This window comes from Sylvia atricapilla, chromosome 2 (assembly GCF_009819655.1).
Source record: "Sylvia atricapilla isolate bSylAtr1 chromosome 2, bSylAtr1.pri, whole genome shotgun sequence".
Taxonomy (NCBI): Eukaryota; Metazoa; Chordata; class Aves; order Passeriformes; family Sylviidae; genus Sylvia; species Sylvia atricapilla.
Window position 1 is genome coordinate 21815398 of NC_089141.1, and position 126975 is coordinate 21942372.

At 44.4% G+C, this 126975-nt stretch overlaps 1 protein-coding gene across 1 annotated transcript; it reads left to right on the forward strand.

Annotated features, from left to right (window-relative positions):
• The first annotated feature begins 52556 nt into the window (after nucleotides 1-52556).
• GAP43 (growth associated protein 43) lies at nucleotides 52557-106235 on the forward strand. Its single transcript, XM_066340976.1, has 3 exons — nucleotides 52557-52674; nucleotides 82869-83490; nucleotides 105456-106235. The coding sequence occupies exons 1-3, from the start codon at nucleotides 52645-52647 to the stop codon at nucleotides 105542-105544; spliced, it is 741 nt and encodes a 246-aa protein (XP_066197073.1). The 5' UTR covers nucleotides 52557-52644; the 3' UTR covers nucleotides 105545-106235.
• The last annotated feature ends 20740 nt before the right edge of the window (nucleotides 106236-126975 follow it).

A 126975-nucleotide genomic window follows, 5' to 3' on the forward strand; every position in this document is an offset into this window, starting at 1 on the left:
AAGGCAGCTTGATGCCAGTACCAACCCCTCCTGCATGCACAGCTCTAACCATCAAATTTTTCACAGTCATGGGGGAAGATGTTTGATTGTTAGGTCCAAGTGTACTTCCCAGGCAACTATTTCCTACTTCCTCAGAGGAGACACAGTAGGCTTGAAGGAATGCTGGTTTTGGTCTTCAGACTGTCAGCTGGTATGGTATGGGGTTGGCATCTGGACAAAGTACAACTCCTGTATGATTTCTTCTGATGGCTAATTTCTGAGTATGAAAACAAACAGGAAGAACAACTTCAAAGCCTGGAGGTGCACAGGTCTTACTACATCACATGGGAACTGAAATACAAAACTTTACTCCTTCATACCACAGAATCATAGGGATTGAGTGGGTTGCAAGGAGCCACAGTGGGTCATCTGCTCCAGCCTTGCTGCTTAAGCAGGGTCATCCCAGAGAACATGACATAGGAGTGTGTCCAGATGGTCTGGAATATCTCTGCTCAGGGACACTCCACAACCTTCTCTGGGTAACCTGTTCCAGTTCTTGGCCCCCTCCACAGTAAAGAAATTGCTCCTCATGTTCAGGTGGAACTTCCTGTGCATCAGTTTCTGCCTGTTGTCTCCTGTCCCATTGCTCAGCACCACTGAGCAGAGTCTGGCTCCATCCTCCGGACACTGTCCCTTCAGATACTGACAGACATTGGTGAGATCCCCTCTCAGTTGTCTCTTCTGGAGGCTGAACAGTCCCATCTCCCTCAGCCTTTCCTAAGGGGGACGCTTCAGTCCCTTAATCATCTTTGTCACTCTCTGCTGGACCAGCTCCAGGAGCTCCATATCCCTCCTGTACTGAGGAGCCCAGAACTGGACACAACACTGCAGATGTGCCTCACCAGGGCTGAGCAGAGGGGCAGGATCACCTCCTTTGGCCTCCTTGCAATACTCTTACTAATGCACACTAGGACACCACTGGCCTTCTTGTCCCCCAGGGCACTGCTGGCTCATGGACACCTTGTTGTCCTCCAGGACCCCCAGGTCCTTCTCTGCAGAACTCTTTCCAGCAGTTCAGCCCCCAGCCTGTGCTGATGCAGGAGGCTGTTCTTCCACACGTGTGGGACACTGCATTTGCCTTGGCCTCAGGAGGTTCCTCTCTGCTCGTGTCTCCACCATGTACATGGACACCATGTACACAAAGTCCCTCTGAAGGGCTGCACAGCCTCCTGGGGAATTGGCCATCCCTCCCAGCCTTGTGTCATGAGTGTACCTGCTGAGGAGGATCTGCTCTTCACCCCAGTCATTGATGGAAAGTCAAACACAGCTCTTAAGTTAGACAGTATCACTCCCTGCATCAAAGGTGAGAACCTTCCTGTGAATGAAAAGGCATAATATGCAAGAGACTTGCTTAATCTTGTTTCAGTAAATAACAAGAATGTACTACATTTACGAAAATTACCTGTTATTGATCTAGTCTTCCAGCAGATAACTTTTTTATGTTATGGCTAAAACTGTTTGCTGGAAAGGACTGTTCCTCATCACTATGCTGAATTTGGCTTGAAGAGTGACATATTCACTCACATTTTCCTTACATCAGTAAAAAGGAGGATAATTTAATGTGTTTTTTTCCAGTAACTCAGGCATTTTCCCCTCTCTGAACCTTTGTCTTATAACAGCTGAACTATAGGTCATCTTTATTTTTCTTTTAGCCTTTTCTAGGTATAACATTGCCTCTATCCCCTTTGTCAACACCTTCTTTTCCTCCTCTTTCTCTCTTTTATTATTTCATAACCTACTATCTGGTCTAGACATAAAATCCTGGGAGACACATATTGTTTATTTACTCGATAGAATTTTTTTCTCTCAGCTCTTTTGATAAATCCTATCCAAGTAAATAAAAAATTACTCTGTAAAATAGTTGTTTAAAAATAATGTAGTTAAAGTTTTCTCTAGGGTCAATAACAGCAGAAACTTGTGAGATAGCACCATTAAAAAAAGTTATCAAAAGATCATCCTTGAATGTTTGTTCCTGGGGTCTCTGAAGGACTTCCACAAAACTTGCTGATAGTCCACCTCATGCTAGAAGACAAGCAGACAGTGCACAGCTGAATTTACTTGGAGAATAGCTGGAAATTACTCAGAACTGGGACAACAATGGACAGTTGCTGGCAGAGGTATTTTAAACCTTATCCTTTTGAAGTTCAAGGCATAATTCCCTTTGGCCAAAATGTTACCCATATTATACAGTGAGGCCATATGTAAAATACCATATTCCCTACAACATCACTTCATACAAGGGCCATTTGTTTTTGTGTTTGGTTTGGGTTTTTTGTTTCGTTTGTTTGATTTGTTTCATTTTTTAGTACGTCTTTACAGTCAAGCAATAAAGGCCGTGTTTTACATTTACAAGATTAAGTAATTTCTTCACTCACAAACTTGGAGTTTAAAGGACAGAAGGAAATAACATACTATCATCTAACCTGACACATGCCAGAGACATTTATCCAGCTGTTACAGTAATGAGTCCAATAATTTGTGTGTGCTTAAAACAATGTATCATCCAGTAAGGCATCTGATCTTGATTTGAGGATTTAGAAAATGTGCCAAAGTCAGTCTACTTTTGTACTCCATTCTTAGATTTGTTAAAAAAAAAAAAATGAACAGGTCTCATTTCTTGTCTGAATTTGCCTGTGTTTAGCTTAATGTTAGGATTTGTTGATTCATTTTTCTCTGCCATACTAAAAGCCCCATAAGCATGGACAATTCTCTTGAGGTGTTTACAAATAAGTTAGTCACCTCTTGGTCTCCTCCTTGATAAGGTGAGGAGATTGAGCTATTGATACATTAGTCTCCTCATCTCTGAGATGTGTGAGTTGCCCTCTGTCATGTTCTCTTCTGAATCCAGTTTTCACCCCATGGCTGTGTACAGAAACAATTGAGCAACAAGGAGCCCCTGTGCTTTGCTGATGCCATCTTTGGTGCCAGTGATTTCCCCAGCTGGGGAAAATCTCCTATCTCACCCATAAGATGTGCTCCCTGGAGCTGTTTAATTTTGGCTCATGTTCACAGCTTTTTTTGGGAAAATCCGTCATATAACTGAGCCCAGCAATCTCTGTATGTTCCCAGTTCCTTATGTGAACAATCCGCAACTTTTTCTAAGAGGAGGATTCTATACAGCAGCAAGTTTTGGAAAGTTCTTTCATTCAGCTATAAATCTGAAGAGATTTCTTTTCTTTTTTCAAAACCCCAAACTTTGAAAACAGCTGTTGTTTCCATTTGAAAGAACACAGCATAAATAAGCCATCTACGAAACTGCATAAGTGTGGGAAATTGAATAATATTTCCGGACATTAAGAAACAGGATTGGGATTGGGCTTGGTATGAAGTTCTTTGAGGGATGAGAAGCTTGTTTATTTTGTTTAGACCAAAACCAGTTCAAAAATACTGCCATCAGCTTATCCAGTAAGAGGACATTCCCACAGCAGCCCTCCTCTGTATTGCAGCTAAAGAATACTTAAGGCTGATCATGGATTCTGTTCCATTTGGAGGACTTTCAAATGCTTTAATCTATCGAGATCTCTGAAACCCTCTCCTCTTTGCAAGTCCTATTCAGCAGTCTCCTCCTGTGATACACCTCACAGGAATTCCTGAATAAGTTTTCTCTTCACTTTTACCAATAAATGATGCTCTTTGTTATCCCCTGTGGAGCTGTGAAGCTCAGGGTAGGTGTTTGCTAGAGAAATACAGGAGCAAAGGATATTGGGAAGAGGGCCAAAGGAAGTCAGATGTGATGCATTTGTTATTATGGGGCTGTAGGAAAAACCCTCTTTCTTTTACCCATCCCAATTTTTTTTTTCATTAGCCTCCTGACGCTAACCTCTGAATAACTTCTAAAGTAAACCACCCATAAATATTGCACGAGTCTCCAATACTAAAAGCTGATAAAGTTTATAGCACTTATAAAATAAATAGAAGGAAATGCTTTTCAGTTTCCTATTTATAGGTCTCAAGAGAGATCTCAGGTATGATTTATCACTTCAATTTTAACTGTATTAGTCTCCCCCTATCACAGACACACAACTCTTTTCCTTGGTCATTCTTTTTTTCCCACACACAGCTGCTTCCTCTTTTCCCTGTAGACGTGCTCACACCCACACAGCCATTTGCCCTCCACATCTTTGCTAACAGGCAGGAGACTGTGCTCTTTTACAGAGTGTTGAGTGCCATCAGTTTTCACCAGAGTCAGCAGGCACTGAGGGGTTCTCAGCATTTAGTGAGGGGCTCTCAACCACACATAATTCAAAGGAAAAAGCTACTTTTTTCAAGTGAATGTGGCACACGGCCAAAGAAGGATTAAAAAAGAGGGAGGCAACATTTGGACGTGGGTGGATCATTAAAGCACAGAGAGTATAGTTAACATAGGGTATGTTTCTTTTTAGGGCATTCCTATATGCTTTCCAAGTGTTAATGTTTCTAAGCGTGCAGAATTCATCCTCAATTGCCAGTACATTGCACTTGAGCAGATAAATGGACTGTGGCTAATAATACCCTTTTTCTTGGAGGAAATGAACATCACTCCTTCTGTTTTATAAAAGTGGAGGCACACTTCTGGCCACGTAGCGTAAGTCTGAATTAGCATTTTATTTTGGTGCAAAGGTGCACCTCTGATGTAAATATCCTTGTTGTCCCCATTTAGTTTATTTTCCCATTTAAATGGAAACTCTTGTTCCAGAAATGTATCTGCTAACAGGCATTCAACCCATGGAGCCAGACCACAGCTAAACCAAACTCCACAAAACATGTAAATGTGGACATCAAATTGTCAGTGCCAGCTGTTTTGCTTTAGAGTTCCATTCCTATTGCACTGCAGCACTAGCTCATGTGTCAAGCCACATCACTAACACAACATTTGACATCACTGCATCCTAACTGCATTTTTCTGTTCTGGTCCTACATTAAAAATCAACCAAACAAGAACACCATTCATGACTGTGACTGAAATAAACACATTTATGTTTGAAATTCCCACAGACTTCACTTCTGGGGTTTTCCTTCCCAAAACCTTCAATTGATACTGGAATATGAAGAACGGTAAAAAAGAGACCACAAAAGCCAGAAGTCCTCCAAACTGAAGTCTAATTTGCTCCAAGGAAATAAAGGAATTAAAACTGCTGCTTCTGATACTGCTTATGTTGAGCTTTCCATCTCCTCATCACAGGACAGAAACTGAAATTTAGATGATGTGAACCTGCTTGCTAGAAGGACTCATGTTGAACGGATAGGTGAGGGAGTACAGATAATGAAAGAAAAGTTAAACACTGGAGAAAAAAATAAATGACAGCTGAAAATATCTGCCTGCAGTGAAAGGGGAATTCTTTAAAAGCAAATGTGAATTCCTCCTCCTGGGTGTCAAAAAGTGGCATTTCTGCTTGAAATTTGCAAAGCCCTTGTTACAATTTTTTCATGTATCCTCTGATATTGGTCTCTTCACATGAAAGTCCACGGAGAAAATGTTATTTTCAGTGAATTATGCTCAATTGTCTGGCTGAGGCTCTGCCTCGCTGATCCTCTCTGTTACAAAATATTGCTTTGTCAGCACTGGCATTCTGGAGGGCCTGTCCAAATCCTCTCCAGTTGCCACTGCTCTGGCTAAGGCTTTTCTGCTCTTGATGCAGGAGCTCCCACCTCTACAACATTTGATCAAACCATCACCCTTTTGTTATTCAGTTTGTCAGGTAGCACAAATCAATCTTTCACCATTTACTGCTTTATACCCCACTGACCATGCTGTTGTCTCATATTGACAGCAACCACAGCTGCACTTTTCCACCTGCTCAGGTCAAAAACAACTAGTCAATTAGTATCAACTTTATTCCATTCCAGTTCAAAGCTTACTCAGTCTCTGGGGTGGTAGAGAACCGTTTTGGATACAAAAAGTAGTATTCTGGTTTAGTTCATAATTCATATCTGACAAAATTGACCTGCTGGATAATACTGGGATCTATTCGTTATCTTCAGGAAATACTGAAACTGTAAGAAGAGAACCATAACTTCAAATGACTTATAATTCCACCATTTAACCCCCCTGCTGTCAGCCTGAGACCGTCTAGCACAAGGTTTGTTTCAGCTGAGCTCAGCCACCTAAAACCCAGACATGCAACTGTCAAATCGGAGTCCCTCAAAGATCAGTGGGGACACACAAGTGGCTACTTGTGATGTTGCTTGCATTTAGGATGAGGTGAATGCTCCCTAGGTTAGGAAATCCATTTATCTGTGTGGCCTGTATTGTTAATAAAATGAGAAGACTCCTTCAGAGGGGTGATTCAAAACCAGATTTTGTTGCTTTGTGATGCAGGAAGAGGCTGGAGAATGCACAGGGAAGGCCAGTCTCTAGTCACAGGTCTGGCATGCAGCTATCTGTCCATGCAAGTGCTTCTCTTTGTAAAAGGTACCACTGGAAGTCAGAAGAATGGTGTCTTTTGGTTGTCATCCAGCCCCTGGTGAATAAGTTATTGAGGATCTTCACAGCAGTAAGAGAATTCCTAAGCTTCTTACACAGTAGCTGCCCAGAAATTCTTCCTTCTCAACCTTCTCAACATGTCTGAACCCTTGTCTTTGCAAGGCCTTTCTGCAGTGCATACCTCCTATAGCAGCAAAGAGGTTAATGAACAAGCCACCCAACACAGTCTGCTTAGGATAACAACAGACTCAGGTGCTGAACTGCCTGGCACATATTGCAAGGCCAAGTGCCAGTGAATACAGGAGCAAAGCAGAAGTGCCTGGTTGCTGAGGAAAATGAGCAAGGCCTGGAGATGGCAGAAGGAAGCAGCCTGACCAACAGCCATCAAAAACCAGGAGGATTTATTAGCCTGCCAAGAAACAGCTTGGTGAAAGCAATATGTAAAAACGTAAATGTCAGTAAGCAACATGAGCTATGGAGCTCTGTGAATAGCCTCTAAAGACCAAACCTGATGTGCCAAAGCCTTTATTTGCAGAGATCTGTTCTCTCACCTGTCACTGAGTAGTGAGGATGGACTGAGCTTTCCAAGTGCAGAAAATTACATGGTTCCTATCAAACTGTTTTATTCTGTGCACCCTTAAGGTAAATCGTGCCTCTCAATGAGCACTGGTCACAAAGAACTGCAAGCATTACAGAAGAGCCCAGTCAAGGTCCTTCGGTCCTGCAGAAAAGATTGATAAGGATCACAACAAACAGAATTTTTCTTCCTGAAGCCTGACAAATTTGGAACAAGATACCAAGCACTAATGTAGGGCTTAAATCCTCCCTGGTTCCTCTCCTGGAAGAATGAGTTTTTACAAGGTCAGTAATCTTCCTTTATCGCGCTTGGTCCAAAAGCTGAAAGATATTCCCTCGCTCTGACAAATAGATAGGAACAGCAGGCCACTGAGCCCTGTATTTTCCCTACTGTGCCACAGCACAGGACTGGCAGAGAAGAAATATCATCCTGGAGACTGCTCCACGCTCCATTCAGCTGTGAGCCTCTCCACTGAGATTGCCAGTGAGTGTGGATGTAACGAGCTCGAAAGAGCTGTGGTTTCAGTGGTGTGGGCACCTGTCCACTAGGAAGTGCGCTGAAACCTCCGGCGCATTTCACAGGTTCCACCAGAGACCCATCAAACACTAATAACATTCAATCACTGCTAACAAAGGCTGATTTTGGACCAAATGCTTGGAACTGAAATACTACCTATCCCACCACTCACCCCTGCCATAAATCAATTATACATTGCAGTATTTGAAACCAATAAAACAGAGCTTTTTACTATATATCATGGCTTTCTTTGGAAGGTATTGCAACCACAGCTGAGTTTGGAAACTTCGCACATAACTTATTTTATTTTCTTTAATGACTTTATCCATATATATCTTGTTACTGACCTTTTTATCCACATGATGTTGCCTTTTTTTTTTTTTTTAATTGCAAAGAATATTTTGTCTCCTTGTTTCAGTTTGGCAATGAACTGTATAATCTTGTTCCTTATTTAGATGCATTTGCTCAGAGAGCTTTCATACTGCCCACAATTAGAATCCACCCTAATTCAAACACCATCACTAATCACATTCCAACCCACTCAATACAGTGCAGTGGCAGAGACATCAAGGCATCTGCTGAGAGGACCTAATCCCAGAGTCTGAGCTGCAGGTTGGTCCCATGCAGAGACTTGCACCAGCTATAATGGTGTCCAGTCACTTCAGTGAGCAGTCAAATGCCACCAGATGCAGATTTCTTACATATGACCTATGAGCCAGCAGGGATTTGTAGTGATATAGCCTAATCCAAAGTTACTTTTGCATGGGAACAACCTGCTGCTGGTGCTGCTGGGTTCAGCTCACTTTGAAAGAGGCCCTCAGAAAAATAAGGCAGATCTTGACTGGAGCATAGGTAGCACTGTGTGGTGAATAACTTTATAACCCTGATGTTTCCCAGAGAGACAACATCTGTCAGCACCCCATTAACTCCAGGAAGAAGGAAAATTTCAAGACAAAAGACGAAAACTGTTGTTTTAGTTTCAGCTGCATTTATCAGATGAGGTATATCCACAATTTCAATGCTTCAGTGGAAAAAAGCAACAGTCCTTAAAAGTGAATGAAAGCAAAAATAAAGAGTGGCAATCTTTTTACTAAAAGAGGAACGGGATGAAGGGTGAGGTGATAATTAAATACAAAACAGTATCAGGTGAAAGCACACTAAATAAAAAGATATTCTACCTCTTTCCTAGAGAGGTTAAAAACAAATGCACAAACATACAAACACACTAACACACTAACACACTAACAAACACACATTCAAAGGCACTGACACACAAACACAAACACACAAGCAAAATCAAGGGAAATTATTTAGTGATTATAAGAAAACACAATCCTTGAGAGACAGGGAATTTCTCTGTGGCAAGATGAGGATCAATTCCCCCACCCCAGGCTCTTCAGTCCTTCCTTTTTCTTGACCCTCTTGCCTCCCTTCCCCCTTCACCTCCCCCTTAACCTCCCCCTTCGCCAGCTGCGGCCTGTCATCCCTCTGCTGCTTGCACTCCCCTCATCCTTTGCTGTCTTTTTGACTTTTTGCAGTTCCCTAGCAACAGCTGTTTGCAGCTGACAGGAAGAGCTGTGGACATTTTGCAGGCAGAGCAATGGGCAGGGCTTGGCCTCAGCACATGGGTGATGGCTGACCCCAACACCAGGGGACACGCAGCAGCCCCAGGGCAATGATTTCTGCACCAGTCTCTGGTTATGACCTGAAACAGGGGGGTATCACTTAATTCTTAAGCTTCAACTGTTCTTCTTACTGGTTAACAAAAGGTTACTCATTCTGCTTCTCTGGAAATGCTTATTTCTCCTTGCCAAACACAGGTTTTTGCCCAATGGAAAAGCCTGTCAGATGTCATCAGTGTGGAAATCCTATGGTAGGGATATGCATATTCACACATGGCACAGGCATCCTCATTCCTCTCATTAAAAACAACAGCTCTGATTTTCATGTGCTGGGCACTGCCCTGACAGCCCTGCTGTCCAGCCCACCTCACTGCTGGAGGCTGTTACCTCTGGAGCAGCACTGGAAAATGTGTGCTAAAGCTCAGCTCTGCACGTGTTAGCCAGAGCCACCATGGGCTGTGTGTGGGGACAGCCAAGCACCCAGACACGTATCCCTTTCCACTGGCTTGGCTTCTGTGACAGCAAGGCTCTGTCACAGGGGAGGATGGGCAGCTGAGGGCAGCAGCATCACTGCAGTAGTTACTGGAGCTCAGCTAAAAGAGGGCTAACCTATCGTTATTATTGATGATGTTGTAACTATTATTATTGCTATCATTGCTGCATTCCTCATTTAATTTGCCCTGAAGAAATCAAACCTGTGTTACTTTATACAGCAGCCATTCCCTCACCACTCAGAAACGTCTCCTGTAAGAAATGCTGGAGGTACTCTGGAAAGTATGATGCAAGTTTTTATACTGCCTGATATGGGCTTCTGAAAACTGGACTCCAAGCCATTACACTGCAATAATTTAGTTACTCTGGAATGGACAAGTATACCAGCTGAATTTGTAAGGTGGGGACATACTCACATCAATTTATAATGCATGTAATCAAGGCATCTAAAAGATCACACAGAGAAGTCATTTCAGTGTAAACCAGAAGAATAAGAAGAGAGACAAGGTTTTCTCCATTACCCAACAAAACAAGTGGCAATGTATTTTATCAGGCAGCCATGGATGTTTGAATTCTGTGATAGTGCCTCGATCACAGGGTTTTTTTCCTCCTGGTTATTTCCAAGCTTCTTAACTATCATGTTGAATAAAGGTACAGAACTTTCTTGCATGATGGAAATTATACACATCTCATTATGCATGAGACACACCAGTTACCCCACCTCCCACCAGCTGGCACAGTGTCCACATCTCTTACTTTCCCTGTTCAGCACTCCTCATAGTCCCTCTCTGGCACCCAGTGTCTGCCAGCCAGCTGTGTCCAAGCTTGGAGGTCCCATGGCAGGAGGGAGGCTGCAGCCTCCACAGCTGCTACAGGGTATGTGACTTCCAATGCCCACGTGGGTTTGGATAGGAGCAGACCTGCCCCTGCCCATGACCATTTGACTTGGCATACTACAGTGACTTAGACTGCTCTAAAGCATGCAGCAGAATTAAGATAAAGCTCCATAAAGGATAACCAGGTGCCTTTTCTCTCCTAGCTGGAGAGGCCTGATCTACATACTGCCTTTGTTGCCCTCCACAGCAACATCCATCATCATTTGCACTTATACCCACTTCTCTTTCCCCTACCATTTCCACCTTCCTAGCACTGCCCCTGTGCCTCCACTTCTATGACAGCAATCTCTGCTGCCTAGAAAAGCTGTTTTGCAGAATGTGATAGGATACAGATGGATGATAGATGAAGGGATCAAAGAAGTATGTGTAGACAGAAGGCTTCTCAGGCAGAGGAAAGGGATTGTGGGGTTTAGGGAAGGTAGCAAATTAGAAATGGAGTCCATGTACTTCAGGGAGTAAGAAAAGAATAAAGGGCATTGGGGGCGAAGTGGCAAGAGAAGTGCAGGAAAGGTGACAGACCCTATCACCTATCTGTCATCTCCTATAAATCTGAAAATGTCACTGCCAACCTCTCTTGTTCACACACCTCCTGAAATCTACTATCCTTTCCATCAGACTGATGACACCCAAAGTGCCACTGATCCTTCTCACCCTCCCCCACTTTGGAACTGCCTTTCTTGCCTTTTTCCACTGCTGCAGAAAATCACTTTTCTTACCCAAAATGTGCTGGCAGCAGGAAAATTCCCTGAGGCTGAAAAACCCTGAGATGCTGGGGTTGTGACCTGATGCTTGGGAGCTTACCTCCCAGCTTTTCATTTTTTTTACACCATCCTTATAGGAGCTGAGTTGTGCCTGCTCTGACACCTCTGAAAACATCCCTCTTTGGTTCTACCACCACACATAGCTGAGTCCTTTCTGCTGGGGTGAAAACAGCCTCATGTCCTAAAAGACGACACATTTTTGCCTTTCTTTTGTCCCGCTCCCTGTTCTTCTGTAAATCTCTGATCTTGTTCTTTAAGTTTTTTAGGGGTGTTTTTTTGCAATATTCGTTTTCTCTCTCATCTCTAGTCCTAAGCTTGTCTCTTTGTCAATCATCCTGGCTTAGCAGCAAACTAGTTAAGTCTAAGTGCCCTCGTCAGACTTGAAATGAGACTAGTGATAGAGGACAGGAGTTTGCACTTCCCAGGTAATGTTTTGCACTATGCTTTGTCTCAGAGAATGTTGCTCTATTATACAAGCTCATATTTTATAGTTTCTCTCCCAAGTCAGAGGGAAAACTACTTTTGTTTCCAAAGCAATCCTTATATTCTTAGAACTTGAATATGCCATTTGGGCCGCATAAATGTATGTTGGCCAGATGTTTAATATCCTTGTTTCAATGTGTTTTGCTGACAATAAAAGAATAATGAATGTTCCTGCAGGACAGCTTGATGTAGATTAGGATACAACAAATGCATTTTGATTTTTGAGAATACAGAAACAGCAGACACGAAAAAAATGAATGAAATGTAAATTCTGTTCTTATTTTTCCTCTGTGAACTTCATATTTTACCCACAGACTTGAGTACAACATGAATTACGAGTTGACCAGCCATATACTGTAAAAACAAGGCAAATATACACCTCAAGCCCAGTCACAATTAATGCCAGGTCAATCATGCCATATAATGGGCTTATGGAATCTGCCCCTCCTAGCTGTACTCAGTGGGTATCTTCAGCTGCCTTCCAGCAAGGTTTAATTTGGTGAGGTAAGTGACAATCTCGAGTGTTTATGTGTTCTACCTATTGAAAAGATGAGTGTTAAAAAAATACTGACAGTACAAGGGATCAAATTCTGCTGTAATTTATATATCTTAAAATTCTCCAGGAGTTACTGGGTGTGTGTTGGTGTACCTGAAAGCAGCATTAAGCCTACGATTTATGGAAGCAGTTTAGTACAGCGATAAGCCTATCAGAGATTAACACACACACACAGAGTTTCTGCATTTTGTAAACTGCCATCAATCCCCCGTACTGCCACCAGAGCAGATAATATCTTCTTGTCTGCAATAAAATACACTCTTTCTAAATCTGGTACCAGAGATATTTATTCCTTGCACAGCTCAACCATATGAATAAAGAAGTCAGAATGACTAGATCAAGTCCAACACAAATCTGTTGGTATGCAGCTATATTTTATGTCATACAGTGCTATTCAAGTTCCATGCTCAAATATTACATGAGACAACATATTGGGAAGTTGGAATATGAAATCCAGGTTCTGCTAAAATCGTGGTGGTCTACTTGTGTCATTGCTTCCAATAGCGTTTCTGTCTGGGCAAGCCTCAGTTGTATCAGTGCTGGTATCCTTTTACAGAGCATAGACGGCAGATGAAACTGGGAGGTGAACATAGGTGCACTTGAAATGTATTGTGCAGCTAGGGCTGCTCCCTAATGGTGTATTATCCTCTAACTACTCGCCTCCTTCAGTCCTTAGTGGCATTGCAAAAGCGAAGAAAATGGTCACAGTAATACCGAGCAATAACCACCACCAAAAGCCGAGCTGTTGTCAGACAGCACTGCTTTTCACCAGAGGAAAGGGCACTCAGCTATAAAATCAGGAAGCACTTTTAAATAAAATAGGAAAAAAAGCATGCTAAGGTAGGGCTTAAAATGAGCCTGGGACTGGACCAGGTGACATGATAAGTGAGGTTTATGTGGCATCATTTGGGAGTTGAGACATGTGAACGGGTTTTTTAGCAGTTCCAATGAGACCAACTTTTTCTCAACTTGTGCTCCCTCCCTCTTCTGCTGTGCCTCTTCTCCTGTTTATCTTCTTCTTTTGGCAACTAATTCTTCTGAAGAACAACCCCTATTTTATTCTAATAAATTACTGTAGTAACTTATTACATTGTAATAAAGACCCAATCTCTGGTACGGCACAAAGATCATCCAGCAAATTATATAAAGGATCAATGGGTGAAGATGGAAGTCCCATCTCTGGAATGAGATGTAGGGATCCAATGTCATTAAAAGCTGATCTCACTAAAAGTCTCTTTAGGAAAAGCCTCTATTTCCTGAAGGTGGGATTTCTCTGTGTGAAAGTATGTAAACTTAGAAGAGTCTAGTCACATCCTGTATTATGTAAGATTATGTAAAACCAGCGACAGCAGAGGCATCCATTCTGTGAAGCCCAGAGTCCTCTCTCTGACAGTGGCCAACAGTGGTACCTTGCTAAGAGCAGAGAACAGGGCCAGCACATAGCAACCCCTGCCCTGTACATTATTCCAGTCTCCATCAAGTTTTGGCTGAAGAACTCTCTGTACAATACAGCAGCAGAGCTGCATCAGGTAGCTTCTGATGTTTACTTACTGCAGGATTGTACGGGATTAATTCTGAAACTCATACGAAGTTCCAGCACCCATTAAGTCCTAAGAAAAGGTACTCCAGAGCTCAACTGTGCACTACATAAAGGAGCTGGTTCTTCACTCCACTTTGAACCTGCCACCTGCCTGCCTTGAACATGTGCTGTGTGATTCCAACACAGTATTTCTGGGCTCTCCTGCAAGCTGAGGCAGAGGAAATTGTGTTTGCAGACTCAGCAGTGTTAGGTAGCACACAGCAGCATCAGAGGGCCACATAGGAGATGCTGTTCTTTTCATACCACTCCTCCTGGGCTTTCAAGAACCCAAAGATTCCTTGACTTCTGGTCTACCTTTATTGACTGGATCTGTCTTTCTGGTTTTGTGGATGGATATACATGCTGGTAAGCCTTCCTGGTAAAAGGAATGGCCTGGTTATCCAAAAGGAATTAAAAAAGTCTGTTAGGATTTTCTTCTTTCCTCTGATTCACAGTCATGTTTCATTTCACCAGTGAAAAGCCCTGATGTGACACAGGAGGTTATTCAAGGCCATCTCATGGCAGTGCAGCTGAGTAAAAAGTATGGTTTACAACCCAACTAGCAGCTGAGCATGCTAAATACACAACACTCTTGCCAGCATGAAGAAAGCATGTGGCTCCAACAGCTATTTCACTGTAACGATGGAATAGATTTTTCAAGCTGTGCACAGAACTATGCAGTACGACCTCCTTCTTCCCTCTGAATTGCTCTGCAATGGGTGTAAAGTAACACAACAAGCACATTGAAAACCATGTTAAAGTCCTTCTGATTTTATGATAAAGCCTGTTGGTATAACACCCCCCTCCCCCTGTTACATGCTTTTCCAGAACCGAGTACTGTTTGTTGCACAAGGGCAAATGCTCAGGTCTGTCAACACTGTGCCAGGCTTAAGAAGATGAGAAGCCTTGAGTTGTGCCTTCCCATGTCCTCTCAGGCTCCTTGCCCCACTACAGGCACTCCTCTGCAGGGGCAAAACACCAGGCAATAGAAATACCAGCAAAACCTGCATACCCATCTAGCATTACACTCTTACTGGGCTTTGTTGACCCTCTCCCAAAACGATCTCTGTTCCTCTCTGAGAGAAATGAAGCCTCTTCTCTTCTTCCTCCTGAACATCACCAGAAGGGGAAAGCATGCATGGTAGTAAAAAGTGTTGTTAAAACACCCTAGAGGTTATAGCTGTTCTGGAATATTTGGGGAAATGTGTGAATACAGAACCAAAAATGACATTCTACAGGTTTCAAATATCACATACAGGATTGCTGCACAGGGAGTGAGTGAAAGAGGGTTGCATATTTGATAGCTGAAATACTGCCAGTCTCTCCCCTGCAACGAAACATGTTCACGATGCCTAGACATAAAGTTCAGTGTTTCATTCCATCTCAATAGGGATTTTATGACTAAAGTGTCGAGGATAAGAAAAGACCAATTTGTAGTTTTATTGATCAGGCTAAAGGTCAGGGGCAGACGTGTAGGTCATGGTGCTTCCTCTGAACAGACACAGGACCAAACGCTTACCTCCTGAAAGCTAAGAATGAGGCAGGGAGGGGGAACTTACACTGATGAAACATCTCAGTTGAGATGTCAATCATGACCAAATTGGACAGGCTCAGAGATGGGAGGCCTCACAACAACCACAGCTTTGCCCCCATGCCTGCACAGTCTGGCAGAGGGGCCTTTATATGTGTTTGCAGAGCTGTGATGTGGTGCATGGGCAAATGCCAAGACACCATTTAATATAATAAAAACATAATTCATGCTGACAAAGTTTATGAGATCAGGTTTCCCAGTCCAAGCTGAACCACATAAAGCATATACTGTCACTACAGGCATTTTGGCTGAAACAGTAGGGGCTTCTGCTTCATGGAGATAGCCTTGAAGGTATTTGTCACCATGGCCCACTCTGGGCTGGCTGCAACAGCAGAATAACACAAAACTACATTGATTCATTGCTGGGAATTTAGTTTAGGCTTAAAATGCCATGAAGTGAAATGGTTTCCACAGCAATGTCAGTTTTTCTCCCCTACTTACATTAATTTTGTCCTCATTTGCCCCTGTGAATCACCACTGAAAGTGAGACTAGGTCTCTGTAGTATGTGCTGTTTCTGGTCTCTCTGTGTTATGCTTGCAGTGTAAAGCTGCTTATGGTGAGACTGTGCTTGCTGTGCACAGCTTTTATTAAAGAAGGCTTAAGCTGACTTTTTTTCTTGCTGCTTCTGAACCATGCCAAGAAGGCATCTTCATGCCTCTGGAAGGTCCCACACCTGTCTCTCCTGCTTACCACACCAAGAGTAGCGACAGAAGGAAGCTTTCATACTTTCCTACTGTTTATAATAGATACATGTAGGACAGGCAAACATTACTGTAAGTGGCTTCATTTAGGTGTTGCTTTTCCTGACCTTATGTCTTCAGGTGTAGTCTGTACAAAGCAAAAAATGGGTTTGGTTTTACGGCAAATCCAATCTTTATATACAAAGAAGAAGGATTCCTAAGTCACAAGTGACCGGCTAACACAGCCAAGCCCTTTGAAGAGGAAACCAAGAGGTAAAACCTTCCCTTTTTGTTTCTTTTCCCCACATTACCTTGAAGGTAAACTAAGACTGAAAATAGGCAATGCTACAAGTCCCTGAAGATGGTTTATCACTGCATACTCAAAACATCTCTTAGGTGTTGGCCCCATCATCCACACTGTAAGTTGACTTAAGAAATATTTCACCACTTCACTAAACTTGTAATGAAGGAAATAATAGTGGCCATTTCTTGCTATCTGATCCAGTCTTGCGGCAGGGAAAGTAGATGACAGCTGTGTCTGTGTACTAGTGTCCACTTGAGTCCTGTTTTCTCTGAAACTGGAATTAATAGAGCCAGTTAAAGGCCTTGAGAAGCATAAATTTAGGAATTTAGGTGTGTCAGGAACTACGATGGTCTAGCACACACATCTGCCCATGCTGAACTGGAGAAAAGACCTACTTTCATTCACATTTTCTTACTCTAGATCTCAAATTGGCTGATTTTTTCTTTGCCTGTATCATCTTCATCCTGTTGATTTTTGAACTGCAGACAGAATCGGGCTTTATCACACATATACCTTCTAGAAATCTAATTCCTCATCCTTCTTTCCATGCTATTTTTTTCTCTTCTACCTGTTGATCAGGTGAGTAATGAAGTTCCATCATATGTTCTGGCAATTTTGAGACCTGAATTCTCATGTCTTGAGGCAGACACTGGTGTAGCTAGTTCCATATCTTGCTGCTACGCAGCCTGCTGGCTTCCAGGTGCCTGCTGCACTATCAGTCAGCTGGAGCTTCTTCTGGCCACAGCAATTTCATGACTATGATCAGCTGAAAGAGTCATAAAAACATGGATGTGTTGTCTAAGAGCTCATTCTAAAGAAAAAAGGTGCAGTCATCTGATAACACAAAATCAAATAATAGTTACCTATATCTCAGTTGCAATATTTATGCCTGGCAGACTCAAGAATCTGATGTAACTCTTAGCACTCATCTCCCCCTTGTTCCATACCTTTTCTCTAGACCGTGGAGCTGGGGAACTCGCCTACCCTCCCCTCCCATAACAAGGACTGAATAGCCTAAGCTCTGTGTGTATTCAAATTATAGCCTCAGTGCTCCATTAGTGTGCATTTCTATCACCTTCACTACTTACATATTTGAATGTCTGCTAAATAGGTTGTTCTAGGAAAGATGAAGAGAGGATCATGATTACTTAGTGTAATAAGAAAATAGAAGAGGAGCAGAAAATTGAGAGCTGCCAGCAACTTTACCCAGCATTTTGCAGCTGAGGGGGTTTGCATTTAACAGCCAAGCCTATTAGACCACATCCTATCTTCTAATTAACCAACAGCAGTCAGGGAGAGACATTCCCTGGGTGAAGCCAAACAGCAGCTACAGTGTCTGTGCTGTTTCATATCAGGGAGTGATCCATAAGTGTGAGGGTTTGGAAGGACAATATCAAAGGAGATTCTAGACAGCAAATTGTTCAGACTATGGAGGAGATGGCATAAGAGGCAGAGATCATTAGAGGAAAAACATGAGGAAGAAAAGCTGGGGGGCAATGGGCATCAGTTTGATTTAGAAGAGCAGAGACAATAAAGTAGCCTTATATACACAGGCAAAATTGTAGTACCAGAATCATCTTATTGGTATGGAGAAAGGCTTCTTTTGATCTCTGATGTATAATTGCTGGAAAAGGACACAATGAAATATTACAGAGAAATTGGGCAGAAAGATTTCAGCAGCCATATAACGAGGGACACAAGATCAGGATGAGATTTGGTAAAGTTGAAGATGAAGGCAGAAAATAGTTTTGGAGCTAGAAGAAAAGAGCATCAGAAAAGAGAGTACAATTCAAAATTGGGACCCTACTTTGACCTTATAGGCAGAATAGGTGTAAAGAGACACTCAGAGCTGAAACTGGAGATAATGTTCTGCTAGCCAGGAGAGTGCATTTGAGATAAGGGCGGTGGGAAAAAAAGGACATATTTCACTATGGACAATTAGTCCACACAGCTGAATTTCCTGTTTTCAACCTACTTTTAGGACCTCCTTTGGCATATGTTTCCAACACCAGGCCAACTCTCCAGGCTGGCACACAGATAAAAGCAAAGCCTGACCTGTTCTCTCAGGATCTGCTGTCACCTGTGCATTTTGTGAGGGCTTCTGGAGCCTTTCCCTACTCATGCTGCACAGTGCAACTCCTCCCCAGGAAGCTGTGAATAAATTTGCCTGTGTGGGCCCACATGGGAACAGCACAAAAGGATCTTCAGTGCAAAGAGGCTTGGGTGGGCTAGGGACAACTTTTGTCACAAAGAGGGTGTGCTACAACCCCAAGTGAAAGCAACTTCCATATTTTGGTCTGTATCTCAGGGTAGGTCAATGCCATCTCATATAGAAAAATCAAAATCGAAACAACAAATACATGTAAGATTTTTTTTTTTCCAGTAGATGAAGGACAATTTTGTCACCTGAGGAAAAGCCTGGTTCATCTCCCCAGAAAAAGCAAGCCCTCACCAGAACATAAACCTGGGTAGGGGAGCCAGGGAGCCACAAGGGTTGACAATTATTGTCAAATGTTTGTTGCAGGGGCTATGGTAGCAATGTGTAACATATCTGGTGAGTTTTTCACCTGAAAATGTTCTTGGAGGTGAACATAGAGGAGAAAAAAAGCCCTGCGCTCAGCTCCATATCTCACTTCAGAGCCAGCCGATGACTCACCTACACCTCTATTTTAAAATCATAGAATTCTTAGTGTTGGAAAAGACCTTCGAGTTCAACCATTCACCCAGCACCACTGAAGTGAATAAAATTAAGGGACTCCTAGTTGTTCAAGTGTTGGAAGTTTGGTTACTGTTACTTGTTACTGTTGAGTGCACTGGTATCCATAGCAACTTGCATGCCCCTTACCTTCCCTCGAAAGTTTGTATCCCAAACCCCAGTTTCTTACCCCTTGTATTGTACACCCCTTGGCCTCTGCTGCTCCTCCCACCTGCCCTCTGCCTGCTCCAGTTCCTGTTCCCTGCCAGTGCCCGGCCTGCCCATCAAACTGCTGTTGCCACCCTTATGGAAAACCCAAGGACTCCCATGAAGCTCCGCTCCAAGAGGAAGTGGAGTTGCTGGCAAAATGGTCCAAAAGCTGCAAACCAACACAAAATCCAAATAAAGGAAAGACACTACAGTACTGAGAGGACCCTCAGCTACTGGAGGACTGATTCTGCCGTCTCGCCATGACCAAAGGAGAACTGAGCAAAGGTGACAACCCTAGCCAAAATGTGCCAAGTTGAGTTCCTGAGGGCACATGTGAGGGCGAGCTCCCGGCCCTGCAGCGGCTCTGCAGCAACGAGGACAGTGGCAGGACCGACTGGGACCTCCTCCTCGGTGGAGCAGCAGGGGCGTAGGCCATCCCTCGAGCTTCCCCTTTTTAAATAAAGGCATTTAAGGAGTTAATATCATCTCCTGCCCTGGTCATTTCTAACACCACCACGTTCCATGTTCCACACTAAACCACGTTCCCAAGTGCCACATCCACAGATTTTCTGAACACTTCCAGGGATGGTCACAAACCACTTCCCTCAGCAGTTCACAGTTCACCGTTCCAGTGTTTGTCCATCCTTTCGGTCTATTTTTTCCCCCTAATATCCAATCTCTACTTCCTGTAGTGTGACTTGAGGCTATTTCCTCTTCTATCACTGCTTGCCTGGGAGAACAGACCAGCCTCACCTGGCTACAACCTTCTTTCAGGAACCTGTGCATAGTGATGAGCTCCCCCTGAGCCTCCTTTTCTCCGGGCTGAACACCCCAGCTCCCTCAGCCACTCCTCACAGCACCTGTGCTCCAGACCCTTCCCCAGCTCCGCTGCCCGTCTCTGAGCACTCTCCAGCACCTCAATGTCCTTCCAGGACTGGACACAGGACTCGAGGTGCGACATCACCGGTACCGGGGGGGACAATCCCTGCCCGAGTCCTGCTGCCCACGCCATTGCCGCTCCAGGCCAGGATGCCGCTGGCCACCTGGGCGCTTCAGGGCACGTCCCACCGCTGCTCCCGAGGCAGAGGGGAACGGGCCGGGACACGGCGGCTTCCCGGGGAAGCCAAAGGGCCGGGCCGCGGCCGGCCCCGCCAGCGCCTTCCCGGCGAGGCCGAGGGCGCTCCGGCAGCTGCTCGGGGCCGGTTTCCATGGAGACGGCGGAGGGGACGTGTCTGCCAGGGAGCCGTGGCGGCCGGGGCCGGCGGCCTTAACCCTTCGCTGGGGAGCCTGAGGCTGCCCCGCAGGCCCCGAGCGGCACAGGACGGGGGACAAAGCCCCTGGGGCAGGGCAGTGCAGTGCAGGCGAGGAAGGGGAGGATGAAGGCGGCGTGTGGGTACTGCTGTGCCCGGCTGTCACTTCCATGGACGCCTGGCCGGGTGACTGAACACAACCATCCCCCGCGGAGGTCTCCCGCGGCAGGCTTAGGGAAGGCACCGGCCATTCTTCCCGTTAAATATTTAGCGCTTTAACCCAGCCGCATCCTCTGGTTTCCTGTGGTCACGCTCCAGCGGCGGAATAGAGGGTGCGGGAATGTGGAGCTCGGAGTAGGGGCCAAGCCCCGGCAGGGCTGCACAGGTAAAGGGAAGTGCCCGTGTGTGAGTACACGGGCCTGGGCTTCACACACGAGACACTCGCACAGTGCGGGGGGGTGGTTACCTACAGAAAAGTGCTCGTCACCATGGTGACCGAGCAATGCCGCATCTTCCTGGGAGTGGAAAGCAACAGTCCCAGAGTTTTGCTGTGTGAGACCAGGGGGTTAAATGCAGCTGGTTTCACCTTTTGAAGCCAGGGATCACAATCCCTGTTCGATTTGTATAAATGCCTGTGATGCAAATTAGTTGGAATCAGCCTGACGCCTACCCAGTGACTATATGTATACAAGAGGGACATGAGCAATGTATGCTGGTGTCTACTGCAGGCTGTGTCCTCCTAAAAGAACCGTACAAAATGAGGGTGGAGGTGGCAAAGCTATTGTCTGTCTGGTACTTTGAATAGCAAACTCAGTTTTATCTGAAGATTAAGATGTGTTGGTGTCATTTGGGCTGGGACTCACTGAATTTTATCTAAGGACCTTCAGGATCACAAAATGTTCAAATTTATGGTTTAGGTAGTTATAACTGCATCAGTGTATATTTACATACCAGTTTAACATAAATCTGTTGAAAGTTAAGCCAAAAGTGTCTAATGAAACTTTTTTTGTTGGATGTTATATTTTTTTTCATTTGCTTGTGATGCATTCAAGTAACACTTCTAGATCCCCATCTTCAGGCATACCAAGAGTTTTCCTGGTATTTTGGAATGTGGGGGTTGATTTTTTGTTTGTTTGGTTGCTTTTTGGTTTTGGTGTTTGTGTTGTTGATGATGTTGGGATTCTTGTTTATTTGTTTTGGTGTTGGGGTTTTTTGTTTGTTTGGGTTTTTTGTTTTTTTGTTTTTTGTTTTTTTTTTGGGGGGGGTGATTGGGGTTTGGGGATGCTCTTTTGATTTCTTTGTTTGGTTGGTGTTTTTTAGTTTTGCTACCAGTATCCCATAATTTGGTAAAAAATTATTACTGCTTCATGTAAATTTTGATCCTTTTCAGGAAGTCCTAAATATTCATTCCAAAAGAAAAGTCTCTAAAAGCCCTCACCATTGATGGCTCTCAAGAAGATTTATGGCAAACACTCCTGACCCTCTGTTAAAATTCTCCATTACTGCATGTCTGTCTAAGAAGAGGGTAGGTCCTAAACATGATCTAAGAGTCTTGTCTGGTTATTTACTGGTTCTCATATGTGGGAACTCAAAGGCTTTCAACCAGAAGAAGGGAAACTAGCAAACAAACAAACAAAAACCCAAAACCCCAGAAAAGAAAACAGCAAAAGGAAAAAAAAAAAAAAAAACAAACAACTAAAAAAAACCCCCTAAGATTGGAAGGAAGGAAGGAGGGAAGGAAGGAAAGGAAGGAGAGAGGGGTGGATTCATCCTCATCCAAGTCTCCTTAGGATCATGGAGAATGAAGTTTGGCTGATGGAAGTAGTAGCAGACTCCTGAAATATTCAGGGAGAATTTTGTTGCAGATGAGAGGAACTTTTGAGTCCAAGAACTGCTTGCACTTCAGAAGAAAAATGCCCATTAGGGAGGTGAAAAACATCACTCCTGTATGATCTCCTTACAGTGTGTCCAGCTGCATAAGGCAGTGCTGAGCTGTGAGCACTTGAGCATGTCCCAGATGAGCTGGGGTATCTGTGCTTATCCAGGCAGAGGCATGATCCCCAGAAGGAAATTAGCCATATTAGCATAGACATTGAGGTTAATCTCACCCATTTCTGAGCAGAATTTGCTGGGTCCTCGAGCACATGTGGTTATATTGTTTTTAGCTCTGCAGTTACTGGGAATACAACTGCCCATGAGCAACTCAGGAAAAGTAGAGAGTAGCTGCACGAGGTACTGAAGCACCACCAACCCTGCTGCCAGCTCTGCCAAAGCTGGATTGGAAACATCACTTAGAGAAGGGCTGAATTTGCTACAACATTTATGACTGAGGCTACTGGTCTCTCAGAATAACCTTGTGGCTTCTATTTCCTTACTTCTGGAGTCTTGAGAGATACAATTCCAGTTCCTTTCTGCCTTCTTTCTTTTCCCAATCCCCTTCCTTCCTTACTTCCTCTCCTTCTCTCTTTCCCTCTTTCCCTCTCTGTTTTTCTTTCTCTCCTTCTCTCTTTCTTTCTCTCTTTCTTCTTGCAAAATAATAGTGGAGCAGAAATCTCCATATCAAAACTGCATTTTGCCTACACTCCTCAGAATCCACCAGCTGTCTCTGACACTGCCTTGGGGATCTCTGCTTGGTGTTGCCACATCCTTTGAGACCACCCAGCTCAGGTATGTTCACTGTAGCTAAACCTGGCAGAAAGCCCTGCTCCCTGTCACCCTTCCTCCCTTCCCCTTCCCAGGACACCGAGGGAATGGCAGCCGCAGCAGAATTATCTGGCTGCTTTTCAGAGGAATGCATCCCAGAGCAAAGTGAGGCAGTGGCCTCAACCACTCAGTATAATTAAACTCAAGCATCATTTTTGTGTAGCCTATGCTGTGGCAACCGCAGCAGTTATTCCCATTCAGCTGGAAGGCTTAGAAGGCAGACCTGTGGTATTTCACAAAAGATCGTCCTTGCAGGCAGGGCCTTAAACCATTTCACTGAATGAAATATGCTCAAGAAGCGACGAGTAGCAGAAGGGGGAAAAATGCACAGGGTAGGACCAGACTATTTCTGGCTGTATTTCAGTAATAGTTCTTGAGGCAGCACCTGATACACTGTTAGGGTGACAAAGGCTTTTTATACCTAGATGCTGATAGCATCTCTGTTTTTTCTCTCATTCTGTCTTGGGTTCCTCGGAGAGGCAATATATTGTCTTCCGTCTAGTTAAAGGGAGTAGGGGCTAATTGCATAGACAGGTCACTGTTTCTGCTGAAGGTGAAAAGCAAAGGGCTTGCATGCACACAGACAGCAGGATATAGAGTGTACTGTCAGCCATTCCAGGTACCATCAGTAAGGCAGGGTGAAGCAGCTTGGCTCAGTGCATGCAGCACTTGCCAGATCAAACCTCTGAGGCAGGGTAGCAGAAAAAGTAATGCTGATAAAAAGAAGGTAGTCAAAAAGGAAAGGAAAAGCAGAATAAAAGGCAGGGGATCAGATTGCTTTGTAATATATGACCCTAGATTTTTTTCAGCACCATTATGGGGAAAGAAATGGTGTGGCCACAGTACTTTTGCATCCCAGCTATTCTGCACTCTTAACACACTCAATATACAAGCCAGGCAGTGAAATTGCCAAGGACAGAGCAGCAAGAACAATCTGGGATGTGCCAAAAGGGACTCTAAGATCCCTTGCCACTCAGGATGGGCACTATGTATTTTATCTTGGAGGTCCTGAGACAGACAGCCAGAATCTGTGTCATGATTTCCTGAATGAAGCAGCAGAACTAGAGAGCATAGAGTTGGAACTCCTGCAGTGCAGGCTTGGACTTCTTCAGGGCTTATGGTTTGAGTACTGCTGCCAATGAATGGAAAGGAAATTTGACAATCACCCTCAGCTAGTGAAGGAGAATAATGTCATGTGAGTCTTACATAGTGCTTTCCAACAAGAGATCTCATAGCTGTGTCTTTACTGATAGTTTTTTGTCTTAGGAAACACATATGTGGAGAAGGCAAGTGAAGTTGTCCAAAATTGCCTGGTAAACTGATGGTAAAACAAATGGGAAACCTGCTGCCTCACACTGCCAAACTGAATTCACTTGTCACACACAAGGGATCAAAACATAAGGCTACTGTCTTCCTCTCAGTCCTTCTGAGCTAAAGGAAAAAGCTCTCTCTCAGGCTGTGGATACTGAGATGTCCTATGCCAGGATGGCAGATGCCTGCGCTGTGTGGGTCCCATGCCCTGTGAGGACCATTGTCCAGACAGCATGTCTCACTTTGCAACTGGTCTGAAGTATTCCTTCCTCACGTGGAATGGCAAATGGTGGGGAGGTACCTAGATTGATCTCCCTTGCAGGCCTTTCCCTGGGACTTGGTACACAGTTTCCAGATGGTACAAAGCCCCTGCTGCTTGGATCTGCACAAAAACCTGTGTCTTCTTCAACCTATTTCACAACAGATTTGGCTCGCTCTTGGTCGGTTGCTATTTGTACAAATTAAGCGGAGCTGCCAGGAACGTTTGCAAACAGTGAAAAGCAAAGTGGGATGTACAAAGCGAGTCAAAATAGGTCTCAAATCTGGCAAAATTCCTGCAGGTGCTTGTAACATTTGACTTACTGTAGCCCATGTATTACCCACCCACACATTCATTCATCCAGCTTTCTCCTGCCCTCACACCCACACAAACTCACCCTTGACAGATTCATTCACCTTCTCTTCTCCCCTCCATATTCTCTTCCAAACACTGTCATTCCCACACACAAGTATACCCTGGACACACTCTGTGTTCCCCACATACAAGCACACACACATTTTTGAGTGCTGAGTGCAGTGACTGTAGGTGGTGTGTAGCAGACGATGTTGTAATCTTATACCTATACCGTGAAAAAGCCTTTGGGATTAGTGAGCTGAGAGCTCTGATTGTTCTCACTTTTACGTAAAATACCACTAATCCAGTTTATGGGGCCGACTGTTTCCATCTTTCCCTGAACTCTGCCATTGTTTTCCAGGAGTCTCTATTTCTGCTCGTCTTCCTCTTGTGTCACTTTGCCTTTTTCCCTGTGCTTTTCCTTTTCCTCATTGCTGCCCTAGACCACAGTGTTTCAGAGAGCTTGGCCGTTCCTATATCTCCATGACCTAACACTGGCCCTGATTACCTCACTGAGAGGATGAGGAAGGATGAGCAATGATCCTGCCATGCAGTGTGGGGCACAGGGCAAGAAATCCTGCAAGGTATGGTGAGATCAGAGGCAGAGACAGTAAGTGGTGGGGTGGATCTTGCTGCCATCCGAGCAGCGCTGAGTGTGCCTGGCATCGAGCCTGCCTCTAATGGAATGTGACCCACCGCTGGGAATGAGCTCATCTGTAATCCACTTAATTGAGTTTTATGAGCAGGACTCTCACATCAGGGAGCCAGCCTGCCTTCTTCCTAGCACTCACCCTCCTTTGCTTACTGCCTGGGGAGGAGAGAGGGAGCAGGGGGTGCATACATATGTTTTCTGCCTGCCCTAGAGAATGTGCAGGGAGCTGGACAGACACGCTCTTCAAGACACCCACTGCCTCATGGTGTAATGTTGTTTGCTTCTGCTGCAGGATGCTCGAATTTCCATGTGACTATTGGTAATGCTGTCAGGACTGCAGAGCCTTAAGTTTTCCCAGCATTTTGGTTCTCTGTGCAAGTACTCAGAGGAGATGCTCTCATGTATACACGAATCATCTTACCTGTGAGTCTGAGTGTGATAGGACAGAGTCACTCTGATCTCAGTCCTACTTTCAGTGTGCAGTGATCTAAGTGGTGGAACTGTCAGGATCCTGTAAGAGCCTTTGTTTACACTGTAATGTCTTGCCATCTTTAGCATTTGCATCGTCATTTGTTTGTACTATGTGAATTGGTCACATAAGAATGAGCTAACAGAGAAATCTGGCCGCTGTCTGCCAAGGGATTTGCAGGCTTGACTCTGTCTGGTGAAAGATGCAGCCTTTTCTCTTGGTGAAGCAGAACAAAGGGAGAAAGAGAAAGTGAAGGAGGAAGGCTTCTCCCCAAGGGAGTGTTACTTTCCTTGGAGAAGGCTAGTAGAGACCCTCTGGCATGGAAAAATTGGGATATATTCCCTTCAGTGCTGGCATAAGTGTCTATATTTGAAATAAGTACTGTCTGTCAGTTCTGGTATACTTTGTAGAAAAAAACTTTTCATGGTTTCGGATTAAGTGTTGCCTACACATTGCAGAGAAATAGCTCAGCAGTTCCATAAATCCATAACTTAAGGGAAAGGTCACAATATATGGAAAGGGAAGTGTACTGACATGTTAACACAAAGCCCATAACAGACCTTTGCTGGGAACAGCAGGGTCACCACTCTGTATTGAGTGATTCCTTAGGTGTTTCTTAAAATCCCCAGACACTGGATTAATGTAAATACATGATAATAAAAGATCTCATTTTTGTAAGTGTGTGCTTTTCATCTTCACAGTTGCAGACAATACTGAAAAATTGGACCAGAGGAAATCTGATGATTCAAAACCCAGAAAGGAAATTAATAAATCTATATGGAATCTTCCATATGTGGGGGTTTTTTTGGTTGGTTGGTTTTATTAGGTTTTTTTTTATTTTTGAATGGCATGTGTTTTAAACCAATCTGACACAGAGGTGCAATGACTTTCTATTGACATCCCAATGCTGAGCTGCTGTAATGACTGTCCAGGATGGTTCATTTTAACTGTACTGCAGATAAAGCGCCTGTTTTCTTCCCTTCTGCTTTCTGCATTCAGGACTCTCTCAATTATAAAATCACAGATTCGTAGAATAGGGTATGTTGGAAGGGACCTCTAAAGGTCATCTAGTGCAATGAGTAGGGACATTGGGACATCTTCAACTAGATCAGTCTATTCAGAACCCAATTCACCCTGAACTTGAATATGAGTTCACCCTGAACTCACCCTGAACCTTGGCTATTTCCAGGGATGACATATCTACCACCTTTCTGGGCAATCTGTTCCACTATTTCACCACACTCATGGTTAAAAATTTCTTCCTTGTATCTACTCTTGTGGTCTAAACACATTACCTTGTGGTCTAAACACATTACCCCGTGTCCTGTCACAACAGGCCCTGCTAAAAAGTCTGTCCCCATTTTCTTATAAGCCCTCTTTAACTCCTGAAAAGCCTCATTAAAGCATTCCTTCAGCTATCTCTTCTCCAGACTGAACAGCTCCAACTTTCTCAGTCTTTCCTTGCAGAAGAAGTGTTTCAGCCCTTAGATTTTTTTTTTTTTTTTTGATCATCCTCTGGATCTGCTCCATCAGGTCCATGTTTTTCCTATTCCATGGACTCCATAGCTGGAGGCAGTGCTCCAGGCGGGGTCTCATGAGAGCAGATCAGGGGAGTAGAATCACCTCCTTTGATTTTGAAGCAGCCTGGGATGTTAGTGGCTTTCTGTGCTGAAAGCACACAGTGCTGGCTCAGGTCCTGCCTCTGATTCACCACTACCTCCTTCTTGGCAGATTTGCTCTCAATCCGTTCATTCTCCAGCCTGTATTGATACTGGGTTGCCCTGACCCAGATGCTGGATGATGTATGTATCTTTGTTGAACCTCCTAAGGTTCAGGTGGACCCACTTCTCAAGCTAGTCCATGTCCTCTGGATAGCATCCCATCCTTAAGGCATATCAACTGCACCACTGAGCTTGCTGTAATTTGCAAACTTGCTCAGGGTGTGCTTGATCCCCTGATTGTATTGATGAAGACATTATACAGTACTGGTCCCAGTATACAGACCCCTGAGGGACACCACTTGTCACTGGTCTCCACCTGGACACTGTGCTTGTGTTAGTAGTTGAATGCTACCCTCTGGCTGAGATTATCTAACCAGTTTCTCATCAGCTGTTGTTTTTCAAAGAAAATCTTTTTGTCTCACAGTCACCTACAATGTAAATCCAGCTGGGTCATCAATTCTAGTGTCTTTCTTCTTTTTTCCAGACTTTTGCAAAATAAGCACTGCAGGAACAAAACATTCTTCCAGTACCCAGCATCTCAGTCACAAATTTCCCCTCTGTCCCAGTTCCATGTACACATATGTGTGAGGAAGGTCTTTACTCACACACAAGGACTCCACAACTCTACTGCTACCAACGCAGCAGATAAATTTGTTGCAAATCACTGAAAGACTGGTATTCAGTTGGACAAACTTAGACAGACACTGCCTTGGAGTCAACAAAGATAATTTTTTTTTTATTTCATACCGGTTAGTTTAAAATCTGCAGTCATCCCAGCATTATGCGAAGTCCCCCAAATGGCCATGCAATCTGGATAGAGGTAACACTGTTCTAATTAATCCAATGCTGGAAATATATTGTCCCACTTAAATACATTCTTCTGCCATGTCCTTTCACTGTGAAACTCTTGACACGATGTTCAATGCTATTTTATCCCTTGAGTAATACTTAGCTTTAAAAATGGCAGGAGACCCTTGGTATTGCCTCCGACTCTCTCTGTTTGTAGGATCTGCACAAAACATATGGTACATGGAGAAAGGAAGAGCTGTTAAAAGGATGAAAGCTGTTCCAGTAAATGTGGTTGTTAGGAGCCAGTGCAAGATCTGTCATCGATGAAAGCAAAATATTTTAGAGTATTTGTGGTTTATGGCACAAACATTTTTTAGAGAAGTTTGGTAAAAATAATTTTTTTGATAAGCACACTGTCCAGGAAATTTCTGCTGTCATGTCTTGTAGCACTAGAAATGTCAAAGTTTCTGCAAAGATCTGCACAGTGTTTCACTCTGCTGCCACTTCAATCCCAAAGAGAGACTTGTGTATCATTTCCTACCTGTCCATAATAGCTGGCCTAAGACCCCCTCCACAGCATTTGCCTCATGTTTAGATGTTTAGGCAATAGCAGGAGATATCTTCTTTATCTAGGACAGGGGCAATCTTGAAGTAGCTGAGACTGAAATGATTGCTGCTCTTTCCCCTTTCTTCCCCCACTAAATACCTCCCTTCCATGGTGTTTTTCCAGATTTGCTGGTGTGGCTGAGCTAAAAGCAGGAGACAGAGTGCTGAGAAGGACTGTGCTGTGCCATGGAGGTCCATAACACATCAGCTATGGAAGGTCATGGATCTTGCCACTCTCAGTAATAAATACACAGCTTCAGCCTCACCCTCCCCCAGTGAGGTCTGCACATACATCTACAAAACACCCACTCGCATGTATGCCTATAAACAAGCAAACAAATCATACCACCTAAAAAACTAATTGAACATTTCCTCCTACAGCCAGGGAAGGAAAAGAAGAAAAGATTATGCTGGTTTTTTATTATTTCTGAAATATTGAAGAGCTACTTAGCTACTGTTGTGACAGAAAGGTAGATAACTAGGTTGATTACACAGTAAGAAAGGAAGAGGAAACTGTGGAAGACGAGAGAGAGAGAGAGAGAAAGAAGCTTTGTGTTGTGTCTCTGTCAGCTTGATTAGTGGCTTTCTCCTGAATGCTCAATGGAGTGGCCTCCACGGGTCAATCTCATTAGAGATAAAAATGAAAGAGGTGCAGGAGTCCACACTGAGCTTTACCTAGGAAGTTTGACAGCAGGGCCACTGTTCAGGCTTGGAGGAACAAAGATGTGGTGAGGAGGTGACTGAGGTGGAGATGGCTGTGACAGAGCAACCACCACTCACCAAGCAACATGTGGAAACGTATTCGTTCAGGAAGGCACCAAACCCCAGGTCTGTTTCTAACAACAAATCAGTGGCAAGACACCATGACAAGTAGATGTCGAGCAGACAATTTTTCAAATGAGCTGACTAACCCACAGGTGACATTTTCCTACAGGTTCTCGGAGAGTGCATCAAAGGTGATTCTAAGAAATGAATGTGTTTCACAACCACCAAGTAAGGTTGTAAGGTCAGCAGCCCTCATGGGGCAGTCTGAGGCCAACAAAATTTTCTCAAGGAAAGACATATAAATAGCATTCAAAATCATCAGGATCCTTAATGTTGCAGTATTTGATATAAAAAAAAATGTCAGGAAGGAGGAAAAAGTCTGGAGTTCCTGAGGGCAGAACTAGTATTCCAATCTGTTTTCTAGGGAATATTTTCCATTGGGAGGATTACCAGGTGGCTGTCACAGATATCAGGAAAGGAGTCAGGAGTCAGGAAACTAACTGTGTGTTAGTTAGTTAGTGTGTTACCCAAATGTGCTGTATTTGGTCTGCAGTTGCTGCTGCAACTGCCTTAAGTTTCTCACTGTAGAAAGGGGACGAGTGATGCTTTCCTGCCTCAGGGGTAGAGTGACATTGGGTCCTATTGGGTCCTGCGTCTGAAATGCTCTACCATCCTCTCGTGCAACACAGCATGCCAGTGCTGTGAACAGGGTTACAGATGGAGTTGTGGACTCTTGGCATCTCTTCCAGGGGACAAGAGGGGAAGAGGCACAGTGGGGTATGTGGTGTGTGGGAGAAGTTTGTACTGGATCTGCTCATGCTCTATCAATTCTGTGGAGAAAAAGAATGGGACATTTACTCTCACTCACTGCATGGATTTTGCAAGGTTTGTGATGATATGAGCTTCCTGCAGTAGATCAGGGTCAATTTCTGTTGTCAGGAGTGGTCTCAGTGTGTGCTTTGGTTTAGGTATTTTTGTGATAGCTGAAGGCTGGTTGGCAGTATCAGAAAACCACTGCTTCACACCTCCAATGGGATTATAACTTAAAAAGGGACAAAACACTGCAGGGCATGGGAGTTTCAGTGCTGCTTACAATAAACCTGTTCTATCTATAGCTGTCATAGCCAGGGATACCACACTTCCACCTCAAACCCTGAGACACCTCTAAAATGGGATCCTGGGTCTATCGTGTTCTTTGCCTACATACCTCCACTCCAGTTGCCTGTGATCCCAGTTGGTCTTGGCTCAGCAGTCCTTTTGTTTGGAGCTGTGTGGCCCTGTGCTGATACAGACAGTCAGATGGAGTTCTCAAAGCAAGGTAAGGGTAATCAAAGCCCTATCATAGACTATTAAAGGAAAACCTTTCTTTTAGTCCCCTCTGGTAGTAGGACAGCTGCTTTTGCTTCTCCAGTCCCTCAGTGGATCAGGTTTTTTTGTGAGTTTGGGCTCCACAAAAGTATTTCCTTTCTCCTGTCTCCAAGGAAATTGTCTTAAAGCCATACTGATGATTTGGTCCAAATTCTTAGGCAAAATTCCCCTCATGATGTAGAAATAACAGCTTTCAGTAATTATAGGAAGTTACTCTTTGTTAGAGACCCTAGTTGTGTTTAGTTAAGGTGCTTAGTTTTAAAACTAAGACAATACTCTGAAGGTGCTTTTCTGTGTGTTTTTCTGGTTGGTTGGTTTGTGGGGTTTTTTTTGTGGTTTTTTTGGTTTTTTGTTTTTTGGTTTTTTGTTTTTTGTTGGTTTTTTTGTTTGTTTTGGGTTTTTTTGTTTTGTTTTGTTTTGTTTTTTTTGGGGGGGGTTGTGGTTTTGTTTTGTTTGTTTGTTTGTTTGTTGTTTTTAATAACTCTTTCCTATGCAGATTTTCTTTAAAGCCTGCTCTATGGAGATAATAAAAGATGCTTGCAGTCCGACAAGACCTTGTGAAAAAATTCCTATTTACCTGCTCTATAATATCACTGATCAACTCCAGATCCTTCATTACATTTTCATTTTAATATTTAGTTCTGTTTTGAGGTAATCTGGACAAATCAAATGAGGATATGAAATTTAATTTTGCAGAGGTCTCTCCAAAATTGCCATCCAATTACTCTGGGTCTGAATCAATGACATGCAAGAGAAGTGCTCTGTGTTGCATCCTCTGATTCTCACTGTTGGCAATCTCCATTGTGTAGAGAAGCTCACAGAGGCAGGCATTCATTTTAATATTCCCATTAGAACAATCCTGCTAATACAAGTGATTTAAGCACAGACTTTTGTTGTAGAAATGATAGCTTAAGTGGAGGTGGAACCTCCTCTATACATCTTTCTTTTTTTCTTTTGAAATCTCAGGGCCTACAGCATATTACATGTCACACGAAATATTGGTGTAACTGCATATTGTAATTTGCTTGCAGCACGTATTGTGGAACGTATCAATGAAGTGTTTGACAATGATAGCAATACAGGAAAAATCTTTTTTATGATCTAGCAGATTTTTTTTGTCAAGCTGTTTAAGTCTCTCACTATTTGTTGGTGGTATAATATCATAACAAGAAGCACAGTGTAACTAATGCTGCATCTAAAGTGAAAACATTGCTTATAATGTCTCCTGGCTTGCAAAATAAAATCTTGCCAGAAAAGGCCTCTTTACCTAAGAGACAGGCATTTACGTGATCAAGGACTTCCCTCCACATCCTCCCATCTCTGCAATCAATTGTGTAGTTGTGAATGATGGAGTCTACAAATGGAAATGTCAGGCAGAAAGTGTTTATGCAATTTTGAAAATAATGTAGATACTGTAGTTGAATCTCAGAGAGATAAGATTACACTGTATGTGTCTGGTTTTTTGTCTGTGTGTGTGAAAGAAAGAGCAAGAGGAGATTACATTGTGTTAGAAAAAAAGGAATGACAGTGTGTAGAAGAGAGAGATAAAATTGTGTTTTCAGGGCCTCTGTGTCAGGAAGATTTCATTGTGCAGGTGTATGTGTAGCTGTCCTTATGCTAAAGAGGTCTGTGTGTGTTTAGAGGGAAAGAGGATGGTGTATTTGCATTGTAGGGATACAGTATTTTAGAGAATGTATGCATGTGTGTGTATGGATGTCAGTAAGAAAGCATATATTGTCCATTAAACATTTAGGAAAATCATACCGTGTAACTCTGTTGCAATTTTGTTTACAAAAGAAACCACTGTCAGAGTTTTAGAAATATTTTTCTAAAACTCTAAATTTCCTAGAGCATCTTACACTTTTTCACTCAAAGCAAATTTAGTAGTTCCTATTAAAGTATTTGTTGAAGAGGCAAAGCTGTATCTAGGGAAATATGAATTATAAAATTCTGCCTGAAAAAAGTCAGTTGGAATAAATGTTCTTTTCATTGATGAACAGCACTTGGCATAAACAGAAAAAGCCAAAATTATCAGAACTTGCGTTTTGCCCAAAGCAAATTTTAATGTCACTTGTTGGGTATTTCATGACAAATTATTTCAAAACAGTACATTACCAAAAGCATCTTTCCTTCCAGGAAACATGAACATGTAGTGGTGATTTAGAAGCTGGGAGTTGTGATATATACCTGCATTTTTAAATAGAATGCATTATATCCTTTTCACAAGTAATTTGTGAATCTAAACTCCCTGATAAAAGTGATAAAAGCACTATTTTTTTTTTAAATACAGAAAGTAGTCATGTGAAGGGTGTATTTATCTTCATTGAGAAGAGGTAACATTTTTGGATATGCTAGGAAAAAGGTGTGACTGAGACTTAGGATGGAGAATTAGGATGTGCTGAAAGGAGGAAATGGACTTGTGCTGTCTTCTCCTTCACTTGGACTTCCCCTGCATCTTGACAGCAATGCCTCTGCTTCCCTAGATCTGAGTCATGGCCAGGTCTCAGCACCAGACATCTTCTGTCTGTACAGCCCTGCTGGGGGTACATGGCCCCTTTGGATGTGCCCACACTGTATTCTGCTTCCACGGACATGGGCTGAGTCTGTGAAGCACTGTGGCACTGGGACACACAAAACTGAGCCCACTTTCTCTGGCTTGCAGTTTAGGCACTTGAGCTATTTTCACCTTACTCAGGAATAAAGTTGAAGTGGACCACTGATAAATGCTTAGAATGTTTTAATCTGATCTTGGCTTTGTCATTTAGGTGATTTAGGCTGCTTGTGTTGCTGTGGTTTTAGACTGCATGCATACATGTAAGAGGAGTCGTTGCATGTCCTCTCCTGCTTACAATCCCCTGGGGGACTGGATACTCCAAACTACCTCACATAGTAACTAGGGGAGAGCTGAGTGGTCAGGACTTGCTTCTGCAAATTTGAATGCAGCATCTGCTCGTAGGCTGGTGTTCTCCACAACTGTGATTCATGTGCCCATCACTTCCATGTCATGGCAACCTTAGAAAAAGCTGTTGGACTGCCAGGACTGTCACCACACAGGTTTTTAGAGAAGCACTTGGCATCCTTGGCATCTTTTTCTGAAAAGGGGAAGAAAATATCCCTTGAAGCGCGTAGAAACCTTCAGTCCTGCAAAGACCTGTACAAGAGGCAGGAAGAAGGTGGTAGGGGGCAAAAAACGGATATTTGTGTTTGGTCAGCAACGGTTCTTGTCTCCCTGGGATGGAGTCCAAACCTTACTGCTGGCAGCCATTTACTATCAACAGCCATAAATCCATGAACTCCTTATTATTAACTGAGATCCTTCCATGTCGTTCTATAGAACCCTTGTTCCAATTCAGCAATGGTTAACTTCTGTCTATAAGTTTTCCCCCTTGGTCTACAGCAATCTCACTTCTAGTACAAGTTGGATGACAGGCTCAAGGCATGAAAAGGGTGAGACTGAATATTGAAGAGAAGGACATGAAGACAGAGCTCTTTCATCTGTTTCAGCACTAACCCAAATGGAAGCCATCCTGCAGCCATGCAGGGTAGCCATTAAACATCTGCACCACTTTGTGCTATCATATGATGAAACTTTCCTTATCTCTCATGCCCAAGGAAGATGATATGCAGACATCTACTCAAACAGTTAACCCTCCCTGTGCTCATTCCCCAAGAGAACTAGCCTGTCTAACTTGGGACCATACAGGTTTCAGTGGTCGTGGAACGTGGCTCTGCTATGCTTAGACAACACCAGCACATCTTGTCTTGGTGGCCGTGTGTAACACCCAACACATCCTTCCCTTCATACTGTGATACACTTTGCTGATTCTCTGGTGTACTCTCGTGTTTATGTGCACAGCCAGGTTTGCCACCTGTCAGAACATTCTTGTGATTCTTCTTACATCTTCTCCTTTTCTGCAAAGCCACAGCTCCTAGAGTCAGGTGGTTGCATGAAAGCTCTGGCTGTCATTTAAAAAGAGGTGCCGATTTGTAGCTTTTTTCATTGTGGAAAAAGCTTGTAAATGTAGTGCTATAGTGGATTAAAAGAAAAAAAATGAAAAGACACACTCTTTCTTGTTTAGTGGCTTGATTTCTCTGTCAACTTAATGATTTTTTGGGGGATGCACAGCTGAGGTTTTTATTTACACAATGTAGATTTTGGTACACCTTTGTATGCACATGTACCTTCTCAGCTGTTTATATAAAAATACACATGCATTTGGTGTAGATATACATGTGTACACCCACACCTGCCAACTGCACATACTCCCTTCTCACAGAAACCTCCTCTCCTACTGTGCCTTTCTTCCACACATTTCCCTTTCTGCATCTTATGTCCACCACCTTCCTCTGAGTTATGGAATCTCCACTATTGCATGTACCGAGTAACCTTCTCCCCCGCTCTCCCTCCCTCCTCTCCTTCACTCCAGGAAAGCTCTTTCTGATTCTCTTTTCACTGGTGTCTGGCATTCATACCTCTGTAGACAGAGAATGGCAAGAAGACAGTGACGTGAGCAGACAGAATAACTGGGGAATAAAAAGGAGTTGGTTGAGAATCTGTAATTAGAAGCCCAATTTCCATTTCCTTCTTAGGCACTTTAGAATCCCTTTCAGGGGTTTCTTGACTGTCTCAAAATTGAATGTCATTGAGATTTTTTTTCTTTTAATTTTTTTTTTTTTTTTTTTTTTTTTTTTTTGCATCCTCTTGTTTCCTTGGCAACAAGTTGGTGATGCAGGAGCTAGAAATGTGCTATGTCTCCGTGGAGATGTTGGCGTGGGTGTGCCATGGTGACATCCACGATGGACGCACAGCTCTGCCAATCCTACCCCAGCCCTTGTAATAAGCACCACGGGCCCAACCTCAGAGGTGACGCTTTTATTTTTAGCTTCATAGGTGTTAATCTTCTCTCTTTTCATGACGATGGGTCCAGACGTCTCAGTTACATCAGCACAAATTGACTGACTTGAAAAGGGCTGTTAGGGCCAAGCCTTCAGGTTTCTATTCAGGAACTTAACTCAGAAGAAATTACACTCCTGTCATGGATTGTACCCATTGCAATGATTTGAATCCTTCTCGTGCTCTTGGAGAAGAAAGTTACCAGTCATTAATGAATAGGACTGTGAATCAAAGCTCCTACGTTTTATTTTATTCTAAATTATGTTGTTTCCTCTTTCATATCTCAGGGGCTGCTCATCTGGAATGCAAGGAAGCTGCTGTAACTCTTGGCCTGGGATATGGGAGATTGAATATCACTGAGATGTTTAGCTGGGAGGTTGCAAGGCAACTTATTTGTATACTTCCTTTAGACAAAAACTGTCTCATTTGAAGAGTCTATTCAGATGGCTTAGCCCTCGTCTGGGTCTGCCCAAATGACTCACTAGTAATGTTCTCACCCCCTCTGGTCCAGCACACCCAACATCTTTACAATTATGTTTTTACTGTGCACATAGCCTGTTCAACCTTCTTATTGTGCATTTTGTCTTTATCAATGTTCTGACTGCAAGCCAAGACCAACTCTCCTTTGACATAACTCTTGATACGTAAAATAGCGGAGCAAGGGATAGCCTCAATGTCATCAAATATCCAGAAGTCTTGTTGCGTTTTTTGTCTTGTTTCATTTTCTAGGAAGGTTTATGACATCACACAGAGACTGTGATGTCAACAAGGAACCCTCTGGGTAGGCTTTGAGAGGTTGCTATGGATCTTCTTACTGCCAAATGACTGTAACTTTATCCCAATGGGATTTGCAATAGGGCTCATCCATGCAGCAATAAAGCCAAGTATCGAATTCTTTTTGCCAGAAAGACCAATTAAAGGATTAAATGTGAAAAGCTAAAACCCATAACAACCACAGTGACAGGGTTTTCTTTTCCTTTTTAGACTGTAATCATCTTTGCAGCATATTGTTCTGGGGTCAGCATCCTCAGGGATACATTGGTGCAGCAAATGATGGAAAGAAGCTGGAGAGGAAAACCAAAGTGAATCCAGCCAAGGCAAGATAAGCTTCTCTTCCAGCCATGCTGGCAGATTTCTTTTGCCTTCTTTCCTACATTTCTTAAATGTTTCCAGCACAGACTGAGTTTATTCAGCTTCCAAGACGTGTTCTTGTTCAAAAGGTGTTCTATTGTGTGGAGCCAGAGGAAACACGAGGAACAACCAGGCACCAACGGCACATTAAGATGGGTCATTGACACAGCATGTCAGTGAGAAGTAAATCCAGATTCTGTTTTTAAGGACATTATGTTCCAAGAGAGGTACATAAATCTGACTGAAATGCCTTGCTCATTGGATCAGAATCTAGCATTTAGTCCTGACTGCCACTGAAATCCAGGTCAGATTTGTCTTTTTATTTGCACTGGTGTTAACAGATGAGAGGAGCTGACACATCTGTCCCACACCAGCATTGTATCTAATGCTGTCTAAAGGAGGTCTCCTGCCTCAAGGAACCAGCAGCCCTTAGGTGTGATCTGATAAGATGCAGAACGCCATAACAGAGACATTTCCACTAAGTTTGGTGGGGAAAAGGCCAAACTGCATGTTTGGCCTGCATGTTTGCTGGGAATGGAAGTGATACAACAGTGCCCACAGCCTAAAACCTGTTATATGAGGAATTACGTGGAATAAACAGTAAAGGTAGTGGAAGCTGTTGTTGGAATACTTGGTAGAGGGACTGCGTCTAAATCATGTAACTAAAACTAAATAGAGAGAAAGATGAGCTCAAAAACCTAGGCAGAACTGTCCTATGGGACTTTCTTTTTTATTTATTCCCTTCTTTTTCCTAAATGCACTAGCAAAAAGTATCTGAAGTCTGCAGAAAATTTGAAATAAAACACTGCAGTGTTTATGTTTCCAGCCCAATAACTGTTACTGATTTTGCAGGAAGCATCAGGTTTTTCCCCAAAGTAAAAACACTGTTCTTCCTATCTCCCATCTCTGAAGCTGTAGGAATGAACTCTACTCTTACTAAGAGCACTGCAAGGAAGATCCTGCCAGCTCAGGATTCTTTTCCATTCTTCTCCATTTCGAGTAGTTGCAGGGAAATCTCAGCGCAGTTTTATCTGTGCCAAACAGCCAGAGACTCCCTATGTCTTTTGAAAAGAGAATATAACATGAAATAAAGTTCAGTCCAGATTCTTCTGGCACCTTTTCCTGCTATATCCTTCTTGCACCCCTTAGTGCTAGAGACTGTGTGCACAGAATACATGAGTGTCCTCACCCTATCTCTTGCCCCTCAGAGATTAGACAAGTATGTACCAAGTATGGGATTGCTTTGATTTCTCTTCTCTTCCCCTTCTTCCCCTGGCTTGAGCTTCAGCAGCTTCTGCAATGTGACAAGTTCCTGTCAGCTGTCAGGGCACTAAAATAAAGCTTTATCTTGTCTCCACAGGCCTGAATGACAGGGCTGGCAATAGGTGCACTTCAGCCAGGCAGCCACTCCTGCCATATGCTCTTCCAACCTCACTGCATGCTAACACAGCAATCTGTAGCCTGGCAGATTTGCTGTTTTTCCTTGCAAGACCTACAAAAGGAAGCAACCCTGGTTCCTATCTCTTCTTATTGCTGTATCTTATGATGCTGGATTGCAAACCTATTTTTTTACCTTCTTCCTCCAGCACTGGGTGAGAGTCAGTCAGACTACCAGTCTAATGCTGGAGAATGAGAATCCTGCTAATTCTTTTAAACTAGAATTGACTAAAAAAATGGCCTTGGGGCACAAATAATAAATTGAGTTGAAGCCATGCACCATGAAGTTGGAGGGGAAAAAAACCTCAATCTATCTTCCTTTAGGGAGAGAGGACATTAGGTATTCACACTTCAAGCATTCCACTAATCCTCCTTATTCCACAAGGCTAATTTCAAAATAACATTTATATGGCATGGTTTGCTGGGGAGGGCACTGATGAATCAGTTACCTGCCCTTTATAATAAGCACAACTGCTTCCTAGACTGCTCTTTTCTACTGCCTTGTCTGCCAGTCATCTCTGTGCCACATGCTCCTTATTCAAAGGGCACCTGTTGAATAACCATGAAGCAAAGTGACAGAGCAGGGGCAATAAAAAAGGTGAAGCACAAATGCATAGTGCAGTTTTAACCACTATATTTCTGTGGTCTTGCTGTAGGGACATGTGGATTCTGCTGAATGATTGTGCTGATGCTTGAACGAGGAATGACAAGCCTGTAATTTATTTGCATGGCTGTGTGACTGTTTCCTGCTGAGTAGGAAAGCCTAGATGGGTGTTTTGAGCCCTAACAGTGCTGCAGCTCAGAGCAGTTCTTCACTACCACAGGCATCACACACATCATTGAATGAGCCCTATGCCACAGTGTTGGGTTAAATATTGCTGCCCAGTAACAGCTGGGAAGTCCAGAAATTGCAGAAGGAATATGTTTGCAGACAGCTGCTGTGGGAGTAGCTTCTGATGGGTCTGAAATGCTATTCATTGATTTGGAAACTCCTCCGTGGAGCAATTTAGATTAAAAGTGCACTACATTAGCAAAGAAACCTACCCAATGTGCTGGTGATTCTGCTGACTCAGAATGCCAGCCTGTCCCTGTCATGAGGAAGCTTCAACTCACTCTCTCATCCCACCCATGTCTGACAATGAGGCAGCAGTCACAAAGATAGCTCACCCTCCAAGAGTTTCATAAATATCTCTGGGTAGATGGCAGAGAAACATTCAAGTTAGTGAAGGAGAGGCAGGGAAAATCAAATATTACTCACTCTCTTTAGCAGCTTGAGAATGACCATTTTTGAATAGACCAAAGGTCCATCCAGATAACTGTCTTTAATTCAGGAGCCAAAACTAGGGACGGAGAGAAGCAATGAAAGAAACAGCAAAGATGCTTCTCCCAGACACTCTTCCAGCCTGTAAGAGTTTTCAGCTCTGATACTTTCTGAGGTAGAGAATGTCTGACTAATCAGCAGACACGTAATTCTGAAAGAGCCATAGCAAGTTCTGTTTCTTCCCTTACAGATAGGTCAAAAGAAGTTCTTCGGGGTTACAGGAGTCAAATGAGGGAACCATGTAGATTCAAGGAGATGGCTGTGTCAAGGAGAGTTAATGAAAAGTGCAGTAGAGGGGAAATATTAAGAACATGGGGTAGATTGGGGGATACTGTCTACCACGGGGGTCATAGAATAAAAATTTTTCTACCTATGACTTCAAAAGGATCAGATTTGAGACATTTCAAAGTGTCTTCATCACGTACAGTAATGTTAATTACCTTAACTGTGGATATGTTTGCCAGACTAATAACAAAGATGAACTATGATGTATTTCAAAGGGTCTTAAAGATCAGTGAGGATTTTGTTTTCTGCTTTAGAAATGTGGTAATTGAGAAACTGAAGTAAATTTATCAAGGTCCCAAAGTATGTTAGGAGCAGTAAATACATCACTGCTGTGAAAAACAGATAGGGAAGTATTTGAAATTGTAAAAGAGTGAGTGCTTTCTGAACTAAACACTCCAGTGAAAGTACATAGCTTTTAAGTAATTTGAACTCTGGGCTAAGGCCTTAGAAAAATAGATAGTACTATGGCCAAGGCATAAATGTGCATACATTGAGAAAAGGTTGTTGTTGCTCAGCTTTATACATGTTCCTGTTAAAAAATTGTTTCCTGAAGTCTATGAAAATGTCTATTTGTTTCAGGAGATAATGTTGATTTACTCTAAGCTTTACTTAAGAGCAATTGAACACCATGACCAGAAGAAAGCAGCAGAGTCTATTAGGTCCTTGACTAGGGTGACTGAGGAGAGAACAAAGTGTGGCTGAAGTCAACAATAGTGTAACTGGATTGAGTTAATTTTTATGTTGCAAAGAAATTTGAAAAACTGAAAGCAAGTGGTTCTGCATCCAAATTTGAAATCCACTTGTAAACTAACATTTATAAAGATATATTTTGGACAGTCTGAGGACTTCTAACTTTGACACTTCCATGAATTTATGTCCTAGGAAGATGGAAGAATGATCCTAAAAAGAGAGAATCCATAGCAGATAAAAAAATTCCCAATGAATCAAAAAATTCAAACCAAAGCAAGCAAAAAAACCCACAGCTAAACAAAGCAAGCAAAACCCCATTGGGTTTATGATTGGAATGCTTGGATAGATTTTACAGAAATGCACGATTGCACTGGATATAATGAAAGAGTCTTAAATCTTCAGTATTGTTACTGAATTTTGCTTTTGGGGGTTGAAAAGCGGAGTGTGACTATCAAGTAGAATTTCTGTCCACTTAATAGCATTTCAGGAGAGGGTAGAAGATTTACCATCTCTTCTGCCTTTTAAAAATGTCTTTGTAGAAACTGTGGCGATATTCTCAGTATTAGGTGAAATTACATGTCCAGCACAAACAACTTTGATATGTAGATTGTGTCACTGCTACAAGACAGAAAGTATTGTAAAATAAAATGTTGGAGGAAGTGACAGTAAAATAGGATTTTTTTAAAAGATCGGTTTTAAGTCAATAAAGATAAAACAAATGCTTCCTAAATTTGTTGTGTGTAGAGGAATAGGGTTTTAATGCTGACCATGACAAAATTTTTCAAAGTACAACATCATCCTTGAGTTTTCCTGGGGTATGACACTTGTGTACTTACACTGACAGGATCTGTTGATGTCCTAGGAAATAATGAGACAAATTTTGGACCAGTGAGGTTCCTCTGCATGTGAAGAAGATCTAATAAGAGCCTGTAGGAGTTTAACAAGATGCTAAAAATGGAGATCCAGCAAAGTCCCATTTTCAGTGGGCACAGTATGATCAAAATTAAGTCAGAGAGAGTAGCTCAGCATCCTTTGGGAGACCATTTTGACTTCTTGGATGACTAAACATACAAAGGAGGCAGCTTTTGCCAAAGATCTAAGAATTAATATCCTTCACTGGCTTCTGAGCAACAATACTAAATGAGCTCTGTGTTTCAGCAGCTTTCCTCTCCCCATTGGGCTGTTTTGGCCTGCTAGTTCCCAAGGGTTACAGGAAATGCTGGAAGACCCTGAGGGCATCACCATGCCTCAAGCCATGGCTCAGTAACTACTGAGCTTAATGCAAGAATGAAAATGGCCATGCTGCCATTTTAAAATTTAACATTTTAGCATTCCTTGTTAATGGCTGACAGCTAAGCAGGGAAGCCTGTGTCATGCGCAGCATGGAGATTTTCTGACACTGTTGGGTTCCTACATTTTTGTGTTTTGTGTTGCCTGAGGACTGAGTGTTTTTTTTCTCTGAATTATTTTGCTTTTAAGCTTTTAGCCTTAAGAACTTAAGAAAGAAGTCAATGACATATAAAGTTTCAGACAGAACCCAGTGCTGTTCATGAACAGAATCATAGAATGGTATGGGTTGGAACGGATCTTAAAGATCATCTAGTTCTAAACTTCTGACATGGGTAGACACCTTCTACCAGATTAGGTTGCTCCAAGCCCCATCCAACTCAGCATTGAACACTTCCAGGGATGGGGCATCCACCAGTTCTTTGGCCAATGTCTTCCAGTGCCTCACCATCCACACAGTGCAGAATTTCTTCCTAGTACCCAATGCGAACCTACTCTCAGTTTGAAGCCACTCCCCCTGGTCCTGTCAATACATGCCCTTGTTAAAAGTCCCTCTCCATCTTTCTTGCAGGCTCCCTTCAGGTACTGGAAAGTCACAATTATGTCACCTTGAAGCCTTCTCTTCTCCTGGCTGAACAATCTCAACTCTTTCAGCCTGCCTTGTAGGAGAGGTGTTCCATCCCTCCAGCCATCTTGGTGACCCTCTCTGGGCTCATTCCAACAGGTCAGTGTCCCTCCTGTGCTGAGGACCCCAGAGCTGGTGCAGCACTGCAGGTGAGGTCTCACAGAGCAGAGCAGAGGGGCAGAATCCCCTCCCTTACCCTGCTGGCCACTCTGCTTTTGATGAAGCCCAGGCAATGCCAGTGTTATTTTTGAACTGTGACTAACTTTGAGAAATCTGGACATATATAATTTGCTTTTCTAACTTCATAAATACCTAACACAGACTCCTGACTTGAAAAGAACTCTAAAATGAGAAAGCTCAGAAATTACACTTCCTGAAGCAGATAAAATTGTATTCTCTTGTAGGTATTCTTAACAATAGAACCTTTCAATATATGATGATATGATACAGATAAGATTGTCAAACTCTCCATCATTTACTGTGGAACATTGTTCATATTTGAGCTTAGCTTTCATAACAAACAGAGAATGAACTTCTTTTTCCTCCTCTCTAGCTGAATAAATTAGGGCAACACGGATGTATTACCCTTCAGAATTTATAGCATATGTTATTAAAATAAATTTAAACTTGACCCCACTGAGATGAACACGCATGAGAAGACTATCAAGGTCAGCATGCTTGTCTTCTCTGATGTAGGTGGTAAACGAATGCCTTTTTCCTCCTTTCTCCCTCGAGCTGAAGGAGACCTTTCCCCCTCCATTGAGTCCTGCATCTGCTGTATCATTACCAGAGCAGGCATAAAGGTCTTTGTGTACTTAACTGTGGGTTCTCATCACCTCCCTTCCTTCTTCCTGCTGCCTTCTACAAGCTCAAAAACCCTCTCTGGCTTCCACTTGTGTCAGGTTGTGCCTCAGATACTGGACAGAGGGGACTGACACCTCTGGGTGGCAACTACACCAGGGGCTGAGTGAATTGTGCATGCAGGTTGTAGAACAAAAAAAGGGGTGCAGCAAGTGGGAAACACGACTGGCAGCATATAACATGCTTCTCTAGCATGACCCAGTGCCAGGCATGCATGGGATATGGCACTTTGTCCTATAAAACTGTTATGTCAGGTAGGGAGTTGGGCTGCTTTGAGAAATTAGGTTGCCCCTCTGCAGAAAGTTTCTGGTTGCCATCAGAATTGCTTGGGGAAGGAGCTAATCCCTCAGATTTACACAGAAAATTCATCATTTTGCTTGGAGCAACTCTTAAACCTCCAGAAAATCACAGTCCAGAAACATGGCTCGGTATCGTGTAGAGCTGAGCTAAAATAGGGCCTTTTGCCGTAATGCAGTTTTCCATGCACGGGGCAGCAGATTTGGATTCCTGCCTGCACAGACCTGGACTCTTAATAAAATTCCATCTGTGTTTCCTGCCCTCTGGGGTGAATTCCTTTGGCCAACAGTGAGGTCTTGGAAAAGAAATAATAATTGCTGTACCGGGGCACTCTTAAGAAGGTTGGATATGGTGTGGATCTGGTAATGTAGAACTCTTTAAATGCACGTACACAAAGCACAGCTCTGATGCTGCTAGATGATAATCTACAGGAATTATATCTATGATTTCCCATTCTCTAGTATTCATGTTTTTATAGATTAAATGGAGCACTTTTTAGCATGCAAGAGTGTTTCAGTCCCAAGCTGAAATTCATATAGGTTTGATACAAAATTGCATCAAAATCACTATGGATGTATATCCTACTTGTAGCAGTAGTATATTTAAAGGGAATTGTAACAAAATTTTAGCTGTGGTGAGACTGAACTATGACCCATTGTCTGTCCAAGTCCTGTCCTCTGCATTTTGGACTGGGGAGATCTTTCATTTTAATCAGATGCAGTGAGTTTTGCATTGAGGATCCTACTGCAAGGGAACAATCCTCTGCATGTACCATGTCTGCCTGGCAGACTGAGGGATCTGGACTTTCCTCTTTCAGTAAGTATCTTGTGGCTAAACTAAATGAAGTCAAGGCAAGGAGAGAGTGTTTTTAGAGCCTTAAAGGCAAGTGAATATTTACAGTTTTCCTGCTCACTAATTCTTGGTAGATCTTTGCTGTTCTAACTCCCCCATGTACAGCTGTGGGTAAGTGAAAGAGTCCAGTCAGCTCACTCTATTATTTCTCCAATACTTCCTACATCCATTAACAGCCTGTGTTTTGGAGTTTGCTTCTATCTTCTATCATTGATCCCGATCAACCTGTGGCCTGGTCACCATGTGCCTGTGAGTGAAGCATGACCATGATTAGAAATTTTTGATCCCTTTCCTGAAAGTCTGAAGACTAAGGCAGATTTAGCCCGTTGGGTGTCCTTCATCTCTGGAAACTTCACAGTTGACACTGAAATGGCAGTTAAGGGCATAGGAAGATCTTCAGTTGTTTTCCCTCTCATTCCTTCCCTGTCTGGGTCCAGGGTACCCCATGTACCTTCCCTCATGCAGACTGCTTCAGCTCAAGTCAGCTCTTATGCTGGGGAGAAGGAGTCTGGTCAGCTGAGAAGACAGCACAGAAGGAGGATGAATCTGTCTCTGCCCACTCTTCCTCTCAATGCTGAAGCATTCAGTTCATCAACCCCACCCTAGCACAAATGAGGGGCATTGTGAACATGTGCAGAGCAGGACCAGGTGGTCCAAAGCAGGCTCAGGAAATTGTGCCTCACACCATAATACTGTCATGTCAACATACTGGTATCACTGGGCAGCTCCCCTGTTCAGCACTGCAGTGCCAGGGGAATGGCAATGTATCAGCAGAGTGTGAAAAACGAGATTCACTTTTTTTGTAAATTTTAAGAAATAGGTTTAATAAAAGATAAGATAATTAGGAGATAAAAAAGCAAAGTACAGCCGGCCGGGTGACTTGGCATTTAGCCAAGTCCACGCCCTGCTATTTCAGACACTTTCTTTAAATACCCTTTCTATTATATCAATCTGTTGATTATTCATATTTTTCCATAAACTAGTTTCCATATTCCAGGGACTGTTTTGCAGGGACCCTCCTTGGGTCCGCCTTATTAGAGCATGCGTGTCTCTTGGCTGTGTTCATTATCACCTCCAGATTGGGCCTTGGTCCATGCTTTCTTCAGATGGTAGATGCTGATAGTTGGTGTATCAATAGCAGAGTCTTCTTTACATGTTCACTGAATGTTATCCCGGCCAAACAGACAGTTTAAGCATACTCTATCACTACTACCACTATGCCTAATTTTCTTTACTAACAGCAGAAATAAAAACTTATATCCTTACCACAAAGTTATTAATCATATAGCACACACCTTGTGAAAAGCCAACTTTATAATAGGCATTTATAACAAGAGGAGGCCAGGAGTGGAGTAAAACAGAGCTGAGGGTGGGCTCTTCTGCTCCAGTCAGTGTGTGGGACTCACCTCAGCACTTGTCTCCATCTCAGCCCCATCACACCTCGCAGCACAGAACAGCACAGACATCCCCACGTGGCACTGTGAGCTGTGAGCCTGGATACTGACAGCAGCTTGGCGTGGCACTGCAGGACTTAGAGTGAAGGGTGGAGCCAGCCTGAGAAGCAGGGTAAATTGGCCCATGCTGAGCTCCTGGTTGACACAGATTCTCCTTCAAAGCTTGCTTTTCTGAGCCTGTGCTACAGCAGGAGGGACTGTGTACAACAGCATATATTGAAGGGTCCCTGGAGAAGAAGAAAGGGGCTTCCTGGGTCATACTGTCTCACATTTGGTTTGGCTTGTAAAGTATCACATTCCCCCATAGCAAACTACAACTACACTGAGAATAATAGCTGATAGGTTGACTGCTTTCTGTGATGACATTTTTCTTTTTGACAGACAAGCAGATGAGATTTCATTTTGTTGAAGAGTTTCTAAGCCGTGCTGGGATTTAACTGTTATGTTTGCATTTTTGATGATGTTGAAGCTCAATAATAATTAACATTGATCCAAGGGTTGTACAGACCATTCTTTGTGCGCGTTAAAATTATTCTACCCTTGCTTGTACCCAGGTATTCCAGTTTGTATACACCACAAAATTTACAGAAAACACGTTTTTTTCTAAAATGATGAAAATGGGGAAGTTATTGAGGCCATTTCTTATTACGTGGGATATTGTAAAATCAGGTGTCTTCAGTGCTGTGAGCCCAGCTGTGCAGGCATGGGAATCAAAATGGAAATCACAGGGAATAAAAGCAGAGCACCTGTGCACATCTCTGTGACTAGCTTGATGGCAACAGGTGCTGATGTCCCATGAGTTCAGTATCGTGCAGGATACAACCCAGCAGTCATTAAAGACACTGAATGAATTACAGCATTTCTACCCTGGCATTTTCTGAAGCCTTCTCTGCAAGAGGAAGTGGCATTGTGGCTTTTGAAAATCACAGCTTTAGAGACTCTTATTTCAGTCTTAGGTCAAAATAAACTAGCCTCTCCTTTACTAATATTAATAATTCAGGATTAACTGAAATCCTACGTAAATTGACATAAGTGATCCTTATACTGAAAAATGGGTACTTCTCCAAGGAGATTCATAACTACATCTAAATCATTTGGAAAAGGGGTTTGGTTTTAGTGTTGCACTGCACTGTTTTGTGTCACCAAGACATAGATGACTGAAAGTGAGGCCAAATGAGAACACATCTGCAAAGCTACTGAGGAGACTGAAATTGCAAGTGGTTCCACAGTGTGATGTTGTTTTACACTACAATGACACAGACTGTGAACTTCAGAAGGTTGAAAATGGCTTTTTTATTTTGGGGATGTGTCTTTTTTATATACTTTTTTACACAGACCAATTTGATTGGTGACAAGAAGACAAATTTTTTAAATTACATTGGTCAGACCAGAGGGACATCAAGAAGAAGTCCTTCTTAGGAAAAGGAAGAAAACATAGGTACAGTTTACAAAAACATGTTTTTTTGTTTCTAGAAAATTTTCTGGGAAAAGAATTTCAGAAAACCAAAATATCTCAGGCACGAAACCAGGGCTACAACAGTGGGATCTTCAGGAATACCTATTCAAATGAGGATACAAAAATTCTTTATAAAATTGGCTTTTTTCCCTCAAGCATGAAAGTTGGCTAACAAAAGGCAAGGCTACCACTATATGTGGAACATATGAATAGAGAGAAAATCCAGTCTATCTCCCAATGTAAGCAAGTCGCTCACTCCAGAGCTGTTTTGACTGAAGCTTTAAATATCCCTAGTAACGGGACTTTCACAGTACTTCTCTCAAAGAGATGCCTCTTCACTTTAGTATGGTTGCTACTGGGACAGCTCTTATAGGCAAACTGTTTTCTTTTTGGTTTCATGTAGTTTCATTTGGCCAGGGAATCAACCTGATTACAGTCCCAGGAGCAGGCTGGAACTATGCACTTCTTCAAAATGAAACTGAATCTGATGCCTTGCTATTGAACATAGATTAGCAGCTGGACTGAAAAGGCTTTTTTCTTTCAATCTATAGGGACCACAGGCTGCTGGGGTAATCTTGCAGCAGAACTGAAGAGGCTTTAAAAGCTCAGTTTTGTGTCTCTTACTCCACCCACTTTATTTTGTAATAACCACTAATATGTCTTGTTACTTTGAAATTATCTTAATCCTTTTAAATTAAAGACATTACTTTGAATTAAAGAAGTCACCATAATAATTACTTTATGTTAACCATACCTCCTTTATGGTGAAGCAACATACAGCATACACCAAACAGTGGACTATATATCACTCCAAATTATTCCCTTCTAGAGGCTTATAGCTTTTGAAAATATCACACCTCTCCACCTCCTCTGCTGTCATTCAGTCAAGTCTCAGATGAAGCTTTTAAAATCTATGGTCATTGTTCACCCCCTTCTAGCTCACTTCACTGGTCCCCCATTCATGTTGTTCTTTGGAACTGCTCTTCCTTTTAGTTGTGTAGATTCAAAAGCCAAGGTCAAAGGGGCCTTTCAAGGCATGTCTACACTGCGTGACATGGTGTTATCCTGCAACTCTGAAGGAGTGCTGAATGAGCCAGAGCTGGCACTGCCCTGGAGAAACAAAGGTGTCATTTGAATGAAAGCATCCCATCTTGACTTGGGCACTTAAAGAGATGGAGATTCATCTGTTCTTCTTCCCTTAATTTTTGCTTCTGATTTTCATTAACTCTCTGGCTGAAGCTTGTGGACTTTTCATTGCTGTGGACTTGTCCTTTCTTCCTGTTGTGTTATGAGATCATTTACTTCACAGTTTGACGTGAAAACAGCCAAAAAATGGCAAGGCAGGGGATACTGGGATATGATTTTCAGAACCATATGATTTGCTAAAGAATTTCAGGTCCAACTTTTAAATACACTGAAAGTGTCCTTTGACAGACAGTGGTGTTAGGAACTGACATGTCCTGCAAATTCGGGTTTCAATGTATGGCTCTTCTATGTAGTGAGATTAATTCAGAGGAAGCATGGATGTGAGCCTACAGTGGACTGGCCACTCACCACTAAGTCTGTATGTTTGGGGAACATGTAAAGGAGGTTTTGTCTATGTGCCAAAAGTTCCTCGCCATAAACTGGAGCGTACAGTGTTTGTGGTGCTTGGGCGTGAAGAGAGCTGGCTCTGCCTTTGGCTGTGAGATGAGATGGAGGTGAGAAACTCCCTGGATGAGCACATGAAAATGACCTGACCCTCTCTGACAGCACCAGCACAGTTCTACTGCCAGCTTGCTCCCCCTCCACGTGGGTGTCTGAGAAAGGTGGGGGCTGGGAAGGCTTTCCTTGCCAGGACTCCCTAGCACAGGGAGATTCCCTAAAAAGGCCTTGTCAGTGGGAAGAAAATAAGCTTCTAAAACACTTCTGAAGCATGATTTGTCTGACCTAGTTTAGGCTCCTGCTTTAGGATGATCAGAGGCACACCTTCAACGTTCCTGTTTTTCCTCATTTTCACCAAAGGGAGACCTAGCTGAGGCTCTCAGACATGTTTGACCAGGGGACTCCCATCTCCCAAGGGCATGGGGAACAGCTATGTAAGTTGTCAAGTGCCCACAAGCTCATGACACCCTCTCTTTGTCATGGAGATGAGCCCCCAGCAACTCCAGAGGCCAGAGCAGAGGCTCCTAAGTCCCATAGGTGTAAATCAAAATGCCATTGCACTGCTCCTCAGTGCCTTGGCGTGGTGTTGCCAACAGTAATTTATGTCACAGGGATCTCTTCCTCAAATGTGATGTCCACTGCTTTCTACTACTCCACTTCTTACCTCTCGTCTTTTATGATTGCGTAGTTTCCCTTCTTTTTCTCTGCATGCATTTTCTGAAGCTGAATCTGGTTTGCATTACTTAATCCTTTGGTCTACTTCTATGTCAGCTGGTACTGGCAACTCTTCCCAGTTTAGTGTCTTCTCTGAATGTCATTACCATATCATTACTTTCTTTTTCTAGTCTGTAACCCAGGACTAATGCTGATACCTTCTTCACCCTAAAAGACACTTAAATTGCATACAGATGTAGATAGCTAGCTAGATTTTCTTTGAGATGCTGTTTGCTTTTCCTAAAATAAATGGTGTACTGGGAACTGCAATGATATCATAGCAACAGGATATGATTATGTAGGAGTCTGTACTGAGGGGTATTCCAGAAACTATATCTAGATACGTATGCATTTATTTGTATAAGTATGCACACATGCATGAATATTTATTTGTGTTAACAATGTATTTAGATGTAATTAAAGAGCAAAGACCTTAGTAATAACCTAAGACAATTTTTTTTTCTCTTTTGCAGGCAGTTTGATATTAAAAATAAATTGGAAGTCACTCCATGGTGTGGCAGAGAAGCTGATGTAGTGACATTAGTGCTAAATAGAGAACAGCATCTGACTGTGCCTCCCAGACTCAGTAAGTGAAACAAGCAAAATTTGAATTTTGGTAGATGAAGTCCTAAAAATCCCACAATTAAAAAGAAAATATTTTTAACATGCTCAACATTTTCAGGCTTTAACTGTTTAACTTTTGTCTGGGGTATTCTTTCACAATGACAGATACAGCTTTCCAGCTCATGTATATTCTGAGAAAGCACGGTGCTATAACTTTCCAGACGTGTGCTTGGGAGCGAGTGCATGTTCGCATTAATGCTGGCCGGGTCTCCTGCATCGCCATGATCTCCTGTGCATGCAGACCCATGCACTTCTGCTCTCACACGTGCATGGGGGGGTGCCTCCATGTGTGTGAACATGCACATCTGCCTCGCAATAGTTCACAGCAATTTGCAGGCAGAGATCAATAGGTGTAGGAAGTACTTCAACACGGAAATTAATTGAGATCCGTATGGAAGGAAATGGGATGATTTCTGCGGGTTTGGAAGCTGTTCTGTTGGGGGGGGGAAGAAAAAGAGGAAAAAAAAGGCAAACCCCCCCCCCCCCCCCCCAAACATTGCAGGAGTATCGTTTTCTGTGCCTGTGGAAGGTCTGTGGGATAGACTGAGGGAACAAGGGAGAAAGTTATCCCGTTCAGTGCTGCAGGACATCACTATTCAGGGGTTGTGGCTGCACGTATGGAGAAGGCAGCACGTGCATATATGTTTGCGAGTGTGCTGGCGAGAGGGGTTTTAACAGCCATTTTAACAGATTTACCAGTTCCCATTTAGCTCGCAGCTCCCACCTACGTTACATCACCTGTGCACGGCATATACTGCCTGCCGTGGCAGTACCTCCATTCCTTCTTCTCCCCTCCGTGCCCACCCCACGCCACCCCACCCAAGCACAGATTTATGCTTTCTTCACGCATAAATCCCATTCCTGGAGGCGGCCAGGGGTCTTCGGCTGCTCCGGTGGGAGTAGGGCGGGGGGCTCCCCAGGCGCCCGGTGCCTCCCAGACACACCCCACCCCACCCCTCCGCAGCCCGCAGTGTCCCCTCTCCCCTGTCGCCTCTGTACAGTGGGAAAGTCGTTGGGTAATTGGGTCCAGATTGAAGATTTTAATTATTCATGAGGCTGGCGAGGGACTTGGGGGGGGTGGGGGGTGGGGGTGGCTGCCGGGGTGGGGGTGGGGTGGGGAGGTGACGAGTCGGGGAGAGCTGGTGAACAATTCTGGGAAGGGTAGGGAGGGAGGCAGGGAGAGGCAGCGTGTGCATGTGTGATGAGCAATAGCTGTGGACCTTCCAGTTGCTGCTAACTGCCCTGGTGTGTGTGTGCGCGTGTGCTCGTGTGTGTATGTGTGTGTGAGCGAGAGAGAGAGGGAGAGAGAGAGGGAGGGAGGGAGGGAGTGGAGAGGGTGGGGGGGAGAGATAAGAGAGAGAAGAGGAAAAGGAGAGAGGAGAAGGAAGGAAGAAGAAGGAAGGAAGGGGACAATACGATCATGCTGTGCTGTATGAGAAGAACAAAACAGGTAGAGCTTCAGATTTTTATATTTCTTTCTGTTGAAAAAAATCTCCCAGGCTGCTGGATGTCCGTGGGGTGCGTGTCTGCCTGAGTGTGTGAGGGGCTCGGGTAAGGGCTGGGGTTAGGGGGGAGGAAATTTCAGCTGCTTTCAGCAGACGTCTATTTTGCAATTCTTTAGCATCTTGCTACTGAAGGTTCTTTTCACACCCTGCAACGTGACTGTTTTGCCTTTCCGGGGCTGGTGATGTGGGGAAGGGGGGTGGCCTACATCCACATTTGGGGGAGCTACCAGAATCCCCCCCTCTATATATATATATATATATATATATTTTTTTTTTTTTAATAGGGGCAGTTATATTGCCTAGGATTTTCTGTCTGTGGTTCTGAGGGTGTGGATGGGGCGGGGGGGGGGAGGTGGAGGGGAGTGTTGCGGCTGGCAGGAAACGTGATGAGATCTGGCTCTACCTTGGAGATAAAGGAAGCAATTCTTCATCTTATGCCAAAAAAGAACGGATGCCCAGTGAGCCTTGATCCCTGATCAGAACGCTCTCAATTGCTCCTGTTTCTGATGAATGGGAGCTGCTTTATGTGCCTGTGCTGTGAGGTGGCGTGGAGGACAGGTGTACTCGTTTTTATGTGTTACAACAATCTGAGCAAGAATTAACCTCAAGGAATTTTTTTTTAACTTAAGCTATAGTGAAAAATCCAATTAAATAATAACAAAAGCATTAGCCTAAGGAGGGGGAGAGTCACTCTCTTTGCAATACCCTTCATAGTACAACCAGTTAGGCAACTGTGCACCAGCTGGTAAAGAGACAGAGGACCACGCCTCTGTTAGCTCTGAACTCGGGTGGGATAAGAGAAGCTCGCGGTGTGAACCTGTTGGAAACCCGCTCATTTTCTTTCCTGGTACCGCCTGGCTTTTGCTATAAGGGAATTGAGATGATGAAATGGTTTGGGTGGGGGCTAGTTTTCAGTGTCAAAATTTTTGTGTCCAAAATGATAATGAAATTAGAGGGGAAAAAAGCTACTTGGATCATTTCCCCCTCACCCTTCCCCCTTGGTGTGAAACCCCAAATCTGCTCCTGATTTAAGAGAGCCCTTTTGGCTGAACCTCTTGGACTTCCCTGGGAGGATGCTGGATTTATGCAGTGGAACTTTGAGGCAGGAACTGACCCTAGATATCTTTGCAAGGCATTTTAGAAACTTCCAAGAATTACTGATTTGTAAGTAGTGACAAAGAGCTTTGGTTTTTGTTCTGAGCACAAAAAACTCAACTCAGGCACAGCACCATACTGGTTACTTTCTTTATACATGCGTAAATTTCAGTGTCTTTTACAGCGTAGCACTGCAGTATTCTGTTCACACGCTGATGCGAGTAACTACAGTTCCTGTGAACAGCAATGTTGGAAGAGGATTCAGGTTAAAGAGTGTTTCTGAATGGAGATGTGTGTTAGCAAACGAAGGAGAAATTTGTAGAATAATGGGGAGGGGCAAGTGATTTGGATAGAAAGAGACCCTGCGTCATCCTGTGTTTTTCCTCATGCAGGTTTTTCAAATGCTTTGCAATTAATGATATGCTCACTAAAATCTGGAAGGAGGAGGTGAAGGCTGGGGGGGAAGGGGGGAACACGTTGCAATCAGCCAGCAGAGCACGTTCTGATGGCAAATACAAGATGAAAAGAGCAGGGGAGGAGAAGGAAGGCAGACAGGGAGGCAAAGTGACAGAGCAGTGGGCGGAGGTGCACGGCAAATTTTAAAATAAAGTAGGACCCTGAGGTTCTTTGGAGTCAGAAGAGAGCTACAGGGGAATAAGGATCATTCTGCCCATACCATCATGTATGGAATATGGCATATATTCTGAAATATCTGTTCTTCACCGCTCTGTGGGCTTGCTCCTGTCCTTTTGTATTCTGTGGCATTTGGGGACGCGTGGCGCGCAGGTGCCTTGCTCGCACACAGCCGCGTCTCCGCACTCCCGCACCAATCCCCCGCATGGAACACACCCCTTTGCGCGCTCACGAGCGCTCGCCCCGGCGGCGGGCTCGGGGTGCGCCCCGGCAGCGTGCGCTCCTCCCTGCACACTGCCCGACTGCGAGAGCGGTGCGCTCACAGCCCAGCTGCTGCTCCTCTACCTGAACGCACACCGCGATCGCCAAACTGGCAGTATAGCAGCTCGCCCGGGAAAGCTGGTGGTACACCAGAGAAAGCTCCCACTGGGCGAAGAGAAAGATCTCGGGTTTCAGCATGTGCTCTTCCTGTGTCCCCACCCAGACCTTTCACTGAGAGAAAAAGATGGAGTGGGTTCTTCAGCACTGGCAGGAGTTTCCTTCCCAAAATAAAGACAGCCCTCCTCGAATTATTTTTCGGGGGAAGTCCCTGGTGTCCCGCCTTTCTGGCAGCTAAAGAGCAAAACGTTGAAATTACAGGCTTGGGTGTGGAAGAAATCTCTTCACATTTGTGTCTAGGTGTGCCTATGTGTGTCTGTCCTCCCACCCCTCAGAGACAAATACGTTCACACGCTCATACCTTGCAGATTATTCTTTCTTGTGGGTGCGATGCCAGTGTGAAGAGTGAAGTATTTGACTGACTGACTGTGCCCGCCCATGAGAGATGTAGATAGCAAAGTGTTGTCATTTCTGCCTACAGCTGACTGCCGCTCTGAATCTGAGCCCACAAAATATTCAGCTGAGAGGTAGCATAACTGAAAGGCTGTTGAGATATATCTGAAAACCTGAACTCAACCTCTCCTGCCGGCGAGAGATGCAGTCAGTAACACGCGGGGCTGGGCAGTGAGATAGGTGGCTAGAAATGCAAATGTTGCATGCACTGCATACTAGAACAGATGGACATTATGGGGGTATGTGCTCAGTATTGGATTGCATGAGTGATTAAACAATAACCCGCAAGCAGGTTTCCCACTTGTGGGTGAGATGAGCCTCATTCATCACCAGCCACAGACGACGGCTTCCCTCTCGTTCCATCCTCACCCCAGCGCCGGAGAGCCAGCGGCTGCAAAGGTTTAAACCTGCCACACCCATCAAATCAAAGGAGGGAGAGGGGAGTAGAGGCAGTCTGCATTTCTTCCCCCTTTCACACGAGCAGCATGAATAAACAGGGCTGTACCTCTAAAGATGCAGTTTAATGCAATTGGAGATGGCAAAAGCATTAGGGAACAGTTCCAGCAATTACAGCCAGACGGTGAGGTGGCTTGTCATTCCAGGAACTGCAGAGGTGTACGAGAAGGAGGAAATGGAGAAAAAGAGAGAAAGGAAGATGCCTGCAGAGTTAAGGTTTTCTTGTCTCATGATATTAAAATGTCTCAGGCATAATTTAGGATAACTTAATTACACTGGGTGATCCAGATGCTTCAAAACTTGCAAGGCGTGGTCTTACCTGTTAACACCACTGTGGACAGAGGAAAAGGGGTATTTTAAACCCTCCTCCCACCACTTGCCAGCATTGCCACAGATTGCTGACTTCAGAGCAGAGGCACTTAATCTGCACCTACGGAGAGTCTAGCCATTGCCTCTGCCTTTCTGAGAGACAGAGCAGCTTCTGTGTTTTTTCCAGTAAACAATTGTTCCATGGAAGTTTAATTACTCCAGGTCCTCACTATTTCTCTTCCTGGGGCAATGCCCCTGGGATTTTGACTGAGAAGGGTGTCTCCAGAGAAACAGCTCTCCCATCACCCTCTCCTCCACTGCCTGTGCTGACTATTAGAGACATTGATTTCTCCTAGATCATGTAATGTAACTGTTCTTAATGGCACAGACAAGCCCCCTCCTAGAAAACTAATTGCAGGCAGAGATTCCAGTGGGAGAAGGACAGTGGTAGTGCTTAGTGGGAAAGAAACCAGTCTGTGGATCCAAAATGTCTTTGGCCATTTGCTCCTGAATCAAAGTCCCAGCAAAAACCAGTCAGGCAGCACCTACTGGTATGCAGAGGCATCCCTGCCTAGAGGGCTGCCCTGAATCTTCTGTGTGACCATGCCAGGCTGGGGACACGTGTGCAACCCAAGGAACAAACATGTATTATCTGAGGGCTTGTCTTGGCCTAATGCTGAGTCTGCCTGAATGATCTCAGAGCTGCTCCTGCCTCAGGATAAGGAAAAGAGGCTGTAGCTCCAGCCTCTGTCCATGCCATGGTGAGAGGATGGGCATCGCTTGGAGATGGGGATGAGAGGGACCCCTCCTTTGGTCATGTGGCTTTGACTGACTAGAAGGAGAAAGTGCAAAGAGTTTTCACCTCGAACCCACTCTCGTTTCAGGCCCCCTGTGCTGGACCCTGAGATTAGCTCAGTTGGTTAGAGCATGGTGCTATTAATGCCAAGGTTGTGGGATCAATCCCTGGGTGGGCCATTCACTTAATTGCTGGACTTGATGGTCCTTGTGGATTCCTTGGAACTCTTAATATTATCTGATTTGGATTCTGTGATGCCATCCCAGGATCATCCTGCACAGGCATTATAATTCCCTCTCCTTGTTTCCCAGAGAGCAGGAATTTCTCACTGCTGGTGGCTGCCAAGTTGCAATGCCTTGGGAAGGTGAACAAGGCCCGTTGGTCCTTGCTAGATGAAGGCAGCCTGATAATCTTGCATGATGCAAATGAAGGATGTATATTTCTGCTTGGATTTGCTGTGCTAGTGCTGCGAGGCCTGTGCTCCTCATGGTGTCTCGTGTGCTCCATGTGCTGTCCATGGCAGAGGACCTGGGGCAGAAATGGGTTCTGCCTAATCTCTACCAAGCAGACTGAGATATCTCAGTATCTGCTGAGGGGTTGGTGTATTAACAGGTAAAACAGCAGCAGCTATAGCCTGAAGGTTGCTTCTGCTTTTGGATGAGATAATTTGAAGTACAAGCACCACAATCATAGAATATTCTGAGTTGGAAGAGACCCACAAAGATCACTGAAGTGAATGGTCTTTAAGTGAATGGTCTGTATGGGATGAAACCCACACCCTGGTATTATTAGCACAATGCTCTATAAGCTGAGGCCTCTACATGGTTGTGGAAGGCTGGTGGTGCATTGCTGACTGCCATTTGCTCAGTGCATGCACTACTGGGCCATGCATCCTTCCTCCTGTACAAGCCTCCCATTGTCCTCTTCCTGAACACAAATGATTTGTGATTCCTTTGTTGCTTTGGGCTTCCTCCTTACACGAGGGTGGGGGGGGTGCTTTTTTTGGATTTGAGAATGAACAATAGCTCTGATGACAGTGCTATGAAGACACCTGAGGATAAGAAACCTTTTGATGGCAGCTTTCTGTTTTGATGCCCTTTGGAAGTCGCTGTGTGATTCCCCTGTTTGCTGTGAGTCTGACAGGTCTCAGGGGTAGATTTGGCAGCAGTTCTTACCTGTCTGCATCTAAATTTTGAAATCCCAGTGTTGAGTGTTGTAAAGAAATAACTGTAGTGCAGTAGCTGTACACAGAGGAATGTTGGGCTGATAAGAGGAGGTTGGTCATCCAGAAAGGCATGGTGGAAGGTACAAATGCTTACTGGTAGAATATCTTGCTGTGGGAGTACCAGAGCAGGTACCCAGATGAAACACCTTTCGATGTCTGAAGTCCAAAATCAAAGTCAGAAATCCATCCACATCCATTTAATCTATAATTCCAAGATCCTCCTGAGCACACCAGGAGGTGACATGTAACCTCAGGGCTCTGATGGCCTCATGTGGAGAAGGTGTTTATATTTCCTTAGGGCTCTTTCTATCACCTGCTGAGTGCATGTAAAACTTGATGACTTTTCATGGTTGTGAGCACCACAGGCCAGTACATAGGAATTGGTTTAGGGAGAACTGGTTTCTCTTTCTGGCAGTGCTATTAACCTGCTTTCTGACTTGATCTAAGCATACATTCTCTGACTGTTATGGCCATCTCTGCAAGATGCTCCTTTAATTTGGAAACTAAACAATTAGTATGGGGAAAAAAAGGGGGATTCAGAAGCCCTCAAGTGCTTTGCTTTAGACAGGCAAAGCTCTGCTTTATCCATCCTCAGTCACTCCTGCAGTGCCAGGATGTTTATTAGCCCCTTAACACAAACTATTGATTTTCTTTCCAGACCTAGGCTTTATTACAGTAGACCAGGGCCTGAGAGTAGGGCTGCAACCTAGTTTTCTCCCTTCTATTCACCAGTGGTAACTCCTCCCTGACCAGCAGAGTGATCCAGCTTACAATATGTGTATGGGGTGAAGGAGCAGCCTAGTGAAAACAGTGATTTGTTTATAATACATTAAAAGGAATTTGTGCTTTTGGAGTTGCACTGCTCCTGCTGTCTCCGCCTGCTACTCATTCTGTCTCCTCTCCCCATCTGTTCTGCTCCTTGCCTTCCCCCTGCTCCCTTGACCATGCAGTCCTCTTGCTGCTCCTTCTCTCCCCAGCTGGATCCCAGCCCTGCATTATGTGTGCTTCTTGGGAGCTCCTGCTGGCAGCAACAGCCACTACTGCCAGGGTCTGGCTCCCTTCACCTTTCCAGGCACTGGTATCTGAAGGAAAACTGGGTTCCTTCTTTGAGCTCCAGTAGCTTTTGTATCTGCCCCAGTTCTCCACTTGGGCAGAGTTACAGCTGACACAAAAGAGCATCCCTACACAGAGACAGCTAAGTGGTGCATCTTCACTTCTCACCTTGCTGTTGGCTTAGGTAAAAAGTTGCCTAGCCACAGCAGCAGCTGGGAAGGGTATGGCTGCACCAGAAGCAATGCATGCAGTACCAACCAGAATCAGCATTCCTGCTTTCCTGATGGATCATACTGCTTGGCTTCTAATGCCACTGTTGGGCAGCAGGCTGTGCTACAGATGTCTTGTTGGCCCAAGACAGGATGTCCTGAACCTGCCAGCCAGGGATGGTTGGCATTTACGTTTCAAAAGGGAAGCCAGCATGTACTTACAGTCTCTTAAATTATGACCAATAAATGTCAGTCCCTTTCATTACTCATCTTGCATCTGAAGTTTCTTGAATTAATTCCAGCCATAATCACAGTATATCTCTATTTATAGAAAGCTGGGACATCTCACAGTATTTAGGCATTCTCTCTAGAGGCTACACCTTTCCGTAAGAGGTGGTAATTAGTAAAGCTAAAAGATTCCAAAAGAATCTCACTTGTCTGGTTTGAATGCCCCTAAAATTCAGGAGTGCAGGGGAGTGTGTCTGGATCTGAACCCCACTCTGAAGCTAGTTTTATTCCACCCTTCCCATGATTACCTCGAAGTGCTACTGTGCTCTCAGGGACTTTGGAGTTTTTATGAATTGGGATGATTTCGAATAATTGGTAATGTATAGAATAATTTACAGTTCTGATTATTTGTATAACTGTTAAGACTTATCAATTAGCATTCAGTTCATCAGACTATTGAGTGGAGTCTAATCCATTTATTTCATCCAATGACCTTATAAATCTACAATGTTAAGTACTCCAGGGTGCGCAGGTTGGGCGCCATGGTACTATGCTATGCTCTTTTGCAGAAGAGGCCAGTCATTTGTATTAATTCAGATTGAAAGCAGCAGGATGTAAACCACAACGGTTTTGAGCTGACCATTGTTCTCCTTCTATCGTTCCACATTCTGTCTGCCTCCAGCTTTAGGAATAAGGCATTCAGTGGTGGATTTATAAATAATTTAACAAAAAGTCATCTAGGTTTGGAAGGGAAGACATAAAGAAACAGGTGTCAGTTGCTGATTTGCTGACAGCAAAATTGCAGCCCTTTGGTTTCATGTAAGAGTGAAATCCACTGCTGGAAATCACCCGCTGAGCAAATGCAAGGAGGGCATCCATCACCTGCTTGGCTGTGCCTGAGAGGAGTGGTGAAGCTAAGAGACAGTACTGGAATGATGGGTAACTGAGGCAAAGGGGCTTCTAGAAGCTGGACTGAAAGTTTACCCCCAGCAGGTGCACTTCTCTGTGCTCCTTAGAATTGTGAACTGTCACTTTACCTACTGTTAATATTTTCATTCTTAGCTTGTTATGTTGGAGAAGTCAGACTGGCAGCTTGCAACAACTTGGATTGCACAGGCTGAGATGATTCTGCCAGAATGGAGAGTTTTCCTGATCAAAGATGAAACACCGTGGGTTTAACCCCTATTGCTATTTACATTTCCTGTGGAAAACCCAAGAGAATTTTGAGTCCTACATAGAGCTTTGAGGACTTACAGTTGCAACAAAATTTTGGTGTTTAATGTTGACTGTTAAAATTGCAGTCAAAATCATGATAGGGATGCAACCAGTCCTGCCTAAAGTACAGCACTGGCAAATGTTCTTTCCCTTGTATCCTAAATTCCACTCAGAATACCAGCTAGAAGAGAAAAAACCCTAAGGAAAGGACAAAAGGGGCAAGAAAAGAAAGATCTGACAAAATAACTGAAGAACTGAAGCCAGCTGAAATCTCCATGAAGTAAACAGAAGTTGGATAACTTCCAGAGAATAGTTAGCAAAGTTAATATATGAAACAATACTTGAAGCTCACTCTTGCATGGTAAAACTGGATATGCAGCAAAAAGAATCCTCCATTATGATCCCAATGTACAAGATACTGTAGAAGATAAAAGAAAATCAGAAACACCACCAAAAAAACAAACAAAACTACCCAACAAAAAAACCCCAAACCAAAACCAAAACCAACAAAAAAGATAAATTACTGAAAAATGACCCCAATGGCTCATAGATAGGAACTCTTAGCAAATCTTCTTTTAAAGCTCAGTTAATCCTTACTTATATTCATTGTTTTCTTGCTTTGAGTGCTATGATTCCACAAATCAGGAAGAGATACCACGAGACAATGCCTTATCTTGTAGAATTTAATTACTTTTTAATCAGGGTGTGACTGTCAAAAGGAGTCTGAAACATCTCTCAGTATTTTACCGTTTTTCTGAACTGAGAAATAAAGGATTGTTCTAAACTGAAGCATGTTCTTAGAGGTGCCAGCCATAGGCTGTAGAACTTCAGAGCTTCCTCCCTTTTTAAAGTGTGGAGATGCCTAAAGCCCTCAGACAATTACACTTACAACTGTAAAGTCCCCATAACATTCATGGGCTGTTTACTGGCATGCCTAGTTGATCCTTTAATAAGCCACAATCAGCTCAATACACAGACAAAATAATAATTGAGCCACAGCAAGATAGTGAAATGATATCATCCTGTCTCTCTCTCTTTGTAGTGCTCATGTAGAGGAGGGGAGAACTGTGGTTGAAGCTTTACATCAAGCATTGTCAATAAGGCCAAAGCATTTTATGCCCTTTTTGCACGTCTTCAGTAATGTGATCAGCTGCAAGTTGATGGCTAAAAGAGATAACAGGAGCCACAAAGGAGGAAGATCAGGATCTAGGAAAAGGGCAGAACAATCAGGCTGTACTGATGTAAGATGGTTCTTTCAAGTCATCCTAGCTTATTTACAAAGGTGAGGGAAGCAATCTCTGAACCATAAGATTTGAATGCTTTGAAGACTCATGAGGGCTGGATGAGGTGTCAGGAGGCTGAAAACAAGCAGAAGATAAGAAATTGCAGAGTACCCAGTTTAACTTCATTCCTAGAGAAAAAAAAAATGGTGGAAATAATCAAATAAAGGAGATTATTAGGAGCCAGCACAGATCTGTCAAGAACAGATCATGTCAAACTAATTTAGCTTTCTTCTATAACAAGCCTTGTGGATACAGAGGAAGTAGTTGTCATACCTTGTCATTTGTAAGGATTTTGACATTATCTCACAGTCTTTTATCATAAATGAAGCAAAGAAACATATTCCAAAGGAAGGCATTATAGCAGGGATGCAGAACTGGTGTAGATAATTTTACTCAATGAGCAATTCTCACTGATTTCCTGTTGAAACGGAAGACTATTGAGCAGGTTGCCACAAGCTTGTACTGTGGCCTGCCAATGCTTCATATTTTCATTAAATACATTGTGCTTTATATTATAATTTTAACCTGGATAACTGTGTAGAGGAAGTGTTTTATAAAATCTGCAGATAGCATAAACCAGCTGTGGTGAGCTGGGGGAAACCACTGTAATTCAAGAAAAGTTTGTCAAACCAGGGACCTGGTTTGAACTGCATCAGAGTGAATATGAAGTGCTCTCCATGGGAATGATTAATAAATTGCAGCCACTTCTACACGGGAGACCACAGGCTGTCCTTCAGGAGGGGAGACAGGGTCTCTAGAGCACCACAAGTTAGGCTAGAATGTCATCCTGTTGCCAAGAAGGGGAACACCATCTTACCATGCTGTGCAAGTGGAAGCACAGCGTGTCAGACACATCTCATAAGCCTTCAGCTCTGATGGGCACATGTAGGACTCAGCTGAAATGTCCTGCCTTAGTTTTGTACTCTACTCTCAGGAAGTGTGGTCCAGTGAGGGATGTACACTGGGATAGTGAGAACTGCTTGAGGCCAAAGGAGAAAAGACTGAAATAATCTGGGTTGTTTAACCTCAAAGGAATAAGGCCAAGAGTGGCCCAGGTGCTAGTCTGGTAAGTGAAAGAAAATAGGACTTATCTGTTCCTGCTATCCATGATGTTTAAAACTAAGAGTAATGGTCTTTAATGGGGTGTCCAAAGAGATTGTGATGCACTGTGTTATACTGAGTAAACTATGGCAGATACAATCACTGTAGGGCTGCAGGAACTACATCTGGACCAGAGGATGGACTAAATGGTCTCTTGTGCTCTTTCAACACTATTTCATATGATTATTATCAAATATTCACTGAAGCAGAAACTGGATCCAGTCTGTCTTCTTGCAGATCTGTGCTTAACCAGTAGGATATAAAGTGAAATCTACTTCTGTATCCTCTCTGTCTCTGGATTGATGACTATTCAATTTTTCTGTGGAAAAATCCAAGAAGCTTAAGTAGGAAAAGATAGGAACAGCCTGCTCTAAACAGTCTTTTGTAGGAGGGAGAAAAGACTTGAGATATTTTCAAGTACAGCAGAGATTGAATCAACATCTTCTATAATTTAGGGAAGCTAGTGTGTCCACTGAGATACTGAATAAATATCTATTTACTACATGCTGTCAGAGAGGAACTAGAGTTGTTTCAGTGCAGGGGTTCAGGGCTTGGATCCAAACCCAAAGATACCTCCCCAATAACCAGAGCAAGATGCCTAAACCCAGATTGTTTAAATGTCACTCTGTCTTCAGCATTCATTACAGGCAGGTTCAAATGCATTCACTTGGTGTATTATGGTACCAAGGTGCTCAGTTCTACCCATATTTTCTAGCAGACTTAGGGCTACGGTTTCAGGAAGACATCTCACCTTCTCCCTAGACTTAGCTCCGGCATCTGTCTCCTGAACACAAACATTTGCTGGAACTCCACACCGATGTGCCCTGTTCATCGTCTTCATGGGACAATTATTACAAGGGATTTTTCAATTGCTGGCTTCTTCTACCTGCCTGGCATGAATTGTCTCCAAGCATTTGTATAGCAGTCACTCAGAAATTCCCAACCAGAGTGCTATACTCCTACTAGAAGTCACCTTCAGTGCTTAATCCCCTCTGCTGCCATTATGATGTGTCCTAGTGGTTGCTGGGAATACAGAATTAAACATACTGAGATATAATTCACCTTCTCTGGGTATATTCTCATGCAGCAGAAGAGCAATTGCTGCATGGGAATATAGAAGAACTAAAGCTGATATGTGGTATCTTCCAGTATCTCATGCTAAATCCATATAACCCTTGGGAAGATATCCTTTGTTTATTCCTGAGTCTTTTTTCACAACACAAGAGGGGAACAAGACACCCTGCCTGTAGTCAGGATTACCCAGCTTCTGGGAGATGAGATAAATTGCAATAGTCAAAGACAATCTTTTCATCTACATCAAACTTTGCTGGGCTTTTCCTGTTTGGACAGGAATTTTCTTGGTAGGGGTCTTCTTTGAATAGACACCGTGGTTTTTTAATTTATTGGTCTGTTGAGATTAGAGGAATAAATCTTTAAAAGCACAAAGAATTTTGCAGCCATTTAATAGGTAACAGTTGCACCTTTATAAAACAGAGGACGAGAATGCTGTGATTTCAGATGATGAAATTTCCTATTTTCTCCCTTTTTAGTTTACATTTAAAAGAAAAGATTAAACACCTTTATTAAGCATACATTTAGTTTTCAAAGTCAAACACTTAGAATACAGAAAGTTAATTGAAAGGGTTGCCTATCCATCTTTAATTTGTCTTTCTCATGAATAGACTTAAAAATCTGGTTCTTAATTATGAGATCAAACACTAGCACCTTTTTTTTCAATAGGATCCCTGTCTCATTCAGTGCACAGAATGGAATATACTTAGGGACTGAATGAGTTTTGCCATAAACGAAGCTGATTTCTATAGATCTGTTTCATTTACTGCCAGTGGTGAAGGTTATGTATTGAATTGGGCAGGGGGCTGTTCGAAAAACAGAGGAATGGTCTCATATTTTGGCAATTGAATACTGCCCTGAAGAATTAGGCTTTTTCCTGCCTTTTGTCACAAGTTCCTATGTGATATGAAAAGGCCGCGTAAATGAGGTTTTCCATGGGTGGCCACTAATCGGTGTGTTCTCATTTTCTGGGTTCTCAGCTTGAGACACCTGGGGTCTGACTTGCAGAAATGCCGAGCTGGTATTGTATGGAGGTTTGCTGTCAATACACACAGAGCTGGGGAAATACTAATCCAAGGCATTACAAATTGGGGACCCAAAATTTGTTGTTGCTCTGGCCATTTTGACCTTAGCCCCTTTTTGTTTGATTTTAGTGTCTGTAAAAGAGAGATAACAAGCCCACCTATCTCCCTGGGAGAATATCCATTAAGGCTTGTGAAGCAATGAGTTATTATGGCAAAATAGCAACACAGAAAAAGACCATGAAGAAATCAGTATTCTGAATTCAGTGATGGGTTTTAATGGTGTGTGGCAAATAGGGCACTTTGCTGTGCTTGAAATTAGGATAACAGGAGAATACTGAATTGGTACCCACTCTGTGAGCTCTGTCCTTTGTAGTAGCTGAGGTGGGGGACACTTTCAAGCAAGAAAAAGATACAATAAAGACTCTTAAACGGCATTGGCAGGAGGAAATTGAAGTGAGGTTTCAGAGGTAGTCTCCATTTTACATTTTCTTCTTCTGCCTTTTAACATGTGCCCAGAAAGATGTTTGTAAGACAGTACAAGCATTTTTATGTAATACATGAGTCACATTACTTTTGACTTGTGCCTGTGAATGATAGATTGCAAAATAATTGGGGGGAAAATGGGCCAAAGCTCTCATCACTGAAACTAGTACTACACTTTTCATTGATATTGGAGGATTTCATCTTAGATCCTTAAAAAATTAAATCCTAGAAAACTCTTGCTATTTCTCCATTTGTATATGAGGAAATTGAGGCACAGTAGAAAGTGGAATAATCTGCTGCAGTAATTCTGCCTGTTTTCTCTGTATACAACCAATAGCTTTTAAACTAACATTCACATTTCTTCTGAATGAATTAATCTAGAAAGGACAGAAAAAGGATAGGTTTGTTCCACTCTTTTTCCCCTCCCTTCTCCTCATCTGGAATAAATTTAACAACAAAAATAATTTGTTTGCTTTATTTGCCAGTCTTTTTTTTTTTTTTTTTTTTTTTTTTTTTTTTTTTTTTTTTTTTTTTTTGTGTGTGTGTGTATCTGTGGGGTGGAACATGTACCTGCCTACAGGATTCCATATGGAAGGATCTCATAAGGAAGGACTGACCCTGAAGTAGTGGAAGCAAACGGGTCTATGCTATCATAGGTCTTGTATTCTGAGTTTGTGCTGTGCTCGTGAAGTTCTGGTTTGTTGTCCTGGAGGATCTCCAGGTGGGGAGGTTGTGCTCACAACAGGGTTTGCATCATAAGCTTCACACCAGGATGCACTTAAAAAAGAGATCAGAGCCTTCAAACTGCACTTAATGCTGAGCCTGAGAAGAGGCAAGAACCTTGGTGGTACACTGTCTTACACTTTCATGGATGAAAGCCTTCTCCAAATCCGAATATGCTGCTGCTATTGTGGAGACGATGAATATTTGTACTGCCTTTCTCAAAACTCACGTGTATAAGATGGGACACAGTTTTCTGGCCAGGCACAGTCAGGGAATTTTTCCCACCGAGGCTACATATGCTAGCTGCTGAACTGTTGTATTGCCTCCTAATCCTCTGTGTCCATGGATTATCTCCAGAAGAAAGTTGCTTCTCCAAGTGGTGCCCAAAGCACTGGTGCAGAGCTTACAGTCAAGCCAGAGTGATCAGAAGAGATATTTCATGGAGGCAGTGTAGGTGGCCAAAAGAGAAGGTATTGTTCACAGGTCTGGAGGAAGGATACTGTCCCTCTGCCACTCAAGAATGGAAGTGGAGAGGCTGTCAGTGTAGGGAAGAAATAGACCTCCTTGCCAAATGAAAGTGTGGTTATCTCTCTGATGCATATTTGCCAAGGAAGGCAGTGAAAATGTAGCTCTTGTGTTAGCTTTCCTGAGACAGAATGGAATTTATAGTCCCTTCTATTCCCAAATAGTTGGGAATTTAGGCTAACCTTGCTGCAGCCCATGTGGAAATGTGCACTGCTGCAGCACAGAAATGGAGGGGATGGCAGAAAAAGCACTGGACTACGTCCAGAGATAATTTTATTGGAAGTATCTCTGATTGTGAGATTTCACTGGCTTCTTATCCCTCTAGAAGAAGAAGCACTGACCACAGCAGATAATATTGTAACTTGTCAGCATCTGCCCTGGAACTGAAGGGGCCTTACCAAGCTAAGGTCAGCCTTCCCACCTCACAAAGTGCAGTAAGTGGCCCCACTGGCAGGGCTTGCTTGCTTCTCTTCCATGGTTCTGAACCGTCCCTGCAGAGGGCAAAATGTACTTCTTGTTGCTCTGCCTCATTATATCCATCCAGTTCCATCTTTCACGTGACTCATTTTCTCTCAGCTTCATGTACTGTGGTATCATCGATGCTGATATCCTCAACCTGTAATTTTTCAATTTCTCTTGGGTACTTGCCTCTAAACTCTTCTTGCTGTCAGGTGCAGCAGACAGCAGAAGATGCTGAGTACCTCTGAGGGCTACCATACAAAGCAGTTCTGCTGTTTGGAAATCCATTTGTGAAAGCAGAGTGGCACAGAAATGCCTGGAGAAGTTAATCAGAATTGGAGATAAGCACAATTTTTTAAACAACCACAAGTTCAAGTACTGTGGTGTAAACTGGAGGTCCTTTTACTGCCAGTGGCAGTGAAATCGTGCTCAGTTATACAGAGCATGGAAAGTGCTAAACAGGATTTCTGCTGTTCCTTTACTCCCATTTTATCAACTCCCTGTGCTTCTGCCCTGCAGCAGCCCTGCTATTCCGGCTCTGATGTTCCAGGGTAGCTACAGAACCGACAAAAACTAGGCAAGGGTAGAGCTGGTCCTTTGAACAAAGTAATTCTCTGTTCAATAGTTTTTTTGTACATATTAAATGATTAAATCTTTAGGGGGCTTTTCCCTGATGCAGTAATTGTGCATTCATTAAAATGCCAGATAAGATGTACTTTCTGTTAATATTTTTGCTAAGAAACACCCTTCATTTTCCATGGATAATCCTGCTTCACCTAATTCAAGGATGGACAACTTGTGGCTTTGGACCCAGAGGCAGATACTGAGTGATTGAGATGTAAGTCCCGCAATAGAATCACAGAATCATTTAGGTTGGAAAAGACCTTTAAGGTCATAGAGTCCAACCTTTGTCCAACCAGCACCTTGGCAACCGAACCATGGCACTGAGTTCACTTCTTCAACATCTCCAGGAGTGGTAACTCCACCACCTCTCTGGACAGCCTATTCCAATGCATGACATCCCTTTCTGTGAAGAAATTCCTCCTCATGTTAAACCTGAACCTCCCGTGGTGCAGCTTGGGGTTATGGCGATGTGTTGTATTACTGAGAGCACTCTTCTGATGTTATGAGTGCTTTTTCATTTGTATCTCCATGTGGGAGGAAGTTCCCAGGAGCTTCTGAGACCACCAGCTTCCTACAAGCTCTGGGACTCAGCTGGGCACCTGGCCTCATCCCATCCCACACTGAATGCCTGCACCCTGGGGAGCCATTGCTTCTTTCTGCCTGGGAACTGCTTGTTGAAAAATCCCACACCTTGCCTAAGGGCTCTGCATTGACACCTCTTGGACACTGAAAGTTGGTTTGGGTTTTTTGGCTTCTTTTTTTTTTTTTTTTTTTTTTTTTTTTTTTTTTTTTTTTTTTTGTAAGATGCTGATGAAGCCAAGAGTTTTGAGCTCCCATTATGTAGTTAATTACATTTTAGAAAGTGAAATCTGGGTAAAAGTTGAATTATACCACATTATTGGGAGTGGAAATAGATTTAGACTTCAGTTGCAATATGAGCTAACATATGTGTGATAAAGACCATGGAGGAACTATGTTAAAAGAAAGTTATTAAAGATGCTAAGGCGAATATAAAAAAAATAAGCCAACACTGGGAATGTAGTTGCCTGTGCAACCTCAGTATGGTCTCCTCTTGTGAATGCATTTCAGTACACTTTTAATAACAGGAACACATTTTTCTTTTCAGGGATTCTGACTGCATTCAGGTCACAGAATGGACAGTACTCACTTAATGAGCAGTTATTCAATATTTTGAATTCTCATAATATGTCAGTGTGTGATCCCCACAAGTTTGCTTAATAGTATTCAAACCTTCCTCTGAAATCAGAAATACTAATTTTCTCCTGAGTTATCTTATGATTCCGAGCACATCCCTAATATCACTTAGTAAATCTTTGCAACACACATGTGAGATAAGTGAGTATTTTTACTCCATTTTTGCAGGTGGACAGTTGAGGCACAAAGAGTTTGGTCAGCAGGATGCCCTAGTTTTATGTTCTGAATTTCAGAAACAGAGGGCCTGACCTTTATTCATAGTTTTTGTTTTCAGTTGCACATATCTGAAAACATCTCCCATTACTGTCAGCTGCAGCTCTGAATACTTGGCACTGCTCCAAATCAGACTCAAGGTGTCTGAAGTCAGCTACTCAGAGATGCAGAACTTGTCACTTGGAATGACCCCATGAAAAGCACAGGCCGGGATAACAGAGGAATCAGCAGCAAAGGTGGGGCAGGGGTGTAGGACAGCCATCTGTCAGCTGCCTTAACCCTGAGATCCTCTGTTCTCCTTTGCCAAACTTTTCCCTCTTGCATTTTAGCTTTCAACTTCCAACTGCAAAAACTAGGACCAAGATTTTACAGTAATCCCTTTATACCCCTGAGTTTCCTAAGCTCCAAATATCCAGATTTCCTACTGACACTTTAAGTCTTCTTTAAGCTACTTTGTTTTACTTTGCAATCTCACAGCAGATATTTACAAGCCTTTTTCCAAACAGTGGCAGGGTGGTATTAGGTAATTTACAGAACTGCCCTAACAAATAAGATTTATATAGGGAGGAGCCTAGCAGGATTTTCAGAAAGGCTTGGTGCCTAATTCACACTGGTTTCAATAGGATTAAGGCAATGAGGCATTTGTTAAGATCCCACCATTCATTCCTTAAACCTGGCCCTTTAATTCTTCTTTGAGTCAAGTTTATAGGGAACAACTAGAGTTAAAGCATAGGAATGTATACTAAAATGTTAATAATTCATGGTAAAGTTCTGTGAGAGTACAATCTGTAAAGCAGGTGTCTTGGGGGAATATGTTATATTTTCTTCAGGCTTCAAAATAATTGCTTCTGCAACCAAAGGAAATTACTTGTAGAAACCTTTTTCTCTGCTTTGCACTGAAATCAAAATGTTAGTCACCTGAAAGCCCCAGCAGGTGCAATTCTACATTAGCATCCTCAGATATTCTAATGATCAGGCAGATCCCAAAAACTTAGTGGCTGGTTTGAGAGAGTACAGAAAGTGTTTGTACATTCTTTCTGGAGAGGATCAAATGAGTCCTGTTGAATTTAATCGGTTTAAAAGTATTCTCTATCTAGGGTTAATTTCTGATTTAATTTCAGTAGGATTTAGTGAATTCATTATGCAAACTGACCTCAGGCAGTATATTCATTGCAATTTGCTCTCTTACTCCACTATGTTCATAGATATATGTGTGTTTGTGACATGCAGTTGGTGATAGTTGTACAATATGGTTTCCTCTCACTGACCAGGAAGGAGGGAAAAGAAAGAGTTGCAAACAAAGAAAATAAAAGGAAAGACAAATAAAGAAAAGAAACCACCACACTCCTGAGCTAAAATGTTAGATAGATAATCATTCACTATGATGGAATTTGCATGGTTTTTGCATTGTTTCTATTTTTCTGACAGAGTGACCGGTTATTATGAAAAGTATAGTACAATAAATGACGTGACCTGGCTGCATAACCTAGACATTTGCATACCATAATCTGGGTTGTTCGAGCAGACCTATGACTCTGAAGGTGTGTCTTATGAACAATTTGGTATTTCTTTTGTTAATGGGTCAATTAATTTATCTGACAAGGACCAACCTAGTTCTGTGGCTTCCCGAAGAAGCAGAATCATGACTTTCTACCAAAAAATAACACTGTATTTAGGTGGTGCTAGGAGAATACAAGCTACCTGCTGTAGTGTCTGAATTATTTTTTGTCTGTAAACCAGTGTGCTCCTTGTGCCCTTTCAACACATGCCCATTGTCTTGTCTCCCATTGCTTGTTTCATTACTTCCTTTCCTACACCACAAGGGAGATCCATCCCAAGGATGTAGAAATAACAATGGTTGTCAGTGTTATAAATCCTTATACATTTGGTTTTTCTTAAACTAGGCACCTCTTCCTTCATCTGGAAGGAAGGAGGATTGGAGGAGCCCTGATGGAAACTCTTGGACAACCACTGATGAGAGTTTGACATTCGTCTATTTCCTCTTACTTGGCTTGACATCCTCAGAAAACTCCTAAATGTGCTGAATAGTATTTGAGGGGAACTAAGAGGAAATAGAACAGTCAGACACGGGACAGTGTCAGCAATGGCTCTGTGGATTGCTAAATAGCTATAGGACATGGCCATTCATAAGTTCCTTTAAGCTATTTTTTTTCCCTTTCTTTATCCCCAGATGCTTAGCTATTTTCAGCTCCACCTATTTTAATGGCTGCAGCTTTTCCTCCTGCTTTTGGGAGTCTGATCCACACATTGATTTATTTTGAGCTATATTGCTAATTACTATTTTTGTAAGTATAGTGTTTCATTATTCACTGAAGCTGAGGAGACATGTTAGCAATTTCTAAGTAGAACAAATGTAAATTCAGTAATCAAGTAAGATCTCTGGTTAGGGTTTAAGAGAGCTAGGAGGAGTGATCTGACAAAGAAGCTGGTATTAAACTGAGAGCTATTGATATATGAAGGAGTGTTACTAAGAAAGCAGAAACAAACTAATGTCAGCATGGACAAGATGCAGGGTCCAGCTGAAATGCTGGGAGGAATTTTTTAATTCACTGAAGGAATAAACTGCCACTGGAACCCAGAGAGTAATTTTTTTGGGCAAATGTCCAGAGACTGGTAGAAACCACTCCTGCAGTGTGGATGAACAAAATCAGCCATGGTGCACTGTACAGGGAAGGTCTAGTGGACCCTGGAGATTTTCAATTATTTCCTCTTTAGTGTGTGACAGAGCCATTCAGTGTGAACTGGCCCTTACTATGAGAAGTGGAAACACTGTCCATTTTCTAGTGTTAGCTCAACTGTGCAAGCTTCCCAGTGTTTGCTGGCTTTGCATGGGTTCCTGAGGGAAGAAGATTCCTATTCCAGAAACTCGTAAGTCCTTCTCAGGATGAAAACCCTATTTCCATATCACACCTGCATCAGAGTAGAAAGACATGGAAGTTGCTCTGTGCACTCTGCCTGCCCAGCCATCCTAGGAGTTCTTACCAGCTTTTACCTCAGCTTCTCTGCCAGGGGCCTCTGAGTAAAGACCCCACAGGCTGGGCTCCAGGGGTTTCTGGATGTAGAGTACAGTTCTGCTACAGTCGCAGAGTCATCTAAACTGTGTGCCCAGGGAAAAGGCATTACAATATGCAGTGCTTTGAGGCTACTGACATGATTCCTGACTGAAGAATGGAAAATAGCTGGAAGACCTTATGACCAAAATACTAAATACTTATTGAAACTCTTTTTTTTTTTTCCAGTAACTACATTAAAATGGGAAGCCCAGATGGTGAAAAAATTGTAATAAATGACAGTTGTCCTGCAGCATGAAGATCAGGAGATCTGGATGACTATTTAAATGTGGCTGTGATATACTAGCCCTTATAAGTGTCAGATCCAAAGACTTGTGGCTTTTTCCCTAGCACATCTATTCAGCATGTTCGCTTTGGTCGGGGGTCTTTAGAGCACTTAAATAGCAGGGTCTACAAAGGGGTTTTTGCAGCAGGCACTGCAAGCTTGCCTCCCCCACCCCGCTTTTCAATAGAGTTGAATACAGTAAAGGAGCAAAGGAGGAAACAAAATGGCTCAAAGCCACATGTGCATTTCCCATAGCTCAGTACCAGGGCCAAGGAAAAGTGATTAAGCCCTGGCATTGCTGAGCCATGTGTTCAGGATCTTCCCAGTCAAAACCATGCCTGTACTCTGGTGACAACCCACCTGAAGTGTGGAGAGGGAAGAGAGGAGAGGGATATGGCACAACATTATGCACTCAGGACTGTGGTACTCAGGAGGGACAGCTGCAATCACAGGCCTGACTGAGCAGTGCTTGGGAAGCACTGGAGTTACACAAACCAGGCATGGTCTCAGGCAGTCAAGCCCAGATTCTTGGGTGAAAGAAGCTGTGTCATACACAGCTCCCCTCTGGAGACCTTCTGGCAGACACTTAAGCCCCCTTTTAGGATGTTCTCATCTTGCAGTGACAGGATAAGTAGATAAGAGCATGGTTTAAATATTGCACAATGTTTTACTGAGCTACATACCATGCATTTAAGGTTCTTGCAGCACTACAAATACTAATTTAATTATGTTCAGAGTCCTTCTGGAGCTTAACAATGTTTCCATTTGTAAGTTGTTTGGAGCAGTGGACCACAGAGGTCTTGTAAAAATTACCCCTAGCAAAATATCACTGGAATCAATGAAACGCAACTTTGCTTTCATCATCTGACATTGCTTTTAGTACTGGACTTCAAATAAGATTTCCCTACAACCATTACAACTTATTTCCTTAATAAGTTGGGATAGAAGGAATAGCAAAAGATGGTCTGGGTCTTCTCACACTCTTCTGTGAGTCAGCAGTATGTAAGAGCTCATAGTGGGACCAGTGATCTGTCTCCTGTACTTGATATCTTAAAAGTAGGTCTCACTCCTGTTCTCACCTGTAGTAATGCCTAGGCAGGGAGGAGATACAGATATCTCTCGTTTCTCTGCTTCTACTTTAAACACGTATGAGAAATGAACACTAAGTATAGGCCAAGAATAATTTCACATAAGGTTTCCTGTAAGGTCACTGGCATCCAAGACATGGAGTTGCTATGAAGAATTCAGATTCATAAGACAGTTCCATGTCTTACCCACTGCTTATAATGAATTCCCACACAGGCTGTCACAACAGTCCTACCAGAAAATTGTAGATCTGTGGGGCAAACATCAGCACTAGTGCCACTGAAGTAAAGGTGTGTGGAGACAATAGCCAGGGCAAGCCAGGGGTATGCATAAGGGCAATCTCTATGTCAGTCAAGCCCTGTTAGGCATGAAAATCCACAGCACAAATCAATAAACTGAGCTTCCATGAAGATCAGGTCTAGACTCAAGACCCTTATTCTCTGCCTTCCAGCAGCTAGGCTGATATCCTGTCCTAGTGAAGCTAGGCTGGTCAGGAAATACCATGGAGGAAGAAATCATCAGAAGTGGTCAGGAAATCCCATGGAGGAAGAAGTAGAGCCAGTAGGGCTACTCCTGGCTGGTTAAGGAGAGGCCATGCCAGTGAGACGTGTTGAATCCATCAGAACTGGAAGCCGAGAATAAGCCAGCTGCCTCAGTGAGAATACAGAGACTGTACCAACAGGTAGAAGCCTTTGCAGTGGATTGCTGCTCTGTGGGGATACAATACCATGGTGCACACAGAGTTCAGCTCTGCAGCAGGGTTGTGGGATTGGTCTATTTGGAACCAAAACTGAAGAGGCTGTGGGACAGGATGTCTTAGGCAGAACTGTTTTAAAGCCAGTCTATAAAATCGTGGAGACCTACAACTCTGGTTTTTTTTGGGTTTTGCTAAGAGCAGCTCTGATGACTTGTAAGAGTGTATGGTGCTCCTGGGGGAATGAGGAGGCTGTTGGCTAAAGGTGATGCTTGGGGCTGGACTCTCTTTCAAGACTGGAAAAACAAAAGACAAAGGTCTGACCAGTAGGTTAATGGAGCAATAAGAAAGGCAGTACTTACTTTACTGGCCTTGCCAGATCCAAATCAAAAATCCTGGTTGCTTCTTTCTTTGGCACACCCTGTAATTTCAGCTGGGATACACACCTTTGTCCCTCCTAAAGTTTAATTGCTGTGTGTGACCGAAGGCACAGGTGGCAGCCACAGGTTTCACCCCAGCTATAGCTGCAGTTCAGGAGAAAAGACACCTTTTCTTTGTGCAGGTGCTAGTATAAAGCTGTGGTGGTGTCACAAAGGGCAAGTCCTGCCTGACTAACCTAGTGGTTTTCTGTGATGGAGTGACTACTCCAGTGAACAGGAGAAGGGCTACAGATGTCACTATTCGGACTTTTGCAAGGTCATTAACATGGTCCCCAGTGACATCCCTCTCTCTAAAGTGGAGAGATTTTTCTGATGGGAGGACTCATCAGTGGGTGAGGAATTGGTTGGACAGTTACCTCCAGAGGGTACCGGTCTGTTGGAGCCCCCGTAGACACTGGTGACAAGTGGTGACCTTTAGGCATCCATATGGAGATCAGTGCTGTTTGATGTCTTTCTCAGTGAAAGAGACAGTGGGATAAAGTGCACCATCAGCATATTTGCAGGCAACACCAGGCTGAGTGCTGTCGACAGGCCTGAAGAATGGGATGCCCTGTGTTGCCATGGAGGGAATGAGGTAGGAGCAGGACATAAACTTCTGCTTCCTGTGGAAATCATTCTGGAGACCCTGCATAAGCCTGGACTCTGGGGAATCTCAGCAGCTGTCTGCCCAAGATCTCAGGGGAGCATGCCTGAGCAGGAAATTAGCCTCTGTGCCCTGGGTGCAGCTAGATCAGAATCAAATGTGCCTGGGGGCAGGCACTCTGAGCCACCAGAGGCTAACAACAATTCCCTGAAAAAATTTGTGGAGTCCAAAATTAAGCAAGCAAAGAAAAAAAAAAGAGACCGAGGAAGAAAAGGTTAGAAGCGAGATACATTGATAATACTGGATTTCATTACTTGCTCATGGTCAGCAGGCTATGGATTCCGAGTCTGAAAGTGCTACTGCAAAACAGCCCACATAGCAGCAGCAATCCTTGCCCAAACTGCCCCAAACACAACCAAGTAAACCACTTAGTAGTTTGAGCTTAAAAAGATCAAATTTCTCCTCAGTCCAGTGACATCCAAGTTTGCATTTCTATCTAAGTACATCTGCATCACAAATCACCTATTCTTTGAATGGACTTTTCTAATCAAAGCATAGTTCAAGGGAAATTTTTCACCTGGTACTTTTGCTGAATTTCTTCAATATGGGCTGTTTTGGGAGTGAATTTACACTGCCAGCTTGTATACCTTCCTGTTTCCTTTCTAGGCCTTGATTCCTTGATTTGAATGCCTCCAGACTGATTCCTTCTGAAGTGACACAAGTATTTCCCTCCAAAAATGGGACTAGACACAACTGACAGATCCAACCTCAAGCAAGTGCATAGGTGTTGATTGTGCCGAACACTCAAGACCTTTGACACAGTCCTTACAGACCCTGTGCCCTGGAGTGCCCTCATACACTTAGGCCACACCCCAGGGTGCACACAGACCCTTGGCACGAACTATAAAAGCATGACCTTCTCAAGTTCCCACCAGTCCTGTCTCTGAGACTCTGGGTGCTTTAAATTGAAAGATGAGTGAGTGCAGCTTGTGCCCCACAACACTCCAAGTGCTGCATAGAGCCCTGACGAGACCCAAGGCAAGCGTTTCCCCCTGTGAGCTTCTCTGCTCCAGAAACATGAGCATCATCCAGAACATCATCCACTTTGTGTCCCCTTCAGGGGCAAGGCTCTACTTTCTTTCACCCAGTCTGCAAAGGAAACATAAGCAGTAGTGAGTGCCTTTTTTCCATTTAACTGCTGGAGCTGTTGGAGCTTCAGGGTGGTAGAGGACACTGGGTTGACCACCAGCTTAAGAGAAACAGGATGAAAAACAGAACGGAGAGTCATAAAGCGGGTGACCAGAGTATGGATTTATTGAGAAGGCTCACTAGAGAAATATCTAAATAAGTCTAGCTTAGATTGTCTTCCACCTCCCTTTGCAGCCACTGTACACAAGTGAATAATATCCATCCATCTGCCTAACTGCCATCTTATTTTAATCTAGCCATCATAAAATAGAGGGGAATTTTCCTACATATAAGAGGATCTTGTAGAGGAAAGGGTGGAAACTCCATTGTTAGAGGATTTGAAACTGGAGAGCTGAAACCCTGCTAGTTATACCCTGGGGAACAATCCTGCCTAGGCCTCCAGAGGGATGAATTAACCTGTTATTTCTCAAAGGTGTTTTGCCTACTATCACCATAGTCATCCTGGGAAAAGAAAGGAACTCTGTTTGTTGCCTCGCCTTGAAGACAGGTTGTGCTGACAGGTGTTATCCTCTAGCCAGGTGTCTTCACACCATTTAACTGGGTTAAGAAAAAGCTGTTCTTTGTGCTAAATTGCTTCCTCACTTCCCAAAGCGTGAAAACCTCTCTTTCACGTGTCCATGCTTTGCTCCTTCTGGGGAGACAGCTGGTCATTTTTTTTTTTTTTTTAATATATTCTGCTCCTTAAATTCCATCTCTGAGCCAAATCAGGTCATGTGGAGCCTGGCCCACAAAGAATGCTGAAGTGACTCAATCCTGGGAAATCATTGGGAGTTGGATGCCTAAATTCCTTTGTGAAAGAAATCTTCATGTTACTCTAGGCCCAAGTGAGTAACATGAGTAAGAACATACACTGTGTTCTAGTCAAGAACAGAGCATGGGCTGAGACACATCTTAACCCCAAAAACAGCACAGGTGTTTGGGTGATTCAGCACTAGCTCACCCAAATAACTGGAGGAAAGGTTTCTGCACATACTTTAGCACAGATGTCATGAGAAAGGAATGACTTTGGGCTCTTATTTCTTTGTGTGAAGAACACAGTTGTTTGTTCTGGGTTATATTTCCAATAACAATCATGTATCATATTTCTCTTGGGCGAAATATGTGAAGTGGGTTATTGATAAGTGCCAATGGTCCTATGGCTATCCAAGCTCTGGTCAGTATTGATGCCTTGACTGGTGAAAGGTGTGTAAGTCCTAAATCTGGGCTCCCAGCATGCAGTTTTCAGAGTACTGGGAGATGGCCACATGTATCAAAGGGCTCTGGGATTTGGTGTCACATTTAAGAGCAGCTCCTAACTAAGGACAGAAAGGAGCAGGATACCAGGGTGATGGCTGAGCATATGGCATGGCTACAGCATATAGCAGGCTGATCCTAGGATGAACATTAAGGTAGTTGGTACATGCTATATGTTGGAGGGCAGAGAAACACCAGGAAAAGGAGAGCAAGAGCGAGAAGCAGAGGAAGCTGTGTAATATTCAAACACCTTTCAGCGAAACAGTAAGTTCTTTCTTGGTCTCTCCACCCCAGCATTGAGGACACAAAACAATGTGATTGTTTTTCCAAGGAAAGGCAATGAGGTACACCATGAGAGACCAGTGGACTTAACAGCAAGCAAGGACCAAAGCACTCAAAGTAGTCCTCTCCTTTCTTTGCCTGTATGTGGCTGCAAACATGTGGAACATGTAGAAAACACCTAGGTTCTCCATTTCTCCTGTCCTGAAATACCAGCACAGGAGACATTTAAAAGGGTCTGGAGGTTATAATAATACTTCCTTAATTCTTTGGCATAATTTGACACACCCTCCTCCAAGAAGTGAGTTTGGAGATGGAAGGTGTAAAACTGGCCAGATATTAGAAATCTTCTTGTCATGGCTCCAGGAAATCTCTACATTCCTGGTACCTAAGAACTAACCTCTGCCCTATCTGTGATTTAACACTGATTTCTTATGTCCTACTCTCTTAGCTACGTGATAGCAAGGAAATTCTCACTTACAGGAACAATCTGCCTGGGAGGGGATGTCCTAGACACCTGGAGGTGTGGCAGACAAGCAGACAGGGATGGTGAGAGTATGATCCCTCTAGGACTGAAAAGATGCTGTGGGCTGTGTAGATAGGGAAATAAATGTGTGTTTCGTAGAGACAAAGCTTTGCACACTGGCTTCATTGGGTGTGAGAGGATGGTTTCATATAAAAATAAAAAAATGGACATGTTTGACTATGTCCTTTTCTATATCTGTTCAGCTCTTCATCCACTTGCCTTAGCAATACCTTTTTGCCATTACAGGATCCACGATTTGTTTAAAACTAAATGAAACAGAAGACATTTGCTCTGTGTAAAATTGCAATACATTGCATGTACCCTAACAGTATCTGGAGTATTGTCAGTATTAAGCATTAATGTGAGCTTACTTTACACATAAATGTGTAAATGAAGGGGAGGGGGCTGATGGAATACTAATATCTGAACTGACTAGACTTGACTCCTGGCTAGGAACTCTAGATTCCATGCAAACACCAGTAATAATAGTCACTTTATTCTAGCCACAATACTACAGCCAAGATGTCGTGAACGCTTGGGAGATAGACAGCTTTCTTGTTTTCCACTGAGATGGTTTTGAATGCATCCTGGCAGGGCTGACTCACCCTTGTAGTTTTCCAAGGAAGACAATTTGCTTTCCAGGAGCTTCTGCTGTATACAGGTTATTTTTGAGCGCTTCCTTAATTAAGGTTTATCTGCTGTGCACATAATCCACAGATGAAAAGCCTTGAGGCTTTTTTTTTGTGTGAATAAAATTTCCCCCTGAACAACCTGTCTGTTACCCAACTCATTGTTACACAACATGACATACATACTTTATGGATACCATGTCCTACCCTAGAAGTAGCTGCAGGCCAGTAGCCTGAAAAAAAAAATATTTTCAAATGTCTGGGATGCTTTACGGGGAAAGGACTGAATAGAAACAGCAATTCCAGAGGGCCACAGTTGGCAAAGATGAACTATTAGTACATTTCGTTCATCCACGATCTTGAATTCCACCTCTGCTCCAGTCTCATGTTTCTTGTCTATTGTATCTGAAATTATGCTGAAAGCAGCCTACTGGAAATACATTTTGTAGTTGCACTACTTGGGACCTGGCAAAGACCCAAATGGATGTCTTCCCAACTGGGAGAATAGGACGATGATGTTGCTGGAATAGCAAAGGAGCCTTTTAGCTCTGCTATGCTGCAGGTGCAGGGGAGAGGTTCTGGTCTGACCTTTCTGGAGAGAAGTGCTCTCCCATTCCCAGCCAGGTCAGGGGCTGACAGGGACACAGGGCCAACCCTGTGGCTCACTGTGCCCTGGGCTCTGGCTAGCAGGGGAAGGAGTAAAACCTTTACAGGACTGCATAGGTAACAGGTCAGCTCTGGAGTCAGAGTCAGGCATGCAGCAGTCCACAACCTGTAATAGCTGTCTTGGTTGGTATAGGAAGTATCTAGGATGTGAGAAGCAACAAGGCCAGTGGCAGGAGAGATGCCCTTAAGTCAATGTTTTTCTTGTTTCTCCAAGGATTAGAAATTTTGTCACATTCACTAATGATTTTGCAGGAATCAGGCATGGGGACTGCACCCTTAAGGCCTCACAGTTATGTCTAAATTGTATTTCCAGTCTCCCAATCTTGCTGCTGTTTGAGGCTAGCCTCAGTCCTTGGGGAGAAGGAGTCAAAGCTACAGCATCTAAGCATTATATAGTTCTCTGAAGGAGTACCAGTCTAGTTTCACGTTGCTGTGGCTACAGTGTGATGCTGGCATATCCAAGATCTCCTTAAACCAGATAGTTCAGGTATAAGCAGTTAGGTTGCCACAGCAACACAGGACTTACTGCAAGCTGCAAAACTTGTCTAAGGAACAGGATGGATGAGCCTGTATGGAGCTCTACACTATCTGGGTAGTTTAAATGTACTTCCAATTTGTTTCCACCTCCTTGTGCTGAAGTAGGCTGAAAAGCTTACCCAGATGCTGAGTAACAGTGTTGAGCTAGCTATGCAAGACACATGAGTGGTTGCAGCCTGCTGGTGCCTGTATCATCTTTGCACATAACCATCACCTGCTCTCTGACAAGCTGTGGCAAACATGAGCAGACCACTTTCCATACTGCGTCATTTATTGCACTCGGGGAAGTGTAGACATAATGCTCACCCTGTGATTGGTGCAACAACTATTTTATGCCTGGGCATGGTCAGAAGCATAAAAACTCCTTGGGAAGAATGATGTGTATTAATCCCATTTACATATTCATTCACAGCCTTTTTCACCCCCTACATAAGCATCCTGTGCCCCCCTCCATCTCACTTCCTATACAGACCCATCCCCATCCCTGCATGGCTGTGTGGGGTGGCTCTTGCCTTGATGATTTGGGGCTGCTCATTCCTTAGCCACCATACCCACTGAAGGACTGATGGGCACCAATGCTAAGGGTGAGGGATCTGTGCTCACTGGGGACCCAGTGGGACATTGCAGGCTCCAACTCTGGCATGGCAGTGGGCACCAGATTTGTTCCCTGGCTGAGCATCAGTCCCACGTGTGATTGACCCTCTCTTGTGCTGTGGAAATGATCACTTCCGGTCTGTTTCCCAGGAATTGCTGCTGCTGTGGCCACTTCTTTCACCCTCTCCACAGGCATGATGTTTCCAGTGGCACACTGGCACGTTGCAGTGGCTTCTCCTCTCTTCTTCCTGCCACACTTCTGTTGATCATGTTTGTAGGTTGACCCCTCTCTCTGCTCCTCTGGTCTGAAGCCTTTCCCCAGATGGCACATCTCAGTTGCAATGGCCAATGGAGTGGTTCCCTCTTCCCACACAGGTGTAAATGCTTCTATCTTTCCCAGTCAGCCTGTTTTCTTTGTTTTGTGACCCGAGCCAGTGATGGAAACCAAATGCAGACAGCAAAGAGACCAGTGGCTCTGCTTCTGCATAGGTCTTTTGAATGCTTCCCAATGGGATTATTAATAGATCAATGTCCTTTCATCAATATGCAGCTGATCTGTTACTTGCCCAAGGGCTGCTAAATTATTGGGGTGAAGCATGGTCTGTCCTGTAGATTCAGTGAAGGTTTATAAGCTGAGCATTATCTCTCTGCAGCAGACCAGCATGAGGCACAGACTCTGTTTTGGTCCCATTTAAGACTTGAATGCATGATTTAAGTCTAAAAAACACGGGGAAAGCCTGTTCTTTGTTACAAGGCTGAATTCCCCCCAATAGTCAAAGAAATAATAACAGTCAGCTGAAATTGGAAAGAGTGATATTAATCTGGCCGTTAATCCTTCAGTGAAACCATGAGAGGAGAGCAAAGGCAAAGCGCTTGGAGGGCTTGTGGGCAGGGTATTTGTGAGGAGAACATCCTGTGAATATCTGTGTGTGTCCGTGTGGCAGCACCGAACTGCAGCGGGGCTGCAACAATCCTATTCTCTGTTGGCAATCCCAAACCCAAAAGCTATAAAAGACAAAGCACCTGGTGTCATTAAAGTCACACACTTGTGAAACAAGGTGTCATTAAAAAGAAACACCGACTTGAAAGCAGAGGTGGATTTGGAAAGACTGTGAAAATCTCCCCCAGGAGAGTGTTTTGGAAATGAGTAGGGGAAAAAAATTGGTATATTTCAAAATGAATAGGAAAATAAATCATGGGAATAGAGACAATGCAGCTGCTGAAAGCCTTTCCACACAGCCAAGATGCTCTCAGCATTGCTGACAGAGACGATGAGAGGCTTTAAATTTCTTTTACAAACCTCTGGCTGGAGGTTTGGCTGAAGACCTATGTCTGTCCAGCCTTAAGATGAAATTAGGGCCACCTGGCTCCAAACCTATACCAAATGAAAAGGCTGTTTCACAACTTTTCACTGGTTAGCAGGAGGGGAACCTGGGATATTCTCAATAAAATTAAAGCGTCTGCTACACCTGAAGAAATCTTAACTTATCTCTCTCTTTTCTCCTCTGCCCTCCTCCCTTGTTCTTCTTCAAAGGTTGAAAAAAATGAGGACGGAGACCAAAAGATCGAGCAAGATGGCATCAAACCAGAAGATAAAGCTCATAAGGCAGCCACCAAAATCCAGGCCAGCTTCCGCGGACACATAACAAGGAAAAAGCTCAAGGGCGAGAAGAAGGGAGATGCCCCAGCATCTGAGACTGATGCCGCCGACAAGAAGGAGGAAGGTCCTGCTGGCGGAGCGGCCGAGAACAAAGAAAGCGAGGCTCCTGCTGCCACAGAAGCGGCCGGCGCTGACAGTGCCCAGCAGGAGGAGGGCAGCAAAGACAGCAGCGCGCCAGCGGAGGAGAAAAAAGGAGACGGAGCCGCCGACACGGGCTCAGAGCAGCCAGCCCCACAGGCTGCCACTCCTGCCGCCTCCTCGGAGGAAAAGGCCACCGCTGCCCCCGAAAGGGAAAGTGCCACTAAAGCTTCCACTGATAACTCGCCGTCCTTGAAGGCTGACGAAGCCCAAGACAAAGAGGAGCCTAAACAAGCCGACGTGCCTGCTGCTGACACCACTGCCACCACCACCCCTGCCGCAGAGGATGCTACTGCCAAGGCAACAGCGCAACCCCAAATGGAGACAGTGGAGAGCAGCCAAACCGAAGAGAAGACAGGTGAGTGAGGGAGTGCCTCGCTAGGGATCGGGCCCCTCCACAAATGGGTACCTGCCTCCCTCTCCTGGGGGCAAGAGCTGGTGTGGGCATCAGATGGAGAGGTAACAAGGGAATCCCCTTGCCAGTTTTTAGGGATGAGGGAGATTAATTTCTTGCTTAACACCCTCTTTTCTGCTTCCAAACAGCTTTTGGGAATACGGCAGCTCCTGCTGAGGTTCCTGTTCCTCTAGATGGAGACTGCCATCAGCCCTGGTTTTTTTTCATGGCAGGAGAGTGTCTGCCAGCTGGGAGATTTTGAGGGAGAGCTCCCCAAACTCTGCGTGTTCTAAAGATTGTGATGAATCTTTTCAGTCACACTAGCACAGACAAGCTCCAGTGGGAAAACTTGGCCAGGTCACTGGAGGCTTTCACCTTTAGCTGAAAATCTCACCAAACAAAAGTTCTCTCATTCTGCAGGAGACATTGCTGGTGGGATGGTCCTGGAGTCAAAAGGTTCTTTCTTCCATCTGCTTATGTATGGATGAGATTCTTAGTACAACCACATCCTAGTGGGGAACATCTTATTTTCAGCAGTGCTTATAGTTTCATCCATACCTATACTTGTATGGTTTCTACTTGGAGTAACCCATGCCAGGCAAGCTTGCATGAAGCTTTTAGATGTGTCAGCTAATTCAAACATGGGTAGCAAGGGAATCAGCTAGGGAAAAGAAAGGTTAAGGGCCCTGACAGATCATTGAGTGAGGACAGAAGAGAGGGCTGAATACCAAAAGTCAGTCTAGGAGGTGTTTTCAATTCCTCACTGTTGACAGAGTGCAAGTCTGGTTAACCAGTTTCCCTGGGAAGGGGTGAAGAGTTTTGAGAGACAAAAGTGGGCATTTTTTGACAAACCAGAAAGAGGAGTTGATTATAAATTGTGATACTGACCTGAGTAGAAAATGCATCAAAGATCTGAGGATATTTTTCTCTCTTTTTTCTGGACCATTCTTATTTTATCAAAGGAACAGAATATAAGCAGAAAAAAGAAAAGGTAACATTGGAGGTAGGCTCCACATGAAAGTCAATTAAGAGGCAGTACCAAGCAAAACTGACCTTCACATTCATGAAATACTGTATTGTATAGGATAGCCTGCATTCATTAGCTTGTTGGGGGAGAATGTTGCATATCACCTTGATATTCATAAACAGCCTGATGTAAATTTTAGAGGGCCTCAGCACCCAGTCTTGTACTTACAGATGTTTCTCCATAATTTCATTTGGCCCACTACTTCTCCTCCACAGATTGCAGCTCCTACTCTCCACTTAGGTTTCCAAGCCTCATAGCTAACCCAGGGCTTCAAGCAACTATTCCTGCTCAACAAAAGCTTACAGATATGGAAGAATGGATATCCAAAAGAACAGATTAAATACTTGGAGTGGAGCTCATTCAGGACATTTGTGATTTAAGGGATGGGCAAGGGGTGCAGCCTTCAAGAGTATGAGTCTGAACTGATTGTACACAGTTACAAAGGGTTGCTGGTTTTACTTCTGCTTATTTAGAAGTTTCTAGAAATAAGCCTTGAAATTTAGTTGTCCATGATTGCTTTTTGTTGTCCAGGTCTCCAGCCATTTGTTCTTACTTTATATGATGAGTTAAGTGACAACATAAATGTCATGTGATTAGTGAAGTATTATTTGCTATATTGCATGCTGTACTTGTGTTGGTTTTATACTTGGGCAAAGATATAAACATCAATGGCAAGAATAGAGCAGGGTGAATCAGTATTTTGGGGTTCTCTGTACACAGGATAATGAATCCTAATTCCTAATGCCTTATTCCTAAGCAAGAATGATTCTGCTTTGAATTGACATTCCATTTTTATTCAGATTAATCTACTGTAATGGATAGAGGTAGGACATTTAAAGTAGCAAGCTATTTGATTTTAATTTTCATTTATTTTATCTGTTTTGAGTCGTCACTCATGAAAAAATGGTTTATTTCTGCGCAATATTCTGAATAATTTTCAGATATCCTCTCCATGCTTTTGTTGGTTTTAACATCATTTGTAGTGGCCAACCATTCATGGACACATCATTTGAAGTGGCCATTTAAAATGCACAATTTAATATGCATTTGCACATGATTCTATTACTTATGTAAACATCTAACCAACAGAGGAAGCTGGAAAATCTACAATCAAATATATATTTAAAAATGAGTTTTCTGTGACCGAGTGTTCAATACCAGTATGTACATCCATTTGTACTTACTCAGTATGCATGCAGCAACACTCAAGCTTAGCAATGTTTGCAGAAAGCAAACATGGAAGGTGCCTGGCCAGAGTCAAGCTGATAGCCTCTTTAAAATGTTAATGGATATAGATTTTTCTTGAATTCCTATTCTAGTATGATATCAGCCTTCCAGTCACAAACCTGAACATCTGGCTAAGTGACCCCAGAGTCATCCAAGAAAGAAATGCAAAAAAGATTAAATAGGTCTCCTTGCACATCTCTCTGAGGATTCCAGGCTGTGCTCTGCAATACACTTTATGGCACAATGTCCTCAACAGTAGGAAGCTGCTTCCTTCTTAAAGAATATTCCTCTGAAGAGCATCATCACAGTACAAAAGTACCCACAGACAGGAAATATTTCTGGACAGAAAGCCTGTGTTTTCTTTTTACCATCTTCATCCTATTATTCTCTCATATCTTTAAACCTCTCTATTTCTCTTGTTGCTTACTCTTTCCATAGACTTAAACACATTTGCCAGGTCTCAACCTTTCTCCCAGTCTTCCCCCAGCAAACACAGCACTGGTGGTTGCTGGTGTGACTGCGATGGTCATTCATGAGAGTGGGGACATCTGCCACTTCAGTGCCCCTCCAGCCCAGGGACAGATCCTCTTTCAGCTTCCTCTGTCCCCTTGGCCTTCAAAGGTCACCTCTTATCGTTTCTGTGATCGAAGACTGGCACAGTAGCGTGCAGTGTCAGGCTGCCAAAAATAAATCAAATTGGCTCCTGGCCAGTGTCATCGGTTGGCTGGTTGCCATGGAATGCTTGGCTGCTACTACCCTGAGGCGTGCTGACCGTGCTGCTTTGGGGTGATGGTGTTCATCTGCCTTGGATCTTACTACAATGACTGTGTCATGCTATCTGTGGATACCTTCCCTGGTGCAAGCACAAGCAAAAGGCAAGGGCATTTAACTCATACCCAGGAAAGATTTTTGCCTTCATCTATGGGCAGGACACAAAAAGACAGGGTGAAGGGAAAGGAATAAATAACCAGATAAAGAGAACAGTTTTTGATGCTTAATATTTCTGGAGTGGGGGACAGAAAGAGTGATGTTTTGTATGAGTCAGTAGTTCCCCTGACAGCCCTCACCTCTCTCCTTGTTACTCAGTTCTACATGCTCTGTCTTTTGGTAATGGCCTAAAAAACAGCTTCAAACAACTGTATTGTATCCAATAGTAGTCAGACTGGAACCCCAGGCATTCCCAGTTGTACAGTAGGGCAGTTCCTAAGCAATCCCTGTGTATCTAAAAGTAAAAAAAGATGGATTCCAGCCTGTGTAAGGCATAAAATGAGTCAGTGGGCTTTGTTCAGTTGCAATGAAGGACAATCTCTCAAACTTCTTCATGTCTTTTGGTGGATGACAGGAATGCAAAGAAGTTGTCTTGTCATGTGAGCATCCTTGTCAAGACTTAGATTTATAGGCTGTCTTCTTATGATCCAGCTTTTGGCTCTTTGGTGTTGCTATTATGCTTAGAGAGGCTCCCTTAGATGACAACCTACTCCACAAGACAAAATCCAAAAGTGATGGGGGGAATTTATACATTACATATGGATGAGAAAGTGAGACTTGTTCTAGTCATGGTTGCACTGGCATAAATCTAGAGAGTGTCCATGAAACTTACTGGAAAGAGTCTGATAATGCAGCTTTGAAATGAGATCAGCATCCAGTACAGCAGACCATGGAAGAAGATGGGCTAAGATGTCCTCCTGGGGAGGAGAGGAGGTGAATGTCACACAGTGTTAGATTCAATTTGTGCTTTCACAAGTTTTCATTTCTCACCTCCAAATTTGGTTGGCTCTCACATCAAAGCACTCTCCGATTGTCAGGTAAGAATACAAAGCCCAGAAATGTGAAAGAGTAAATTGTGCCTAAGGAAACAAATGGATCTTCTTTTGTTGGAAAATGAAGAATGCTTTTCCTGCTTCATGAAATAGCTTTACAATGGAGCAGCTTCACAGCTGAAATGAAAAATCAGCCAGGTGACAAATGCTTTGCATGTAAGCAGGCTAGCAGCTCCCCCAGGGCTCTGTATCCTGCAAGCAAGCAGCACTGGGAGGCACCATCTTCCCTTCACTTCCTCAGAGGGAGCAAGTCCCTGTGGATCCTTTTTCATGGTTTACAGTTGAATCAGTTCTTTGTTTTCAGTTCAGTCCCCATACTGATGGAAGGACAATGCTTGCTGCACTTTGGGAGCACTGTCTATATAAAGATTTGGAAAGGGAGACTTCTCTATTGTCTTGTGCCAACCAGAACGTGCAGTCTGCACTATGCAAGAGGATTGCAGCTGTGTGACTAGGAATTTCAGTCTTGGTCCATGAGTAGCTGGCATGAGGCAGAACAACCTCATTGCCATTCCTGTTTCAAGAGAGCTTATCTCTCCTGCTACACCTGGCCACCAAGGAAAGCAATGCAAGCACAGTAGTCTTCCCATGGCTGCTCCAGAGGGAACAACTCTAAGCAAGCATGGCAGCATTCTCTTGTTTGTAGTACTACTCCAGCAACAAAGTAAGACTATATAAATGCAGTTTAGGTTGCCTGACACATGCTGAAGTATGAAGTCTGTCTCCATTCCTCAGTTGCTCTGAAATTTTAATCTTTGCACTGTGTCTACGTGGGTATAAACATCACCTATTTCATAGCTGGGTTTGCATTGGTGCAAATAGCTATGTGAGGGGCAGGGTGGGAAAAGTGGAATGTCACAATTTTCCTACACACAACGTGGCACAAGTGTAGGATTTCCTCCTCTATTTCAGTGCAATACAGTCTCTTGTTCCATATTTGCCTCCGGTCTGCTGTTTCCTAATGAGATGCAATTTGCCTCTAGGGGTGGGAACTGCACTAGTGAGTCAGTGGTGAAGCAGTACTTGACCTCTTTTAATAAAATCATAGATGACATTAAACATATTTACTGATGAAAAGGTGTAGACCAACTCTGGAAAAGGCCTTTTGAGGAGAGCAGGTAATCACTCTTTCATACCTAAGAGGTACCAGTTTTTCTGGAACCTCAGTAAGAAATGAATGGACATTTTAAGGCTGGTTGCCGGAGTGACTGGCTTATTTTGTGAAGGCTGTAAATTATAGGAAAGGTGACATCAATTTTTCACTCCTTCTGGTGTTGGCACCTACAGCTGTTGCTCTTCCAAACCACAGGTATGGGTGACATCGTTTAGGGCAGTGCCTGCCAGTGTCACAGTGTGTGCCACATTGTACAGTTGCTGCTCACCCTAACACACAGCTCTCTACAGCCAAGACTTGTAGTTGAACTCTACCTGGATTTTGCTCTAAATCATTCCCATTACAGTGTTTTCCGCAGTGGCTCACTGCACCTTCATTCCAATCATCTTCAGAAAATGCTCTGTGGGAGGAAGGCTTTCTGTCATAAATGATAAACAAAATTTCTGCTGAGAAGGGCTCAAATAGGACATCTGTGGACAGTCTGGACAGACAGACAATGAAATTTAAGTGATGGCTGTTTGCTGTAGCTGCCAGAAGTGCTCTGCACCACTGCCAGTGTCATCTCTACAGTAGGATCAAGTAGGCTGGAGATGAGATATGATAGATATGAGCTTGCAGAGTACCAGCTGGGATTTACAGCTCCAGAGAGCTGAAATTCAAAAGTAGAAATACTGGCTCCCTGGTACAGACGATTGCCACATGCAGAGGTAAAGGATTTGGAAAGTTCACCAGGTCAGCAAAGTCAGATTAGTTAGACATTCCTCAAGAGCTATTTAATAGGTGTATTAATACTGGATTATCAATGTCAGTTCAGTGATCACTTCCAATCTCTGTGGAAATTTCATGGACTCTGGCACAGTGAAGTTGCACTCACAAGGATTCATGCAAATAAGTGGTAGAGGAACACAGAAATTTCCAAGCTAGGATAGAGCTAATATCCATTTTTTGTACTTCTCACTGTGGCTAGCACAAAGCACTGCTATGGGCAGATCTGGGGTAAACTTCTCTGCTGTGACTCATCCCCTCATTCTGCTGTCTAAGATTTAGTTTAACAGGTAAAGCATGATGTATTCTCTCTTTTGATGCTAACTGTGCTGTTATATGGCACATATATGTATGTGTGTGTATGCACACAAGAGATCTGATTAAATATCAACAGCTTTCCCAACTCCAACCAACTGTACAATGGCCATAAAGTTGGTGATAAATTGGCCACCATTGCCTTAAATAGCTTTCTTTACTTGTGCTATGTCATGGAAACAGCAAAAGCTCGTGACAGCTCTACTTCATGCCTTTGCTTATGGTATATAGCATCATACAGTATGCATTTATGCACAGAGGGCAGAATATCACAGCCCTTGCTGTTCATCTCTTTCCTGAAGAAAACAGAAGCAGTGCTTTCAACTGCTTTTTATATTAAATTATTCCCATGCTTTTTAGGAACTCTGTTGCTTTTCTCTGTACTCCCTTCAAATCTGCAAATCTATTTTATGAGGTGGAATGACAGACTCTTCACATTAGTCCAAAAAAAGCTCTAACTTTTTACATATTTTCAGAGAGGCATAATTTCTTCTGTTTTGTTCCTCATCCCAGTCCTTATGCACACCAACTTCTTTCCTTTTTGCAGACAGCTACTGAATGAGCACTGATGTCTGCAATGGCTATTTTTGTAAAGACACTAATGAAATATTTTATTTAGCCCAATGATGATATGTGAAGCTGGGCAGTGGCCAAGAGAACCAAGGAAAATGTAAGCAGTGACAGAAGGCTTACAAGTCAAGCCACTTGAATCAGCTCTGTGGGATAGTTTCCACCTCCAGTTCTGGACCTCCAATAGACCTGTGAAAGACCATATTACATAAGCTCAATTTGAACAGGTTTCTAGGCACAGTATTTCTCAAGATGACATCCATGCTGCAAGCTTGATTAAAAGAAGCGCTTCCTCATTTCCTTGCTCTCCTCTCTGGGTGTCTTTCAGGCAGCAAATAGATGAGACATTAAAAATAACGTGTGTAGGAAACTCAAATGATGGATAGTGCTGCTACTGTGTGCTTTTCAGTTCTTTGAAGAAGAGTCTGGTCTGCTTTTGCAGGTTACTAGAACTGTGACTTCTTTCCTACTTCTGCATTCCCTGCCAAAGGTTCCCTTTACATATCCTTTAACTCTAATGGCCTGTACCATGTAAACAGCCTTGGTGATATCATCACCAAATGTGAATTTGGTGCAAATGTTTCTTTTATTTTTTTTTTTTCTGCATCCTTAGCTACATCATTGTCAGCATGGGATGCTGGAACAGAGTGGAAAATCTCAGCTGAAGTCCTGGCAGTCAGGAGTCCACCTTGGACACCTGCCCTTCGCTAGGCTTTAGTGTAGTCAGGAAAAGAACTATGGAAAGCTGGACAGGGTCCAGGGATGTAAAGGAAAATGCTGTTCCCCTAATGACCAGAAAAGTGAGACTCAGTGCTTCATGCAAATAAGCCTTAGATAAAGGTGATAAGGTCCCAATTATCCAGTGTTCAAAGAACGACAGACTTTCCCAGCTGTACCTTGAGGCAATAGCAAATGAGTCCTCTTTTCATTGTGAAAGAAAGCAGAAGGTGGAAGACACTATTCAACCTTTCCATCTTCCTTCAGCAAAACTCAGTAATTGGTAATGCTAGTAATGATAACTGGACATTACCTGTAACCTACAGGGCTTAATGAAGAAGAAAATCTGTCTGACATTTGGAAGAGTATCCAAATCCCTACGCTGAAGTGGGTGCAGTGGTACAGAACCATAGCTGATAATGCATTGCAGGTACAGGGAAAAGGAATAGAAGAACAGGAACAACAGCTGTGACCATTATGCAGGAGCATTCCCCAGTGCTGCTGACTTTGACAAAACTATCTTAAGCAGCTGTGAAAAATGTTTCAAAGACTTTACTTGATAACCACTTGAAGACATGGAACTTGGAATCAAGTAAAAGTAATTTAAAGTTGGGGTGGTGGCAAGTACTTTTAAAAACATCTTTGATGTTCTTAAAGGCTTGGGGTGCACATTGATTTAGAAATCACACAAGTCTGTAACAGGGAGGTGTGAATGCAAGCTTGTATGGACTAAGTCCATAACCGTCTAGTTTTCAAAGGAATATAGGCCTCCATTCCCTTACTGGGTGTGAGCTTAGGGAAAAAAAAAGGTATTTATTCCAGTTTAGACATCTCATGTTACCTATCCTGCTGTAAGGCTAGGGTTTCACCCATGATTTCAGTCTCAGTGTCACAAGCAGTTCAGAATAACCTCCAGTCATTGGTGCTGAAATAGGGGATATGTCACAGAAGACCAAACCCTGGGCTTGGGTTTGCCTCGCTTCAGAAATATTTGTGAGTTGAAGTAGTCAGTCTTGATCTTTGATCTGCTCACAAACGGTCTCTCTGTTTCTTACCCTGGAAGGCACTCAGTGCAATCTTGCAACATTGGTCCTCTGCTTTCCTTTGTTGTCAGAAGGGATGGATTGTGGAAAGGAGTGTGGATCCCCCACACTCATGGGATCTTATCAGAGGGCTACTGGGAGTTTATCTTCAGTAGGGCTGCTGCAGTTCACAGGAGCAGCAATTCTGTCTGGCCCCTTGTTTGCATTCACAGTCCCTTATTCAACTGGTACGCCATGGAACCAGGTGGTGAAAGGTGTTGTTGCCAAAGAGTGAGGAGGCATGAGTGTCACCTTGATCTTGCAACTCGGTTCAAACACTGCAAACAGGTTTGGCACCTGCCTTAAAGCTTATCTTTGAGGTTGAAGATATATTTCCACAAATCCATCCCAACACTGTTGCCAGGCCTTGGTTGGGAGACTTGCGAATGTGGCCAAGCATGGCACCTGTTTGGACTAAAGTTAACCTCTTGTCCATGACACAACCTCTCCCAAACACAGCTGAGGCCCACCAGGAAGGCAGGGGAAAGAAATACACAGCAGTGCTGCTGAGCAGCAGACTTCAGTCTCCAGAGACACTAACCCAGCACTGTTCACTGCGCACAATAAAGAGACAGAACATGAGAAAGAAAATGTTTTCTTTGTGCGTCAAGATAGAAACCTTTTTCATTGCTGACGCCAAATGACTACGAGAACGATGGATGGAGTCACTGATTTTTACATCAGAGAAGAAGGAGAAAATTCCAGATACTCCTGACTGATGTAGTATGCAACTACTTCTTGGCCTCATTTCTAGCAAAACACATAGACATATTTCTGCCAAACAGAGGAGTTAAGCCTGATCACAGTTCAAACCACAACCATGCAGGGCTTCTGAGTCCTGCTGGACTGGAATTCTTCTGTGATAATCTTTTTTCCACTAAAGAATCCTTTAATTATTCAAACCCAAGCATAGTATATACCATTATGAGGAATTATGGGATTTGTAGAATAAAGCAGTAGGAAAATCTACCTGCTTTCAGAGTAGCTAGCATGTGAGGATCAGATCCTCCCCTAAATGGAAGAGAAGACAGGGTGGGCCTTATGCTAGGAAGCTGAAATCCAGTGAGCTTTGCAGGCAGGCCATTGGGCTGTTGGACACAGTTTTCCCCTGATCCCTCCTGCTGGAGCTATCCCACTTCGTATAAATTATTTATTGTTTGCTGGAGCCAGGATGTGGCATTTGGTCTCCCCTATTCCAGATGAGTGCCTTCACCACTGGTCTACAGAGTCAATGTTTTCCTCTGGCCCAATAAATATTTAATGGTTTATGGAAGTGGAACAGCTCCAGCAGGAGAGGAAGAGTCAGAGAGACGTGTTCATTCACATGGATACCTCACAACATCGCTCTGTGACCAGCAGGCAAGACCCGAGCCAAGGACCTTTATAGCAAATAAACTCAGCAGGAGGAGACAATAAGAGCACAAAATGGTGGGGTGCCACTTCCTATGCCTCAGTGCAATTTCAGAGCAATGTCAGAGCAGCTCAGGCCTGATGAGTTCATGCCTCATATCAGGCCCTATTCTTGTGACCACTGTTGTCAAAATTATAGTGCTCAAGCCAAAATTATGGGCTGCTCCACATTGGCCAAAAATGTGCAAACTCTGCACATGGAAGCTGTCGTAATTGGCAGCTTCCATGGACCTGTGCAGAGCTGGGCTTCATGGCAGACTTTGGCTGCACACGAGACGGTGGAGGTGCAGCTACTGCTTGGTCACATAGCTGAGTCGGGGCCAAGGAAAATGTCCTTTGCTGAAGAAGAGAAACCTTGTAATTGCAGACTAGCTCAGCAAAGGGCTGTCTTAGCTCCCTGTAAGGGTACTTTTTTCCACCAAGTGGATAGTACTGAGGAGCTGTTGACAACCCAAACATTCCTGCTGCTCCAGAGAGATGGTGCATCCTGGCTATGGCACAGCTGGCTGTGCACAGGGCATGGGGCTGCCTGGCTGTGCCCCTAGGTGGTCTCCCCAGCATTTGCAGCTGTCCCGCCGGGTGCCCTCATGTCACGGCTGAATTCATTATGTGCCTGATGGAATTGTTATTGTGAAAAGCCAATTAAACCGAGATGGCTACTCTGGGACAGCTGCATCGGTTCGCTTGGCGCAGCACTCAGAGAGTTCAGAGACTCGATGGTCCCTCTCCAACTGGGAGGAATGGCCCTCAAAATTGGTCAAAAAAAAATAAAACAGAGCTTGCCAAATCTGAATTAAAATCAGAATTACTGATGCAAGCTGCTGCCACCTTCACAAAGAAGACTGGTGCTGGCAATAAGAGCACTCATGAGAGGTTTTCCAGGCAGCTCCTTCCTTCCTCCCTTCCTTCCTTCCTTCCTTCCTTCCTTCCTTCCTTCCTTCCTTCCTTCCTTCCTTCCTTCCTTCCTTCCTTCCTTCCTTCCTTCCTTCCTTCCTTCCTTCCTTCCTTCCTTCCTTCCTTCCTTCCTTCCTTCCTTCCTTCCTTCCTTCCTTCCTTCCTTCCTTCCTTCCTTCCTTCCTTCCTTCCTTCCTTCCTCCCTCCCTCCCTCCCTCCCTCCCTCCCTCCCCCCTCCCTTCCCCCCTCCCCTCCCTCCCTCCTCCCTTCCTTCCTTCCTTCCTTCCTTCCTTCCTTTCTTTCTTCCTTCCTTCCTTCCTTCCTTCCTTCCTTTCCTTCCCTCCTCCTTCCTTCCTTCCTTCCTTCCTTCCTTCCTTCCTTCCTTCCTCCTTCCTTCCTTCCCTTCCTTCCTCCTCCTCCTTCCTTCCTTCCTTCCTTCCTTCCTTCCTTCCTTCCTTCCTTCCTTCCTTCCTTCCTTCCTTCCTTCCTTCCTTCCTTCCCTCCTTCCTTCCCTCCTTCCTTCCCCCCTTCCTTCCCTCCTTCCTTCCCCCCCCTTCCTTCCCCCTTCCTTCCCCCCTTCCTTCCCTCCCCTCCCTTCCTTCCTCCCTCCTTCCTCCTTCCTCCCTTCCTTCCTTCCTTCCCCCTTCCTTCCTTCCTTCCTCCTTCCTTCCTCCTTCCTTCCTTCCTTCCTTCCTTCCCTTCCTTCCTTCCTTCCTTCCTTCCTTCCTTCCTTCCTTCCTTCCTTCCTTCCTTCCTTCCTTCCTCCTTCCTTCCTTCCTTCCTTCCTTCCTTCCTTCCTCCCTCCCTCCCTCTCTCCCTCCCTTCCTCCCTTGCTCCCTCCCTTCCTTCCTTCCTCCCTCCCTCCTCCCTTCCTTCCTTCCTTCCTTCCTTCCTTCCTTCCTTCCTTCCTTCCTTCCTTCCTTCCTTCCTTCCTTCCTTCCTTCCTTCCTTCCATACAGCTTGGCTCTTTGAAAACGGCCAGTGCCAGGCTCAGGGCTGCCCTACACCTCCTTTTCCCTGGAGCTGATCACTTACTGAGCAAGCATGACACACCTCTGGTCACAGAAATTTCTTGGGGCAGAAGGGATGACTGCACAGCCCAACCTCTTGCCTTAAGTCAAACCACGACCATCTGACCTTTATATGATCTGGGGAAAGTGTCCATCTGCCTGCCCAGTTTTGCAGGACAGGTGCTGTGACTCCTGATCTTTCCATCCTCAGAAAAGCAGTTGTTAAGCAATCCCATATAAGGGATTTCAAGGAGAGGGGAGAATTGCTCTGTACCAGCAATGCCACTGCAATGTCTCTAAATAGGGTTTTTCCCACAGGTATTTGTACTTCAAAATGCCCCTTCCTGTGTCTGGGCTCTCAAGCTTCCTCCTGATGAAATGAAAAGCAAAGGCTCCCAGGAGTTTCCCTGGGTACAGCATGAAGCCTAAACTGCCTTCTGGAGAAGAGTGCCTGTGTTTCATCTTGCACAAAACACATTGGGATTCTATGGGTGTGCCAGCCATGCGCTTGAGAAATATTAGTAATTTCTTTGATGCAAAGAGCTGGTGGTGTTGATGTTGCAGCTGCTGGGGGCAGTTACAAAGAAGATGGCTGTGGAAAGCCTGACAACAGGCACTTAATTAATTTTAGCATCCAATTTGCAGAGCCTTGGTGGATGATGATGGATGGATGGGAACAAACAAATGATCTCTAAATGAAATTTCTCCTTCATTTAAACTCGAAATGGGAGGATGGCAAAGGGAAGAAAAAGAGATATTTTATATCCTCCCCTTGATAGTAATTCCCTGCCTTCAGCTAGATCAATATCATTTCTGCTGGAGATGGAGGCTGCCTCTGGTTTCCATGGCAATGTGGTTGTTGGAGGCTTGCAGGCTCCATGAATCCACAATTTATCAGTCTTCTAGGCTTTAATAATGGAGACCAGCAGTCAGGCAGCTTATGAATGGCACATGTCTTTTGGGCTGGGGGAAGGGAGGCGGGAACATGGTTTGTAGTAAGGGCTGCAGCAATTTGTTTTCCTGCCACTTACAGCTGAAGGGGGAGGAGTACGAGGGGAGGAGCAGCACATTAATTCTGGATGCACTGGAGGAATTTCTAGACCATTTTGCCGCAATTACAGAAGATTTCCTCCTTCAGTTTCTTTTCCCCAGCCAGTTTTGCTGGGGAAGGGGAGGAGAAGAGCTTCATAGTCAGTCCTTTGTGAGGAGAAGGGAGCAGTAGATGGAGAACCCAAAGGCTCTACCACTCGGCACGTTTCTTTCCCCTTCTTAACCCTCTTTATTTTGGGTTCAGCAGCGCGTGAATGCCAGCAGTCTGCCACAGTTTCAGGTTCATTTTTGTCCCCCTACTGATCCTACCACCACTGCCAGGCTGCTCAGCAGAGCTGTGAGATGGGCAGACCTCTGAGGACCTGATCTGTCTGTCAAACTTCTGTCACTTGCTGTGCTATTCTCTGTGCATCTGCTCGGCCTCTCCAAATTCAAACCTCCATCCCCTAAGTCCTGTAAGCTTCATTCCCTGAATTAATTGCTTTGCTAGAAATGTCCTGGCTGTAGAACAATCACTATCTGCCACTTCAATAAGGTTCAATTGGCCTATATCTGTTGAGGGTATTTCCATTTCTTCTTCTCTTTCCTCTGATTTCTCCCCTATAATCTCACAGGGCAGTTGCTCTAAAGAAACTAAAGAATAAATGGATGTGTCTTAGAAAGACTTCGTTCTTCTGTCCCCTCACATGCCCTCTCTTTCTAAACCATCCTCCAGCATTTAAAGCAGCAAGGGAGAAAAGATGAGTGACACAAAAGAATGTTGTTTCATGAGATGGGGACATCCTGTTTTCTGATACAAGAGCAGTTGTCAACAGTTGTATTCTACGGCTGGAAGGAAGTTAAAACCTCTATATTCAAGCTCTTTGAATTATAAGGTATTTAAGGAATTAAAGACTACCCTTTCTAGTCTGCAGGACCTATCTGAAATCAACCGGGGCAGGGGAGAAAAGGAGTAAAGAACAACTTAAAGGTAATTTTTCCTAAGATTTTCCTCAGGTGAAGTAATGAACACAGGAGATGGAGGGGCTGCTAGCTTGGAACCACTCCTGGAGGGAGCCCTTCTGGTTCATCAGGACAGCTGAGCACCTGACTGATTGTTTATCAGATCAATTCTTATCCCACCTGATGGCTGGGGACACCCTGCACCAGTCACTTCCCATTTCTCCCCTTCAATCTCCCTGGCTGTGAAGACCATAGAACCTTGGTAGAGGTCTGTTGAGGTCACGACACCTCTGAGGTCACAGCACCTTTGATGCTGTCTGGAAGGAGCATCAATGCCAGTGCAAAATATCTGCCTCCAAGGCACTCTTATCCTGAAAGAGCTCTTTTACCTTGTCTTTGGCCACTACAAAGGTGTACTACACAGCCTCCCACTGGCCCACCACTTTCTGGTGTAACAGAGCATCCCCACAGAAGCACCATGACAGCTGACACTGCTGCCAAGGTGGGAGCACCCTGTCCTCCCTGGAGCTGCCTTTGCTTGTGACAGTGTGACAGTGGCTAAGGGACTGGCCTTGATAAAGGAAATCTTGCTGTCTGAAAACCCAACCACTCTGGTAGGGCTTCTTCCAGTTGTAGCTGGATTGAAATTGCCCAGGTATGGGTACAGTAGGCAGGAAGTTTGGGACAAAAGTGCTGGTAACAGGCAGGGATAAAGGAACAGTCAGTGGTAGGCATGTCATTTTTCTCCGCTTCCATGTCTGGCTGCATCCATGGATGTGGGAAAGAAACAGCAGTGGAAGAAAGAAAGAGAGCTGCTTCTTTCCCGTTCTCCAGGATGGAAGAATATTTGCAAACGTAGCTGTAACAGGGTTAACACCTCACATTCACAAGGAACATCCTCCCTTTTCTCTCCCCACCCTCTTCCTCCATCACTCCCATTTCTCTGGAGACCTCAATGCTCCTTCCCTCAGCCAAAGTTGGGGAGTTTCCGTGGCAACCTGGCAGCTGGTGTCTAGACACTGTGAAAGATGCTTTGCAATGGAGCTGTGAGCCTGACTCCCCTCAGCACCCCCTCCCCATTGCTGTGCGCCCTGAGCATCTCTCACACCATTCCTTCCCTTTCCATCTCCTGTACACATGGATGCCAATGCAGGCTTGGATTTCCATGGTGGTGCTGGAGGAAGAAAGGCATGGGGTGGGATGAGAAGGAGTGGAAATCCCTAAGCCACTGGTTCTTCAGCCTGACCAAGTGCAAAGGGAGCTGAGGAGACAGAACTGTGTCTGGCTGTCCTCTGAGGGTTTAGCAGAATCAGAAAAAGAGGCAGCTGTCCAAGCTTGGACCGAAGTTACCAGCCATGGGACATGCAGAAATCATGTTTTGTTGGGTTTTTTCCCTCACTGCTGGGGCAACTGAACCATTCTTATACGGTTCTGGAAAAAGATCAGGGGGTACAGGAATAGGAGCCCCAAGCTACCATTACCATATTAACCATATTAACATTTTTGTTTCAACCTGAACAGGTTGACTTGCTTGCTTCTTTCCAGTAATTACTGGGTGACTTCCCTGGACCTCCTGCCTGCTCCTTGCACTGGGGACATTCCTACCATCACCTTGTTACAGGGTGTGCCAAGGGTTTGCAGATCTCTCAGGTGCCATGTGCTCACCAGGACCCCCAGGGCTCATAGAAATCAGTACCACGGGTCTGTCTCTACTGAGTGAGGGATTCACCAGGGATTTGGGAGAAATCATACAGGTCGATATCCTGGACCAGGCACAGCCACTTACCTGAAATACCCAATCCCTTCATTTCTTGGTGTTTAGCTGGGGCAATATAAGTCTACCAGATTTCATAAGCAGTGAGTCGGGAGGGGGGAGGATTTTAGCTCTGCATATGACGCATCATAGGGCTGACTGCAATGGGCTAACATGGATCAGAAAAAGAACTGCATGAGCAACAGCTCTGAACCTGAAGTGTGTCTTGTTTCAGCAGTCTCAGACCTACCATCGTCTGCCTGGAATAGACTTCTGGCTGGCTAGAAGGACAGATGGATTGGGACAGATGAATCAAGCTGTGAAGCCTGGATCCAAATCTGGATCCAAATGTCATTAAAACTAGGAGATGCTCAGGGCAGAGATTTTACATGAGGTTTTCCAGTGCTCCTTATCCTCAAAAAAAAAAAGGTAAAAATTAAGTATAGAGTCATCTCTGGGTCATGTGAGATCTGCTTATAATGGGACAGGAAAGCCCAAATTAATATTTGGGAGCAGAGTGATGGCCAGATGAGGAACAGGTTTTCAGTTCCGTCTCTGCCCAAGCTGTAGCTGGCAAAGGACAGAGAAAGGAGGAAGCACAACAAATGCTACAGAGAGCAGCGTCTGAGTGGATTTGGACAGTACTTCAGTGTGAATGCACAGGAGGGTTCTAGCTACACAATCAATATCAGCAATAATTATGCAAACATGGAGAAAGCAGTAAAAGCAAAATCTCTGCATCTGTATTAGAATCCCAGAGTGTTGGGCAATTTCTCATCTCTTGGCATTGGCTGTGGTAATTTAAAGATCTGCAGTGGAACAGAGACAAAAAGGAAAACAAAACCCAAGCCACCAGTCACAAAAAAAATGATCATCAGAGAGGTTGCTGCTAGTGTGGTCATAAGCTGATGTCTGCTCTGATTTAATTAATCTTGGCAAGTCAGACGGGAGCTGGGCAGGTCCCAAGAGACAGTGTTTTACCCGGAAATCCACTCAACCTAATTTCACTAATGTAGGGCAGTGGAGAGACTTGGAGAGGAGCCTGCATGCTCATCCATTAGAGCACCGCATCAGCGAAGGCAGCTGGAAGCACCGCCATCCAGCAGAAGTGCTGCTTGCATGCCTGCCTCAGCTTCACAGCAACCAGAGCTGCATATGTTCCAGGCGTTTGCTCCCCAGCAGGGCTCGCAGACATGACTCTCACCCTTTCCAGGAAATAAGTGGAGTGCTGAGGAGCAGGAGCTCTTAAATACCTTATTGCAGCATGGCTCTGTATCTCACTTCCATGTTGTTGCCCTTCCATGAGTAACGCTGTTCCCCAGCAGGTGCCAGTTGGAGCTGTAGGGATGAAGCCTCTCTTTGACACAGGCCCTTCAGCTGGGAAGCAAACACACATTAGCCCCTCCCACCGTGCAGTTCTACCCTTAAACAATTCTGCAGTAATTGCTTAAGGTTTGTTCAAGGCTGCCCAAAAGGTTTCTCAACTTGACTGCACCATCCAGAGTGCTAAAATGGAAGTGAGAAGAGTGGCAGCCCAGCTTACAGGTGACTGTCTCTTTGGCAAAATTATCTTACGCTATAAGATGCTCTGGACTGCAGCATAGATTTCCAAAGATTGAAATAAAAAAGCAAACTAAAGTCTGAAAGCTAGCAGGGTGGGACTGCAGGACTAGAGTAACCACAAAAAGTGCAAGTGATGACTGCTGTGCATTAAAAGAACTGTAAGGGTGCTGGTTGCAAGCACAAACTAGGTTGTTTGTTTGTTTGTTTGTCTGGTTTTTTTTTTGTTTGTTTGGTTGGTTTTTTTCTTTTTTCTTTTTTCTTTTTTCTTTGTATTACAGCTCTGCCTCCCCTCCTGCTCTCTTTCCTCCACTCTCATTTTGTGAGTTTGGGTCTTTCTTTTTGCTTTGTAGCTGGAGTGCTCTAGAACAAATGTGAATGCCTCCACCTTGGCTTGCTGCAGGGGTAGATATTCCCAGGCTGCAACTTGTCCTAAAGTAGGCATCCAAATAAGACAGGTTAAGAGAGTCTTAGAAATGTCCTATTTATTTCTACAAGTTAGGAAGGAAGGAGAGGATGAGAAGATCAGTTGCAAGACATCTCTCTGTAGATGTCTGGGGTTAGGTGAGATGTCCATCCACTCTGACTTCAGCCCTCTCATTTCATGATATCACCACGTGCACATTGATGCTGCCCCAGTCCAGGCCCACCTGAAGAAAGAGGTGGTTGCTTCCTGCTGGTTCTGTCTCTTGCAAGTGGACACAGGGGCTCTGATCATGCAGACAGGAGATCTCACAGTGCTGCCGTGTTCAGAAAGGAGGCAGCTTTAGACAGGTGGAAGTTTGGCTACCCAGGATGGAATGCTTTTGTTCCTCAAGCAGGGCATGGCCTGAATTCTCAACCACTTTTTGTCACCTTTGCAACAAAGTGAAAAATGAATGAAAAATACCCAAACTCTGCAGTTCTGGCTGTATAATGGTATTTGTCCACTGCAAACCCACAGATACGATATCCCAGAGTTAAAAAAAAAAGTGGAAAATCAAGACTAGTATTGGGTAAAAAGCAGTGTAGGAGATACCCTCTCTAATGTATGGAATCCCCAGGACAGCTATCTACTAATCTCTCTGGGGATACCTTGCCCCCCTTTGCTGGGACACTGAAAACAAGGCTGGAGAAAGCCCAGAAAACATTCTGCAGAAATAGCCTGCATCAAACAAACTGGTGAGTCAGATAAAGTGTCTCGCTTCTCCTCGTGAGTCAGAAACTGCTGTTAACTGGCCCTGATGTCACAGGGGCTGTGATACATTGCTCCCATTGCACAGAGTGAATCCTCATAGTTTTACTCCTCTGGTTTAGCAGTGCCACAGCTTGAAATTTATTTATTTTTTGTGCTGAATTCTTTTTTCCCTTCATGATATTGCTTCTTGCTAAAGTTCATTACTACATAATAACACCAGGTTGCTTCTTTTCCCTCATCCTAAAGATCGATGAAGCACTGGTAAAGCTGGTAGGAAATGAGACAGAGCTTAGCAGGGTGCAGCAGTATACAGAGTGTTTCCCCTTACTGCCTCAGTATCATGCAAAAGAAAAGAGGGAGAGTGATTCACTGATTTTTGTGTGAAAATTCTTATTCAGAACCTAGAGTTCTTGTTTGTACTTGGGACACGCAGAGTCCAGCATTTGAGTTGTATGATCCTTCTCTGTTGACTTGAATGTGTGATGAAGTGACCTTAAATTGTTCCTGCTGCTCCATGATCCCAGGTAGCCCAGACTATTCATCCATGGCAGAGATCAGTGCAGTCTCTGGCCTTCTCTAACAGACAGTCATTTGCCTGCCACTGTCTGCTCCCTAGAGAACATTAATGGGGACAGTGAGGCACCTCTGTGCAGTTCCTCTGCCAGCCAGGGATCTGTAGGCGCCATGGGCACTCCCTGGAAATTAGATTTACCACTGTGGTGAGCTAACAGGGAATAGAAAATGGCAGAAAATTGTGTTTCAACTTGCCTGCTTATCCTAAGAGCAAGGACAGTATGGGAACACTGAGAGCTAACCAGCATCACTGCCAGCTCCTCCACCTTGAGTGTGAGCAGATTTCCTGCCCATCCCTCCTGGAGTGCTGGACCCCACTTTCAGCTGCTGATTAACAGGGCATCTGTGTGTCTTGAAGACACACATATTGTCACCAGTGCCAGTCTGTCCCTGTGCTTGCTGTGTTATGGGCCTGTCTGTTTTGGCATCCTGAGGGGGCAGTGGGACTGACGGCTAAAACTTGTGCATCTTTTGGTAGGAAGACACAAAAAGTTTTAAACACAATGAAAAGCAGTGTCAGGACATCTCTTTGTTGCTCTTTCACTCATCTTCCATTTATGTGAGGAGAAACCCTCAGAAACTCTGCCTTACTAGGATTTGTCAGAGCCTTGTAAGAAATCAGACTTTGCTTCTGGCTAACAATTGTCTTTCTGCTCAGATTTAGGGGTAGATTGGATTCTGAACCCAGAATCCCAGGGTTGCACACTGGGATTCTACTCTCAGCTTTGTAATTCAATGTGTCTCCTGCTATTATTGCCTTGAAGAGCAACATTAAAGGGGCTCTCCTCCCTCCCAGTGATCAAGTCATTCAGGAAAATTAAAAAAAATAGGCCAAGCTTTGCCTCCCAATGATGCATGTTACAATTCTATTTTAATCAGTAGCCTATTTTGTCTCTGGTCTGTGGTGGTAGCTGTACCAGATAGAGATGGAGTCTTTGAATAGCATCCTGCTTAGCTGTTCTCTATCAGGGGAAGGAAAGTCCACAGAAGTTTTTGCTGACAGGGGTTTGAGGTGCAGTCGCTGAGGCCATGGAGATGTTCCCACAGAAATTTTTCCTTCTGGAAAATCAGCAGTCAGAATTCACTAAGAATCAGAATTCACTAAGACAAAAAGTGTTTGAAGGTCCAGAAGCAGAGCTTTTAGTGAAGATGATTCAGAATGGAAAGCTGCACACAACTTAAAGGTGATTCATAAGTAAGTGGTGCTTAGAAACATGTTTAAAATCTAGGCTAAAAGAGCTGAGAGGAAGAGGGAAGCAGGAATGTAGCACCTACTGCCAGTATTGGAAGCAAATACAAGTCTGCCATCTGATGGCATCAAATAGACCAGGCCAAAATGTGCGAATGGTGTCAGTAATGAAAGCTTCACATCCCAGTTAGCATTCTCATGAAACATGGCTATGAGGATGCTAATCCTCACAAACTAAACATTGGCAACTGAACATTCTCATTGTTAGGCTGACAGCACAGGCCCTGGTGTGATTTTTGTGTACACCAAGTAGCTTGGCATCAGACAGGTCCCAGACACAGCTACCCTGTTCTGAAGAAGAAGAGAGTTTAGCCATATGGACATAAGCTGTGTGATGCCAGTCAGCCCCGGGGCCAGGGAGCAGTCCCTGGCCCATTTTGTTTACTGGTACAATGTAGTTTGATAGAGAAGCCAGGAACAGTGCAGGGAACCCACAGTGCTCTCTGAATGAGACCAATGACATATGCTCTGTCCCACACCACCCAGACCTTCAGTGCTTGTTTCTTTTCCCTGTTCTTTATCCCAATGCTGGATTGTTGCTTGCTTGACCTCTCCATGGGCTGTGTATGTGTGGGACTGGAGCCAGTGAGGAAAAGGGAGAGATGGCAATGGAGCAGGCCAGTCATTACAGTGCACTAAGACACTTGTGCATTATTCTGTTTTACAGCCCTGCAGCCCTGGGTCCACCACCACCTTGTCCTGTAAAAAGCAATCCACACAGTACATGCACTGTTTCTGAAAGAGTCTGGGAACATGTTAGTGTACCCTGATGACAGCTGGGCAGTAGAAATTCTGAGACAATTAAATCTGTCCTGCTGCAATGACAGAGGCATGGGTTGGATGAACCCAGGAGTGAGATCACTTCAGCTTGAGAGACATTCCTTTCATTTGTCTTGTTCCTCCTGGCTGCCTCTGCCTTCCCCTGGGTTCTGATTCTCTGTCTAGTTCATTGTGGGATAGCTCCTAGAAGTAGTTTTAACTTCTGATGTGAATGGTGTGCCAGAACAAGGTGTCTGACTGACAGGCAGACCCAGCTTCCACTTATACTCACTGCTTCCCCCCAGGGCAGCTTTGCTTTTGAAAGGAGAGACCAGAACACTGGAGAGATGTGGCAACTTCTGGAGGAAGGCTCCCATTCTTGAAGGCTAGAGACATTTCTCTAGATCTCTGTTCAGTGGGAGAGAAGTCTGAGTTACAGAGTACAAAATTTTCCCCTCTGGGTCTTGCAGGATTCAAGTGTGTGTAGAGTTTTTTCTTTGTGACTCTCTTTAAGTCTCATCTGGGATTGTTTATATTGTAACTGGGGGACAATGATTCAACAGTGGTTTATACAGTCAGTGGGCTCTGTAAAAAGGGTGTGTGATCTAGCTGATAATCCAGGAGTCTAATCAGTTCATTTCTAAAGAAATGAACAGTGGTTGTCCGGCACATCAGCAGCTAGTGAGGCAGCTCCTTCCAGTGGCACATGCTTTCTGGCTGAAGGTGTTTTGTGAGAGCTACATACTTGCCTGCTGGCATGTTGTTTCCATGCTGCTGAAATTCCAGGGATTTTGAGGCCTGGGTGACTTTAGAGAGAGAGAAGCCTGAAGCCATGGAGTCCAATCAGGCTGTGTGCACATGCAGGATGCTCTAGGTCATGGCTGACTAACGCTGGACCATCTCTTTCCCCACTAGATGCTGTAGAAGAAACCAAACCTACTGAAAGTGCCCAGCAGGAAGAGGTGAAAGAAGAAGAGAGCAAGGCGGACCAAGAAAATGCCTGAACATTAAGAAATGACTCCCCATTGCCCCTCCCTCCCTCCCCCTATCCTCTATCCTTCCTTCCCACCCCAATCTCGATTTCCCCCCTTCCTGCTCACATCTGTGAGCCTGTCTGTCCCTCTCCTATTACCACTTAAACCCTTTTTCTCTCTGTGTGGCAAACATTTAAAGAAAAAAAAAAAAAGCAGGAAAAATCCCAGTCAAACAGTGTGGCTTAAACATTTCTTTGTTTCTTGGTGTTGTTATGGCAAGTTTTTGGTAATGATGATCCAATCATTTTGGGAAAATTCTTGCACTGTATCAGAGTTCTTTGACCTGGCGCGTGCGTGTGTCTGTCTGCCCACTGCGAGCGCTCTCTCTCTCTCTCTCTCTCTCCTCTCTCTCTTCTCCAAGTGTGTGTGTGTGCAATGTTACGTTCATCTGAGGAGTCCAGACTTACTTAAAACAAAAGAGGGGGGGAAAAAAAGGTTCTTTTCTTCCTTTTTCAATGTGATGGAATGAACGAATGAAAAAAACCAACCAAACAAAAGACCAAACACAACAAACAAACGAACAAAAAGGAATACTAAACCCCAGTTTGTTTTCAGAACTAAAACAACAACTAGAAAATGTGCCAATTAGCATAATGCTTGGCTCCAGGCTCCTTTTTCAAACTGAACAATAATTATAATAAATGAGAATAATTATCATTAACACCACCGTGTCGCATTTCTATGCTGCTGTACATCCTGCTGGCCTGTGGTCGTTGGTGGGCCACTTCTTGCGTGGCCCAGCTGTGCTCCTTGGCCACCAGTCAATGACTGACTGCTCTCCTTGCCACTGCTGAGGGGATTTTTAGGGGGAGCAGGCTTGGATCTTGAGCAAGATGTTAGCACTGACTAACATAAATAATGAAAGCACCAAAATCAGTTTTAGGAAAGATCATTGAAAGCGTCCCTTTAGGAGACCTACCTCTAGGCCCTGATTTGGAGAAGTGTGGTGGCTTTGGAGGGATGAGCCAAGGGAGCAGAGGGACCAGCTTTGATCCATGTCCAAGGTTTAACCTCTGCCAAGGGGTATGCCAAGGGCTGTGAGGAGACAGGGCCCTAGGACCTGAGCTTCTCACCACAGCAGGATGATGCTCACCCCATTGGGCTGGAGTTGAAGTCCCTGAGCAGCATAGCGTGGCCCCTCCAAAAGAGTTCTGTTTGGCAAAATAAATTGGGCCAATTTATTCAATGTTTGTTGAATAAGTAGGCACACGGGCAGGTGGCCTAGGAGCCAGTTGGTGGCACTTTGAGAAACACCTCATTCCTGCTCCTGCTGAACCCAGGGTGCTCCATCCAGCTCTAATGAGTGCCAAGGCTTTCAGCTGTCATTTATGGCCATGGGCACAGCTCCACCTCCTAAATCTCCACCACTGCTTCCCACAGGTTGAGGGCTGTTCCCTGGTGTCACCCAGCCTGTCCCAGTGACAGACTGACAGACACCAAACCCTGGGCCTGTACAGCCATCTGAGTCTGCTGCTGTCTTTATGAGCTGTGAGAGCAAACAGTTAAAATACATTTAGTAATATCTGGGCTTTCATAAAAGCTAATTACTGCTCTTTCACTGCCCTGGTTACTTTTGTGTGCTTTCCCAGCAGCTTCTGCATGGTTTCTTGGCCTCATTGGCAATGACAACCAGAGTACCCCCTGCAGCATTACCGTGCGATGCTGCAGGACCAGGATTAAATTTTCCTCACAGCAGGAAGACCAAAAGATGGGAATGCTGACAGCTCCAGCGTCCTTTGGTGGCCGATGCCTCTTAGAGTGGCAGCCCCATGGCCTTCAGAGGGCTGGCTGGCACTCTTTGTCCTTCTCCTTTGTTCTCCTCCATCTCTTTGTTGGAAATAGGGAGAAAAGATGAACAGTGTCTCCTCAGAAATGATCACTTTGAACGTAGACTGCTCACTGGAAGTGCCATCAAAACATGTCAGGACTCATTTCCATGTGCTTCCTGGTGTTCTGTAGAAATAAGAGAGAGAGAGACAGGGAGGGTTGTTTCTAAAGAGAGGGAAAGAGAGAGTGGGAGATAGATTGGACAAAGATTTTTAAAAACAGGGATTAGAGAGATGAGGGGGGAAAGATTTTCGAGTGGATAGATGGATGATAGGGAGAGAGAGGGGAGTATAGCTAGAGAAAGAAAGATTAGAGTGCAAAAGATGAGAGAGAGACAGGAAGAAATTAGATAATATGGAGCAATAGATGATTGATAGAGATAGTGAAACGTAGATAGCTAAAGTAGATTAGACAGACTAAATAGGTAGAAAGATGGGCTGACTGACAGATAGGTATTGTGTCATACTTCATAAATGATATATATGCTAATATTCCCATGTCATGATGGGTGGTAAACCCTGAGACACCTTCCAGCCTGACCTCAATTCAGCAAATGTAGCGCAGACATCAGGCATTGCTTGGAGCGTATGTCAGGTCTTGCCACGCCACCCGTGCCTGCCGTGGAAGCAGCGGGGTGTGGATGGTGTTTGGGAGGGAGAGTGCTCTGAGGGACACGGGGCTGAGGCCTAGGGAGGAGAGGGGTACACTATGTTTGCCGTTCGTAGCACACAAGGGGCCCAGTCCAGCACAGACACTGCAGACACCCCGTGTCTCTAGCACCAAGCTGAGAGAACTGAGGTTCAGCTCTCAGGATTTGTGGGAGAGGTGTTTGGGAGGAGGCAGGAAGGAGAGACCATGGTTTTTGTTTGGCCTTATCTCCTGTCATTACCATCTGAAAAAGTTTTCTGTCTTGCCTGTTTCTGCAAAGACCACGTGGTTTCCCTGCTCTTCTGATTTCAGACCCCAAATTTTTCATCTTGCCTCCACTTTGCTATTACTACTTTTAACTTTATAAGGAAAAGAAAACTGCTTCTCATGTCTTCCTGGACATAGGCCTTCCTCCCTCCTCAAAAAAATGAAACAACTTTCTCTCCCCAGGGATGTTTTACCTTTGTATTTCGCATGTTGCCTCCTCCTTGGCTGATGGTTGGGGCATCACGCGTGTTTTGTCACCGTTTGTAAGAACATACTTTGCCATGTTGCTTAGAGAACAAAGGGTTGGGTTTTGTATTTTGTTTTTTTCCCCCTCGCAAAAAGAATGGGATATGTGGTTACCAACTGCAAACTTAAATAATTTAAATACTAATTCCTCTCCCTTGGTTCCAGTTTAAAATTACTGGCTGTAACCAAGCACCCCCTATCTTTATTATTGTACCGTGTCCTGATCCTGCCAGAGAGTCAGGGCAAAGAGAGCGTGAGAGAGAGCACAGAGACAAACCCTGCCTTGAGCAGGCAGTGGTTTAATGTGTAATACACAAGATTTGTATAGGAAGCTGGGCTGTCTTCAAGGTACAGGAAGAGAGGAGAGAAAAGCATTTGGATTTCCTTGAGTTGCCTCTTCAGCCAGATTTTCAAAGGCTAAAAGGAAACACTATAAAGGATGTAGCATGGGACGGAAACTGGAAAGAGAACAAGGGTATTTGAGGAATGATTTTTCTAGCAAGACATCAAGTGAGCTGAAAGCAGCAGAAAAGGCAGGAGGTCCCAGAAGTAAAGTGTGGGGCAAAAATACATCAGCAGAATACTTGAAACTTTTCTACTACTCCTGCTGTAACAACCAACAGGAATTCCCCAGGGAGTATGTATCTAATTCTCTCTCCCTGAAGAGGATAGAGGTTTTCCTGGGGGTGCCTGTGGTTGTTATTTTATGTAAGAAAAGGGCAGGGCATGTCAGAGTGACTAACACTGGGAATATGGTGCCTGATCTTACCATGCAGTGCTGTGGAAATTCAGGGTCCTAGAGGGGCTTTTTCCATGCTCCTGTCATAAGATATGCTAGTGACCCACAGCTATCCTGAATGCTCGTACCAGCTGTAGGCCAGCTCTTGACATTTCACTACTACATTTCACTAGACTAAGGCTTGAAATAGTGAAAAATACTCCAACAAAAACTCCCCATCAATGCAGTAGATTTTAAGCATGAATTTTGTCAGCTTTGCAATGCTTGTGGCATCCTGACCGTCTGCACTGATAGCAGATGAAACCCCACAACCCTTGCAATAGTTGCATCAGCCAACGAACTTTTCTGTGAGCCACATTCCAAAGGGAGGGGAAGGACATCCTGCTGAGATCCCTCCAGATCCAGTGTTTTCCAATCCTAAACCCTAATGCAGCCCCATGAGAGGTTTTAGCCAGAAGGAACTCACCCGTGGTGACCACATAAACACCATTGCTTGGGAAACATGTTACTCTAGATGAAAGAAATAGCCATGACTGATGGAGAGAAGTTCAGACAAAAAGGAAAGAAGAAAAAGAGGGAATTCATACCAAACTTCCCATAGGAGTTATTTCTTTTCTCCTGTGGTCTCCAAACAGCAAACTAGCACTGGTGACTTTTCATACTGAAGGTCTGCTGTTTGTCATAGATGTCTTAGGAAGGAAATGGAGTAGAGTGGCTGTGATTTGCAGAGGTAGAGAGAAGGGTTTGAATGAATGTTTTTGTGGTTCCTCTTGGCTAACAAGTCCACTTGGCGGTCACCTGCAGCTCAGCTGCACTAGAAGTGACGTTAGGGGTCCTCTTCCAGGCCTGTGCTCAGATTCCCTGCTTTTCTGCATTGCCACATTAGCACTTTCACTGGATATTTAGAGCACCTCAGGACTGGTTCTCCTCTCGCTCACACTGGGGTAACTCAGGAGTCGCTCCACTGGAACCAGTGGTGTTAATCTGGTGTGAAAATAATGCGAGAGGAGGATTCAACTCCTCGGGGAGGGGGGATTTTCCAGGTCCCCGAGGGGGAAAAAAAATCATTGGGAGTTACATGTCTAACTGCCACTTGTGCCTGTGAAAGTCTGCCCCTTAACTACCTATATGTATATAGGGTACAGTTTTCAGAATAACCTAAGTGACGTGGGCACTTGAGAGCACACATTTCACTGGCTTTCAAAGAGACGCAAGTTCCTAAGGCCCAGATGCTGAAGGATGTCCAAATTCCTCTCTGCAGTGCATTTGGGGATCTCAGGCCTGAAATTCTCCAGTCATTTCCCAAATGGAACTGAAGATCATGAGTCATTTAGGTGGTCCTGAAGGTGCTACCCTCTATCCATTTTTCAGGGTGTTTGATCTCAGGTCATGTGCGAGCCTGCATTCTTACCTACAATGCTTTATTACTACATTCTTCTGTTGAGCAATACTTGGAAGAAGAGGTGAAGGTTGAGATTTGCAGAACAGGCTAGTGACCCCAGTGGCTCACATCTGGAGTGCCCAACTTGAGAGACACCTCACTGGGGTCCAAGCCACAGGTCCCCTGTATGCTCTGAACATCAAGATTCATGTATTACACACCCAGAACCACTGGTCATTTCTAAAAAATGAAATCCCAGCCTGAGACCTAGACTACTCTCACAAAAGAAAATCCTAGGTGAACTGTTCACCCAATAGCTTGGTTTTTCTGCTCATGCCTGTTCCCAATGAATAAAACAAATCCCTGTGCATCACCTAAGCCCTATTTTGAGGAGTTCCACTGGCATACAGCTGAAGCAACACAGTAATAAATCGGGGCCTGAAGAAGGTGGCTACAGCCTAGAGAGTATCAAGAACTGTGATGTGTCTGGAAGCTAAAAAGAGCAGAACTTGACAATTAGAGTGGCCCATTTCCGATGCTCTTGTGTGAGGATCTGGAAAGAGTCTCTCACTCATTGTACTTGTGCATTATGAATGTGTCCATCTGCAGAGATCTAATGTACACATATGTCCTGAATATTGTCCTAAGGTTGCAAGCTTCAAAAATGAGCAGAAAACATTCCCGAGAAGTGAGAATAATACAGACATCTGTATTTGAAAAATTGGTTCAAATAAAGTCTCTCACTTATAGATATGTGTAGTTGTGTGCAATTATTTGCCCCTGGAATAGAAATTTCTTCCTTGTGTAGGACTTTGATTCTTTTACAAAAGAATCTCATTTCATTTTCCCTTAACCTTCTCAGTCAAGTCCTACTACTGTGGGAAAAAATGCATTCTACTTATTCTCTCTGGGTAAAAAGCCATGTTAAATTGAAATGGTGAGGTAAAAGGCCATAGAGGCCAGTATGTTTTTATTGTGCTCAATATCCATTGAGGTAGGATATCTAACTGGCCTGATGGAAGCTGTGGTCTCCTGTGCAAAAGTCCTGGGTTTTTACATAACACGACACAAACATCCCCACAGATGCTCTGACCCAGGAAAGGCCTGTGGCTGTCTGGGCCCTGCCTGGAAACTGCCTGGAAAAGGCTGAACTGAGAAACACTGTGCTTGGGCACCGCCAAGCTGCAAAACGCCCATGGCCATATCTGGGCCTGGGATGTTCTGGGTCAGGGAATCTGCTTGGATGTGGAAATGGGAATGGGGGACAACAACCAGTAACGGTCGGACCTCTGGGGATCATCCAGTCCAACTGCTCTACTAAGCCAGGGTCACCTAGAGCAGTGGTACAGGAGCCAGAATGTCTCCAGAGAGGGACAGTCCACAGCCTCCCTGGGCAGCTGTTCCAGTTCTCTGCCACCCTCAATGGAATGAAGTTAGGCAACCTTGTGCAAGCTTATCTAAAGGTACCAAACTTCTCATGGGATTTAAATCTTCAATAGCTCATTGGGAAACTCCAAAAGTTTTTGAGATAGAAATATATATTTCAGCAGCTAAGAAGCCCCACCAATTACTTCCCTCAGTATCAAGTTTGTGCCAAGTGCAATGATATATGAACAGAGCAGGAATTGCTGCCTGGGCTGTGCTAGGCTTCTGACTAAATCCTGAGCTGTATCTGACAGCAGCTCAAGAGCAGAGCTGAAATCAAGCATTTTTGTCACATCTATTCATCCCAGGAAGCTTTGCATCCCCTGTTTAGAAATCACTTGCAACTCATCTATGAAATACAGCAGCTGGCTTAGCAAGGGCCCAGAAAATTCCTGATGAGGCTCCAAGGAACTGCCTGGGAAACAGAGCAGACCTCAGCACCTCACATGGGTTCTGGACAAAGTGCCAATTTACAAATGACACAATTAGATGTCTGTATTCTTGTATGTAATCATCAGTTGCCTCGTGGCTTCTCCAAAAAAGGCGTGGACTACATCTTGTGTGCAAACAAATATTAAGCATTCAAAATCAAGTGGTTTCAATTAGCCACATCATTGGATTGCAGGGATCATCCCTGGCAGATTGGCTTTGCTTCTGTGGGGCAAAACACCTCTAAAAGGACACTCAAAGACCTCTTTCCAAGTAAATGGTTGTCTTGATGTAGCAAGGCTGCCTTGTACTCTTTTATCTGCTGCACAGCAGAGGGGGAGGGCAGGAGCTGAACAGGTGACCCAGGGCATATGTGCCAGCTGAAGCTCAGATTAATGTAAATCTCCACCTGAGACTTTCTAACAAGGCACACAAAATTTGCCCTGTATGATTTCCAGAGTCACATCCTTGCCACTGCAAGAAGAAATAAACTTTCTGCCTGAATGGTAGGAAGCGACCCATGGCTCACCTTGGGTGTTCATCCTCTCCCAGTTGTCCAGGTGAACTCCTTTTGGATATCTTGCCACATCCATGGACTACACCAACAAACTTTCCCCAGTTTCTGAGTGAGCAAAGTGTTTCCCATTCCATGGTGGTCCCCTGGCTTAGCCCACTCTGGGCTGGGGGAGACCTCCTTTCCTTGGGGAAACTGCAACAGGAACTTCAGATTTTCCTGATTTTTGACAATGCCAACAGCTTGACAGCACACTCACCACCTTCACTGCTCTACTTAGGTCACAGGCAAAAGACTATTGTTTCTTACAGAATCACTTGACTTTCTAACTCTGCTGAAGCACTCTGTAACAGACATTTACAGTCTCCCAATCTGCAACACTTTGTCCTTTTTCACCAGTATACAGAGCTGGCATCAAGTCTGAACAGGGCTACTCCCTTGTTGAAGATGAGCAGAAAAAGCAAGAGGAAATTATGTGCTTCTGTACCTAAGATGCCTTTTGTTTATTAAAAATGAAATTATTTTTCTCATGAAGAGCCGCTTTTATGTATTAAAGAGGAAATAATTTTCCTCTAGCTTGGCATGAAACTGTGAACATTAATAACAAGAGAAGCAAGGATGTGAAAGCCCATTTATCTCAGAGGAACACCACTGTGGCTGAGAGGCAGGGTTTGCAGAGAGGTGGTAGCTTGTACAAGACAGACTGGGGTACTCGGGTTTCTGCAAATGCACCAGCCTACAACCCAAACTACAAGCTCCATAGGTAGAAAGGCACTGCTTAATTTAATTATAGTAGTTGATTAAGCAAGTTATGAGTAAAATGTAATTAGCACTACGGGAGCAATGGGTGGATGCTAAGCCGAGAGAGAGAGAGAAGATTCATTATCTGTGGTGAGAGAGAGGAAGGGTGGTACAGGTCATCGGTGGCTGGATAACAAGGAAGAGTTAATTGGGGTGAACTGAAAACCACTGGTGAGGCCTCTCCCTGCTGAGCTCATAATTAGGCTTTTCTTACCTTGAGACCGTCATCTTCAGAAGGCCTTTGTGGCCATTCTTAGGACGCTGAGCCAGAGAGAAAAAAACAGTTTCTCTCGCTGGAGGTGAGGTGTAATGGAGAGGGTTCCATTTTCCCCCTCTACACAGGGTGTCCCCATCCTTGGCCATTTATCTGTGTACAGTCTGTGGCTTAAATTTCAATGAAGCCTCATTCAGCACCTCTCTGTGCAGCAGCTCATTGTTTAAATGTGGGGATGATTTCTCTGTGGGTGCTGTGGGTGCTCCTTCCTTGTGTTTGCCCAGGTCCTGACCTGAGTCTTTCCTTCTTGGGTCTCTTTCCTTCTGAGGTAGACCAGAGTGATTTAGGAAAAACAGAGTGAAAGCTAAGAAACTGCCAAGTTTCCTGGTGGTCCAAGGGGGTGCTGGTGTCCAACAGCAGAGACACCTTGAGCTTTTGCATGTGGAAGACCAATGCTCCTGGAAAACATGGAGAAGGGCAGCTCTGCGAGTGATGACAGGTGACCCTCTTTAGAAGGCACTTAAAGACCAGAAGACAATTCCTATTCGAATGCCAGCACCCAGCAAAAGGATGAGCAGTTCCTGCACGCTGGCACTTCGGCTTCCTTGACACTGCTGCTTCTCAGTAGCAAAGAGAGAGAAGACCTACAGCTGTGGGTTGTCTCCCCCAGGCTTTTCTCCAGGTCTGACAGCCAAGCCTGGTGCCAGACACTACACAGGGCACGTTTGGCAGTCAGGGCTGGAAGAACAGGATGCAATGCAGGGCGCATGGTCTGGAAAGACCTCACATGCTGACTGGTGTGTAGGAAAAAGCCAAAGGCCAGTCACCATCCCATCTCACATCCCAGCTGAGGGTTCTGCCGGCCCCAGGGAATGGGCTGGAGGCTGGGGAGGGCTGGCTCTGCCTGGCCATGGCCCCTGGGCTGTTGGCACACGCTGCTTGCGGCCCCTCGCCGGCGCACAGACCATTAATAAGACTTTCCAGGCTGTCACTTCCACACTGAATCCTTTGAAAGCCTCGTTCCTCTGGGCCCATTAGAGGGAGGAACTGTGTCTGTTGAAACATATGGGGCTGTCAGGCTCTGTCTGTTGCTCTGAAAGCTGCTGCTGCTCTCGCTGCTTGCTGTGGGGGGGGGGGCAGCAGCTGTCTGGAGGAGAGTGTGATCAGGATGGGAACTTGGGAAGGGGCTGGGGGAAGATAGCAGGTGAGCTGGGAAAGATGCTGGCAAACAGTGTGCTGGTAGCTCGTGGACTGCTGTAGGTCATTGGGATGCTGGGCAGCTCAGGGGGAGTCCCTCATGCTATGAGTGTGATAGGGGGAAGAGGTGCACCTGGACAACAAGGTGGTGAATGTCAGGGGGGTTATGTAGATGGGGCAGACTGAGGCAGCAGGAGACATGGCTGACAGCAGAGATGTTGGACTTGTCTGGGAGAGGAGAGGATGACAGCAGTGTTGGGTGACTCTATGGGGACGCTGCAAAAGGGAGGCTTTGGAAAGCATCATGAGGTCACACTGCACTGGAGCTTCTCATTAAGCAGCACACCCACCCCCCAGCTCCATTTGCAGAGGCTGAACAGGATTTAATGGAGTCCCTTGACTTTTTCCTCTGAAATATTCATAGGTTTTAGCAGTCCATTTCATGCTCACCTCCCTCTCCATTAACGAGCATCGAAGAGGGACTGGGTGGAAAGTAGGCTGCTGTGGAGCCAGAGAGACAGAAAAAGGGACCTGTGCCTCTGCCCAGGGACTGCTGGGAAGCAATCCATTCCTGGGCTGCTCCATGGCCCTCTCACTAGGCCTGCAAAATGACTGGAAATGAGCCCTGGGCAGCATGCACAGGGAGGTGATTAATACAGCAGGAAAGGAAGGAAACCAATTAAGCAGAGCTCTGTCTGGAGCTGCTGCCCCCACCCCTTTCACACAGATACACCCACGTCTGTCTCCCTGCCTGTCTTCATAATGTGCAAGGCCAAGAGCTCTGTAAGAATTGCACAGGCTGACAAAAATGCCTGGAGGCAATTAATTCCCTCCTTGCCTTAGCACTAATGCTGTGCTAGGACACAAGGAAAGTCCAGAGCTTCCATGAGACAGCACAGAAGTTGCATTATGGATGCCCCATGTAGTCTGCAGTACTTGGCAAAGCAAGGATCCCAATGGGAAGTTTGGAGAAAGGGTGTAATAAATAGTGTGATTGCACTCTGGTGTATGAAATGTCCCAAAAGATTGGGGCAGGTGGGCATTTGGAGCATTTTCCAGACCTGTTAGGTACTAAACCAGGGCTCTAGTAGTCTAACTGATATACCTCCACCAAAGCCTACAACCAAGTATGTCTAGGATTCTAGAGAAAGGTGTCCCTGCTCACGGCAGGGGCGTTAGAACTAGATGATCTTTAAGGTCCCTTCCATCCCAAAACATACTATGATTCTATGATTTTGGGGGTGGGGAGAGGTGGAACTCTCACAATTTTGCTCCAGATTCAAACCTTTTTCACAGCAGTCACACTCCTAAACCACGCAGTTTAAAGTCCTAAGAAAAAATTTTATCAAGGACTCCATGGTAGAACCTGGATAATGCTCTAGGAAAACAGAGTGGTCCTCCAGTGCTATCTTTGCAAAAAGTACGAGAGATGCTCAGCAATGGACTTCCAAGTTCACTTGGCTTCTCTCTGCATTATTGCTTTGAAGAACGAAAAGAGCAAAATCTGCATGCTAATGAGTTGTTTGCTCTGGCTGACAGAGACAGAAAGCAGGATTACAAATGTACCGTTTCCTGTGGTTCCTCCCCGCCGGATTAAAAACCAAAACAATGCCACGGATGCATCAGCACCTATTTATTTTTGCTCTCCAAACACTCACTAGTCAGGCTGCTTCCCCTTCCCTCCCATACACCCATACATGCGTGCTTGCGTGTGTCCTGGGAATCAGATGTTTATGCAAGTATTTGCAGGATGTTCCACATCTCCCTGAAATGATAATCAGCATGCCCAGAATCAGCTTAATTACTAAGCATTCAGCAAAACGCCCACAGGCTCTTCCAGGGCAGCTCCACGCAGCATCTCCATGAATGAGTCTGCATGTTTTCCCTCCACTGCCACACACCGCTCCTGATCAACAGCTCGGGTCCTCACGGCTGAGCTGCTGGGTTGTCTGGTGATTTATTTGTTTAAATAAAGAAATAAGAGAGACGTCTGCAAGGCCATGAGCAGACACTGAGAGTGTCACAGGGTGAGACTTGGCTACCTCTGATTTTTTGCAGCAGTCTCTCCATGCAGGATAGAGATGTGAACGATCCCAGTTTTAACCGGGACAGATCAGAGATTTAAACGTGCCAGGTACATAGTCTGGCAATTAACTCTCTCTGTATAAAAGGAAAAAAAAAATCTAAGTACCAAAATCTGTGGTATTATGAAGTTTTGCCATCCATGTGTTGCAGCCTGGCACATCTGGGAGCTCAACAGATAGGCACTTTCTAAATAAATGAAGGACTGCTTGGTTTAGCTGAGGCAGTCAGAAAACACACTGCCGAGGTAAGAAAAGAAAGCACTTCCTGAGGCAGCAAAGTGCACTTGCTGTAAGAAAGAGCACCTTTCATGGCTCTTCAAAACTTTTTGAAGGATATCTTGGACTGAGGCTGTTGGCATCTACAAAGATCGTGGCCATGTTTTCCCTTTTAGTCAGTACATTTTCTGTCAGCCCCATAGCAAACAATCCATCATGTAACCTCTCAGGTGATTTCACAGAGGTGCTAAACACAGGCAGAAGAAAGATTCAGGCTTCTCCTCATCACTCTGTAGTTATCATCTGTGAGTCTGACAAAGTTTGGACTCTTCAGACAACTGTAGTTGACTTCATTTCCTTCTCTGTGGCACTGCACTAGCAACACCCACATGATGATCCCATCACATTGTTATAAACACTGAAAGCATTTAGGGCTATTAAGGTCACTCTTCACTGATTTACTGCCTTTTCCTGGGGACCACAAAGTCCAGAACCAGGGAACACTTTTGTGTCTCTACTGCGCTTGTCATCACATGGCAAGAAATCTCCATTTAAAGTACAAATCCTGGTGTCAGAGACACATAATCAAACCAGCATTTTGATCTGAAGCAAGGGGACAGTTCACAAACATGTTCACTGCTCCACCCAGGCATGTTTACACAAGTAGATGTGACTTTCTTTTCCTGTTCGTAAAGGAAAATTTTCACCGTTTTGCCCAATCTTCCACATGCCAATTCATTAGCTATTCAAGCCCCTGTGTATGTTAGGCCTTTGCTCACACAGGTACTTGGCTGTTGGTTGCCATCACAAGTGAATAAGATGCCCCAACAGCATTTGGGAGTCTGGGCAGCTGGCCAGCTCTAGTCTGGTGTTCGTACGGCCAAGACCTAAGGCCTGTCGCATGTCGCTGGTGATGTCTGCAGACCTCATAAATCTGCCAGCCTCAGCATCACAGCGTTTCTATCACTCTGCACCCGGGAGCTGTCAGGACTCTTATCAGTGCTATCTGCACAACCCCTGGAGCACCGTAGGAAGGATAATTATGACAATAGAGGGCAGTGAAGGCTTAGGCCCTCCAGAAATTTCGTGGCACCTTCCTTCTGGTTGGGCAGCAGGGCTCTGCCGCTTGCCCGGGGGGGGGGAAGAGGCTGTGACAGAACACATAACTGAGCTAATCTCTCAGGAGTTCGGGCAGATCAGATCGGTAACTGCTCTGCTCCGAAGTATTTATTCTGCAGGGAAAGGGATGGGAATAACACATACCTTTAAGCCTTGTTAAAAATACATGCCATGAAGAGAGCTCTCCTCTCAGGCTAAAACTGTCTCCAGGGACGATCTCTGGGGGAATGCCTGTGTAAGCAGAACACCCACCAGGGAAGAGGTTTCTCAGGGGGCATGTCTGGAGGTGAGCGCTCCGCTAAGGGATGCCTGGGGAGAGAGTGTGCGCTCCGCGTGATGCGCTGCCTGCCTCTGCCTTTCCCTAAATGGCGCATCCTGTGCTTGCAGCTCGGGATACTCTCGTCGCAGAAAACCCTCACATGTAGGGTAGGACCTTCTTTTAGTTTTTCCCTAGTGTTATAAATGAGAAGAAGCCAATTAAAAATAACAGAATTTATTTAACAAATTAAAAAGACAATTAAAAAACCAATAAAAAACCGATTTAAAAACCACAATAAAATTGGACAACATCGATCGAATGCTGGGTGGGCAGAGTGACAGTAACAACGGTACTGTCCAACCTCAACCACACACCCTATGTCCTGGTGTAAGGTTTTTTATATGGTTTATTTGTCCTGAGGCTAAGTCCATTGAAAGTCCAAATATTGATGTATCTCTTTATTTCCAAGGGAGGTCTTGTCAGAGGTTCCCGTAAGTGTGAGAAGACTTGATAGTTTTCCCGGATCTCGTCTTTGGGGTGCTGATTTGATCATCCTCCAGGATCCTCTATCAAGATTGGCATCAGATGTCAAGCAGCTGTTAAGTGGAGTCCCATCATTGATGAATGGGCCATCTCCAGTCTGGCCATGTCATTTCTGTTGCAAATTTTGTGCTTGCACCACAGGTCTTGGAATCTCGGAGATGCCCTGGGGTAGCTTTTAATAAACCAAATCTTTGATACACGAATTTATACATTACATTTACCACACCTAGCCACCTCGTAAGATCAAATTTTAAACTGGAAACACCTTTTGAGCTCACTCAGCTGTCAGCAGCTGCTCTGCCTGGCTGAGCTGTGTGCCCAGAACCTTGGGACTGCACAGGGGCACAGCCAGTCACCCCTTACACTTCTGGTGATATCCAGGTTTAAGTGCCACTGCCGTTCAACCAGCAGTGCAGTGACACCTGCACCGGGCAGCCTTTGCCACATGGTGACACAGTAGCTGGTGTAATAGGGAAGGAAAATGAGGATTTTAGGAGGCCTTGACATAAGGAAGGCAAAGCACTGCTGAATCAGTGACTGGGGATGCATGCCTTGCTCCCTGCTGGGGAATAGGGGTGTCAGGGGCAGCAGCAGGTTTTGGAGATGGGGCAGCCAGGGAGCCCTGCAGCCTGCATGGCAGCCACAGCAAAGCATCCCTGCGCTGCTCAGAGCAGCTCAGCCCTGCTTTCCGCTGCCGCTGAGACTGCTGGAGGGGAAAATTCGATTTGCCTTTTGTTCAGCCGGGCTCATGGAAAGGCTCACTGCTGGGGGAAAAGCAGAACCCACTCACGGTGCCTGCACTGGGCTACTGGCTCAGCTGAGAGGGACCCCAAGAGCTGAGCCTCCTTCTCTCACAGCTGGCTCTGAGAGCTCATGCTGGGCATAGGTGCTGTGTCCCTGCCACAGAGACATCAGCCTCCCCCAACAGCTGTGCCTGCTGCTCTGCTTGTGGAGGAGAAAGCCGTAAGGGATGGAAGAGATCCGTGGGACCTGGAGCTTTGCTAAACGAGGCTCAGGACCCGTGGTGCACATGTGTACTCACTTGGCTGACTGTGGATGCCTCCCAGATATGCCCTGCCCTTGTCCCATTTTCATCCCACCAGAGAATATCATGGCACATTCTGACAACAGGCAGCTGAAGAAGAGTGTCCTCCTCCTTTCCTCACATTACCCATACTCTGTTCTGGCTGGTCACCTCAAAGGCAGCCCCTGTAACATGTTTTGTCTGAAAGGTACTGATGCTGGAGCAGCATTTAAATTTATGTTCCCGTAAAGTATTTTTTTCTATACAACACTTTTTTTCATATGCCATGGGACAGATTGGAATCTGACATGTTCAGCTGTCTCTGGATGAAGGGAAAAGCAGAAGTGACAGGAAATTTTTAGGAGAACTATATTAAACTCTGTGTAGGATTTTGATTTAGTAGTAACAGTAAAATGAATTTTCAGCTGATATTCCATTATCCTGCTTGCAGTGCACTCTAATAGCATCTCCATTCATAAAACAGTTCAGCTCCTGTCCTTTGGTGTTGATCTATTTGTTTTGCTCTAGAGCAGTTTCCAACACACAATGAATTTGCCTTGCCGCATACTTATGTACACAGGAAAGGGACAACACCTTTCCAGGCTGCCAGCCTTGTATTTGCATGTTGGATCCTGAGAATGGATCTTCCCAACAGCACATTTCATATGGGTGACCCTTTGCAAATATCTTTGTGAACATTTGGCCAGATGTATTTCTTCCCCATCTTCCTGACTAGTGGAGTGCACTGTGAGCAGATAGGCAAAGAAAAGAGAGAAAACACAAAAAGCTGGGCTTGGAAAGGGTGGGGGCTGAGGAGGCAAACACATTTTCTGTTTCCACCTGACCACGTCCCAGTGACCCATTTCAAGTGCGTGACTTGCCTGGTTTTGCAGAAATCACGGTATGCGGTCTCACCGGAGGGTTGCAACACCTCTCCCACTAAGCCTGGCTTGAACTGGAAATCTTTTGTTCTTTTTGGCTCTGCCCTCATTCACACAGGTCAGGCTGTACAGCCGGCACCCAGGCAACTGTGAGGCATCTGCGGGTACAAAAGCAGAGGTGCCATGTTCTCTTCGCACTCATCCCTGAAAATTTCCTCCCTTCTTTTTGGAATTTATAAAAATGGGCCTCACTTTTTCACTGATATTTTCTTGGGAACTCTGCAAGGCAAATGCAAAGCAATATCAAATCCCAAAGGTATCATTTTCCCCTTGCTTTCTGGTGGTATTATAGATAAATCATCCTTTAGAGTGGGTTCAGCCCTATTTGTCTCCCTTCTCCACGCCCTTCCTATCAAATACTGAAACGCCTCAGCCTCCTTCCCTGTCTCCCAGCTCCTTCAAGACGTGCAGCTTCTTGCAGGCAGCCTCTCTCTACACCAGCGTTAAGTTACTAAGCAGCTGAGATAAAAGGTTCCCACCTTCATAAATAATCAATGTGGGCCAAATGGCTTGTGCTTGCTCGACAAACTCATGCATGAGAAACAGAAAGGGAAGAGACAAACACTAACCCAGCGAGGAAAATAACCACACCTCATGCCAATAAAAGTGGAAAGGAGATTCGGGAAAACAAAGAAGCAAGAGAACAGTGGAAAAAAAGGAGCTGAGGACCCATCAAACACTTCTTTAGTCTTTATTCGGAAAGTATCTGTAGGATGGTTTTGATTTAGCTAATTTACTCATTAAAAGGAAGTTACGAGAGCAGCCTGGTACCTGCCAGTCCCTGAGTGAGACTCAGCCACTGCCCACACCTCTGATGGGTTTGCCTATGGTCATTTGCTGTCATCGGGGGGATGTAGATATGCAACCAGCATCAGGGGGACCAGTGAGCCCAGCATCGGGGTCCCATTGCAAACACAGGGTGTGCACAGACCAGTGACAGCCCAGACAGCCTTTTTTGAGGGCTGCTGTACAAAGGGCAGCTCAGCTGAATGGGCTGTCCTGCAAATTCAGTTTCTGAGGTAAGATTGCCATTTTAGAACAGAGGAACTTCAGGTTTCCAGGGTAGATGCCACATCTGTCCTTTGCCTCTGTGGTATGTTTCAAACACAGAGGCCCATCATTATGTGACACGGGTGAATCTCTTCTGTTTGATAGGTTCTATGTCTAATAACTCTGCCATGGGACAGGAGCTCACTAGCCAGCCCTGACTCATTGGTGCTGATGCCTCAGTGCTGATTTTCACCACATGGATGCCTGGTCCTTAAAGAAGGTGTCTGTGCGGAGAATCAAAGTAGCACACTAATGACCTTTTCACATGACAGAGCTGATGGTGAGCACAAATAGTGTTCCTGTGCTCTTACTCTTAGAGTGATCCACCGACATTGCTGATGTGCATATGTGCATAGCAAGAAAGGGAAAAAAAAAAAAAAAAACCAACAAAACAAACAAACAAACAAACAAACAAAAACCCAACCCAAACAGAAAAACAAACAAAAACCCACAAACAAACAAAAACCCCATAAACCAAAAACAAGCAAAAAGACATCAAAAACAAACAAACAAACAAACAAACAAAAAACAGAAAAACAAACAAAAATACCCCCACAACCCATTTATGCCTAATTGACCACTGAGTAACCTCTCACTCCAAGCTGGTGCCAAACTTTTAAAGTGAGGCTTAGTCCAGGGCAATGAGTCAGGTCTGGCTCAGTTAACTCAGGAGGTGTCAGTAAGGACTTTAGGCAAGTATGAGTCTACCTCTAGTACAAATCCCTACTGTTTGTAAGCAGTGGACAGAAACTGCTGCCACAGTGAGAGTCCCAGGCTGTAGACTTGCCATTCCCTAAATTACTGCCCTGCTTTGACTGAACACAAGACCCTGGCCTGGCTGTCAAGCCTGTTCCTTGTTCACAGGTGACCCTGGAGTCGGTACCAGATGCAGAAGGATGCATGGAGCAGTGCACGGGCTCCCTCCTCATGACCTGCACCTCTTCCCATCCTTGGCAAGCTTTTGTCTCTTAGGGCAAGGGGATTCAAAGCTACCAAACAGCCACACGTCAGACACAAAGCAAAAGACTGCAATGGCATTGCCAGCACTTTGGAGATGAACAGAGTTGAGCAATTCTTTAATTTACATTAAAGAATTTAATTTAATTTAATTTAATGCCTAACCAATGGAGGAAGGGGACTACTCCCTCTGGTATACAAGCAAAAACCACCTCATACAGCCTTTATCCTTGTGTCCCAAGTCAAACCTCCCTGACCTTAGCTGTGATCAAACCACCTCAGGTGCTCAGACTGCTGTGCAAAGCTGAACACAACAGATTTTGGCTACCTGCAGGAGTATTGATGAGTTCCTGCTCCTGTTCACCCTCGATGCAGTAAAAAACTGCTGCAGACACAAATTAATAAAGGTGGGAGGGCAGATAGTATCAAAGCAAATTCACACTACTGCTCTGAATAACTGTTTTCTCAGCTCTAGTATTTATGAAAGAGCAGGGGGGATCACTAAAAGGGCACGAAGGGAGTACAGACAGTGTACAGACAGTGAGCAAGGGAGTGAGCGAGAACACTGGATTCCTTGGGAGATAAAGTTTCATTGCTACGGAATCAATCTTCTGAGCTTCTCTTTGCAATTTTGTCTCATTCCATGCCTCTTGAAATGAGTTTCCATTTGTCTGTCTGGTGCTAATTTTCCCTCATTTGCCACATCAAAGCCATCATTAGAGGCACAAAGTGCCTCCAGTGCCTTTTTCCCCCTTTTTCTTCAGTCATTCTCCTTAATAGCTCTTGGTTTGTTAACTCAGCTATCACTCAGTGGCAATCAGATGCTGTTAGTGCTGTTAGTCTGATCTAGCTGCCTCTGGATGCCCCATCCCTGCTGTTCCCAAGGTCACATTGCTGCCTGGGGTGGTTGCCTGGGGCAGGGGCCAGGGAGCAGCTAAATTTCGAACTTTTATCTGCAAGTGCTACAGCCTCTTTTGAGAGACGTTTGATATCTCTTTTTATTTCCATTTCAATTAGCTAATGGGGGTAACACATAGAAGAGGAAGGGTTTGGACAGCATTGAAAATGTCCTCTGAGCTTCCTGAGGTCTTTGTCCTCAAGCTGATTCAGGTTTGCTTGGAGTCAGGGGCTGGCCTATGAAGAGATCTCACCTATGCCCGAGGGAAGGGGATCCATCTCTGCAGCCAGCAGCACAAATCCTCACGTCTTCTCCACAACCCTCTGGTCCTCTAACACTCCCAGACGCGCAAGACACACATCTCCCTAGGGAGATGCACCACTATGTCATCCTCAAGCAGACAGCAGCCCCAGACCATGCTTGCACCACTGTTCCTCCCGCTCCCTGCCAGCTCCCTGGGCAGTGAAAGGCCTGGGCTCTGCTGCACGATGTGCCCTGCAAGGAGAGCACCCCTTGTGCTGGGCACCGGGGCCCTGGCAGCTGCAGCCCCATCCTGCAGCCCGGGACGCTTGCCCTGAAGCCTGTCACAGCTCTGCTGAGCCAACAGCTGCCCCAGAAAAGCCTGGCAGAAGAGCTCCGCAGCACTAGCAGCAGGAGCAGATTGTTCAGGAGCATGGCACGGTGCTAATCCCTCTGTGTGCTGTGGGTGGAAACTCCAGCACTGCTCCTGCTCTGCCTCAGCCACGGCGAGAGGCCAATGCCCACAGAGGCACCAGGGTGCAGCTGGGGCTGTCACCAGCCTCCAGCAGTGAGCCTCTGCACATCTCCACTGCTGTGCCATGGGGAAGAGCTCTGAGCAGAGGCAGGAGGCTGTGCTGAAGGTGTGTGAGGCTCTGTGGTGGCTCTGTGGAATTTCAGGCTGAGAAAAGTGTCATCCATGGAATGATGTGGGGAGCCCATCTTCCCTTCACCAGACAGACAACCAACACACAAGCACTACTGCTGCTGGGAAGGGGCTTGTCTTGGCTCTGTTACACAAACCAGTACAGTCAGCAGCCAAGTGAGACGATCTGAGAGAGGTTTCCTGTGGCTGGAAGCTCTCAGCCACTCTACAAATGGGTGATGGACCCACAGACAGGCAAGGCAGCCTTTATGTGAACAGGCTTCCCAAACCACATTTCAAAGAGGATGCATGGTCTTAGCTCAAGCTTGCCAGCAGCTCATGGGTGTTCTGGATGACTGCTCAGTGCCTGTTTTCCACAACTTGTGCCAGCTGAAGCCACATCAAGTGAACAATATATTCCCCACAGGAATGCAGGGCCAGGACTGGAAGCCAGGTGCACTGTGAGGGACTGAAGGTCTGCTGGATTCCTGCACTTGAGTCAAGTGCCTTGGGCATCCTCAGTGACCCTCTGTCCGTGTGGCATCCTTGAGAGCCTCAGATCCATGAGTGGTTTCTCTGTCTGGGAGGAGTGTGTTGCAAAATGGGTTGCAACAAGCTGAGGAAACAGCCTGGGAGGCAGGGCTCCAAGAAATGGAAAACCCAGATTCACATGCTGAGCCAGCAGAAGAAGGTGGGATCATCCACTTCTATCAGTGGCTTCCACAAACTCTCCCACTGTTAGTACTGCATCCTGTCAACTCAGGTATCAGGGGACTGCAACCCTAGAATCCCAGCTACAGACCTGGATAAAAGCATCAGCACCCAAAATGAGGCAGCAGCAGATCAGTGCTGAGGTGTGATTTCCAAACCAAGCCTTGCTGCCCTCCAGCCCTGTAAAATTTTTTGAATAGCATTCTACTGGCAGAGTAGTATTATTCCTGGTCAGCATTTTGTAATAATTTGTAAAATTTTAAAAGACCTAAACTCAGATTTATCTTCAAGGTTATTCAAATGTGTTACAACTCTATTATACCTTTCAGTTAGCCTTCCTCTTTGTTATAATGCTTCAAACATTAATTTCTCTAGTTTCCTGGTCAATGCACCATTTTTAAGCTGGGCTGGAAAGGTGACACTTTTGAAGAGGAAACAGTAAATGTTCTACAAACCATATACTCTAAAAGTATTAAACATTAGAGACCATTGTGTAAAGCTCATAGTCTCCAATGTGTTCTCAAGTTTTTACAGACACCACACCTGCCATGTGTTCATAACATGGACAACAGACCAATAAAAAGGTGTTAGGTACAGATATTTCTCTGGAAATCAATGCAATTTCCATCTTTCAGGTGAAACCTCCATTTGTTCTCCATCAGTTTGGAGATGACACTGAGTGTGGAGTGTGGCAATGTTGGCCTTTTGGAGACTAGGAAGCTCTGCAGAGGGATTCTGGTCAGGTTGGATTGATGGGCTGAGACTGACAGAATGAGATTCAGTGAGGCAAAGTGCTGAGTCCTGCCCTTGAGTCACAACAACCCCAGGCAGTGAAACTGGCCTGGGGACGAGTGGCTAGAAAGTTGCCCAGCAGAGAAAGACCAGTTCTGGTTGACAGTGGCTAGACATGAGCCAGCTTGTTTCCTTGTGGCCAGGAAGGCCAGTGACATCCTGGCCTGTGTGGCCAGCAGGAGCAGGGCAGGGATTGTCTGTACTGGGCACTGACGAGGATGCACCTTAAGTTCTGG

What these genes read in the sequence shown, in the direction of transcription:
- GAP43 (XM_066340976.1), top strand. Translation starts at nt 52,645, where the DNA reads ATGCTGTGCTGTATGAGAAGAACAAAACAG. An exon ending in GTATGAGAAGAACAAAACAG is followed by an intron (nt 52,675 to 82,868) that starts GTAGAGCTTCAG and finishes TCTTCTTCAAAG; the next exon opens with GTTGAAAAAAATGAGGACGG. An exon ending in CCAAACCGAAGAGAAGACAG is followed by an intron (nt 83,491 to 105,455) that starts GTGAGTGAGGGA and finishes TTTCCCCACTAG; the next exon opens with ATGCTGTAGAAGAAACCAAA.